Raw genomic sequence first — 104515 nt, 5'->3', positions numbered from 1 at the left:
GTTGGGAGCAGCCCAGAGAGCTGCAGCTTGACCAGTGAAGGCCTATTATATTATACTTCCTCAGCTATCTGCATCTGTTGTTGCTCCTTCCTCTGCGTCCTTCTAGTCGTTGAATAAAAAATAATCAGGCCTCATAAATATGCCTGAGTGGCCTCCTCCAGTATTTCCGGATTACTGGCCGTACCCGAGTTGATATCCCAGAAGGCTCTGAACTCCTGTGATGTACTCAACAAATTTGCTATCCCTTAACAGGAATGGGTCCATGCACCAGTGCTGTGCATCCGTTCCACCACTCTTGATTTTACCATCTAATTACACTGGAACATGGTCCGAGACAGCTATATTGCCAATTTCACCAGCCAATGTTCTGTCCAAGCAATCCAATGGCATTAAAAATTGTCAGTTCCCATGTGGTACTTACATGGGTTGGAAGCTGCCCCGATTGTGGGAAGGTGTTCATTCGCTCCTCCCACCTCGTGATTCACCGGCGGGTCCAGAACCGGTGAGAAACCCTTCCCCTGCCCCAAATGTGGGAAGGCCTTCAGCGATTCCTCTGGTCTGCTGGCCCACTGGCGGGTCCGCACCGGCGAGAGGCCATTCACCTGCTCTGTCTGCGGGAAGTACTTTACACGCTCTCCGACCTGCTGAAGCACCAGCGGGTCCACACTGGGGAAAGGCCCTTTAGCTGCTCTGTGTGTGGGAAGGGCTTTACCCAGGCCTCCCACCTGCTGACACACCGGTGGGTCCACACTGTGGAGAGGCCGTTCACCTGCCTCGAGTGCGAGAAGGGCTTTGCTGTCTCCTCCACTCTACTGACGCACCAGCGGGTCCACACTGCGGGGAGGCCGTTTGCCTGCCCCATGTGTGGGCAGAGGTTCACAATGTCCTGCAGCTTGAACAAGCACCAGCGGAGGCACCAATGCTCCCAACAATCAGATTCTGCCGGTAACGCTGCTGAGGGTCACTCCCAGGACTGAACCTCCTGCCCTTTCTGACAGTGGGGATCGTGGGAGAGTTGGTAGGGTTTTTTGTTTTCTACTGGGGGAGTAGAGGGGGAAGGTGGGGTGGTGGCTCAGTGGTTAGCACTGCTGCCTCATAGCGCCAGGGACCCAGATTTGATTCCATCCTCAGGGTGACGGTCTGTGTGGAGTTTGCATGTAATTCCCCCCTGTGTCTGCGTGGGTTTCCTCTGCGTGTTGCCGCGTCTTCCCAAAGTCCAAACGTGCGCATGTTTGGGCGAATTGGCCAAGCGAAATAGTCCCATAGTGTTCAGGAATGTGTAGGTGTGGTGCATTAGTTAGGTGTAAGTGCAGAGTGATAGGGTAGGAGAATGTGTCTGGGTGAGTTACTCTTCAAAGGGTCGCTCTGAACTTGTTGGTCAGAAGGGCCTGTTTCCACACAGTCGTGATTCTACGGTTCTGTGAATATTGCTTCCAGTGGGCGCTGCTGCTCATTGAGCCCAGGGCCCGCACAAACCTAAGACCACAAGACCATTGGAGCAGAAGTTAGGATATTTTGACCCATCGAATCTGCTCCACCATTTGTTAGAGACAAAATAAAAAACTGCAGATGCTGGAATCTAATATAGATAAGCAGGAGGCTGGGCACAACAAGACAGGCAGACCAGGAGGTGGAGAACGCAGCATTTCAGGTATTACCCCTCAGGACTGAAGAAGGGTTCTACCCGAAACGTTGACATCTCCACCAGAAGTGATTTATCAGTTTGAACGAGAGGGCATAGGTTTAGAGTGAGAGGGGAAAGATTTAAAAGGGACCTAAAGGGAAAGCATTTCACGCAGAGTGTGGTGCGTGTATGGAAGAAGCTGCCAGAGGAAGTGGAGGAGGCTGGTAGAATTTAAAAGACATTTGGTTGGGACATGAATAGAAAGGGTTAGAGGGATTTGGGCCAAGTGCTGGCAAATGGGACTAGATTAATTTAGAATATCTGGTCAGCGTGGACGAGTTGGACTGAAGGATCTGTTTCCGCGCTGTACCTCTATGACTACTGGTCCTGAGGTAAGTTTAGAATTGAGTAACTTTGAATAATTCAATCTTGTTGAATTCACCTCCTGGAAGGTTTCAAATGAACCCCTCCAAGCGACATGATTTAACTATACCGAGTTGGATAAAGTATCCCATCAAGTTCAACATGAATGCGCAGTTGAAGAAGTTGAAGTCAGAAGTCACACAACACCAGGTTACAGTCCAACAGGTTTATTTGAAATCCCAAGCTTTGGGAGCATTGCTCCTTCATCAGTGCTGCTCCTTCATCACTTCACCTGATGAAGGAAATTGTGCTTCGAAAACTCATGAGTTCAAATCAATCTATTGGGATTCTCACCTGGTGTTGTGTGACTTTTGACCTGTCCATCCCCAGCACCTCCGCATCAGAGTTGACGAATGAGATCAGATTTTATTCAGCATGATTTAGTGAGATATTCATCTGGATGTCCTTATGCCTGAAACATCGATTCTCCTGCGCCCCGGGTGCTGCCTGACCTGCTGTGCTTTTCCAGCACCACACTCTCAACTCTGATCTCCAGCATTTGCAGTCCTCACTTTTTCCTGGTTCATGTGGAAACTCAACAGTGTCAGTTACAAAGAGACGCCAGTCATCGAGTACTATAGCACAGAGACAGGCCCTTCAGCCCAAACCGATCAATGCTGACCAAAATGTTTGTCAACACTAACCTCATTTCCCTGCACTTGGCCCTAATCCTTCTAAAGCTTTGCTATCCATGTATTTGTTGAAACGCCTTTTCAATGTTGTTAATGTACCTGCTTCAACCACTTCCACTGACAGCTGTTTCCCCAGGCGAACTACACTCTGTAAATATTTTGCCCCACATCTTTTCTTCCATCTTTGTCCTCTCAACATAAAAACGCGTCCTTGCTCTTGAAATCCTCCCCCGAGGGAAGAGACAGCTACCGTTAACCCAACTCTACCCCTCATGGTTTGGAAATATTGCCTCTCAACTTCCTCTGCTCCAGTGGAAAAACATCCCAGCCTATCCAGCCTAAATTCTAATTTGATAATAATGGCAGTGATGATTTTGGCTGTGCGTGTGTCAAGCATCTCTCATTTCTAAGCCAATGCTGTGCCTCTTAAGTTCACCTGATCTTAAAACGAATGGCACCCCATTCATTTAAAATGTCCATGTTTTCTGTGCAAAGTCGGTCCTGGTGAGGAAATCGGCAGTGGTGTCTTATATTGCCGTAGACGTCTTTTGACCGGGTTCATATGCTCTGTTTTGTGATGTATGAGTAAATGTTCAGAACAAAAGATTAATGCAGCCCTTTATTCATGTCTCATTATTAAAAACACTTTCTCCATTTATAGATGTGACTGAGAAGCTTCTCCCAATGAATCTTTGACTGATAACAGCATTTGTCAGGCTTTTGAAAGTCACTGCAGCTCTGTCATAGCACAGGGGAGGGCTCTTTCAGGCACAACGCGTCATGCAGAAAATTCTCCCACATTAGTTGAGCAAAGTTGACGTCTTTTTAAGACATTGTGAAACTTGAAAGGGTTCAGAAAAGGTTTGGAAGGATGTTGCCAGGGTTGCAAGGTTTGAGCTATAGGGAGAGGCTGAATACCCTGGTACTATTTTTCCTGAAGCTTTAGAGTCAGCCAGAAACATCTGTTGAATCAGGAAACATCTCTTCCTGCAGCAGCTTCAGAGAGACTGCTTGCTAAAATCAAAAGCAGGGGAAAAGAATGGGACAACTGCCCTTTCATCGTAGAAGTGTTTTAGAAGAAAAAATGTCAAACCCTTTTCCCGGATTGTTGCCTTAGCCAGTATCTGTTAACCATTAGCAAAAACCTTAATCCTAGATGAATGGGAAGCCTTTTAAAACCCCACCTGAAAATAAACCAACAGCGTAATCTTAAAGGAGCAACATAATCACAACAAAAAGCACTTGAACTGAAACATTTGTAACAAAAGGCTGTACAGTTAGCAGGACAAGAAAACGATTTTCAATTTCACCAATCAATTTAAATCAGCCGCATTGGCTACCAAAAATTTATTAAATTTAAATCCTAAAGTTTTGACAACATGGCCAATCCTATCATAAAGAATTGGCGCTCTCAGTCATCTGTGTATTAGAGAAAGCATCATTTAGGAAAACAGAGAAGGGCATTCCTGACAGAGGAATCGGAGGAGGCATCCCCGACAGAAGATGGCACAGAATATTCCGGAAGACACATAACCTGGTTGTAATCTGAGAGATTAAATTCCAGTTTGCGTTATCTGAGTGGGACATGTATTGATTGGAACAGCATACCAGAAGAATCTTGATTTATTCCAGAATACCCAGTAGTTCGGACGGATTTATTCAGTTTGTTAGTAATTTTGTTCATTTGTTTACCGTGAGAGTTGGTTAAATAAATTGGTGATTGTCTATTTTAAAGTGTCAGGGATTTACTTTTAACACTACAGCAGGTTACACCACTTATCACACTGACTTTACAGATTAAAGGGCAACGTGCCACTCTTTGGACGTTTCAGTTTGAGATCTTGGTGAGTGGGGTGGGTGGGTTCAGCCTTCGCTTTGTAACAGTATTGATGACATTCTCTTGAATGCAATGGAGTCAATATTAATCCCAGCATCTTGGTGTGGTTGTGGGTGAATCACCTTAATTTGGCTCCTGACTCAGAAACCGCACATAGAATCAACTGCTGAAACAATGATTTGCACTTTATTGCATGTAGCAACCACAAATAAAACCCCTCAAGTTCATTCAGCTTCACCCCCCACCAAACTTGGCTATCACCCAGTTGATGGCTGGATTTTTCTGGGTTTCCACCGACAGTGCCCATCTCTGGAAGTGTCCAGGGGTTTGATGCAGTCTTATTCTTCTAAGTACTGCTGCTGCATCATTCTGGAGTTGAATTTTGGTGGCGTTTCCTCAATTTCAAATCTGTTTTGAGTTTTTTTTAAAGACTCTAACATCACCACACATTGCTGGAGACCTCAGGTCTGCAGCTTACCTTCTTATCCTTGAGGGTTAGCTATCTGTTTGAAACAGCCTGCCCTGCAATTAACTCCTCTATGTAAAGGCTTTCCTTCGACAGGCAGAATTAATTGTCCTTTTGTCACACCATTATTAAACAACATTATCTTGTCTGTCCCAAGAAACAACTTATTGTGTTGCCTCCTTCTTTCCATGGATGTTAACTAGCAGAAATTAAGCCATTTATTGTATTTAATCTACTCTGCCATTCAATCATGGTTGATATGTTTCTTAACCCCATTCTCCCTATCACCTTTGAGCCCCTTGATACTCAAGAATGAGTAAATGGTGGAGCAGACTCAATGGGCTGAATGGCCTAATTTCACTTCCTGTGGTGTCACAGTTTCTCGTCCGCCCTTTCGTTTCTTGGTCCAGAAAGAGTTATTGTTGACTCGTGAAGTTTGGGAAGCTCTGGAGTTTACAGGTGCACACCACGCTCCTCTCTGTCTCCTCCCAGAATAACGATTCCTCCTGAGATACTGGCAGTTCTTGAGATCCCTGGATATCCCGGAATACAAATCAGTGTGTCTGGAAGTCTCTGCTGCTACCCTGGAACAGAAGGATTATGGGGAGAAAATTCAGAAATCCGAAGAGCAAAGAGACTTGGGACTTCTAGCCCAGGATTCTCTCAAGGTAAACTTACACTTTGAGTCAGTAGTTAGGAAGGCAAATGCAACAATGGCATTTATTTTGACAGGACTTGAATATAAAAGCAGGGAAACACTTCTGAGGATCTGTAAGGATCCAGTCAGGCCACAATTGGAGTACTGTACACAGTTTTGGGCCCCATATCTCAGGAAGGATGTACTGGCCCTGGAACATGTTCAGAGGAGGTTGATGAGAAAGGTCCCAGAATTGAAAAGCTTAACATATGAAGAACATTTGAGGATTCTGGGTCTATACTCAATGGAGCTTAGAAGATGACAATGGAACTAATTGAATCCTACAACATACTGAACAGCTTAGACAGAGTGGATGTTGGGAAAATATTTCCATGGGTAGGAGAAACGAGGAGCCAAGGGCTCAGCCTTCAAGTAAAGGGAAGACCTTTTGGAACTGAGATAAGGAGAACTTCTTCAGACAGAGAGTGATGTATCTATGGAATTCACTGCCCCAGAAGGCTGTGGAGGCCAGATCGTTGAATATATTTAAGATGGGGATAACGAGGTTCTTGAATATCAAGAGGATTGAATGTTACGGGGAGAAAGGGGTTGAGAAACTTATCAGCCATGATTGAATGGTGGAGCAGACTCAATGGGTTGAATGGCATAATGTCTGCTCCTATAATCTTATGATATGCTGATGTGTGGAGGGGTGAGAATGGGGGAAAAGTGATAAAGAGGGGAACACAATTAAGGTGAAGCTGGATACAGATACATAGGAAATACAACAATTGTACGATAAATTTCAGACCACATAGAAGCACTGGCATACAGAGGGATCTGGCCATATGCATCTCCAAAAGTGGCAATACAGGCGGGTAACGAGATCAAGAAGGCACATAGCACGTTTGCCTTGAGTGTAAGAGTTGGCGAGTTATGTTACAGCTATTTATTCCGGTCACATTCAGAATATTGCGTGCAGTTCTGGTCCCCACACTACCAGAAGGACATGGATGCTCTGGGAGAGGGTATAGAGAAGGTTCACTCGGCCATTGCCTGGTCTGGAGGTCTCATTATGAGAAGAGATGGGATAAACCTGGATTATTTTCACTGTAAAGATGGAGGCAGAGGGATGGCCTCAACAAAATGATGAGACACACAGATTGACTGGACGGGGCGGCGTGGTGACTCAATCATTAGCACTGATGCCTCACAGCGCCAGGGAAACTGGTTCAATTTCAGTCCCAGGTGACTGTCTGTGTGGAGTTTGCACATTCTCCCTGTGTCGATATGGTTTTCCTCCGGTTTCGTCTCACAACCCAAATGTGTAGGTTAGGGTGGAGTGGCTATGCTAAATTACCCCAATTCCCAGGGATTGGCAGGTTAAATTGGATTGTCCGTGCTTAAATTGCCCCACAGTGTTCAGGAATGTGAAAGTTAGGTACATTAGTCAGGGGTAAATGTCGAGTAATAGGGGTAGGGAAATGGGTCTGTGTGGATTATTCTTTGGATGTTTGGTGTTGGGCCAGATAGTCTGTTAGATAGTCAGAGGCTCCCCCCGCCCCGCCCCACCAGGGTGGAAAAGTCAACGACAAGAGGGCACAAGTTCAAGGCGAGAGGGGTACAGTCTGCGGGAGAATTGAAAGGGGCGATTTTTCACACAGTTGGATGGTGGATGCCTGGAATACATTGCCAATGGATGTAGTGGTAAGAGGCACCTTAGCAACACTTAAGGTAGACACATGAATGGGAGGTGTATGCAGGGACAGAAACCACGCATCAGCAATAAATAGCAGGTCTAAGTTAGGATTAAGAATTGGCACAGGCTTGGGGGTGGAGGGGGTAGGGGGTAAAGTGAACTTTCAAAAAGTAGGGGATACCTGTATGCTGATGAAGGGGTGGGTGGAGGCTCAGGTGGAGCATAAACACTGACAGAGGCCAATTGGATCGACTGTGCTGGAGACTCAATGGGACAGAGACAATTGTATCTATTTCAGATCTACCTGCACTTCAGCCGCTTCTGTGGACTGTTTCCGTAGGGAAGGTGCAATCCCAGGCTCAGAGAGCGTCAGCCCCCACTGGAAGTAAAATGGGTGACAGAGCAGCCATTCAGCATAAAGGAACCCCTTACCCTCCCACTTCACCCACTAAACAGGGTTCAAGATGTGACTCTCAGCAGCGGTAACAGCAGAGTCCAACCTGAATCCCTGCGCCATCTCACTTGTGAAGTTGCTGGTGTCTCCACAAGTTGTACGACTGGGTGAAGCCCTTCCCACACACTGGACAGGTGAACGGCCGCTCCTTGGTGTGGATGTGCTGGTGTTTGCGCAGGGTGAAGGAATCACAGAAGATATTGCTCCACACGGGACAGATGATCGGCTTCTCCCCAGTGTGGACGCAGAAACTGAGCAGCAGGTGATACGACTGGGTGTAGCCCTTCCCGTACACAGAGCAGGAAAACGGTTTCTCCCTGGTGTGCATCCGCTGGTGCGGCAGCAGGTGGTGTGACTGAGTGAAGCCCTGCCCACACACGGGGCAGATGAACGGGTTCTTGCTGGTGTGGACCCACTGGTGGGCCAGGAGGTGGTGTAACTGAGTGCAGGTGAACAGCCGCTGCCCGGTGTGCAAACGCCAATAATCTCCAGCGCAAATGGCGAAGGGAAACCATTCCCACACTCCCCACATTTCCACGGTTTCTCCATGGTGCAGGTGCCCTCGTCTGTCTCAGACCTAAACAATCTGTTGAAAACTTGCTCACGCTTACAGCATGTGTTTGGTGTTACTGGTGAACCCCCTGATAATTGGAACACTCTCATTCAGTCTGTAAAGCTTGTTCCAGTCACTACTCGGGTATGTGGGTATGTGAGACTTTGAGTTTCCAGTCACACTGACGTTTAAAACCTAACGAAGCAGACAGACCTTCTCCCCTTTGTTTTCAAGGCCATCAATATCCACGTCCTCGTGGATCAAGTGACTGTCAGACTTTGATCTGATGTTTGGTCTGAGATTTCTGCCGCCAAATTCTTCTCTTGTAATATTCCTGTGAAGTGATTGCAAAGGTCATCACAGTCAGTCCATGATTGAAAGTCTGAACGTAATTCTCGTTACTATGGAACATTCTTTCCTCTCAATCCCAAAGATCTTTGCGTCGATCTATATGTAACTGTAAACTAACAGGGTTATGTGGCAGACTGCATACCTCCACGAAGAGTTCACATGGACTCAAGTTGCAAATGGACCTCTGTAGTGCAGTATTGACACTCTTACTGAAGATCTACAATATGCTGCAGTACGATATTACAAGTCCAGGAACAACTGCAAATCAGACAAGGTCTTTTCAGAAGTTGGACCATGAACTTCTGAAGCTGCTGCTGCTCTTCCTCTCCCTCTCTGAATGAAGATTGATCTTCACCCAGACTGCATCTTCCTTCCTCTGTCCAAATATTTGTGAACGCAGCCCTTTTTTGAAGGATGGCATGTTTTCTGATCATCACAATTAAAGGGGTGTCTTCACCCTGATCTGCAAGGGGACAGTCAGTCAGGGGAGGGCAGGGTCACGTCGTGTGTTGTTGTGTGGAATCTGTGACAGCTGCAACAATTCATCCCAACTCCTGTACTCAGTGCTCTGACTGATGAAAGCAAGCATGCCAAACGTCTTCTTCATTGCCCTGTCTACCCATGACTCCACTTTCTAGGAGCTATGAACCTGCACCCTTACATCTCTTGGTTTGAAATACTGCATAGGAAACATATTTGGTGCTTGTTGGTATGTATTATTATCTGGTGCTTATCTCGACTCTAATTCGGTATTTTATACTGAATGCCATGATTGATGAAGGCCAGTGTGCCCAAATTTTCTACCTGTGACTCCACTTTCAGAGAACTGTGAACATGTACTCCAAGATCCCTCTGTCCCACTACACTCCTTAAGGTCCTACCATTCACCATGAAATTCCTACCTTGATTTGACTATACAAAATGTAAGACCTCACACTTATCTATATTAAACTCCATTTGCCATTAATCTTAAACCTATGCCCTCTAATTTTGGACTCCCCCACCCCAAGAGAAAAGACCTTGCCTATTTACCCTATCCATGTCCCTCATGATTTTATAAATGCCTTTAATGTCACCTCTCAGCCTCCAAAGCTCCAGAGAAAATAGCTCCAGTCTATTCAATCTCTTCCTGTAGCTCAAACCCTCCAACTCTGGCAGCATCCTTGTAAATGTTTTCTGACCCTTTCAAGTTTCACAACACCCTTCCTGCAGCAGGAAGCACAGAATTGCATGCAGTATTGCAACAATGATGGAACCAATGTCCTCTCTGAAGAGGATTTTAAAACAATATTTATAACTACAAGCAAATCAGGTTAGTTGGGCATGACTTTCCCATAGTTTTGGTTGTCCTTCATTAACCTATGCTTTATAATATATAAGAAAATATTTTGAGGGATGGGATTGTTGCTAGCATGTTCAACATTTGCTCCCCATCCCTCATGGCCTTTGGACTGAGCAATAGGCTACATGCTAGAAGGCAGTTGAGAGTCAACCACATTGTAGTAGGTCTGGAGTCACGTGATGTGAGCGTGTGCACGCGTGTGCAGAGTTGTGAGTGGGAGATTTCCCTCCCGAAAAGAACACTTTCACAACACTCTGTAATGATTGGACAAAAACAACAGTTCTGGCAGCATCTATGAGGAGACGACAGTGTTACTGTTTTGAGCCCGGTGGCCCTTCAAAATTAGGCTGGATTCAAAGCATTAACTGTTTTCTTTCCACAGATCCTGCCAGACCTGCTGCATTTGCCCAGCAATTGTGCCTTTTGTTGCTGATCTCCAACAGCTGCAATTCATTGTCTTAGCCAATAATGGTTTCCTGGTTGCAGTACAGAGACAAACTCTCATTTCCAGATCTTTTTATTCGTTGAAAATAAAGTCCACTAGCATCCATGATGGGATTTTAATTTTTGTTCTCAGAAGACCGAGATCTCTGGGCTACTTAACCAGTATCACGAGATCACAATCTTCCCTTCACTGACAGTGACATTGACAATCTTGTCCTGAATATTTTTCTTTATTCATTCATGGAACGTGACACTTGATCTCCCAAAAAATAACCAAGTGCCAATTCAGAGAGCAGTTAAGAGTCAACCACATGACTTTGGATCAAGAGTGACACATTCACCAAACTGCGAAAGGACTGAAGATTTCCTTCCTTAAAAAAAGGTTATTAGTGAACAAGATAGGTACTTATGACAATTGATAAGATCACCAAAGCAGCGATAAGTTAATATTCCAGATACATAAATTGATTTCAAATTGCATCGGGGCCATAGCAGCATCAATTTGAAACTCCAGATGTTAAATCCACGAACAATGCCCAAATGCTACCAACTCCCTACAATCTCTAGGCTTCCCAACACTGACTGGTCTGTAATTGCCAGTTGCATCCTTTTCCTCCTTACTATTTACTATTCAATTCAGCCCATTGAGTTGACTCTGCTATGTATTCAGATCACGATTATTCTGGCAAACATTTACTCCATTTTGCTGCCATTTCCCCATAATCCTCAATTTGCTTCATGATTAAAAAAAATCTATCTCAACCTTTAATGCACGTAAAAACCCAGGCTCAACAGCCCTCTGTAGTATCAAGTTCCACAGATTTACTGCCCTCAGGAGAAATTCCTATCTGTCCTAAACATGCAATCTCCTATTTGGAGGTTACTTCCTCTGGTCCCAGACTCACCCACTTTTCCACGTCTAGCCTGTCAAGTCTCCTCAGAATCTTGTACGTGACAATAAGGTTACCTCTAATTCTTCTAACTTCTAATAAGCACAGGTCCAACCTATTCAGTTCTCCTCATAAGACATTCTTTCCATCCCTGGTATCATCATGGTCAACCTTCTCTGGCCTGCCTCCAATGCCAATATATCTTTCCTCAGGTAAAGGTCCCTAAACTGTTCACAGTGTTCAGTTGTGGCCTGACTAATGCCTTACATAGGTTCACTATAACCTCCCTACATTTCTACTCTATTGAAAAGGCCAACCTCCCATTTGTCTCCCTATTACTCACTGAAATTGGATGAAGAGATTCGTGGACGTGATTCCAAATCCCTCTATTCTAAAGCTTTCTCCAATTAATATTCAGTTCTTCACCTCCTAACAAACTGTATTACCTCATTTTCCCATCTGTCAAGCTTTCGCTCATTTGCTTAACCTGTCTATATCCCTCTCCAGATATCTAATGTCATCCTCATCACCTGCTTTCACATCAACTGTCTCTTTTGCAAATTTAGCAATAGTACCTTCACTTTACTTATCCAAGTAATTCGTGTATATATTGTAAATAATGTTGCCCCCAGCGCTGATCTCTGTGGTACACCACTAGTTACAAGTTTTCATCCTGAACATGCCACTTACCACAACTGTGGTAGTTAGCCAATCATCTATCTATGCTAACATACAGCCTCCCAACACCGTGGGCTCTTTGCTTACTATTTCATAAGATGTGAATATCATTGGCTGTGCCAACAACTCTTCCCAAACTGACCTTGAAAAGGTGGTGCTGATCTGCTTCTTAAATTGCTTCACAAATATGATGTGGACTGCAACAATGTTCAGGAGTGAGTTCCAGCATTTTGGTCAATAACAAAGAAACAATGCGATATATCTTGCAGTCGGAATCCTGTGTTCACACTTGTCTGTTCTTGGTGGTTGAGGTCATGGCTTGGAAGGTGCTTTTGAAGAACCACCACTCATGCAATCAAGCCAGACTGATAGATTGTGGCCCCAGACTCTGCCATTTTGACTTCCCTCATCAATCTACATTCTTTCCAGCGAAGTTTCAGTCTCAACCCGCCACGCAATTCCATCTGTTACGGCTTAAAAGATAAGAATACACATGATTACCAACCGTATTTTGGGTTGTATAAATCTTTACCTGCCAGAATTATTTTCCAAAAGACTTTAATTAAACTGGGTGACTGCATGAAATGGTTTGTTGGTCAGACTATAATCATCATCCTCAAAGGAGACAATGCCAGTAATACCATTGAACTCGTCTTTTTGTTTAAAAAGCACAAGTTCTTGATTTATTTTTACAACTTACTGGCATTCACACCTGCACATTCAATGTCAAACTCAGACAACATAAATGAAATTACACCATTACAACAATCCAACAGATTAATTAATAATACACAGTGAATACCAAGGCTGATTAATGTGAAATTAAATTTGACTGAAAATGTAAAATCGAGATGAGAGATAACAAATCGGGGAAGGGCAGAAGGCAAGAAATGCAGCATCATAGAAGGTGCTCCTCCAGGGAGTGTATTTTACCAACAACAACTGCTAAATATAAACAAACACTCTGACATGATCCTCCGATTTTAATGTAAACCATACTCCCATACAGTAGAAACCATATAAATAAGTTAATAGATACAAGCCTTGAGCAAATCCAGCCTCCAGCCGGGCCCCCCGCTTCTTGGAGCTCCGAGAGGGGTTCCCACTCATTCATTCAACAGGAGAAGGCTCAATTTATTGTAATGGGCACGGAGGGTACAGTGGTCGTGTCTCATGTTGAGGAGGAAGCTGTTTCCTCTCATTCAACAGAAGAGGACCTATTTACTAGAGTTCTTTTTTGTGGTGCAGCTGTAGTCTCCCATAGAGCCCTGAGGCTCAGGTTCAAATCCCTCTGCTTCAGTGTGTGTAATAACATTACTGCCCAAGCCACGTGCCAACTGGCATAGGGAGAAGAAAATTAGGGAAGTAAACACGTCAACCTGTTCAATGCTATCTCCAATCATTTCACTTCCTGTCCCATTCGTAATCCAGGGAGCCCAGCCTCTTTTACCGAAGGTTCTTTTTGAGAAGTTTAATCGGGCATTTTTGCACAAGTCAAGTTAAGAAAGCCGTGATCCCTCGCAAGACAGCGCGGAAGACAACAATTGTAATTCTAGGAGGGGAGGCTGAATTATGAATTCACTAATAGCCTCACCTAAGCGATGGTGCAGTCCAGGCCAACGCCTGTCTCTGTGGCGCAATTGGTCAGCGCGTTCGGCTGTTAACCGAAAGGTTGGTGGTTCGAGCCCACCCAGGGGCGCTGTGTTCGCTTTTCTTCCTTGGCTTCGAGGCTGAACGCTTTTAATGGGGTCAGGAAAATGTTCCCCAAACGGAAATTCTCTCCACAAAGGGGTTTCTGAATTGAATTCATGTCTAACGTCAGGGACTGCGGATTCTGAGAAGCCGAGACAAAAAGACAAACTCAGCAGGTTTGACAGTACCTGTCGGAGAAAACAGAATTTCGAAATGTTGTCTCTGATTCTCTTTCCACAGATGTTGCCTAACCTGCTGAGTTCCTCCTGCAATTTCTCGTTTTGTTTTGAACGGAAATGTCATTTCACCTTTTGGGATGAAACACCTCGACTCGCCATGTGCAGATATTTAACCCTTTCGAAACACTGTGAAGTGATTGGATTCAAACAAACTCTGCGATGATTCACTCTTTCTCAGCTCCACAGGCAGACAGACATGGGAAGTGAAGTTGTCAGTGTGGTTCTGTATTCGTGGGCCGAGTGGTTAATGTGATGGACTTGAAATCCATTGCGGTTTCCCCACGCAGGTGTGAACACTGCCGACTACAAAATGAGAAATGTCGTCGAAAAGAAAGGGAGCTTGCACCCCGGCTTCTTCTTTAAGATTCACATCAGTGGAGGGGGAAAAATATTTCACTCACATTGGGACTGGTGGGAATCTGCAACCCACTGCCTGTTCGGGTGGAACAAGCAGATACCCGCAGAGCTTCTTTAGAAGCTATGAGCCAAGTGTTTGGAAATGAGACTAGAACAGTGAGGGTCATGAAATCGTGATCGAAATGAAGCAGGCACATGACGACAAGGGTGTTTCCTTTGCCAGTGAAAGATACTGCTTCACAAAGTTGGGCCTGTGGAAGGGAATCAGTGACGGTGATTATCTTTGGTTGTTCACCTTGTGAAGGTTCCCATTGCTGCGCATGTCCGTGTTAACGTCAGAACTCTGCATCATGGCGGCGTCAGGTACGCACAGTGCCGGGCGCAATGGATGACGCATCTGACTCCACCTACCTGTTTGAAATGCAGCTCACAGTTTCTTCACACACCCCAATTAATCTTTCTCATTGTCCTGAAGCCGGCATATGGTTTGAATTCCCGATCTGCGGGAATGAGAATCTTTTCACTATCTCGCGTCAGTAAATGTCCCTGAGAACATCGGAGTCACGTCACAGCGCTGTCAGGTGAGGGGAAGCTGAAATAGCCCCACACGCTGCTCACGGGCACACTTTCCTTTCCCCAACTCAACGCCTCAACCACTGCAGCTCCTGGGAGTGGAAAGGAAACAATCACCAAAACCCAGTCTTAGCTTTGTGAATCTTCAGAAAATAAGCAAAGGTTCATCCCTTCGGATTTTCTATCCTGGGCTGACAGGGATGAGTTTTGTCACTCTTTTGTAGGACATTGCAAGTGGATGTTTTGCAGAAAAGCACCACAATGCCATCTGATTAATCAGGACCTGGATGTTTTCGGTCTTTGAATGTAAGTGTTGTGCTCCAGAACTTTGTTGTTCACAGTTTATAATACTTATCTTCCCAGTCCCCTGTATCACTTATCGAAAATGTTTAATTTGCATCTTGTAATCCTTTCACTGTCTGCTAATGAGGATAGCGTTTCCGTGTTTTACCTAAATTATCTTGACCTTGCATACCTCAAGCCTCAAGCTAATTTCACGAGAAAACTTCTCCAGTTCAAAAGCCAACTGTTAATGATGGCTCTGTTTCTTGTCACGTATCCAATTTCAGATCGATGTTGTTAATATCACTTTTATTCCTTCAGATCCAGGTTTCGCTCACAGGGCTAGAACAGAACTGTCACCAAATACATTTACCAATCTACGTTCATCCTATCGATTGTATTAGCATCATCAACACTTCTCATCAAAATAACTCGAGAGACTTTCCTCACAATTTTCTGTGAACAGTTCCACATTAGCTTTGCTGAATGAACCCCAAATTTCTTGAAGTGGCTCCTTATTTTCGGCCCTGATTATTAATCTCTCTATGCATGGGAATGGATCCTTCCCACCCGTTCTATCACTCATCAATGTGTGTAGTTCAGGTCGATCTCCCATCAGCCTCCTCTGTCCTGATCAAATCCAGGGGAACAGAATCAGTTGGAACTATGGCGCGGACAGGAAAAGCCCAATACTCACCTTTCCTGTTAGAACCATTCCATGAGAAATTTTAGACCACAACTTTGGGCGTGTAGTTGTCGCCGAACACTTAAGGTGCTGGCGTAGAGATCCTTTGGGGCTCCCCCGCTCAGGGTCGTAACCTGCTGACTATGCTTTCTTCACTGACGATTTTAAATGACTTCCTGTTGGCTGCATTATCGCTCAAACTTCACAAAACCCGTCTCGATAAAATCACGTTTTCTCATGTCTGGGAATTGATTGCCATGCAGGAAAGTCGGGTTGTGAACAAACAACGTACCAGCCTCACAACGTCAGCTCTGTTTACCTTTCCACGGATGCTGCTCGACCTGTTGGCTTTCTGCAGTATTCTCTGTGTTTATTAGGCACAAGTGCTGCTTTTCATTCAAGAACTTCAATCCCTGTCCTCTGGTAACTGACTCTCGTCAGTGGCAATTGATTCTTCTGATCATTAATCTGCCCATTCCCACCGCGTCTTCTCCCATCATGACCAACAGCCCCAGGAAATCTCCAGTTAACCTTCTTTGCTCCAAAGCGAACATTCCCAACCTTGGGAATGTCTCTCCAAAATGGAAATTCCTCATCCCTGGAAATGAATCATGGCGTACAATTGGGAAGAGGTTTTGGCAAAATATTGTCAGTTAGGAAATGGAAAAACGTTCATGAAGCAAAACAGAAATCCCAGTCTCCAGCTTTGTGAATCTTTAGAAACTCTTTGGGAAGCGGATTTCGAGGAGAATGAAAGATGAACTGTCCGACTGAGCAGAGACAGTCCAGACACCGTCCCCTTGTTGAAGAGGCCGGGAGATTGACTCTGATGTTCTCGGGACATGACCTGATCTAAGACATTGAAAGAATTGTCGTTTCTGCACCTCAGGAATTCAAACACCTTCTCGTCTCCGAGCCAATGAGAGAACTCGGGAACAGGCAAAACACGGAAAGTCTCGAAGGGTGACGGCCCGGAGTAAGAAAGCGAGTTCCTCCTGACATGGATGTGTCTCCAGCCTGTCCCCGGTGTCTCCACAATGAATGTCCCAGGCTTTATTATGGAAAAGTAAAACTGATAGACGACAACTGGAATTCGAGGCCAGGAGGCTGAATTATGAATTCACTAATTGCCTCCCCTAAGCGATGGGGCAGCCCATGTCATCGCCTGTCTCTGTGGCGCAATTGTTCAGCGCGTTCGGCTGTTAACCGAAAAGTTGGTGGTTCGAGCCCACCCAGAGGCGATGAGCTTCTGGTTGCCTGTCACTTTAGCACGTCCCCCTGTTGCCTGGCCTCCATCTCTGTCTCAGGCATTCAGCAGTGTTCCAGCAAAGCTCCGCTCCAGATGGAAGACCAGCGCCTCATTTTCCGTTTGGAATCCTCCAGTCTTCAAGATCGAGTTCAATATTATTTGGACCCGAACTCCCGCATGCCCTTGATCCCTACCACACCCACACGAGGCCGTGTTATCATATCGTCTGCTGTTACACACGACTTATTGTTAGCCAGGAATAGTCTCCATGAACAGTTAGTCACCCTCCGACACAGATCGTTATTCTCTCCTTTGTCCCTCCAATGTTCTCCGTCTGAACTCGTGGCAAAGAGAGCAATGTGGATTGATATCCCTGAGCCAGCTCTTTGTCCCATCTCCAGGAACCGGGTTCTCTCCACTGGCGGATAATTAAACCACTTTGTTGTTGCGTTGACGTGAGGAGATTGTATAAATATAAACTTTTCTAAATCCCCACCTTCCGTTGATTGAACTGTGAGTTCACTCTGAATCACAACACGTGTCACAGCGCAATTTGAGGCCCACATTAGCTCTGCTGGTTCTACACAGCAAGTAAATGAGAGTCTCTATTCGTATCATTCTCTTGCCTTCGCCCTGTAAATCTCCACATTGTTACTTTGGACATGATCACCGAATTCCCTTTTGTGTTCTTGAATCTGCTTCCTTGTCACGGTCAGACAGGGACAAGAAAGTGTTCTTCCTAATGTCACTTTTACTTTTTTTTCCAAATGCCTTGAAATTTCTGCCAATTTTTTGGGAAATTGAAAGGATTCTCATTCCTGCACATGAGGCTGAATTGATTTAATTTCTAACGTAAAGGACTGCGGATGCTGAGAATCAGAGACACAAAGAGGAGCTGCTGGAGAAACTCAGCCGGTTTGGCAGTACCTGTGGGAGAAAACAGAGTTCTGAAATGTTGTCTCTGATTCTCTTTCCACCGATGGTGCCTGACCTGCTGAGTTGCTCCTGCAATTTCTGTTTTTGCTTTTAACTGAAAGTTTATTGCATCTTTCGGGATGAAACAACCAGACTCGCCATGTGCAGATATGTAACCCTTTCGAAACCTGTGAAGTGATTGTATTCAAACAAACCCAGCAATAACTCACTATTTCTCAGCTCCACAGGCAGAGAGACCTGGGAAATGAAGCTGTCAGTGTGGTTCTTTATTCGTGGGTCGAGTGGTTAATACGATGGATTTGAGATCGATTGCGGTTTCCCCACGCAGGTGTGAACCTTGCCGACTACAGTTGAGAAATGTCGTCAAAAAGAAAGGAAGACTGTTCCCCGGTTTCTTCTTTAAGATTCACATCAGTGGAGGGGTTGGAAATCTGCAACCCATTGCCTGTCAGGGTGGAACAAGCAGATACCCACAGAGCTACTTTTGAGGCTATGAGCCAAGTGTTTGGAAATGAGATGAGAAGAGTGAGGGGCGTGAAGTCGTGATCGAAATGAAGCAGGCACGTGAGGACGAATGTGTTTTATTTGCCAGTGAAAGATACTGCTTCACCAAGTTGGGACAATGGAAGGGAAGCAGTGATGGTGATAATCTTTGGCTGTTCCTCTTGTGAATGTTCCCATTGCTGCGCATGTCCGTGTTAACGTCAGAACTCTGCAGCATGGCGGCGTCAGGTACGTACAGGGCCGGGGCGCAATGGATGACGCATCTGACTCCACCTACCTGTTTGAAATGCAGCTCACAGCTTCTTCACACACTCCAATTAATCTTTCTCATTGTCCTGAAGCCGGCATACGGTTTGAATTCCTGATTTGCGGGAATGGGAATCTTTTCACTGTCTCGCGTCAGTCAGTGTCCTTGAGAATATCAGAGTCACGTCACAGCGCTGTCAGAGGAGGGGAAGCTGAAATCGCCCCACACACTGCTCATGGACATATTTCACTTTCTCCAACTCACCTCCCCAACCACTGCGGCTCCTGGGAGTGGAAAGGGAACAAACAACAAAACCCAATCTCAGCTTTGTAAATCTTCAGGAAATAAGAAATCTGTTCATCCTGTTGGATCTTCCATCCTGGCCTGACAGCGTTGATTTTAAATGGCTGTCCAGTCAGTGCCGATTCGTTTTGGCTGAAAAAAATCTTCCTTATCTCATCCCAGCATTTCTTGCCACAGGGAACTGTGCGGCAGAGTTCATGTATATATTTCCTTGTATGGTATTTTGTAAATAACATTCGTTTGCGGGTTGTTTGTATAGACTATTCCAGGTTCATTAGCCGCTGTTTAAGTGTCTTGGTAGGTTTGTGGGCTACCATGATGCTGTGAGCGTTGAGTTGTCTGGACATCATTTCCCAGATGTCTTTTATGTAAAGTAATGTGGCTAGGGTTTCTGCACACGTTGTGCCTGCTTGTGTCAGTTTGTTGATGTGAAATCGACACACTGGGTTTATTGGGTAGGCAAAAGTGCGGATTGCAGATGCTGGAAACCAGAGTTTAGATCAGAGTGGTGCTGGAAAAGCACAGCAGGTCAGACAACTTCCGAGGAGCAGGAAAATCGACTTTTCGTGCAAAAGCCCTTCATCAGGAATGGAAGCAGGACGCCTCCAGGGCGGAGAGATAAATTGGGGGGTGGGGGTGTGCTGGGCCGAAGGTAGCAAAGAGTACAATAGGTGAATGGGGGTGGGGATGGAGGTGAAAAGTCAGAGAGGAGGGTGGAGCGGATAGGTGGGAAGGGAGATTGGCAGGTAGGACAGGTCATGAGGATAGCACTGTGCTGGAAGTTTGGAACTGAAGTAAGGTGTGCGGAGGGGAAATGAGGAAACTGGTGAAGTCTACATTAATGTTCTGGGTTTGAATTTATCCGAGGCGGAAGATGGGGCGTTCTTCCTCCAGGCATCGGTTGGGGAGGGAGCGGCGATGGAGGAGGCCCAGGACCTGCATGTCCTCGGCAGAGTGGGAGGGGGTGTTGAAATGTTGGGCCAGAGGGCGATGGGGTTGATTGTTGCGGTTGTCCTGGAAATATCCCCTCAAGTGCCGTGACTGGACTCTGCGAGGAGTCTCCAGCCTCCCCAATGTAGAGGAGACCGCATCGGGAGCAATGGATACAAGAAATGACATTGTTGGTTGCACAGGTGAAAGCTTGCTGACGATCGCGGCCCAGGTTCGATTTCCGGGCAGGAAAGTAATTTTTAGGAGAGCTGACAAGCAGCATCCGCATCTCCCTGGTGGTCTAGTGGTTAGGATTCGGAGCTCTCACCGCCGCGGCCCGGGTTCGATTCCCGGTCAGGGAAACCATTTTCAGGGGTGCAGGCTACCCATTCTTCTTAAATGCGCTGTGTAATTATTTATAGTCGTTCCTGGGTGCTGCAGTGTGTCGTGGCTCGTTGAAATAGTGTCCTGATTCAGATTTGTTTGTATGTGGAGGGATGATTGCTTCTGTAGTTAAGTACTTGGTTCGTGTGCGTTGTTTTCCTGTAGAGGCTGTTTTGAATTTACCATTGACTGTTTGCTCTACTGTGACATCTAGAAATGGCACTTTGTTGTTGTTCTCCTCTTTTGTGAATTATATGTCAGCGAGGATATTGTTGATGGTGTTGTAGGTTTCCTCTAATTTGTTTCATTTTTTGATGACAAAAGTGTCATCACTGTAGTGGACCCAAAGTTTGGGTGGATCGTTGGAAGGGCTGTTTGTTCGAGTCTCTGCATTATTGCTTCTGCGAGGAATCCTGATACTGGTGGTTTCATGGGTATTTCGTTGATTTGTTTGGAGGGCTTGTTACTGAATATGAAGTGGGTGGTAAGACACAGTTCTACGAGGTTGACAGTGCTATCTTTGCTGATGAAGTTGGTGCTGTGTTTGTGTCTCTGGTTCTTCGAGTAGTGTCTTCAGTTTTGTTTGGCCAAGTTGATGTTAATGGATGTGAACAGGGCTGTTATGTCAAAGGACAGCATTATTCCATCCTCTTCTATCTTAGTGTCTTTGGTGTTCAGGAATTCTTGGATGGAGTAAATGGAGTGGCGTGAATCTTCGACTTGGTGTTTTCAGTGGAGGCCTTTGACTCGTCTGCATATTGGTGTTCCAAATGGTGAGGCTTTGGGGCTGAGGGGGGCTCCTGGTTTGAAGAGGAGAACAACAACAAAGTGCCATTCTTAGATGTCACAGTAGAGCGAACAGTCAATGGGGAACTTCAAACTAGCATCTACAGAAAAACAACACACACAAACCAAATTCTTAACCACAGAAACAATCATCCCAACACCCACAAACGTTGCTGCATCAGGACATTATTTCAACGAGCCACTACACACTGCAGCACAGAGAAACTACGAAGAGCAGAAGAGAAAGGCGGATATAGTGTATTGAAGAAGAACGGGTACCCAAAAAACCCAGTCCGCCGATTTCTCATTGATGCTTCCAAGCTGACTTTCAAAAATTCGTTTGTCCCTCCATTCTTTCCTGTTTGTTTTTGCGGGTTTTGAAAGCTTTCCCAATCCTCTGACTGAGTATTGGAGTTGGGAAGTTATGTTGTGGCTGTACAGGACATTGGTTAGACCAGTTTTGGAATATTGTGTGCAATTCTGGTTTCCTATCAGAAGGATACTGTGAAATTTGAAAGGGTTCTGAAGCACCAGTGGGTCCACAGAGGGGAAGAGGCCCTTCTGCTGCCCTGAGTGTGGGAAGGCCTTCAGTGATTCCTCTGCTTGCTGCCGCAACAGTTAGTCCACACCGGGGAAGGCTGTTCTCCGGCCCCAAGTGCGAGATGGCCTTCAGCAGTTCTTCCCACCTGCTGAGACACCAATGGGTCCACACTGAGGAGAGGCCGTTCTTCTGCCCCGAGTGTAGGAAGGGCTTTGCTCTTTCCTCCGACCTGCTGGCCCATTGGTGAGTCCACATGGGGGAGTGGTCGTTCAGTTGCCCTAAGTGCAGGAAGTCCTTCAGCAATTCCTCAGCCTTGCTGAGGCACCAGTCCGTCCACACCGGGGAGAAGCCGTTCTCCTGCCCCGAGTGTGGGAATGGCTTTATCCGCTCCTCCACACTGCGGAAGCATCAGCTGGTCCACACGGGGGCGGGGGGGGGGGGGGGGAGGGGGTGAGGCCATTCTGCTGACCTGAGTGCGGGAAGGCCTTCAGCAATTCCTCCACCCTGCTGAAACACCAGTGTGTCCTTCAGCAGTGGGAGGCCCTTCAGCTGGCCCGAGTGCGGGAAGAGGTTCATGTTTGCTTGCAACTTGCGGAAGCACCAGCGGGGGCACTGCTGCTCATTGAGCCAGGGCCTGCACATTGCCAATGAAATGATCCAAATAAACCTCAGACCGCAAGACCATCGGAGCAGAAGTTAGGCCATTGGGCCCGTCGAGTCTACTCTGCCATTCGTTAGAGACAAAATTAGTGCAGATGAGATTAGCTACAGGAAATAGGCCATTTGTCCCAACAGGTCCACACAAACCCTCCGAAGAGTAACCCATCCACACCCATTTCCCTCTAACTAATGTACCTAACTCTATGGGCAATTAAGCATGACCAATCACCATGACCTACACATCTTTGGTTGATGTAAGAAGACAGGATCGCCCAGAGAAAACACATGCAGACACTGGGAGATTGTGCAAACTCCTCACAGACAGCTATCCAAGGCTGGAATCAAACCTGGGTCCCGTGCGCTGTCAGGCTGCAGTGGTAACCACTGAGCCACTACATATTGCAACCCGAAGTTGCAAGCAGGAGGTTGGGAGAATACAGCCTCAGAATGTGGAGTAGTCAGCGTTTTGGGTATTAACCCTTCTTCAGGACTGAAACGTTAACTTCTCCATGAGAAACGATTTATGGGAATGATGCTGGGGGTTGTAGGGTTTGAGCTCCAGGGAGAGGCTGAATAGGCTGGAGCTGTTTTCCCTGGAGCATCGGAGGCAGAGGAGTGACCTAATAGAGGTTACAAAATCATGAGGGGCATGGACAGGGTAATAGACAAGGTCTTTTCTCAGGGGTGGGGGAGTCCAGAACTAGAGGGCATAGGTTTAGGGTGAGAGGCGAAATATATTAAAGAGACAACGTCTTCATGCAGGGGGTGGTACATATATGAAATGAGCTGCCAGAATATATGGGTCAGGTGCTGTCAAATGGGACTAGATTAATTTAGGATATCAGGTCAGCATGGACAAGTTGGACTGAAGGGTCTGTTTCCATGCTGTACGTGTCTCTGACTACTGGTCCTCATGTAATTTTAAAATAGGGTCCAAGTAACTTTGAATAGTTCAATCTTATTGAGCTCACTTCCTGAAAAGTTTCAAATGAATCATCTGAGCGATACTGTTTAAACATGCTAAGTTGGACAAAGTATCCCATCAAGTTCAACACAAACCCAGAGTTGAAGAAGTCAGAAGTCAGAACACCAAGGGGACCAAACTGATCACAATATTCCAGGTGCAACCTTATCAACGTCCTGTATAACTACAACATAACTTGCCAACATCTATACTCAATTCCCTAACTGATGAAGGCCAGTGTGCTGAAACCTTTCTTCACTGCCTTGTGTACCAATGTAATCAGAGATATAGGACCTACTTTAAACTGATCCACAATCCAGCTTCTGGGAGCCCAGAATCAGAGTAGTGCTGCGTGAGTGTGCTGGGCACATAACCCAGAGGTCGATGGGTAAAAACCATGTGATGCTATTGCCCAATGTCTCCGTAAGCTGCTTTCATTTACAATGGTGCTCTGTTCTGTATGTTGCCTTTGCATCTGCTTCCCAAAGCTTCTTCAGTGGAGGAGTGGCAGCTGGAGCCCAGGAGTTCAACGACCCGCCGGAGCTTGAGGAAGGTCCAAGCTCCAAGAAGCGGGGGGTAAGGCTGGAGGCTGGATTTGCTCAAGGCTTGTATTTTTAACTCATTTAAATGGTACCTCCTGTATGGGGCTATGGTTTACATTAAAACCGGAGGATCATATCAGAGTGTTTATATTTAGCAGCAGTAGTTGGTAAAATACACTCCCTGGAGGACCACCCTCTATGATGCTGCATTTCTTGCTTTATGCCCTTCCCCCATTTCTTATCTCCCAACTTGGTTTTATGTTTTTTTGGTTAAATTTAATTTCATATTAATCAGACTGGGTATTGACTGTGTGCTATTAATTTGCTTCTTCGAATATTGAAAGTCAAAATTAATGGTGTAATTTCATTTCTGATGTCAGAGTTTGACATTGAATGTGCAGATGTGAATACCAGTAAGTTGTGAAAATACATCAAGAACTTGTGGTTTTTAACAAAAAGAGCAGTTCACTGATATTCATGGCATTGTCTTATTTGGGAATGATGATTCAAATCTGACCAACAAACCGTTTCATGCAGTCACCCAATTTAGTTAAAATTTTCATTAAGTTAATTAAAGAAAAGAACTCTGGCAGGCTAAGATTTATGCAATCTATTTATAAGATTATGTCCATTGCTTGCAATATGGTCTCATCCACATTGGGGAAACTGGACGCCAACTCGCGGAACGTTTCAGGGAACAGCTCTGGGACACTAAAACTAAACGACCGACGCCCTGTGGCTGAACGCTTTAACTCGCTCTCCCATTCCGCCAAGGACATGCAAGTCCTGGGCTGCCTCCACTGCCAAACTCTTGCTACCCGACGCTTGTAAGAAAAACACCTCACCTTCTGACTTGGGACCCTCCAACCACATGGTATCAATGTAGATTTCATCAGTTTCCTCATTTCCTCTCCCCCACCTTGTCCCAGATCCAACCTTCCAATTCGACACCAACCTCTTGACCTGTCATACCTGTCCACCTTGCTTCTCACCTATTTGCTCCACCCTCATCTCTGACCTATTACCATCAATCCCTACCTCCATCTACCTATTGCATTCCCAGCTGCCATTCATCCAGCCCCACTTCCTTCCCATTTACCTCTCAGCCCCCTTGGGCCACCCTTTATTCCTGATGAAGAGCTTATGCTCTAAACCAAGACTGTTATGAAACAACATTCTCAACAAATAGGAAATAGCTCCCAAGTCAGATTTCATTCCCTCTTCTGTTTCCCAGTTCTTTCAGAAATAAGAGATATCTTTTTCTTCCACTAGAAAGTGATCTTCCACTTTGCGCTGTCTGAAGTGTTATGCCACATTATTACTTCAGCCACCTTTTAAGAATCGTTTCAACCTGTTTTTCTAACAATTGTGGAGGTGACCAAAAGCAAACATTTCACTCCTCCTCAATGCCCCATTTCTCCTCCTATGAGCCACTTTGTCATGTTGTCTATGTTACAAGCAGCCGAGTGCACTTGGTTTCTGAATTGAAATTTGGCCATTGAAGTGATCAGAATTAATATATATCGATGGATAGCTGTGTCTGCACTAACTGTAATTATCCACCAATACGATGTCGTTTGTTCCACCAAAACTGGAAACAATGATTTGTGATTATATTGCAGTCGGATGTAGAAAATCATCCCAGCGATCTTCACGTTATTATAGTTTACTGTGGCCATACAGCATTGCGAGGCAGTTTGATGTGACTAAAACTTGGATGGAAAGAATGTAGATTGATGAGAAGTCAAAATGGCAGTGTCTCTGGCCACAATCGATCTGTCTGGCTTGATTATATGAGTGGCGGCTGTTCAAGAGCAACTTCCACTCCATCACTTCAACCAGCAAGAGGAGATAAGTGTGAACACAACATTCCAACTGTGACATATACGCATTGCTTCGATGTTATTGATCAAAATCCTGGAACTCGCTCCTGAACCTTTATTATAGACCACATCATATTTGTGAAGCAATTTAAGAGGCAGCTCACCACCACTCTTTCAAGGACGGTTTGGGAAGACTTGCTGGCAGAGCCAATGATATGCACATGGTATTGGAAACAGTCTAATCGTATGGATAGATGATTGGCTAACCAATGATACAGGAGGGATAAGGGGCATGCTCAGGATCGCAACTTACAACTAGCAACGTTCCACAGGGATCAGTGCTGGGGCACAAAATTATTTACTACATGTATATGAATTACTTGGATAAGTAAAGTGAATGTACTATTGCCAAGACTGCAGTAGAGACAGTTGATTAGAATGCAGGTGGTAAGGATGACATGAACTCTTCATCCAAGTTCAGTGAGTAATCGGGAAGGCAAAAGGGAGATTGGCCTTTAAATGGAATATAAAAGTAGGGAGATTATAGTGAACCTCCGCCTGGAGGTTTTGATTGAAAGTGCAGTGAAGATTCAACCAGCTGACATTGGATCGGAATCACATGTAGATCAGACCAGGTTTGGACAGCAGGAAACCAGATAAGTTTTTACAACAAACCACAACGATTTCATCATTTGACTCTTAATTCCAGATTTATATTGAATTCAATTCCACCATCTGCCGTGCCAGGTTTTGAACCCAAGTCCCGTGAACATTACCTGGGTGAATGGTCTGGTGACAATAAAGTGGCCATCGCCTCCCCTGAACACATTGGCATATTGTGTTCAGAGGTAACAAAGGAGCAAGAGGTTTCAGCAGCTGCTAAGTTGTTGATATTACACAAGGGAACATCAACACTCTCAGTAATGGCACATACTGAAGCCAGGGCCTTTTATCAGAGGTAAGGGCTCGGGATCCACAAGAAATAGGAACAGCAATACGCCATTCAGCCTCTTGAGCCTGCTCCTCCATTCAGTAGGATCGTGGCTGATCTGGCATTCCCCACATCCACTTTCCTGCCCTTTTCCTGTAACTGTTCATCCCCCGACTGATCACGAATCTATCGATCCTAGTTTAAATGTGTCAAGAAGGATGTCAACAGAGTTACTGGGGTTGGGGGAGGGGCGGGGGGTGCTCAGGTCGAACTTGGGGACTAAAACAATGGCTTCACACTTCACAATATTTAACTAAGAGAATGTTTATGGTTATCCAATGCTGGAAATTGGGCAGGCATTCAGATGAAATTATTGGTAAATTATGAATGACAGAGGAGTCGGGAGAGAAGTGGTGTTCAGGCACAGTTGGATATCATCAGTATAGATGCCAACACCAGCAGCTACGGTTAAATAAATAAGAACGGAAGACACTGAAAGCAGACCCTCCCAGAGGATACAGCGATATTAGAGAGGGTCAGTACTGTCATTAACTCTGATCAAGGCTGTCCGCAGGTCGACGAGGGAATGTTCATCCCTGTCACCGTTACAAAGGATGTCAAATATGACCTTGCTAAGAACTGTTTCAGGGGTAGAAACCAGACTCGAGGGCTTTCAACACAGAATTCTGGAAAAGCTGGGAATGGCTTATTCAACAATGTTGCATCCAAACCAACACTTCCATTGGTGCGATAATTATAGAAGTGTTTTGGTTTTTATTTAGATGATTCTCAGCAATACTGAGTAAGAAGCAACAAAATTAACACAAGAAATATTGCAATTGCTACAATATGCCTGCTCCCAATAGGAGGCCACCTGGTGTTCACTTAACTGTCTGCAAGGCGCAATATTGGAAAGGAATTATCCAGTTCATAGCTATAAGAGGGGAGACACAGACTGCTTGATACAAAGGGCGGGAGTCGGCCACTCGGCCCTACGAGCCTGCTGCAACATTCAATAAGATCATGGCTGATCTGAATACAACCTCAGCTTCACATTCCTCCACATCCCCGACAATCTGTCACCCACTTGGTTAGCAAGAACCTGTCTACCTCTGCCTTAAAGACTTTGAATTCACTGCCTTTTGAGGAAGACACATAACCATCAGAAAGAAAAAAAATCATCCTCATTTTTGTCTTCTACTTTTAAAATATGACCCTCTATTTTCAGATATTAAGATAGGGATACAAGCTGCATTCAAATAATACCTGTGGTACAGTAAACTATCTCAAAGTGCTTCACGTGAACATAATGAGAATTCCTCATCCTGCTCCTGTGTATTATGGTCTTAAAGCGGAGCAGTAGTCTTAAGAGGTTCTCACAAATTATTTCAGAATCCTGAAGAGGAGTTGTTGGATTGGAAACCTTAACTCTGCTTTTTCTCCACATATGCTTCCAGTCCTGCTGAGATTTTCCAGTGTTGTCAGTTTTTGTTTCAGTTTTCCAGCATCCACAGTTCTTTGTCTTATTTATCACAGTCATTTCTTGCCTTTCCCAAGTGTCTGGAACTTCATCTCCCTGATCTACAAACTGTTCAGTTACCCTAGAAATGACCACTACCTCCTTATCAGAGTAGATCCCTTTGTTGCAAAATGATTGTTCAATTCTGTGACCAAAATAATTGCATTCGTAATTACTTACAACAGGGACTCTCAATATCTCAGGCAAGAACACAGCCAGATTTTTTCAGACAGTACATTTATGTGATTTGATACAAATCCCTATTCCCTACTTTACCAGCGTGCTGCTGGGAATGGAGGGTTTGAGTTAAGAAGAAGCTGGGACATTTTTCCAACGAAGCCTAGCAAGTTGACAGATAACTTTATAGAGATTTTTAAAATCAGGAGGGGGACAAAATAAGGTGTCATTTCCTGGAGGCTCAGAATATTTTATTGCTCCAGAAGGTGTAAAAGGGGGTCAAAGATTCAGCAGAAATCGAGTAGAGCTGAGAACAGACAACATTTTCCTCTGTGGGAACAGGGGGACCAGAGGACAGAGAAATCAGGACCTGAAATCGAGCTGACACCAGACTACCATGTTATCAGTGCTTTGACAATGGAACTTCTCTGCGGGGCAGGGTGAATTATGAATTGAATAGTAACTTCCTCAAGGAGACTGTGCAAAAAGCCCCGGGCTTGTCTCTGTGGCGCAACTGGTCAGCGCGTTCGGCTGTTAACCGAGAAGGTTGGTGGTTCGAGACCACCCGGAGACGGGGCGTTTGCTGTTCACGCTCCTACTGCTTTCTTGGCTGCAAAGATGCGCGTTTTTAATGGTGTCAGGAAAATGTTTCCCAAACGGAAATCTTTTCCACTGAGGAAGCACAAAGGGGTTTCTGAATTGATTGAATTTCTAACGTAAAGGAATGCGGATGCTGACAGTCCGAGACAGAAAGCGAAACTGCTGGAGCAACTCAGTAGTTTTGGATGTTCCTGGATGAGGTAAAAAAAGTTCTGAAATGTCTCTGATTCTCTTTCTACAGATGCTGCCTGACCTGCTGAGTTGCTCCTGCAATTTCTGGTTTTGCTTTTAACTGAACGTCCATTTCATCTTTCGGGATGAAGCACCCAGAATCGCCATTTGCAGATATTTAACCCTTTCGAAAACTGTGAAGTGATTGGATTCAAACAAACTCTGCAATGATTTACTCTTTCTCAGCTCCACGGGCAGAGAGACCTGCGAAATGAAGCTGTCAGTGTGGTTCTGTATTGGTGGGCAGAGTGGTGAATGCGATGGACATGAAATCCATTGCGGGTTCCCCACGCAGGTGTGAACCCTGCCGACTACAGTTGAGAACTGTCGTCAGAAAGAAAGGGAGATTGTTTCACGGATTTTTAAAGATGCAAATCAGTGGAGGGGTTTAAATATTTCAATCACATTGGGACTGATCGGGAATCTGCAACCCACTGCCTGTCAGGGTGGAACAAGCAGATATCCCCAGAGCTGCTTTTGAGGATATGAGCCAAGTGTTTGGAAATGAGACTAGAACAGTGAGGGGCGTGAAGTCGTGGTCGAAATGAGGCAGGCACCTGAGGACAAAGGTGTTTTATTTGCCAGTGAAAGATACTGCTTCACAAAGTTGGGTCGATGGAAGGGAAGCAGTGATGGTGATTATCTTTGGCTGTTCACCTTGTGAATGTTCCCATTGCTGTGCATGTCCGTATAACGTCAGAACTCTGCAGCATGGCGGCGTCAGGTCCGCACAGTGCCAGGGGCGCAATGGATGACGCATGTGACTCCACCTACATGTTTGAAATGCAGCTCACAGCTTCTTCACACACCCCAATTAATCTTTCTCATTGTCCTGAAGCCGGCATACGGTTTGAATTCCTGATCTGCAGGAACGAGACTCTTTTCACTGTCTCGCGTCAGTAAGTGTCCCTGAGAACATCAGAGTCACGTCACAGCGCTGTCAGAGGAGGGGAAGCTGAAAGAGCCCCACACGCTGCTCACGGGCACATTTCACTTTCCCCAACTCACCGCCCCAACCACTGCGGCTCCTGGGAGTGGAAAGGGAAGAAACGCCAAAACCCAGTCTCAGCTTTGTAAATCTTCAGGAAATAAGAAAACTGATTATCCCTTCCGGTCTTCCATCCTGGCCTGACAGCGTTGATTTTAAATGGCTGTCCAGTTAGTGCCGATTCGTTTTGGCTGAAAAAATCTTCCTTATCTCATCCCAGCATTTCTTGCCACAGAGAACTGTGCGGCAGAGTTCATGTATTTCCTTGTATGGTATTTTGTAAATAACATTCGTTTGCGGGTTGTTTGTATAGGGTATTTAAGGTTCACTAGCCGTTGTTTAATGCTGAGAGGGTTGAGTTATCTGGAAATCATTTCACAGATGTCTTTAATGTAAAGTAATGTGGCTAGGGTTTCTGCAGACGTTGTGTCTGCTAGTGTCAGTTTGTTGATGTGAAATCGTCACACTGGGTTTATTGGGTAGGCAAAAGTGGGGACTGCAGATGCTGGAAACCAGAGTTTAGATCAGAGTGGTACTGGAAAGGCACAGCAGGTCAGACAGCTTCCGAGGAGCAGGAAAATCGACATTTCGGGCTTAAGCCCTTCATCAGGAATAGAGGCAGGACGCTTCCAGGGATGGCGAGATAAATTGGGGGGTGCTGGGCCGAAGGTAGCAAAGAGTACAATAGGTGAATGGGGGTGGGGATGGAGGTGACAGGTCAGAGAGGAGGGTGGAGCGAACAGTTGAGAAGGGAGATTGGCAGGTAGGACAGGTCATGAGGACAGCGCTGAGCTGGAAGATTGGAACTGAGGTAAGGTGGGGGGAGGGGAAATGAGGAAACTGGTGAAGTCCACATTGATGTCCTGGGGTTGAATTTATCCGAGGCGAAAGGTGGGCGTGCTTCCTTCAGGCATCGGGTGGGGAGTGAGCGGCGATGGAGGAGGCCCAGGACCTGCATGTTCTCGGCAGAGTGGGAGGGGGGTTGAAATGTTGGGCCGGAGGGTGATGGGGTTGATTGCTGCGGGTGTCGTGGAGATGTTCCCTCAAGCGCTGTGACTTGACACTGCGAGGAGTCTCCAGTCTCCCCAATGTAGAGGAGACCGCATCGGGAGCAATGGATACAAGCAATGACATTGGTGGAAGCCTTCTCACGATCGTGGCCCAGGTTCGATTTCCGGGCAGGGAAGCAATTTACATTAGAGCTGTGAGGTGGCACTGCTGTCTCCCTGGTGGTCTAGTGGTTAGGATTCGGCGCTTTCACCGCTGCGGCCCGGGTTCGATTCCCGGTCAGGGAAGTGTTTCTCTGTGAATCGTTTGCCTACCCATTCTCCTTAAATGCGCTGTATCGTTCCTTATTGGCCTTCGTCGTTACTGGCTACTGCAGTGTGTCGTGCCTCGTTGAAATAGTGTCCTGATTCAGCTTGCTTTTATGTGTAGGGATCATTGCTTCTGTAGCTAAGTACTTGATTCGTGTGTGTTGTTTTCCTGTCGACGCTGTTTTGAATTTACCATTGACTGCTCGCTCTACTGTGACATCTAGGAATGGCACTTTGTTGTTGTTCTCCTCTTTTGTGAATTTTATGCCAGTAAGGATATTGTTGATGGTGTTGTAGGTTTCCTCTAATTTACTTCATTTTTTGATGACAAAAGTGTCATCACTGTGGCGGACACAAAGTTTGGTTTGGATCGTTGGAAGGGCTGTTGGTTTGAGACTGCATTATTGCTTCTGCTAGGAATCCTGATACTTGTGGTTTCATGGGTGTTTCGTTGATTTGTTTGAGGCTTGTTACTGAATATGAAGTGGGTGGTTAAGGCACAGTTCCACGAGCTGGATAGTGCTATCTTTGCTGATGAAGTTGGTGCTGTATTTGTGTCTTTGGTTCTTCGAGTAGTGTCTCCAGTTTTCTTTGGCCACGTTGATGTTAATGGATGTGAACAGGGCTGTTATGTCAAAGGACATCATTATTCCATCCTCTTCTAACTTAGTGTCTTTGGTGTTCAGGAATTCTTGGATGGAATAAATGGAGTGGCGTGAATCTTCGACTTGGTGTTCTAGTCTTCAGTGGAGGCCTTTGACTAGTCTGTATATTGGTGTTCCAAGTAGTGAGACTATGGCCTGAGGGGGGCTCCTGGTATGAAGAGGAGGAGAACAACAACAAAGTGCCATTCTTAGATGTCACAATAGAGCGAACACTCAACAGTGAACTTCAAACTAGCGTCTACAGAAAAACAACACACGCAAACCAAGTGCTTAACCACAGAAGCAATCATCCCAACACCCACAAACGAAGCTGCATCAGGACATTATTTCAATGAGCCACTACACACTGCATATAGAGGATTATAAAATCATGAGGGATACGGATGAGGTGAACAGCAGGTGTCCTTTCCCTCAGCTGGGGTTTTCAGGATCAGGGAGCAAATATTTTGAGGTGAGTAGAGAAAGATTTTATAAAGACAGGACAAGGATCGTTTTTTAAGAGAGTGGCCTGAGTGCAGAATGAATGTCCAGAAGAAGTCATAGAGTCATAGAGATGTACAGCACAGAAACAGACTGTTTGGTCCAACTTGTCCATGCCGACCAACTATCCCAAAACAATCTAGTCCCACCTGACAGCGCACGGCCCCATATCCCTCCAAACCCTTCCTATTCATACACCTAACCAAATGCCTTTTAAATGTTGCAATCGTACTAGACTTCACCACTTCCTCTGGCAGTTCATTCAATAAACGTACAATCCTCTGCGTGAAAACGTTGCCCCTTAGATCTCTTTTGTATCTTTCCCCTCTAATGCTAAACCCATGCCCTCTCGTACTGGACTCCCCCACCCCAGGGAAAAAGACTTTGTCTATTTATCCTATCCATACCCCTCATGATTTTATACACGCAGAGTTACAACGTTTGGATAAGTACATGAATATGAAAGGTTCGAAGGTTTATGGGCAAACACTGGTAGGTGGGACGAGTTTAGTTTGAGAACATACTCAGCATGGACGAGTTGGATGAAGGGTCTGTTCAGTGCTGTCATACTCTGTGACTGACCTGTACTGGTCTTAAAACCATTTTCTTACCTCCCCCCATAACAATCCACTTCTTTGTTGTTCAAAACTCAGATGAATTTACCCTTGAATATGTTCAATGACCCCACTTCTGAACTGAATTCCTCTTCGTAATATACCACTTGCCTCGCTCATTGCCTGCTGCATCTGCCCGACAACTGGCATTGACTGGAATGGAGGGACTCTGACACCCCTTTATACATCCACACATCATTCCTGATGAAGGGCTTGTGCCCGAAACGTTCACTGTCCTGCTCCTCAGATGCTGCCTGACCTGTTCTGCTTTTCCAGTGCCACATTTTTCGACTTTCACCTCTAGTCCTCACTTTCTCCACATTCCAATATATCACCATTTAAACAATGCACTGCTTTTTTTTAAACAGCCAAGGCTAAACAACACATTGCGGCACTGCACTTGCCATGTGTTTGCCAATTGAGATACAGACCTGGACCAACTTCGGGAAGAGGCAAAACACTGAGTTCTGAACAAAAACGGTAGCACACTCAAAACGTCGGCTCTGTTTACCTTTCCACGGATGCAGCTCGACCCGTTGGCTTTCTGCAGTATTCGCCGTGTTTGAACTGAAAGAAGACAATGGTAATTCTGGGCGGGAAGGTTAAATTGTTAATTGAATAGTAGCTTCCTCAACGAGACTGTGCGGGCGCTGGGCGGACCTGTCTCTGTGGCGCAATTGGTCAGCGCGTTCGGCTGTTAACCGGAAGGTTGGTGGTTCGAGACCACCCGGAGACGGGGCGTTTGCTGTTCACGCTCCTACTGCTTTCTTGGCTGCAAAGATGCGCGTTTTTAATGGTGTCAGGAAAATGTTTCCCAAACGGAAATCTTTTCCACTGAGGAAGCACAAAGGGGTTTCTGAATTGATTGAATTTCTAACGTAAAGGAATGCGGATGCTGACAGTCCGAGACAGAAAGCGAAACTGCTGGAGCAACTCAGTAGTTTTGGATGTTCCTGGATGAGGTAAAAAAAGTTCTGAAATGTCTCTGATTCTCTTTCTACAGATGCTGCCTGACCTGCTGAGTTGCTCCTGCAATTTCTGGTTTTGCTTTTAACTGAACGTCCATTTCATCTTTCGGGATGAAGCACCCAGAATCGCCATTTGCAGATATTTAACCCTTTCGAAAACTGTGAAGTGATTGGATTCAAACAAACTCTGCAATGATTTACTCTTTCTCAGCTCCACGGGCAGAGAGACCTGCGAAATGAAGCTGTCAGTGTGGTTCTGTATTGGTGGGCAGAGTGGTGAATGCGATGGACATGAAATCCATTGCGGGTTCCCCACGCAGGTGTGAACCCTGCCGACTACAGTTGAGAACTGTCGTCAGAAAGAAAGGGAGATTGTTTCACGGATTTTTAAAGATGCAAATCAGTGGAGGGGTTTAAATATTTCAATCACATTGGGACTGATCGGGAATCTGCAACGCACTGCCTGTCAGGGTGGAACAAGCAGATATCCCCAGAGCTGCTTTTGAGGATATGAGCCAAGTGTTTGGAAATGAGACTAGAACAGTGAGGGGCGTGAAGTCGTGGTCGAAATGAGGCAGGCACCTGAGGACAAAGGTGTTTTATTTGCCAGTGAAAGATACTGCTTCACAAAGGTGGGTCGATGGAAGGGAAGCAGTGATGGTGATTATCTTTGGCTGTTCACCTTGTGAATGTTCCCATTGCTGTGCATGTCCGTATAACGTCAGAACTCTGCAGCATGGCGGCGTCAGGTCCGCACAGTGCCAGGGGCGCAATGGATGACGCATGTGACTCCACCTACATGTTTGAAATGCAGCTCACAGCTTCTTCACACACCCCAATTAATCTTTCTCATTGTCCTGAAGCCGGCATACGGTTTGAATTCCTGATCTGCAGGAACGAGACTCTTTTCACTGTCTCGCGTCAGTAAGTGTCCCTGAGAACATCAGAGTCACGTCACAGCGCTGTCAGAGGAGGGGAAGCTGAAAGAGCCCCACACGCTGCTCACGGGCACATTTCACTTTCCCCAACTCACCGCCCCAACCACTGCGGCTCCTGGGAGTGGAAAGGGAAGAAACGCCAAAACCCAGTCTCAGCTTTGTAAATCTTCAGGAAATAAGAAAACTGATTATCCCTTCCGGTCTTCCATCCTGGCCTGACAGCGTTGATTTTAAATGGCTGTCCAGTTAGTGCCGATTCGTTTTGGCTGAAAAAATCTTCCTTATCTCATCCCAGCATTTCTTGCCACAGAGAACTGTGCGGCAGAGTTCATGTATTTCCTTGTATGGTATTTTGTAAATAACATTCGTTTGCGGGTTGTTTGTATAGGGTATTTAAGGTTCACTAGCCGTTGTTTAATGCTGAGAGGGTTGAGTTATCTGGAAATCATTTCACAGATGTCTTTAATGTAAAGTAATGTGGCTAGGGTTTCTGCAGACGTTGTGTCTGCTAGTGTCAGTTTGTTGATGTGAAATCGTCACACTGGGTTTATTGGGTAGGCAAAAGTGGGGACTGCAGATGCTGGAAACCAGAGTTTAGATCAGAGTGGTACTGGAAAGGCACAGCAGGTCAGACAGCTTCCGAGGAGCAGGAAAATCGACATTTCGGGCTTAAGCCCTTCATCAGGAATAGAGGCAGGACGCTTCCAGGGATGGCGAGATAAATTGGGGGGTGCTGGGCCGAAGGTAGCAAAGAGTACAATAGGTGAATGGGGGTGGGGATGGAGGTGACAGGTCAGAGAGGAGGGTGGAGCGAACAGTTGAGAAGGGAGATTGGCAGGTAGGACAGGTCATGAGGACAGCGCTGAGCTGGAAGATTGGAACTGAGGTAAGGTGGGGGGAGGGGAAATGAGGAAACTGGTGAAGTCCACATTGATGTCCTGGGGTTGAATTTATCCGAGGCGAAAGGTGGGCGTGCTTCCTTCAGGCATCGGGTGGGGAGTGAGCGGCGATGGAGGAGGCCCAGGACCTGCATGTTCTCGGCAGAGTGGGAGGGGGGTTGAAATGTTGGGCCGGAGGGTGATGGGGTTGATTGCTGCGGGTGTCGTGGAGATGTTCCCTCAAGCGCTGTGACTTGACACTGCGAGGAGTCTCCAGTCTCCCCAATGTAGAGGAGACCGCATCGGGAGCAATGGATACAAGCAATGACATTGGTGGAAGCCTTCTCACGATCGTGGCCCAGGTTCGATTTCCGGGCAGGGAAGCAATTTACATTAGAGCTGTGAGGTGGCACGGCTGTCTCCCTGGTGGTCTAGTGGTTAGGATTCGGCGCTTTCACCGCTGCGGCCCGGGTTCGATTCCCGGTCAGGGAAGTGTTTCTCTGTGAATCGTTTGCCTACCCATTCTCCTTAAATGCGCTGTATCGTTCCTTATTGGCCTTCGTCGTTACTGGCTACTGCAGTGTGTCGTGCCTCGTTGAAATAGTGTCCTGATTCAGCTTGCTTTTATGTGTAGGGATCATTGCTTCTGTAGCTAAGTACTTGATTCGTGTGTGTTGTTTTCCTGTCGACGCTGTTTTGAATTTACCATTGACTGCTCGCTCTACTGTGACATCTAGGAATGGCACTTTGTTGTTGTTCTCCTCTTTTGTGAATTTTATGCCAGTAAGGATATTGTTGATGGTGTTGTAGGTTTCCTCTAATTTACTTCATTTTTTGATGACAAAAGTGTCATCACTGTGGCGGACACAAAGTTTGGTTTGGATCGTTGGAAGGGCTGTTGGTTTGAGACTGCATTATTGCTTCTGCTAGGAATCCTGATACTTGTGGTTTCATGGGTGTTTCGTTGATTTGTTTGAGGCTTGTTACTGAATATGAAGTGGGTGGTTAAGGCACAGTTCCACGAGCTGGATAGTGCTATCTTTGCTGATGAAGTTGGTGCTGTATTTGTGTCTTTGGTTCTTCGAGTAGTGTCTCCAGTTTTCTTTGGCCACGTTGATGTTAATGGATGTGAACAGGGCTGTTATGTCAAAGGACATCATTATTCCATCCTCTTCTAACTTAGTGTCTTTGGTGTTCAGGAATTCTTGGATGGAATAAATGGAGTGGCGTGAATCTTCGACTTGGTGTTCTAGTCTTCAGTGGAGGCCTTTGACTAGTCTGTATATTGGTGTTCCAAGTAGTGAGACTATGGCCTGAGGGGGGCTCCTGGTTTGAAGAGGAGGAGAACAACAACAAAGTGCCATTCTTAGATGTCACAATAGAGCGAACACTCAACAGTGAACTTCAAACTAGCGTCTACAGAAAAACAACACACGCAAACCAAGTGCTTAACCACAGAAGCAATCATCCCAACACCCACAAACGAAGCTGCATCAGGACATTATTTCAATGAGCCACTACACACTGCATATAGAGGATTATAAAATCATGAGGGATACGGATGAGGTGAACAGCAGGTGTCCTTTCCCTCAGCTGGGGTTTTCAGGATCAGGGAGCAAATATTTTGAGGTGAGTAGAGAAAGATTTTATAAAGACAGGACAAGGATCGTTTTTTAAGAGAGTGGCCTGAGTGCAGAATGAATGTCCAGAAGAAGTCATAGAGTCATAGAGATGTACAGCACAGAAACAGACTGTTTGGTCCAACTTGTCCATGCCGACCAACTATCCCAAAACAATCTAGTCCCACCTGACAGCGCACGGCCCCATATCCCTCCAAACCCTTCCTATTCATACACCTAACCAAATGCCTTTTAAATGTTGCAATCGTACTAGACTTCACCACTTCCTCTGGCAGTTCATTCAATAAACGTACAATCCTCTGCGTGAAAACGTTGCCCCTTAGATCTCTTTTGTATCTTTCCCCTCTAATGCTAAACCCATGCCCTCTCGTACTGGACTCCCCCACCCCAGGGAAAAAGACTTTGTCTATTTATCCTATCCATACCCCTCATGATTTTATACACGCAGAGTTACAACGTTTGGATAAGTACATGAATATGAAAGGTTCGAAGGTTTATGGGCAAACACTGGTAGGTGGGACGAGTTTAGTTTGAGAACATACTCAGCATGGACGAGTTGGATGAAGGGTCTGTTCAGTGCTGTCATACTCTGTGACTGACCTGTACTGGTCTTAAAACCATTTTCTTACCTCCCCCCATAACAATCCACTTCTTTGTTGTTCAAAACTCAGATGAATTTACCCTTGAATATGTTCAATGACCCCACTTCTGAACTGAATTCCTCTTCGTAATATACCACTTGCCTCGCTCATTGCCTGCTGCATCTGCCCGACAACTGGCATTGACTGGAATGGAGGGACTCTGACACCCCTTTATACATCCACACATCATTCCTGATGAAGGGCTTGTGCCCGAAACGTTCACTGTCCTGCTCCTCAGATGCTGCCTGACCTGTTCTGCTTTTCCAGTGCCACATTTTTCGACTTTCACCTCTAGTCCTCACTTTCTCCACATTCCAATATATCACCATTTAAACAATGCACTGCTTTTTTTTAAACAGCCAAGGCTATAACAACACATTGCGGCACTGCACTTGCCATGTGTTTGCCAATTGAGATACAGACCTGGACCAACTTCGGGAAGAGGCAAAACACTGAGTTCTGAACAAAAACGGTAGCACACTCAAAACGTCGGCTCTGTTTACCTTTCCACGGATGCAGCTCGACCCGTTGGCTTTCTGCAGTATTCGCCGTGTTTGAACTGATAGAAGACAATGGTAATTCTGGGCGGGAAGGTTAAATTGTTAATTGAATAGTAGCTTCCTCAACGAGACTGTGCGGGCGCTGGGCGGACCTGTCTCTGTGGCGCAATTGGTCAGCGCGTTCGGCTGTTAACCGGAAGGTTGGTGGTTCGAGACCACCCGGAGACGGGGCGTTTGCTGTTCACGCTCCTACTGCTTTCTTGGCTGCAAAGATGCGCGTTTTTAATGGTGTCAGGAAAATGTTTCCCAAACGGAAATCTTTTCCACTGAGGAAGCACAAAGGGGTTTCTGAATTGATTGAATTTCTAACGTAAAGGAATGCGGATGCTGACAGTCCGAGACAGAAAGCGAAACTGCTGGAGCAACTCAGTAGTTTTGGATGTTCCTGGATGAGGTAAAAAAAGTTCTGAAATGTCTCTGATTCTCTTTCTACAGATGCTGCCTGACCTGCTGAGTTGCTCCTGCAATTTCTGGTTTTGCTTTTAACTGAACGTCCATTTCATCTTTCGGGATGAAGCACCCAGAATCGCCATTTGCAGATATTTAACCCTTTCGAAAACTGTGAAGTGATTGGATTCAAACAAACTCTGCAATGATTTACTCTTTCTCAGCTCCACGGGCAGAGAGACCTGCGAAATGAAGCTGTCAGTGTGGTTCTGTATTGGTGGGCAGAGTGGTGAATGCGATGGACATGAAATCCATTGCGGGTTCCCCACGCAGGTGTGAACCCTGCCGACTACAGTTGAGAACTGTCGTCAGAAAGAAAGGGAGATTGTTTCACGGATTTTTAAAGATGCAAATCAGTGGAGGGGTTTAAATATTTCAATCACATTGGGACTGATCGGGAATCTGCAACGCACTGCCTGTCAGGGTGGAACAAGCAGATATCCCCAGAGCTGCTTTTGAGGATATGAGCCAAGTGTTTGGAAATGAGACTAGAACAGTGAGGGGCGTGAAGTCGTGGTCGAAATGAGGCAGGCACCTGAGGACAAAGGTGTTTTATTTGCCAGTGAAAGATACTGCTTCACAAAGTTGGGTCGATGGAAGGGAAGCAGTGATGGTGATTATCTTTGGCTGTTCACCTTGTGAATGTTCCCATTGCTGTGCATGTCCGTATAACGTCAGAACTCTGCAGCATGGCGGCGTCAGGTCCGCACAGTGCCAGGGGCGCAATGGATGACGCATGTGACTCCACCTACATGTTTGAAATGCAGCTCACAGCTTCTTCACACACCCCAATTAATCTTTCTCATTGTCCTGAAGCCGGCATACGGTTTGAATTCCTGATCTGCAGGAACGAGACTCTTTTCACTGTCTCGCGTCAGTAAGTGTCCCTGAGAACATCAGAGTCACGTCACAGCGCTGTCAGAGGAGGGGAAGCTGAAAGAGCCCCACACGCTGCTCACGGGCACATTTCACTTTCCCCAACTCACCGCCCCAACCACTGCGGCTCCTGGGAGTGGAAAGGGAAGAAACGCCAAAACCCAATCTCAGCTTTGTAAATCTTCAGGAAATAAGAAAACTGATTATCCCTTCCGGTCTTCCATCCTGGCCTGACAGCGTTGATTTTAAATGGCTGTCCAGTTAGTGCCGATTCGTTTTGGCTGAAAAAATCTTCCTTATCTCATCCCAGCATTTCTTGCCACAGAGAACTGTGCGGCAGAGTTCATGTATTTCCTTGTATGGTATTTTGTAAATAACATTCGTTTGCGGGTTGTTTGTATAGGGTATTTAAGGTTCACTAGCCGTTGTTTAATGCTGAGAGGGTTGAGTTATCTGGAAATCATTTCACAGATGTCTTTAATGTAAAGTAATGTGGCTAGGGTTTCTGCAGACGTTGTGTCTGCTAGTGTCAGTTTGTTGATGTGAAATCGTCACACTGGGTTTATTGGGTAGGCAAAAGTGGGGACTGCAGATGCTGGAAACCAGAGTTTAGATCAGAGTGGTACTGGAAAGGCACAGCAGGTCAGACAGCTTCCGAGGAGCAGGAAAATCGACATTTCGGGCTTCAGCCCTTCATCAGGAATAGAGGCAGGACGCTTCCAGGGATGGCGAGATAAATTGGGGGGTGCTGGGCCGAAGGTAGCAAAGAGTACAATAGGTGAATGGGGGTGGGGATGGAGGTGACAGGTCAGAGAGGAGGGTGGAGCGAACAGTTGAGAAGGGAGATTGGCAGGTAGGACAGGTCATGAGGACAGCGCTGAGCTGGAAGATTGGAACTGAGGTAAGGTGGGGGGAGGGGAAATGAGGAAACTGGTGCAGTCCACATTGATGTCCTGGGGTTGAATTTATCCGAGGCGAAAGGTGGGCGTGCTTCCTTCAGGCATCGGGTGGGGAGTGAGCGGCGATGGAGGAGGCCCAGGACCTGCATGTTCTCGGCAGAGTGGGAGGGGGGTTGAAATGTTGGGCCGGAGGGTGATGGGGTTGATTGCTGCGGGTGTCGTGGAGATGTTCCCTCAAGCGCTGTGACTTGACACTGCGAGGAGTCTCCAGTCTCCCCAATGTAGAGGAGACCGCATCGGGAGCAATGGATACAAGCAATGACATTGGTGGAAGCCTTCTCACGATCGTGGCCCAGGTTCGATTTCCGGGCAGGGAAGCAATTTACATTAGAGCTGTGAGGTGGCACTGCTGTCTCCCTGGTGGTCTAGTGGTTAGGATTCGGCGCTTTCACCGCTGCGGCCCGGGTTCGATTCCCGGTCAGGGAAGTGTTTCTCTGTGAATCGTTTGCCTACCCATTCTCCTTAAATGCGCTGTATCGTTCCTTATTGGCCTTCGTCGTTACTGGCTACTGCAGTGTGTCGTTCCTCGTTGAAATAGTGTCCTGATTCAGCTTGTTTTTATGTGTAGGGATCATTGCTTCTGTAGCTAAGTACTTGATTCGTGTGTGTTGTTTTCCTGTCGACGCTGTTTTGAATTTACCATTGACTGCTCGCTCTACTGTGACATCTAGGAATGGCACTTTGTTGTTGTTCTCCTCTTTTGTGAATTTTATGCCAGTAAGGATATTGTTGATGGTGTTGTAGGTTTCCTCTAATTTACTTCATTTTTTGATGACAAAAGTGTCATCACTGTGGCGGACACAAAGTTTGGTTTGGATCGTTGGAAGGGCTGTTGGTTTGAGACTGCATTATTGCTTCTGCTAGGAATCCTGATACTTGTGGTTTCATGGGTGTTTCGTTGATTTGTTTGAGGCTTGTTACTGAATATGAAGTGGGTGGTTAAGGCACAGTTCCACGAGCTGGATAGTGCTATCTTTGCTGATGAAGTTGGTGCTGTATTTGTGTCTTTGGTTCTTCGAGTAGTGTCTCCAGTTTTCTTTGGCCACATTGATGTTAATGGATGTGAACAGGGCTGTTATGTCAAAGGACATCATTATTCCATCCTCTTCTAACTTAGTGTCTTTGGTGTTCAGGAATTCTTGGATGGAATAAATGGAGTGGCGTGAATCTTCGACTTGGTGTTCTAGTCTTCAGTGGAGGCCTTTGACTAGTCTGTATATTGGTATTCCAAGTAGTGAGACTATGGCCTGAGGGGGGCTCCTGGTTTGAAGAGGAGGAGAACAACAACAAAGTGCCATTCTTAGATGTCACAGTAGAGCGAACACTCAACAGTGAACTTCAAACTAGCGTCTACAGAAAAACAACACACGCAAACCAAGTGCTTAACCACAGAAGCAATCATCCCAACACCCACAAACGAAGCTGCATCAGGACATTATTTCAATGAGCCACTACACACTGCATATAGAGGATTATAAAATCATGAGGGATACGGATGAGGTGAACAGCAGGTGTCCTTTCCCTCAGCTGGGGTTTTCAGGATCAGGGAGCAAATATTTTGAGGTGAGTAGAGAAAGATTTTATAAAGACAGGACAAGGATCGTTTTTTAAGAGAGTGGCCTGAGTGCAGAATGAATGTCCAGAAGAAGTCATAGAGTCATAGAGATGTACAGCACAGAAACAGACTGTTTGGTCCAACTTGTCCATGCCGACCAACTATCCCAAAACAATCTAGTCCCACCTGACAGCGCACGGCCCCATATCCCTCCAAACCCTTCCTATTCATACACCTAACCAAATGCCTTTTAAATGTTGCAATCGTACTAGACTTCACCACTTCCTCTGGCAGTTCATTCAATAAACGTACAATCCTCTGCGTGAAAACGTTGCCCCTTAGATCTCTTTTGTATCTTTCCCCTCTAATGCTAAACCCATGCCCTCTCGTACTGGACTCCCCCACCCCAGGGAAAAAGACTTTGTCTATTTATCCTATCCATACCCCTCATGATTTTATACACGCAGAGTTACAACGTTTGGATAAGTACATGAATATGAAAGGTTCGAAGGTTTATGGGCAAACACTGGTAGGTGGGACGAGTTTAGTTTGAGAACATACTCAGCATGGACGAGTTGGATGAAGGGTCTGTTCAGTGCTGTCATACTCTGTGACTGACCTGTACTGGTCTTAAAACCATTTTCTTACCTCCCCCCATAACAATCCACTTCTTTGTTGTTCAAAACTCAGATGAATTTACCCTTGAATATGTTCAATGACCCCACTTCTGAACTGAATTCCTCTTCGTAATATACCACTTGCCTCGCTCATTGCCTGCTGCATCTGCCCGACAACTGGCATTGACTGGAATGGAGGGACTCTGACACCCCTTTATACATCCACACATCATTCCTGATGAAGGGCTTGTGCCCGAAACGTTCACTGTCCTGCTCCTCAGATGCTGCCTGACCTGTTCTGCTTTTCCAGTGCCACATTTTTCGACTTTCACCTCTAGTCCTCACTTTCTCCACATTCCAATATATCACCATTTAAACAATGCACTGCTTTTTTTTAAACAGCCAAGGCTATAACAACACATTGCGGCACTGCACTTGCCATGTGTTTGCCAATTGAGATACAGACCTGGACCAACTTCGGGAAGAGGCAAAACACTGAGTTCTGAACAAAAACGGTAGCACACTCAAAACGTCGGCTCTGTTTACCTTTCCACGGATGCAGCTCGACCCGTTGGCTTTCTGCAGTATTCGCCGTGTTTGAACTGATAGAAGACAATGGTAATTCTGGGCGGGAAGGTTAAATTGTTAATTGAATAGTAGCTTCCTCAACGAGACTGTGCGGGCGCTGGGCGGACCTGTCTCTGTGGCGCAATTGGTCAGCGCGTTCGGCTGTTAACCGGAAGGTTGGTCGTTCGAGACCACCCGGAGACGGGGCGTTTGCTGTTCACGCTCCTACTGCTTTCTTGGCTGCAAAGATGCGCGTTTTTAATGGTGTCAGGAAAATGTTTCCCAAACGGAAATCTTTTCCACTGAGGAAGCACAAAGGGGTTTCTGAATTGATTGAATTTCTAACGTAAAGGAATGCGGATGCTGACAGTCCGAGACAGAAAGCGAAACTGCTGGAGCAACTCAGTAGTTTTGGATGTTCCTGGATGAGGTAAAAAAAGTTCTGAAATGTCTCTGATTCTCTTTCTACAGATGCTGCCTGACCTGCTGAATTGCTCCTGCAATTTCTGGTTTTGCTTTTAACTGAACGTCCATTTCATCTTTCGGGATGAAGCACCCAGAATCGCCATTTGCAGATATTTAACCCTTTCGAAAACTGTGAAGTGATTGGACTCAAACAAACTCTGCAATGATTTACTCTTTCTCAGCTCCACGGGCAGAGAGACCTGCGAAATGAAGCTGTCAGTGTGGTTCTGTATTGGTGGGCAGAGTGGTGAATGCGATGGACATGAAATCCATTGCGGGTTCCCCACGCAGGTGTGAACCCTGCCGACTACAGTTGAGAACTGTCGTCAGAAAGAAAGGGAGATTGTTTCACGGATTTTTAAAGATGCAAATCAGTGGAGGGGTTTAAATATTTCAATCACATTGGGACTGATCGGGAATCTGCAACCCACTGCCTGTCAGGGTGGAACAAGCAGATATCCCCAGAGCTGCTTTTGAGGATATGAGCCAAGTGTTTGGAAATGAGACTAGAACAGTGAGGGGCGTGAAGTCGTGGTCGAAATGAGGCAGGCACCTGAGGACAAAGGTGTTTTATTTGCCAGTGAAAGATACTGCTTCACAAAGTTGGGTCGATGGAAGGGAAGCAGTGATGGTGATTATCTTTGGCTGTTCACCTTGTGAATGTTCCCATTGCTGTGCATGTCCGTATAACGTCAGAACTCTGCAGCATGGCGGCGTCAGGTCCGCACAGTGCCAGGGGCGCAATGGATGACGCATGTGACTCCACCTACATGTTTGAAATGCAGCTCACAGCTTCTTCACACACCCCAATTAATCTTTCTCATTGTCCTGAAGCCGGCATACGGTTTGAATTCCTGATCTGCAGGAACGAGACTCTTTTCACTGTCTCGCGTCAGTAAGTGTCCCTGAGAACATCAGAGTCACGTCACAGCGCTGTCAGAGGAGGGGAAGCTGAAAGAGCCCCACACGCTGCTCACGGGCACATTTCACTTTCCCCAACTCACCGCCCCAACCACTGCGGCTCCTGGGAGTGGAAAGGGAAGAAACGCCAAAACCCAGTCTCAGCTTTGTAAATCTTCAGGAAATAAGAAAACTGATTATCCCTTCCGGTCTTCCATCCTGGCCTGACAGCGTTGATTTTAAATGGCTGTCCAGTCAGTGCCGATTCGTTTTGGCTGAAAAAATCTTCCTTATCTCATCCCAGCATTTCTTGCCACAGAGAACTGTGCGGCAGAGTTCATGTATTTCCTTGTATGGTATTTTGTAAATAACATTCGTTTGCGGGTTGTTTGTATAGGGTATTTAAGGTTCACTAGCCGTTGTTTAATGCTGAGAGGGTTGAGTTATCTGGAAATCATTTCACAGATGTCTTTAATGTAAAGTAATGTGGCTAGGGTTTCTGCAGACGTTGTGTCTGCTAGTGTCAGTTTGTTGATGTGAAATCGTCACACTGGGTTTATTGGGTAGGCAAAAGTGGGGACTGCAGATGCTGGAAACCAGAGTTTAGATCAGAGTGGTACTGGAAAGGCACAGCAGGTCAGACAGCTTCCGAGGAGCAGGAAAATCGACATTTCGGGCTTAAGCCCTTCATCAGGAATAGAGGCAGGACGCTTCCAGGGATGGCGAGATAAATTGGGGGGTGCTGGGCCGAAGGTAGCAAAGAGTACAATAGGTGAATGGGGGTGGGGATGGAGGTGACAGGTCAGAGAGGAGGGTGGAGCGAACAGTTGAGAAGGGAGATTGGCAGGTAGGACAGGTCATGAGGACAGCGCTGAGCTGGAAGATTGGAACTGAGGTAAGGTGGGGGGAGGGGAAATGAGGAAACTGGTGAAGTCCACATTGATGTCCTGGGGTTGCATTTATCCGAGGCGAAAGGTGGGCGTGCTTCCTTCAGGCATCGGGTGGGGAGTGAGCGGCGATGGAGGAGGCCCAGGACCTGCATGTTCTCGGCAGAGTGGGAGGGGGGTTGAAATGTTGGGCCGGAGGGTGATGGGGTTGATTGCTGCGGGTGTCGTGGAGATGTTCCCTCAAGCGCTGTGACTTGACACTGCGAGGAGTCTCCAGTCTCCCCAATGTAGAGGAGACCGCATCGGGAGCAATGGATACAAGCAATGACATTGGTGGAAGCCTTCTCACGATCGTGGCCCAGGTTCGATTTCCGGGCAGGGAAGCAATTTACATTAGAGCTGTGAGGTGGCACTGCTGTCTCCCTGGTGGTCTAGTGGTTAGGATTCGGCGCTTTCACCGCTGCGGCCCGGGTTCGATTCCCGGTCAGGGGAGTGTTTCTCTGTGAATCGTTTGCCTACCCATTCTCCTTAAATGCGCTGTACCGTTCCTTATTGGCCTTCGTCGTTACTGGCTACTCCAGTGTGTCGTGCCTCGTTGAAATAGTGTCCTGATTCAGCTTGTTTTTATGTGTAGGGATCATTGCTTCTGTAGCTAAGTACTTGATTCGTGTGTGTTGTTTTCCTGTCGCCGCTGTTTTGAATTTACCATTGACTGCTCGCTCTACTGTGACATCTAGGAATGGCACTTTGTTGTTGTTCTCCTCTTTTGTGAATTTTATGCCAGTAAGGATATTGTTGATGGTGTTGTAGGTTTCCTCTAATTTACTTCATTTTTTGATGACAAAAGTGTCATCACTGTGGCGGACACAAAGTTTGGTTTGGATCGTTGGAAGGGCTGTTGGTTTGAGACTGCATTATTGCTTCTGCTAGGAATCCTGATACTTGTGGTTTCATGGGTGTTTCGTTGATTTGTTTGAGGCTTGTTACTGAATATGAAGTGGGTGGTTAAGGCACAGTTCCACGAGCTGGATAGTGCTATCTTTGCTGATGAAGTTGGTGCTGTATTTGTGTCTTTGGTTCTTCGAGTAGTGTCTCCAGTTTTCTTTGGCCACGTTGATGTTCATGGATGTGAACAGGGCTGTTATGTCAAAGGACATCATTATTACATCCTCTTCTAACTTAGTGTCTTTGGTGTTCAGGAATTCTTGGATGGAATAAATGGAGTGGCGTGAATCTTCGACTTGGTGTTCTAGTCTTCAGTGGAGGCCTTTGACTAGTCTGTATATTGGTGTTCCAAGTAGTGAGACTATGGCCTGAGGGGGGCTCCTGGTTTGAAGAGGAGGAGAACAACAACAAAGTGCCATTCTTAGATGTCACAGTAGAGCGAACACTCAACAGTGAACTTCAAACTAGCGTCTACAGAAAAACAACACACGCAAACCAAGTGCTTAACCACAGAAGCAATCATCCCAACACCCACAAACGAAGCTGCATCAGGACATTATTTCAATGAGCCACTACACACTGCATATAGAGGATTATAAAATCATGAGGGATACGGATGAGGTGAACAGCAGGTGTCCTTTCCCTCAGCTGGGGTTTTCAGGATCAGGGAGCAAATATTTTGAGGTGAGTAGAGAAAGATTTTATAAAGACAGGACAAGGATCGTTTTTTAAGAGAGTGGCCTGAGTGCAGAATGAATGTCCAGAAGAAGTCATAGAGTCATAGAGATGTACAGCACAGAAACAGACTGTTTGGTCCAACTTGTCCATGCCGACCAACTATCCCAAAACAATCTAGTCCCACCTGACAGCGCACGGCCCCATATCCCTCCAAACCCTTCCTATTCATACACCTAACCAAATGCCTTTTAAATGTTGCAATCGTACTAGACTTCACCACTTCCTCTGGCAGTTCATTCAATAAACGTACAATCCTCTGCGTGAAAACGTTGCCCCTTAGATCTCTTTTGTATCTTTCCCCTCTAATGCTAAACCCATGCCCTCTCGTACTGGACTCCCCCACCCCAGGGAAAAAGACTTTGTCTATTTATCCTATCCATACCCCTCATGATTTTATACACGCAGAGTTACAACGTTTGGATAAGTACATGAATATGAAAGGTTCGAAGGTTTATGGGCAAACACTGGTAGGTGGGACGAGTTTAGTTTGAGAACATACTCAGCATGGACGAGTTGGATGAAGGGTCTGTTCAGTGCTGTCATACTCTGTGACTGACCTGTACTGGTCTTAAAACCATTTTCTTACCTCCCCCCATAACAATCCACTTCTTTGTTGTTCAAAACTCAGATGAATTTACCCTTGAATATGTTCAATGACCCCACTTCTGAACTGAATTCCTCTTCGTACTATACCACTTGCCTCGCTCATTGCCTGCTGCATCTGCCCGACAACTGGCATTGACTGGAATGGAGGGACTCTGACACCCCTTTATACATCCACACATCATTCCTGATGAAGGGCTTGTGCCCGAAACGTTCACTGTCCTGCTCCTCAGATGCTGCCTGACCTGTTCTGCTTTTCCAGTGCCACATTTTTCGACTTTCACCTCTAGTCCTCACTTTCTCCACATTCCAATATATCACCATTTAAACAATGCACTGCTTTTTTTTTTAAACAGCCAAGGCGATAACTTCACATTGCGGCACTGCACTTGCCATGTGTTTGCCAATTGAGATACAGACCTGGACCAACTTCGGGAAGAGGCAAAACACTGAGTTCTGAACAAAAACGGTAGCACACTCAAAACGTCGGCTCTGTTTACCTTTCCACGGATGCAGCTCGACCCGTTGGCTTTCTGCAGTATTCGCCGTGTTTGAACTGATAGAAGACAATGGTAATTCTGGGCGGGAAGGTTAAATTGTTAATTGAATAGTAGCTTCCTCAACGAGACTGTGCGGGCGCTGGGCGGACCTGTCTCTGTGGCGCAATTGGTCAGCGCGTTCGGCTGTTAACCGGAAGGTTGGTGGTTTGAGACCACCCGGAGACGGGGCGTTTGCTGTTCACGCTCCTACTGCTTTCTTGGCTGCAAAGATGCGCGTTTTTAATGGTGTCAGGAAAATGTTTCCCAAACGGAAATCTTTTCCACTGAGGAAGCACAAAGGGGTTTCTGAATTGATTGAATTTCTAACGTAAAGGAATGCGGATGCTGACAGTCCGAGACAGAAAGCGAAACTGCTGGAGCAACTCAGTAGTTTTGGATGTTCCTGGATGAGGTAAAAAAAGTTCTGAAATGTCTCTGATTCTCTTTCTACAGATGCTGCCTGACCTGCTGAGTTGCTCCTGCAATTTCTGGTTTTGCTTTTAACTGAACGTCCATTTCATCTTTCGGGATGAAGCACCCAGAATCGCCATTTGCAGATATTTAACCCTTTCGAAAACTGTGAAGTGATTGGATTCAAACAAACTCTGCAAAGATTTACTCTTTCTCAGCTCCACGGGCAGAGAGACCTGCGAAATGAAGCTGTCAGTGTGGTTCTGTATTGGTGGGCAGAGTGGTGAATGCGATGGACATGAAATCCATTGCGGGTTCCCCACGCAGGTGTGAACCCTGCCGACTACAGTTGAGAACTGTCGTCAGAAAGAAAGGGAGATGGTTTCACGGATTTTTAAAGATGCAAATCAGTGGAGGGGTTTAAATATTTCAATCACATTGGGACTGATCGGGAATCTGCAACCCACTGCCTGTCAGGGTGGAACAAGCAGATATCCCCAGAGCTGCTTTTGAGGATATGAGCCAAGTGTTTGGAAATGAGACTAGAACAGTGAGGGGCGTGAAGTCGTGGTCGAAATGAGGCAGGCACCTGAGGACAAAGGTGTTTTATTTGCCAGTGAAAGATACTGCTTCACAAAGTTGGGTCGATGGAAGGGAAGCAGTGATGGTGATTATCTTTGGCTGTTCACCTTGTGAATGTTCCCATTGCTGTGCATGTCCGTATAACGTCAGAACTCTGCAGCATGGCGGCGTCAGGTCCGCACAGTGCCAGGGGCGCAATGGATGACGCATGTGACTCCACCTACATGTTTGAAATGCAGCTCACAGCTTCTTCACACACCCCAATTAATCTTTCTCATTGTCCTGAAGCCGGCATACGGTTTGAATTCCTGATCTGCAGGAACGAGACTCTTTTCACTGTCTCGCGTCAGTAAGTGTCCCTGAGAACATCAGAGTCACGTCACAGCGCTGTCAGAGGAGGGGAAGCTGAAAGAGCCCCACACGCTGCTCACGGGCACATTTCACTTTCCCCAACTCACCGCCACAACCACTGCGGCTCCTGGGAGTGGAAAGGGAAGAAACGCCAAAACCCAGTCTCAGCTTTGTAAATCTTCAGGAAATAAGAACACTGCTTATCCCTTCCGGTCTTCCATCCTGGCCTGACAGCGTTGATTTTAAATGGCTGTCCAGTTAGTGCCGATTCGTTTTGGCTGAAAAAATCTTCCTTATCTCATCCCAGCATTTCTTGCCACAGAGAACTGTGCGGCAGAGTTCATGTATTTCCTTGTATGGTATTTTGTAAATAACATTCGTTTGCGGGTTGTTTGTATAGGGTATTTAAGGTTCACTAGCCGTTGTTTAATGCTGAGAGGGTTGAGTTATCTGGAAATCATTTCACAGATGTCTTTAATGTAAAGTAATGTGGCTAGGGTTTCTGCAGACGTTGTGTCTGCTAGTGTCAGTTTGTTGATGTGAAATCGTCACACTGGGTTTATTGGGTAGGCAAAAGTGGGGACTGCAGATGCTGGAAACCAGAGTTTAGATCAGAGTGGTACTGGAAAGGCACAGCAGGTCAGACAGCTTCCGAGGAGCAGGAAAATCGACATTTCGGGCTTAAGCCCTTCATCAGGAATAGAGGCAGGACGCTTCCAGGGATGGCGAGATAAATTGGGGGGTGCTGGGCCGAAGGTAGCAAAGAGTACAATAGGTGAATGGGGGTGGGGATGGAGGTGACAGGTCAGAGAGGAGGGTGGAGCGAACAGTTGAGAAGGGAGATTGGCAGGTAGGACAGGTCATGAGGACAGCGCTGAGCTGGAAGATTGGAACTGAGGTAAGGTGGGGGGAGGGGAAATGAGGAAACTGGTGAAGTCCACATTGATGTCCTGGGGTTGAATTTATCCGAGGCGAAAGGTGGGCGTGCTTCCTTCAGGCATCGGGTGGGGAGTGAGCGGCGATGGAGGAGGCCCAGGACCTGCATGTTCTCGGCAGAGTGGGAGGGGGGTTGAAATGTTGGGCCGGAGGGTGATGGGGTTGATTGCTGCGGGTGTCGTGGAGATGTTCCCTCAAGCGCTGTGACTTGACACTGCGAGGAGTCTCCAGTCTCCCCAATGTAGAGGAGACCGCATCGGGAGCAATGGATACAAGCAATGACATTGGTGGAAGCCTTCTCACGATCGTGGCCCAGGTTCGATTTCCGGGCAGGGAAGCAATTTACATTAGAGCTGTGAGGTGGCACTGCTGTCTCCCTGGTGGTCTAGTGGTTAGGATTCGGCGCCTTCACCGCTGCGGCCCGGGTTCGATTCCCGGTCAGGGAAGTGTTTCTCTGTGAATCGTTTGCCTACCCATTCTCATTAAATGCGCTGTACAGTTCCTTATTGGCCTTCGTCGTTACTGGCTACTGCAGTGTGTCGTGCCTCGTTGAAATAGTGTCCTGATTCAGCTTGTTTTTATGTGTAGGGATCATTGCTTCTGTAGCTAAGTACTTGATTCGTGTGTGTTGTTTTCCTGTCGACGCTGTTTTGAATTTACCATTGACTGCTCGCTCTACTGTGACATCTAGGAATGGCACTTTGTTGTTGTTCTCCTCTTTTGTGAATTTTATGCCAGTAAGGATATTGTTGATGGTGTTGTAGGTTTCCTCTAATTTACTTCATTTTTTGATGACAAAAGTGTCATCACTGTGGCGGACACAAAGTTTGGTTTGGATCGTTGGAAGGGCTGTTGGTTTGAGACTGCATTATTGCTTCTGCTAGGAATCCTGATACTTGTGGTTTCATGGGTGTTTCGTTGATTTGTTTGAGGCTTGTTACTGAATATGAAGTGGGTGGTTAAGGCACAGTTCCACGAGCTGGATAGTGCTATCTTTGCTGATGAAGTTGGTGCTGTATTTGTGTCTTTGGTTCTTCGAGTAGTGTCTCCAGTTTTCTTTGGCCACGTTGATGTTCATGGATGTGAACAGGGCTGTTATGTCAAAGGACATCATTATTCCATCCTCTTCTAACTGAGTGTCTTTGGTGTTCAGGAATTCTTGGATGGAATAAATGGAGTGGCGTGAATCTTCGACTTGGTGTTCTAGTCTTCAGTGGAGGCCTTTGACTAGTCTGTATATTGGTATTCCAAGTAGTGAGACTATGGCCTGAGGGGGGCACCTGGTTTGAAGAGGAGGAGAACAACAACAAAGTGCCATTCTTAGATGTCACAGTAGAGCGAACACTCAACAGTGAACTTCAAACTAGCGTCTACAGAAAAACAACACACGCAAACCAAGTGCTTAACCACAGAAGCAATCATCCCAACACCCACAAACGAAGCTGCATCAGGACATTATTTCAATGAGCCACTACACACTGCATATAGAGGATTATAAAATCATGAGGGATACGGATGAGGTGAACAGCAGGTGTCCTTTCCCTCAGCTGGGGTTTTCAGGATCAGGGAGCAAATATTTTGAGGTGAGTAGAGAAAGATTTTATAAAGACAGGACAAGGATCGTTTTTTAAGAGAGTGGCCTGAGTGCAGAATGAATGTCCAGAAGAAGTCATAGAGTCATAGAGATGTACAGCACAGAAACAGACTGTTTGGTCCAACTTGTCCATGCCGACCAACTATCCCAAAACAATCTAGTCCCACCTGACAGCGCACGGCCCCATATCCCTCCAAACCCTTCCTATTCATACACCTAACCAAATGCCTTTTAAATGTTGCAATCGTACTAGACTTCACCACTTCCTCTGGCAGTTCATTCAATAAACGTACAATCCTCTGCGTGAAAACGTTGCCCCTTAGATCTCTTTTGTATCTTTCCCCTCTAATGCTAAACCCATGCCCTCTCGTACTGGACTCCCCCACCCCAGGGAAAAAGACTTTGTCTATTTATCCTATCCATACCCCTCATGATTTTATACACGCAGAGTTACAACGTTTGGATAAGTACATGAATATGAAAGGTTCGAAGGTTTATGGGCAAACACTGGTAGGTGGGACGAGTTTAGTTTGAGAACATACTCAGCATGGACGAGTTGGATGAAGGGTCTGTTCAGTGCTGTCATACTCTGTGACTGACCTGTACTGGTCTTAAAACCATTTTCTTACCTCCCCCCATAACAATCCACTTCTTTGTTGTTCAAAACTCAGATGAATTTACCCTTGAAAATGTTCAATGACCCCACTTCTGAACTGAATTCCTCTTCGTAATATACCACTTGCCTCGCTCATTGCCTGCTGCATCTGCCCGACAACTGGCATTGACTGGAATGGAGGGACTCTGACACCCCTTTATACATCCACACATCATTCCTGATGAAGGGCTTGTGCCCGAAACGTTCACTGTCCTGCTCCTCAGATGCTGCCTGACCTGTTCTGCTTTTCCAGTGCCACATTTTTCGACTTTCACCTCTAGTCCTCACTTTCTCCACATTCCAATATATCACCATTTAAACAATGCACTGCTTTTTTTTAAACAGCCAAGGCTATAACAACACATTGCGGCACTGCACTTGCCATGTGTTTGCCAATTGAGATACAGACCTGGACCAACTTCGGGAAGAGGCAAAACACTGAGTTCTGAACAAAAACGGTAGCACACTCAAAACGTCGGCTCTGTTTACCTTTCCACGGATGCAGCTCGACCCGTTGGCTTTCTGCAGTATTCGCCGTGTTTGAACTGATAGAAGACAATGGTAATTCTGGGCGGGAAGGTTAAATTGTTAATTGAATAGTAGCTTCCTCAACGAGACTGTGCGGGCGCTGGGCGGACCTGTCTCTGTGGCGCAATTGGTCAGCGCGTTCGGCTGTTAACCGGAAGGTTGGTGGTTCGAGACCACCCGGAGACGGGGCGTTTGCTGTTCACGCTCCTACTGCTTTCTTGGCTACAAAGATGCGCGTTTTTAATGGTGTCAGGAAAATGTTTCCCAAACGGAAATCTTTTCCACTGAGGAAGCACAAAGGGGTTTCTGAATTGATTGAATTTCTAACGTAAAGGAATGCGGATGCTGACAGTCCGAGACAGAAAGCGAAACTGCTGGAGCAACTCAGTAGTTTTGGATGTTCCTGGATGAGGTAAAAAAAGTTCTGAAATGTCTCTGATTCTCTTTCTACAGATGCTGCCTGACCTGCTGAGTTGCTCCTGCAATTTCTGGTTTTGCTTTTAACTGAACGTCCATTTCATCTTTCGGGATGAAGCACCCAGAATCGCCATTTGCAGATATTTAACCCTTTCGAAAACTGTGAAGTGATTGGATTCAAACAAACTCTGCAATGATTTACTCTTTCTCAGCTCCACGGGCAGAGAGACCTGCGAAATGAAGCTGTCAGTGTGGTTCTGTATTGGTGGGCAGAGTGGTGAATGCGATGGACATGAAATCCATTGCGGGTTCCCCACGCAGGTGTGAACCCTGCCGACTACAGTTGAGAACTGTCGTCAGAAAGAAAGGGAGATTGTTTCACGGATTTTTAAAGATGCAAATCAGTGGAGGGGTTTAAATATTTCAATCACATTGGGACTGATCGGGAATCTGCAACCCACTGCCTGTCAGGGTGGAACAAGCAGATATCCCCAGAGCTGCTTTTGAGGATATGAGCCAAGTGTTTGGAAATGAGACTAGAACAGTGAGGGGCGTGAAGTCGTGGTCGAAATGAGGCAGGCACCTGAGGACAAAGGTGTTTTATTTGCCAGTGAAAGATACTGCTTCACAAAGGTGGGTCGATGGAAGGGAAGCAGTGATGGTGATTATCTTTGGCTGTTCACCTTGTGAATGTTCCCATTGCTGTGCATGTCCGTATAACGTCAGAACTCTGCAGCATGGCGGCGTCAGGTCCGCACAGTGCCAGGGGCGCAATGGATGACGCATGTGACTCCACCTACATGTTTGAAATGCAGCTCACAGCTTCTTCACACACCCCAATTAATCTTTCTCATTGTCCTGAAGCCGGCATACGGTTTGAATTCCTGATCTGCAGGAACGAGACTCTTTTCACTGTCTCGCGTCAGTAAGTGTCCCTGAGAACATCAGAGTCACGTCACAGCGCTGTCAGAGGAGGGGAAGCTGAAAGAGCCCCACACGCTGCTCACGGGCACATTTCACTTTCCCCAACTCACCGCCCCAACCACTGCGGCTCCTGGGAGTGGAAAGGGAAGAAACGCCAAAACCCAGTCTCAGCTTTGTAAATCTTCAGGAAATAAGAAAACTGATTATCCCTTCCGGTCTTCCATCCTGGCCTGACAGCGTTGATTTTAAATGGCTGTCCAGTCAGTGCCGATTCGTTTTGGCTGAAAAAATCTTCCTTATCTCATCCCAGCATTTCTTGCCACAGAGAACTGTGCGGCAGAGTTCATGTATTTCCTTGTATGGTATTTTGTAAATAACATTCGTTTGCGGGTTGTTTGTATAGGGTATTTAAGGTTCACTAGCCGTTGTTTAATGCTGAGAGGGTTGAGTTATCTGGAAATCATTTCACAGATGTCTTTAATGTAAAGTAATGTGGCTAGGGTTTCTGCAGACGTTGTGTCTGCTAGTGTCAGTTTGTTGATGTGAAATCGTCACACTGGGTTTATTGGGTAGGCAAAAGTGGGGACTGCAGATGCTGGAAACCAGAGTTTAGATCAGAGTGGTACTGGAAAGGCACAGCAGGTCAGACAGCTTCCGAGGAGCAGGAAAATCGACATTTCGGGCTTAAGCCCTTCATCAGGAATAGAGGCAGGACGCTTCCAGGGATGGCGAGATAAATTGGGGGGTGCTGGGCCGAAGGTAGCAAAGAGTACAATAGGTGAATGGGGGTGGGGATGGAGGTGACAGGTCAGAGAGGAGGGTGGAGCGAACAGTTGAGAAGGGAGATTGGCAGGTAGGACAGGTCATGAGGACAGCGCTGAGCTGGAAGATTGGAACTGAGGTTAGGTGGGGGGAGGGGAAATGAGGAAACTGGTGAAGTCCACATTGATGTCCTGGGGTTGAATTTATCCGAGGCGAAAGGTGGGCGTGCTTCCTTCAGGCATCGGGTGGGGAGTGAGCGGCGATGGAGGAGGCCCAGGACCTGCATGTTCTCGGCAGAGTGGGAGGGGGGTTGAAATGTTGGGCCAGAGGGTGATGGGGTTGATTGCTGCGGGTGTCGTGGAGATGTTCCCTCAAGCACTGTGACTTGACACTGCGAGGAGTCTCCAGTCTCCCCAATGTAGAGGAGACCGCATCGGGAGCAATGGATACAAGCAATGACATTGGTGGAAGCCTTCTCACGATCGTGGCCCAGGTTCGATTTCCGGGCAGTGAAGCAATTTACATTAGAGCTGTGAGGTGGCATTGCTGTCTCCCTGGTGGTCTAGTGGTTTAGATTCGGCGCTTTCACCGCTGCGGCCCGGGTTCGATTCCCGGTCAGGGAAGTGTTTCTCTGTGAATCGTTTGCTTACCCATTCTCCTTAAATGCGCTGTACCGTTCCTTATTGGCCTTCGTCGTTACTGGCTACTCCAGTGTGTCGTGCCTCGTTGAAATAGTGTCCTGATTCAGCTTGTTTTTATGTGTAGGGATCATTGCTTCTGTAGCTAAGTACTTGATTCGTGTGTGTTGTTTTCCTGTCGCCGCTGTTTTGAATTTACCATTGACTGCTCGCTCTACTGTGACATCTAGGAATGGCACTTTGTTGTTGTTCTCCTCTTTTGTGAATTTTATGCCAGTAAGGATATTGTTGATGGTGTTGTAGGTTTCCTCTAATTTACTTCATTTTTTGATGACAAAAGTGTCATCACTGTGGCGGACACAAAGTTTGGTTTGGATCGTTGGAAGGGCTGTTGGTTTGAGACTGCATTATTGCTTCTGCTAGGAATCCTGATACTTGTGGTTTCATGGGTGTTTCGTTGATTTGTTTGAGGCTTGTTACTGAATATGAAGTGGGTGGTTAAGGCACAGTTCCACGAGCTGGATAGTGCTATCTTTGCTGATGAAGTTGGTGCTGTATTTGTGTCTTTGGTTCTTCGAGTAGTGTCTCCAGTTTTCTTTGGCCACGTTGATGTTCATGGATGTGAACAGGGCTGTTATGTCAAAGGACATCATTATTACATCCTCTTCTAACTTAGTGTCTTTGGTGTTCAGGAATTCTTGGATGGAATAAATGGAGTGGCGTGAATCTTCGACTTGGTGTTCTAGTCTTCAGTGGAGGCCTTTGACTAGTCTGTATATTGGTGTTCCAAGTAGTGAGACTATGGCCTGAGGGGGGCTCCTGGTTTGAAGAGGAGGAGAACAACAACAAAGTGCCATTCTTAGATGTCACAGTAGAGCGAACACTCAACAGTGAACTTCAAACTAGCGTCTACAGAAAAACAACACACGCAAACCAAGTGCTTAACCACAGAAGCAATCATCCCAACACCCACAAACGAAGCTGCATCAGGACATTATTTCAATGAGCCACTACACACTGCATATAGAGGATTATAAAATCATGAGGGATACGGATGAGGTGAACAGCAGGTGTCCTTTCCCTCAGCTGGGGTTTTCAGGATCAGGGAGCAAATATTTTGAGGTGAGTAGAGAAAGATTTTATAAAGACAGGACAAGGATCGTTTTTTAAGAGAGTGGCCTGAGTGCAGAATGAATGTCCAGAAGAAGTCATAGAGTCATAGAGATGTACAGCACAGAAACAGACTGTTTGGTCCAACTTGTCCATGCCGACCAACTATCCCAAAACAATCTAGTCCCACCTGACAGCGCACGGCCCCATATCCCTCCAAACCCTTCCTATTCATACACCTAACCAAATGCCTTTTAAATGTTGCAATCGTACTAGACTTCACCACTTCCTCTGGCAGTTCATTCAATAAACGTACAATCCTCTGCGTGAAAACGTTGCCCCTTAGATCTCTTTTGTATCTTTCCCCTCTAATGCTAAACCCATGCCCTCTCGTACTGGACTCCCCCACCCCAGGGAAAAAGACTTTGTCTATTTATCCTATCCATACCCCTCATGATTTTATACACGCAGAGTTACAACGTTTGGATAAGTACATGAATATGAAAGGTTCGAAGGTTTATGGGCAAACACTGGTAGGTGGGACGAGTTTAGTTTGAGAACATACTCAGCATGGACGAGTTGGATGAAGGGTCTGTTCAGTGCTGTCATACTCTGTGACTGACCTGTACTGGTCTTAAAACCATTTTCTTACCTCCCCCCATAACAATCCACTTCTTTGTTGTTCAAAACTCAGATGAATTTACCCTTGAAAATGTTCAATGACCCCACTTCTGAACTGAATTCCTCTTCGTAATATACCACTTGCCTCGCTCATTGCCTGCTGCATCTGCCCGACAACTGGCATTGACTGGAATGGAGGGACTCTGACACCCCTTTATACATCCACACATCATTCCTGATGAAGGGCTTGTGCCCGAAACGTTCACTGTCCTGCTCCTCAGATGCTGCCTGACCTGTTCTGCTTTTCCAGTGCCACATTTTTCGACTTTCACCTCTAGTCCTCACTTTCTCCACATTCCAATATATCACCATTTAAACAATGCACTGCTTTTTTTTAAACAGCCAAGGCTATAACAACACATTGCGGCACTGCACTTGCCATGTGTTTGCCAATTGAGATACAGACCTGGACCAACTTCGGGAAGAGGCAAAACACTGAGTTCTGAACAAAAACGGTAGCACACTCAAAACGTCGGCTCTGTTTACCTTTCCACGGATGCAGCTCGACCCGTTGGCTTTCTGCAGTATTCGCCGTGTTTGAACTGATAGAAGACAATGGTAATTCTGGGCGGGAAGGTTAAATTGTTAATTGAATAGTAGCTTCCTCAACGAGACTGTGCGGGCGCTGGGCGGACCTGTCTCTGTGGCGCAATTGGTCAGCGCGTTCGGCTGTTAACCGGAAGGTTGGTGGTTCGAGACCACCCGGAGACGGGGCGTTTGCTGTTCACGCTCCTACTGCTTTCTTGGCTACAAAGATGCGCGTTTTTAATGGTGTCAGGAAAATGTTTCCCAAACGGAAATCTTTTCCACTGAGGAAGCACAAAGGGGTTTCTGAATTGATTGAATTTCTAACGTAAAGGAATGCGGATGCTGACAGTCCGAGACAGAAAGCGAAACTGCTGGAGCAACTCAGTAGTTTTGGATGTTCCTGGATGAGGTAAAAAAAGTTCTGAAATGTCTCTGATTCTCTTTCTACAGATGCTGCCTGACCTGCTGAGTTGCTCCTGCAATTTCTGGTTTTGCTTTTAACTGAACGTCCATTTCATCTTTCGGGATGAAGCACCCAGAATCGCCATTTGCAGATATTTAACCCTTTCGAAAACTGTGAAGTGATTGGATTCAAACAAACTCTGCAATGATTTACTCTTTCTCAGCTCCACGGGCAGAGAGACCTGCGAAATGAAGCTGTCAGTGTGGTTCTGTATTGGTGGGCAGAGTGGTGAATGCGATGGACATGAAATCCATTGCGGGTTCCCCACGCAGGTGTGAACCCTGCCGACTACAGTTGAGAACTGTCGTCAGAAAGAAAGGGAGATTGTTTCACGGATTTTTAAAGATGCAAATCAGTGGAGGGGTTTAAATATTTCAATCACATTGGGACTGATCGGGAATCTGCAACCCACTGCCTGTCAGGGTGGAACAAGCAGATATCCCCAGAGCTGCTTTTGAGGATATGAGCCAAGTGTTTGGAAATGAGACTAGAACAGTGAGGGGCGTGAAGTCGTGGTCGAAATGAGGCAGGCACCTGAGGACAAAGGTGTTTTATTTGCCAGTGAAAGATACTGCTTCACAAAGGTGGGTCGATGGAAGGGAAGCAGTGATGGTGATTATCTTTGGCTGTTCACCTTGTGAATGTTCCCATTGCTGTGCATGTCCGTATAACGTCAGAACTCTGCAGCATGGCGGCGTCAGGTCCGCACAGTGCCAGGGGCGCAATGGATGACGCATGTGACTCCACCTACATGTTTGAAATGCAGCTCACAGCTTCTTCACACACCCCAATTAATCTTTCTCATTGTCCTGAAGCCGGCATACGGTTTGAATTCCTGATCTGCAGGAACGAGACTCTTTTCACTGTCTCGCGTCAGTAAGTGTCCCTGAGAACATCAGAGTCACGTCACAGCGCTGTCAGAGGAGGGGAAGCTGAAAGAGCCCCACACGCTGCTCACGGGCACATTTCACTTTCCCCAACTCACCGCCCCAACCACTGCGGCTCCTGGGAGTGGAAAGGGAAGAAACGCCAAAACCCAGTCTCAGCTTTGTAAATCTTCAGGAAATAAGAAAACTGATTATCCCTTCCGGTCTTCCATCCTGGCCTGACAGCGTTGATTTTAAATGGCTGTCCAGTCAGTGCCGATTCGTTTTGGCTGAAAAAATCTTCCTTATCTCATCCCAGCATTTCTTGCCACAGAGAACTGTGCGGCAGAGTTCATGTATTTCCTTGTATGGTATTTTGTAAATAACATTCGTTTGCGGGTTGTTTGTATAGGGTATTTAAGGTTCACTAGCCGTTGTTTAATGCTGAGAGGGTTGAGTTATCTGGAAATCATTTCACAGATGTCTTTAATGTAAAGTAATGTGGCTAGGGTTTCTGCAGACGTTGTGTCTGCTAGTGTCAGTTTGTTGATGTGAAATCGTCACACTGGGTTTATTGGGTAGGCAAAAGTGGGGACTGCAGATGCTGGAAACCAGAGTTTAGATCAGAGTGGTACTGGAAAGGCACAGCAGGTCAGACAGCTTCCGAGGAGCAGGAAAATCGACATTTCGGGCTTAAGCCCTTCATCAGGAATAGAGGCAGGACGCTTCCAGGGATGGCGAGATAAATTGGGGGGTGCTGGGCCGAAGGTAGCAAAGAGTACAATAGGTGAATGGGGGTGGGGATGGAGGTGACAGGTCAGAGAGGAGGGTGGAGCGAACAGTTGAGAAGGGAGATTGGCAGGTAGGACAGGTCATGAGGACAGCGCTGAGCTGGAAGATTGGAACTGAGGTAAGGTGGGGGGAGGGGAAATGCGGAAACTGGTGAAGTCCACATTGATGTCCTGGGGTTGAATTTATCCGAGGCGAAAGGTGGGCGTGCTTCCTTCAGGCATCGGGTGGGGAGTGAGCGGCGATGGAGGAGGCCCAGGACCTGCATGTTCTCGGCAGAGTGGGAGGGGGGTTGAAATGTTGGGCCAGAGGGTGATGGGGTTGATTGCTGCGGGTGTCGTGGAGATGTTCCCTCAAGCACTGTGACTTGACACTGCGAGGAGTCTCCAGTCTCCCCAATGTAGAGGAGACCGCATCGGGAGCAATGGATACAAGCAATGACATTGGTGGAAGCCTTCTCACGATCGTGGCCCAGGTTCGATTTCCGGGCAGTGAAGCAATTTACATTAGAGCTGTGAGGTGGCATTGCTGTCTCCCTGGTGGTCTAGTGGTTAGGATTCGGCGCTTTCACCGCTGCGGCCCGGGTTCGATTCCCGGTCAGGGAAGTGTTTCTCTGTGAATCGTTTGCTTACCCATTCTCCTTAAATGCGCTGTACAGTTCCTTATTGGCCTTCGTCGTTACTGGCTACTGCAGTGTGTCGTGCCTCGTTGAAATAGTGTCCTGATTCAGCTTGCTTTTATGTGTAGGGATCATTGCTTCTGTAGCTAAGTACTTGATTCGTGTGTGTTGTTTTCCTGTCGACGCTGTTTTGAATTTACCATTGACTGCTCGCTCTACTGTGACATCTAGGAATGGCACTTTGTTGTTGTTCTCCTCTTTTGTGAATTTTATGCCAGTAAGGATATTGTTGATGGTGTTGTAGGTTTCCTCTAATTTACTTCATTTTTTGATGACAAAAGTGTCATCACTGTGGCGGACACAAAGTTTGGTTTGGATCGTTGGAAGGGCTGTTGGTTTGAGACTGCATTATTGCTTCTGCTAGGAATCCTGATACTTGTGGTTTCATGGGTGTTTCGTTGATTTGTTTGAGGCTTGTTACTGAATATGAAGTGGGTGGTTAAGGCACAGTTCCACGAGCTGGATAGTGCTATCTTTGCTGATGAAGTTGGTGCTGTATTTGTGTCTTTGGTTCTTCGAGTAGTGTCTCCAGTTTTCTTTGGCCACGTTGATGTTAATGGATGTGAACAGGGCTGTTATGTCAAAGGACATCATTATTCCATCCTCTTCTAACTTAGTGTCTTTGGTGATCAGGAATTCTTGGATGGAATAAATGGAGTGGCGTGAATCTTCGACTTGGTGTTCTAGTCTTCAGTGGAGGCCTTTGACTAGTCTGTATATTGATGTTCCAAGTAGTGAGACTATGGCCTGAGGGGGGCTCCTGGTTTGAAGAGGAGGAGAACAACAACAAAGTGCCATTCTTAGATGTCACAGTAGAGCGAACACTCAACAGTGAACTTCAAACTAGCGTCTACAGAAAAACAACACACGCAAACCAAGTGCTTAACCACAGAAGCAATCATCCCAACACCCACAAACGAAGCTGCATCAGGACATTATTTCAATGAGCCACTACACACTGCATATAGAGGATTATAAAATCATGAGGGATACGGATGAGGTGAACAGCAGGTGTCCTTTCCCTCAGCTGGGGTTTTCAGGATCAGGGAGCAAATATTTTGAGGTGAGTAGAGAAAGATTTTATAAAGACAGGACAAGGATCGTTTTTTAAGAGAGTGGCCTGAGTGCAGAATGAATGTCCAGAAGAAGTCATAGAGTCATAGAGATGTACAGCACAGAAACAGACTGTTTGGTCCAACTTGTCCATGCCGACCAACTATCCCAAAACAATCTAGTCCCACCTGACAGCGCACGGCCCCATATCCCTCCAAACCCTTCCTATTCATACACCTAACCAAATGCCTTTTAAATGTTGCAATCGTACTAGACTTCACCACTTCCTCTGGCAGTTCATTCAATAAACGTACAATCCTCTGCGTGAAAACGTTGCCCCTTAGATCTCTTTTGTATCTTTCCCCTCTAATGCTAAACCCATGCCCTCTCGTACTGGACTCCCCCACCCCAGGGAAAAAGACTTTGTCTATTTATCCTATCCATACCCCTCATGATTTTATACACGCAGAGTTACAACGTTTGGATAAGTACATGAATATGAAAGGTTCGAAGGTTTATGGGCAAACACTGGTAGGTGGGACGAGTTTAGTTTGAGAACATACTCAGCATGGACGAGTTGGATGAAGGGTCTGTTCAGTGCTGTCATACTCTGTGACTGACCTGTACTGGTCTTAAAACCATTTTCTTACCTCCCCCCATAACAATCCACTTCTTTGTTGTTCAAAACTCAGATGAATTTACCCTTGAAAATGTTCAATGACCCCACTTCTGAACTGAATTCCTCTTCGTAATATACCACTTGCCTCGCTCATTGCCTGCTGCATCTGCCCGACAACTGGCATTGACTGGAATGGAGGGACTCTGACACCCCTTTATACATCCACACATCATTCCTGATGAAGGGCTTGTGCCCGAAACGTTCACTGTCCTGCTCCTCAGATGCTGCCTGACCTGTTCTGCTTTTCCAGTGCCACATTTTTCGACTTTCACCTCTAGTCCTCACTTTCTCCACATTCCAATATATCACCATTTAAACAATGCACTGCTTTTTTTTAAACAGCCAAGGCTATAACTTCACATTGCGGCACTGCACTTGCCATGTGTTTGCCAATTGAGATACAGACCTGGACCAACTTCGGGAAGAGGCAAAACACTGAGTTCTGAACAAAAACGGTAGCACACTCAAAACGTCGGCTCTGTTTACCTTTCCACGGATGCAGCTCGACCCGTTGGCTTTCTGCAGTATTCGCCGTGTTTGAACTGATAGAAGACAATGGTAATTCTGGGCGGGAAGGTTAAATTGTTAATTGAATAGTAGCTTCCTCAACGAGACTGTGCGGGCGCTGGGCGGACCTGTCTCTGTGGCGCAATTGGTCAGCGCGTTCGGCTGTTAACCGGAAGGTTGGTGGTTCGAGACCACCCGGAGACGGGGCGTTTGCTGTTCACGCTCCTACTGCTTTCTTGGCTGCAAAGATGCGCGTTTTTAATGGTGTCAGGAAAATGTTTCCCAAACGGAAATCTTTTCCACTGAGGAAGCACAAAGGGGTTTCTGAATTGATTGAATTTCTAACGTAAAGGAATGCGGATGCTGACAGTCCGACCAGAAAGCGAAACTGCTGGAGCAACTCAGTAGTTTTGGATGTTCCTGGATGAGGTAAAAAAAGTTCTGAAATGTCTCTGATTCTCTTTCTACAGATGCTGCCTGACCTGCTGAGTTGCTCCTGCAATTTCTGGTTTTGCTTTTAACTGAACGTCCATTTCATCTTTCGGGATGAAGCACCCAGAATCGCCATTTGCAGATATTTAACCCTTTCGAAAACTGTGAAGTGATTGGATTCAAACAAACTCTGCAATGATTTACTCTTTCTCAGCTCCACGGGCAGAGAGACCTGCGAAATGAAGCTGTCAGTGTGGTTCTGTATTGGTGGGCAGAGTGGTGAATGCGATGGACATGAAATCCATTGCGGGTTCCCCACGCAGGTGTGAACCCTGCCGACTACAGTTGAGAACTGTCGTCAGAAAGAAAGGGAGATTGTTTCACGGATTTTTAAAGATGCAAATCAGTGGAGGGGTTTAAATATTTCAATCACATTGGGACTGATCGGGAATCTGCAACCCACTGCCTGTCAGGGTGGAACAAGCAGATATCCCCAGAGCTGCTTTTGAGGATATGAGCCAAGTGTTTGGAAATGAGACTAGAACAGTGAGGGGCGTGAAGTCGTGGTCGAAATGAGGCAGGCACCTGAGGACAAAGGTGTTTTATTTGCCAGTGAAAGATACTGCTTCACAAAGGTGGGTCGATGGAAGGGAAGCAGTGATGGTGATTATCTTTGGCTGTTCACCTTGTGAATGTTCCCATTGCTGTGCATGTCCGTATAACGTCAGAACTCTGCAGCATGGCGGCGTCAGGTCCGCACAGTGCCAGGGGCGCAATGGATGACGCATGTGACTCCACCTACATGTTTGAAATGCAGCTCACAGCTTCTTCACACACCCCAATTAATCTTTCTCATTGTCCTGAAGCCGGCATACGGTTTGAATTCCTGATCTGCAGGAACGAGACTCTTTTCACTGTCTCGCGTCAGTAAGTGTCCCTGAGAACATCAGAGTCACGTCACAGCGCTGTCAGAGGAGGGGAAGCTGAAAGAGCCCCACACGCTGCTCACGGGCACATTTCACTTTCCCCAACTCACCGCCCCAACCACTGCGGCTCCTGGGAGTGGAAAGGGAAGAAACGCCAAAACCCAGTCTCAGCTTTGTAAATCTTCAGGAAATAAGAAAACTGATTATCCCTTCCGGTCTTCCATCCTGGCCTGACAGCGTTGATTTTAAATGGCTGTCCAGTTAGTGCCGATTCGTTTTGGCTGAAAAAATCTTCCTTATCTCATCCCAGCATTTCTTGCCACAGAGAACTGTGCGGCAGAGTTCATGTATTTCCTTGTATGGTATTTTGTAAATAACATTCGTTTGCGGGTTGTTTGTATAGGGTATTTAAGGTTCACTAGCCGTTGTTTAATGCTGAGAGGGTTGAGTTATCTGGAAATCATTTCACAGATGTCTTTAATGTAAAGTAATGTGGCTAGGGTTTCTGCAGACGTTGTGTCTGCTAGTGTCAGTTTGTTGATGTGAAATCGTCACACTGGGTTTATTGGGTAGGCAAAAGTGGGGACTGCAGATGCTGGAAACCAGAGTTTAGATCAGAGTGGTACTGGAAAGGCACAGCAGGTCAGACAGCTTCCGAGGAGCAGGAAAATCGACATTTCGGGCTTAAGCCCTTCATCAGGAATAGAGGCAGGACGCTTCCAGGGATGGCGAGATAAATTGGGGGGTGCTGGGCCGAAGGTAGCAAAGAGTACAATAGGTGAATGGGGGTGGGGATGGAGGTGACAGGTCAGAGAGGAGGGTGGAGCGAACAGTTGAGAAGGGAGATTGGCAGGTAGGACAGGTCATGAGGACAGCGCTGAGCTGGAAGGTTGGAACTGAGGTAAGGTGGGGGGAGGGGAAATGAGGAAACTGGTGAAGTAAACATTGATGTCCTGGGGTTGAATTTATCCGAGGCGAAAGGTGGGCGTGCTTCCTTCAGGCATCGGGTGGGGAGTGAGCGGCGATGGAGGAGGCCCAGGACCTGCATGTTCTCGGCAGAGTGGAAGGGGGGTTGAAATGTTGGGCCAGAGGGTGATGGGGTTGATTGCTGCGGGTGTCGTGGAGATGTTCCCTCAAGCGCTGTGACTTGACACTGCGAGGAGTCTCCAGTCTCCCCAATGTAGAGGAGACCGCATCGGGAGCAATGGATACAAGCAATGACATTGGTGGAAGCCTTCTCACGATCGTGGCCCAGGTTCGATTTCCGGGCAGGGAAGCAATTTACATTAGAGCTGTGAGGTGGCGCTGCTGTCTCCCTGGTGGTCTAGTGGTTAGGATTCGGCGCTTTCACCGCTGCGGGCCGGGTTCGATTCCCGGTCAGGGAAGTGTTTCTCTGTGAATCGTTTGCTTACCCATTCTCCTTAAATGCGCTGTACAGTTCCTTATTGGCCTTCGTCGTTACTGGCTACTGCAGTGTGTCGTGCCTCGTTGAAATAGTGTCCTGATTCAGCTTGCTTTTATGTGTAGGGATCATTGCTTCTGTAGCTAAGTACTTGATTCGTGTGTGTTGTTTTCCTGTCGACGCTGTTTTGAATTTACCATTGACTGCTCGCTCTACTGTGACATCTAGGAATGGCACTTTGTTGTTGTTCTCCTCTTTTGTGAATTTTATGCCAGTAAGGATATTGTTGATGGTGTTGTAGGTTTCCTCTAATTTACTTCATTTTTTGATGACAAAAGTGTCATCACTGTGGCGGACACAAAGTTTGGTTTGGATCGTTGGAAGGGCTGTTGGTTTGAGACTGCATTATTGCTTCTGCTAGGAATCCTGATACTTGTGGTTTCATGGGTGTTTCGTTGATTTGTTTGAGGCTTGTTACTGAATATGAAGTGGGTGGTTAAGGCACAGTTCCACGAGCTGGATAGTGCTATCTTTGCTGATGAAGTTGGTGCTGTATTTGTGTCTTTGGTTCTTCGAGTAGTGTCTCCAGTTTTCTTTGGCCACGTTGATGTTAATGGATGTGAACAGGGCTGTTATGTCAAAGGACATCATTATTCCATCCTCTTCTAACTTAGTGTCTTTGGTGATCAGGAATTCTTGGATGGAATAAATGGAGTGGCGTGAATCTTCGACTTGGTGTTCTAGTCTTCAGTGGAGGCCTTTGACTAGTCTGTATATTGATGTTCCAAGTAGTGAGACTATGGCCTGAGGGGGGCTCCTGGTTTGAAGAGGAGGAGAACAACAACAAAGTGCCATTCTTAGATGTCACAGTAGAGCGAACACTCAACAGTGAACTTCAAACTAGCGTCTACAGAAAAACAACACACGCAAACCAAGTGCTTAACCACAGAAGCAATCATCCCAACACCCACAAACGAAGCTGCATCAGGACATTATTTCAATGAGCCACTACACACTGCATATAGAGGATTATAAAATCATGAGGGATACGGATGAGGTGAACAGCAGGTGTCCTTTCCCTCAGCTGGGGTTTTCAGGATCAGGGAGCAAATATTTTGAGGTGAGTAGAGAAAGATTTTATAAAGACAGGACAAGGATCGTTTTTTAAGAGAGTGGCCTGAGTGCAGAATGAATGTCCAGAAGAAGTCATAGAGTCATAGAGATGTACAGCACAGAAACAGACTGTTTGGTCCAACTTGTCCATGCCGACCAACTATCCCAAAACAATCTAGTCCCACCTGACAGCGCACGGCCCCATATCCCTCCAAACCCTTCCTATTCATACACCTAACCAAATGCCTTTTAAATGTTGCAATCGTACTAGACTTCACCACTTCCTCTGGCAGTTCATTCAATAAACGTACAATCCTCTGCGTGAAAACGTTGCCCCTTAGATCTCTTTTGTATCTTTCCCCTCTAATGCTAAACCCATGCCCTCTCGTACTGGACTCCCCCACCCCAGGGAAAAAGACTTTGTCTATTTATCCTATCCATACCCCTCATGATTTTATACACGCAGAGTTACAACGTTTGGATAAGTACATGAATATGAAAGGTTCGAAGGTTTATGGGCAAACACTGGTAGGTGGGACGAGTTTAGTTTGAGAACATACTCAGCATGGACGAGTTGGATGAAGGGTCTGTTCAGTGCTGTCATACTCTGTGACTGACCTGTACTGGTCTTAAAACCATTTTCTTACCTCCCCCCATAACAATCCACTTCTTTGTTGTTCAAAACTCAGATGAATTTACCCTTGAAAATGTTCAATGACCCCACTTCTGAACTGAATTCCTCTTCGTAATATACCACTTGCCTCGCTCATTGCCTGCTGCATCTGCCCGACAACTGGCATTGACTGGAATGGAGGGACTCTGACACCCCTTTATACATCCACACATCATTCCTGATGAAGGGCTTGTGCCCGAAACGTTCACTGTCCTGCTCCTCAGATGCTGCCTGACCTGTTCTGCTTTTCCAGTGCCACATTTTTCGACTTTCACCTCTAGTCCTCACTTTCTCCACATTCCAATATATCACCATTTAAACAATGCACTGCTTTTTTTTAAACAGCCAAGGCTATAACTTCACATTGCGGCACTGCACTTGCCATGTGTTTGCCAATTGAGATACAGACCTGGACCAACTTCGGGAAGAGGCAAAACACTGAGTTCTGAACAAAAACGGTAGCACACTCAAAACGTCGGCTCTGTTTACCTTTCCACGGATGCAGCTCGACCCGTTGGCTTTCTGCAGTATTCGCCGTGTTTGAACTGATAGAAGACAATGGTAATTCTGGGCGGGAAGGTTAAATTGTTAATTGAATAGTAGCTTCCTCAACGAGACTGTGCGGGCGCTGGGCGGACCTGTCTCTGTGGCGCAATTGGTCAGCGCGTTCGGCTGTTAACCGGAAGGTTGGTGGTTCGAGACCACCCGGAGACGGGGCGTTTGCTGTTCACGCTCCTACTGCTTTCTTGGCTGCAAAGATGCGCGTTTTTAATGGTGTCAGGAAAATGTTTCCCAAACGGAAATCTTTTCCACTGAGGAAGCACAAAGGGGTTTCTGAATTGATTGAATTTCTAACGTAAAGGAATGCGGATGCTGACAGTCCGACCAGAAAGCGAAACTGCTGGAGCAACTCAGTAGTTTTGGATGTTCCTGGATGAGGTAAAAAAAGTTCTGAAATGTCTCTGATTCTCTTTCTACAGATGCTGCCTGACCTGCTGAGTTGCTCCTGCAATTTCTGGTTTTGCTTTTAACTGAACGTCCATTTCATCTTTCGGGATGAAGCACCCAGAATCGCCATTTGCAGATATTTAACCCTTTCGAAAACTGTGAAGTGATTGGATTCAAACAAACTCTGCAATGATTTACTCTTTCTCAGCTCCACGGGCAGAGAGACCTGCGAAATGAAGCTGTCAGTGTGGTTCTGTATTGGTGGGCAGAGTGGTGAATGCGATGGACATGAAATCCATTGCGGGTTCCCCACGCAGGTGTGAACCCTGCCGACTACAGTTGAGAACTGTCGTCAGAAAGAAAGGGAGATTGTTTCACGGATTTTTAAAGATGCAAATCAGTGGAGGGGTTTAAATATTTCAATCACATTGGGACTGATCGGGAATCTGCAACCCACTGCCTGTCAGGGTGGAACAAGCAGATATCCCCAGAGCTGCTTTTGAGGATATGAGCCAAGTGTTTGGAAATGAGACTAGAACAGTGAGGGGCGTGAAGTCGTGGTCGAAATGAGGCAGGCACCTGAGGACAAAGGTGTTTTATTTGCCAGTGAAAGATACTGCTTCACAAAGGTGGGTCGATGGAAGGGAAGCAGTGATGGTGATTATCTTTGGCTGTTCACCTTGTGAATGTTCCCATTGCTGTGCATGTCCGTATAACGTCAGAACTCTGCAGCATGGCGGCGTCAGGTCCGCACAGTGCCAGGGGCGCAATGGATGACGCATGTGACTCCACCTACATGTTTGAAATGCAGCTCACAGCTTCTTCACACACCCCAATTAATCTTTCTCATTGTCCTGAAGCCGGCATACGGTTTGAATTCCTGATCTGCAGGAACGAGACTCTTTTCACTGTCTCGCGTCAGTAAGTGTCCCTGAGAACATCAGAGTCACGTCACAGCGCTGTCAGAGGAGGGGAAGCTGAAAGAGCCCCACACGCTGCTCACGGGCACATTTCACTTTCCCCAACTCACCGCCCCAACCACTGCGGCTCCTGGGAGTGGAAAGGGAAGAAACGCCAAAACCCAGTCTCAGCTTTGTAAATCTTCAGGAAATAAGAAAACTGATTATCCCTTCCGGTCTTCCATCCTGGCCTGACAGCGTTGATTTTAAATGGCTGTCCAGTTAGTGCCGATTCGTTTTGGCTGAAAAAATCTTCCTTATCTCATCCCAGCATTTCTTGCCACAGAGAACTGTGCGGCAGAGTTCATGTATTTCCTTGTATGGTATTTTGTAAATAACATTCGTTTGCGGGTTGTTTGTATAGGGTATTTAAGGTTCACTAGCCGTTGTTTAATGCTGAGAGGGTTGAGTTATCTGGAAATCATTTCACAGATGTCTTTAATGTAAAGTAATGTGGCTAGGGTTTCTGCAGACGTTGTGTCTGCTAGTGTCAGTTTGTTGATGTGAAATCGTCACACTGGGTTTATTGGGTAGGCAAAAGTGGGGACTGCAGATGCTGGAAACCAGAGTTTAGATCAGAGTGGTACTGGAAAGGCACAGCAGGTCAGACAGCTTCCGAGGAGCAGGAAAATCGACATTTCGGGCTTAAGCCCTTCATCAGGAATAGAGGCAGGACGCTTCCAGGGATGGCGAGATAAATTGGGGGGTGCTGGGCCGAAGGTAGCAAAGAGTACAATAGGTGAATGGGGGTGGGGATGGAGGTGACAGGTCAGAGAGGAGGGTGGAGCGAACAGTTGAGAAGGGAGATTGGCAGGTAGGACAGGTCATGAGGACAGCGCTGAGCTGGAAGGTTGGAACTGAGGTAAGGTGGGGGGAGGGGAAATGAGGAAACTGGTGAAGTAAACATTGATGTCCTGGGGTTGAATTTATCCGAGGCGAAAGGTGGGCGTGCTTCCTTCAGGCATCGGGTGGGGAGTGAGCGGCGATGGAGGAGGCCCAGGACCTGCATGTTCTCGGCAGAGTGGAAGGGGGGTTGAAATGTTGGGCCAGAGGGTGATGGGGTTGATTGCTGCGGGTGTCGTGGAGATGTTCCCTCAAGCGCTGTGACTTGACACTGCGAGGAGTCTCCAGTCTCCCCAATGTAGAGGAGACCGCATCGGGAGCAATGGATACAAGCAATGACATTGGTGGAAGCCTTCTCACGATCGTGGCCCAGGTTCGATTTCCGGGCAGGGAAGCAATTTACATTAGAGCTGTGAGGTGGCGCTGCTGTCTCCCTGGTGGTCTAGTGGTTAGGATTCGGCGCTTTCACCGCTGCGGGCCGGGTTCGATTCCCGGTCAGGGAAGTGTTTCTCTGTGAATCGTTTGCTTACCCATTCTCCTTAAATGCGCTGTACAGTTCCTTATTGGCCTTCGTCGTTACTGGCTACTGCAGTGTGTCGTGCCTCGTTGAAATAGTGTCCTGATTCAGCTTGCTTTTATGTGTAGGGATCATTGCTTCTGTAGCTAAGTACTTGATTCGTGTGTGTTGTTTTCCTGTCGACGCTGTTTTGAATTTACCATTGACTGCTCGCTCTACTGTGACATCTAGGAATGGCACTTTGTTGTTGTTCTCCTCTTTTGTGAATTTTATGCCAGTAAGGATATTGTTGATGGTGTTGTAGGTTTCCTCTAATTTACTTCATTTTTTGATGACAAAAGTGTCATCACTGTGGCGGACACAAAGTTTGGTTTGGATCGTTGGAAGGGCTGTTGGTTTGAGACTGCATTATTGCTTCTGCTAGGAATCCTGATACTTGTGGTTTCATGGGTGTTTCGTTGATTTGTTTGAGGCTTGTTACTGAATATGAAGTGGGTGGTTAAGGCACAGTTCCACGAGCTGGATAGTGCTATCTTTGCTGATGAAGTTGGTGCTGTATTTGTGTCTTTGGTTCTTCGAGTAGTGTCTCCAGTTTTCTTTGGCCACGTTGATGTTAATGGATGTGAACAGGGCTGTTATGTCAAAGGACATCATTATTCCATCCTCTTCTAACTTAGTGTCTTTGGTGATCAGGAATTCTTGGATGGAATAAATGGAGTGGCGTGAATCTTCGACTTGGTGTTCTAGTCTTCAGTGGAGGCCTTTGACTAGTCTGTATATTGATGTTCCAAGTAGTGAGACTATGGCCTGAGGGGGGCTCCTGGTTTGAAGAGGAGGAGAACAACAACAAAGTGCCATTCTTAGATGTCACAGTAGAGCGAACACTCAACAGTGAACTTCAAACTAGCGTCTACAGAAAAACAACACACGCAAACCAAGTGCTTAACCACAGAAGCAATCATCCCAACACCCACAAACGAAGCTGCATCAGGACATTATTTCAATGAGCCACTACACACTGCATATAGAGGATTATAAAATCATGAGGGATACGGATGAGGTGAACAGCAGGTGTCCTTTCCCTCAGCTGGGGTTTTCAGGATCAGGGAGCAAATATTTTGAGGTGAGTAGAGAAAGATTTTATAAAGACAGGACAAGGATCGTTTTTTAAGAGAGTGGCCTGAGTGCAGAATGAATGTCCAGAAGAAGTCATAGAGTCATAGAGATGTACAGCACAGAAACAGACTGTTTGGTCCAACTTGTCCATGCCGACCAACTATCCCAAAACAATCTAGTCCCACCTGACAGCGCACGACCCCATATCCCTCCAAACCCTTCCTATTCATACACCTAACCAAATGCCTTTTAAATGTTGCAATCGTACTAGACTTCACCACTTCCTCTGGCAGTTCATTCAATAAACGTACAATCCTCTGCGTGAAAACGTTGCCCCTTAGATCTCTTTTGTATCTTTCCCCTCTAATGCTAAACCCATGCCCTCTCGTACTGGACTCCCCCACCCCAGGGAAAAAGACTTTGTCTATTTATCCTATCCATACCCCTCATGATTTTATACACGCAGAGTTACAACGTTTGGATAAGTACATGAATATGAAAGGTTCGAAGGTTTATGGGCAAACACTGGGAGGTGGGACGAGTTTAGTTTGAGAACATACTCAGCATGGACGAGTTGGATGAAGGGTCTGTTCAGTGCTGTCATACTCTGTGACTGACCTGTACTGGTCTTAAAACCATTTTCTTACCTCCCCCCATAACAATCCACTTCTTTGTTGTTCAAAACTCAGATGAATTTACCCTTGAATATGTTCAATGACCCCACTTCTGAACTGAATTCCTCTTCGTAATATACCACTTGCCTCGCTCATTGCCTGCTGCATCTGCCCGACAACTGGCATTGACTGGAATGGAGGGACTCTGACACCCCTTTATACATCCACACATCATTCCTGATGAAGGGCTTGTGCCCGAAACGTTCACTGTCCTGCTCCTCAGATGCTGCCTGACCTGTTCTGCTTTTCCAGTGCCACATTTTTCGACTTTCACCTCTAGTCCTCACTTTCTCCACATTCCAATATATCACCATTTAAACAATGCACTGCTTTTTTTTTAAACAGCCAAGGCTATAACAACACATTGCGGCACTGCACTTGCCATGTGTTTGCCAATTGAGATACAGACCTGGACCAACTTCGGGAAGAGGCAAAACACTGAGTTCTGAACAAAAACGGTAGCACACTCAAAACGTCGGCTCTGTTTACCTTTCCACGGATGCAGCTCGACCCGTTGGCTTTCTGCAGTATTCGCCGTGTTTGAACTGATAGAAGACAATGGTAATTCTGGGCGGGAAGGTTAAATTGTTAATTGAATAGTAGCTTCCTCAACGAGACTGTGCGGGCGCTGGGCGGACCTGTCTCTGTGGCGCAATTGGTCAGCGCGTTCGGCTGTTAACCGGAAGGTTGGTGATTCGAGACCACCCGGAGACGGGGCGTTTGCTGTTCACGCTCCTACTGCTTTCTTGGCTGCAAAGATGCGCGTTTTTAATGGTGTCAGGAAAATGTTTCCCAAACGGAAATCTTTTCCACTGAGGAAGCACAAAGGGGTTTCTGAATTGATTGAATTTCTAACGTAAAGGAATGCGGATGCTGACAGTCCGAGACAGAAAGCGAAACTGCTGGAGCAACTCAGTAGTTTTGGATGTTCCTGGATGAGGTAAAAAAAAGTTCTGAAATGTCTCTGATTCTCTTTCTACAGATGCTGCCTGACCTGCTGAGTTGCTCCTGCAATTTCTGGTTTTGCTTTTAACTGAACGTCCATTTCATCTTTCGGGATGAAGCACCCAGAATCGCCATTTGCAGATATTTAACCCTTTCGAAAACTGAGAAGTGATTGGATTCAAACAAACTCTGCAATGATTTACTCTTTCTCAGCTCCACGGGCAGAGAGACCTGCGAAATGAAGCTGTCAGTGTGGTTCTGTATTGGTGGGCAGAGTGGTGAATGCGATGGACATGAAATCCATTGCGGGTTCCCCACGCAGGTGTGAACCCTGCCGACTACAGTTGAGAACTGTCGTCAGAAAGAAAGGGAGATTGTTTCACGGATTTTTAAAGATGCAAATCAGTGGAGGGGTTTAAATATTTCAATCACATTGGGACTGATCGGGAATCTGCAACCCACTGCCTGTCAGGGTGGAAAAGCAGATATCCCCAGAGCTGCTTTTGAGGATATGAGCCAAGTGTTTGGAAATGAGACTAGAACAGTGAGGGGCGTGAAGTCGTGGTCGAAATGAGGCAGGCACCTGAGGACAAAGGTGTTTTATTTGCCAGTGAAAGATACTGCTTCACAAAGTTGGGTCGATGGAAGGGAAGCAGTGATGGTGATTATCTTTGGCTGTTCACCTTGTGAATGTTCCCATTGCTGTGCATGTCCGTATAACGTCAGAACTCTGCAGCATGGCGGCGTCAGGTCCGCACAGTGCCAGGGGCGCAATGGATAACGCATGTGACTCCACCTACATGTTTGAAATGCAGCTCACAGCTTCTTCACACACCCCAATTAATCTTTCTCATTGTCTTGAAGCCGGCATACGGTTTGAATTCCTGATCTGCAGGAACGAGACTCTTTTCACTGTCTCGCGTCAGTAAGTGTCCCTGAGAACATCAGAGTCACGTCACAGCGCTGTCAGAGGAGGGGAAGCTGAAAGAGCCCCACACGCTGCTCACGGGCACATTTCACTTTCCCCAACTCACCGCCCCAACCACTGCGGCTCCTGGGAGTGGAAAGGGAAGAAACGCCAAAACCCAGTCTCAGCTTTGTAAATCTTCAGGAAATAAGAAAACTGATTATCCCTTCCGGTCTTCCATCCTGGCCTGACAGCGTTGATTTTAAATGGCTGTCCAGTTAGTGCCGATTCGTTTTGGCTGAAAAAATCTTCCTTATCTCATCCCAGCATTTCTTGCCACAGAGAACTGTGCGGCAGAGTTCATGTATTTCCTTGTATGGTATTTTGTAAATAACATTCGTTTGCGGGTTGTTTGTATAGGGTATTTAAGGTTCACTAGCCGTTGTTTAATGCTGAGAGGGTTGAGTTATCTGGAAATCATTTCACAGATGTCTTTAATGTAAAGTAATGTGGCTCGGGTTTCTGCAGACGTTGTGTCTGCTAGTGTCAGTTTGTTGATGTGAAATCGTCACACTGGGTTTATTGGGTAGGCAAAAGTGGGGACTGCAGATGCTGGAAACCAGAGTTTAGATCAGAGTGGTACTGGAAAGGCACAGCAGGTCAGACAGCTTCCGAGGAGCAGGAAAATCGACATTTCGGGCTTAAGCCCTTCATCAGGAATAGAGGCAGGACGCTTCCAGGGATGGCGAGATAAATTGGGGGGTGCTGGGCCGAAGGTAGCAAAGAGTACAATAGGTGAATGGGGGTGGGGATGGAGGTGACAGGTCAGAGAGGAGGGTGGAGCGAACAGTTGAGAAGGGAGATTGGCAGGTAGGACAGGTCATGAGGACAGCGCTGAGCTGGAAGGTTGGAACTGAGGTAAGGTGGGGGGAGGGGAAATGAGGAAACTGGTGAAGTCCACATTGATGTCCTGGGGTTGAATTTATCCGAGGCGAAAGGTGGGCGTGCTTCCTTCAGGCATCGGGTGGGGAGTGAGCGGCGATGGAGGAGGCCCAGGACCTGCATGTTCTCGGCAGAGTGGGAGGGGGGTTGAAATGTTGGGCCAGAGGGTGATGGGGTTGATTGCTGCGGGTGTCGTGGAGATGTTCCCTCAAGCGCTGTGACTTGACACTGCGAGGAGTCTCCAGTCTCCCCAATGTAGAGGAGACCGCATCGGGAGCAATGGATACAAGCAATGACATTGGTGGAAGCCTTCTCACGATCGTGGCCCAGGTTCGATTTCCGGGCAGGCAAGCAATTTACATTAGAGCTGTGAGGCGGCACTGCTGTCTCCCTGGTGGTCTAGTGGTTAGGATTCGGCGCTTTCACCGCTGCGGCCCGGGTTCGATTCCCGGTCAGGGAAGTGTTTCTCTGTGAATCGTTTGCCTACCCATTCTCCTTAAATGCGCTGTACAGTTCCTTATTGGCCTTCGTCGTTACTGGCTACTGCAGTGTGTCGTGCCTCGTTGAAATAGTGTCCTGATTCAGCTTGTTTGTTTGTGTCGGGATCATTGCTTCTGTAGCTAAGTCCTTGATTCGTGTGTGTTGTTTTCCTGTCGACGCTGTTTTGAATTTACCATTGACTGCTCGCTCTACTGTGACATCTAGAAATGGCACTTTGTTGTTGTTCTCCTCTTTTGTGAATTTTATGCCAGTCAGGATATTGTTGATGGTGTTGTAGGTTTCCTCTAATTTACTTCATTTTTTGATGACAAAAGTGTCATCACTGTGGCGGACACAAAGTTTGGTTTGGATCGTTGGAAGGGCTGTTGGTTTGAGACTGCATTATTGCTTCTGCTAGGAATCCTGATACTTGTGGTTTCATGGGTGTTTCGTTGATTTGTTTGAGGCTTGTTACTGAATATGAAGTGGGTGGTTAAGGCACAGTTCCACGAGCTGGATAGTGCTATCTTTGCTGATGAAGTTGGTGCTGTATTTGTGTCTTTGGTTCTTCGAGTAGTGTCTCCAGTTTTCTTTGGCCACGTTGATGTTAATGGATGTGAACAGGGCTGTTATGTCAAAGGACATCATTATTCCATCCTCTTCTAACTTAGTGTCTTTGGTGTTCAGGAATTCTTGGATGGAATAAATGGAGTGGCGTGAAGCTTCGACTTGGTGTTCTCCTCTTCAGTGGAGGCCTTTGACTCGTCTGTATATTGGTGTTCCAAGTAGTGAGACTATGGCCTGAGGGGGGCTCCTGGTTTGAAGAGGAGGAGAACAACAACAAAGTGCCATTCTTAGATGTCACAGTAGAGCGAACACTCAACAGTGAACTTCAAACTAGCGTCTACAGAAAAACAACACACGCAAACCAAGTGCTTAACCACAGAAGCAATCATCCCAACACCCACAAACGAAGCTGCATCAGGACATTATTTCAATGAGCCACTACACACTGCATATAGAGGATTATAAAATCATGAGGGATACGGATGAGGTGAACAGCAGGTGTCCTTTCCCTCAGCTGGGGGTTTCAGGATCAGGGAGCAAATATTTTGAGGTGAGTAGAGAAAGATTTTATAAAGACAGGACAAGGATCGTTTTTTAAGAGAGTGGCCTGAGTGCAGAATGAATGTCCAGAAGAAGTCATAGAGTCATAGAGATGTACAGCACAGAAACAGACTGTTTGGTCCAACTTGTCCATGCCGACCAACTATCCCAAAACAATCTAGTCCCACCTGACAGCGCACGACCCCATATCCCTCCAAACCCTTCCTATTCATACACCTAACCAAATGCCTTTTAAATGTTGCAATCGTACTAGACTTCACCACTTCCTCTGGCAGTTCATTCAATAAACGTACAATCCTCTGCGTGAAAACGTTGCCCCTTAGATCTCTTTTGTATCTTTCCCCTCTAATGCTAAACCCATGCCCTCTCGTACTGGACTCCCCCACCCCAGGGAAAAAGACTTTGTCTATTTATCCTATCCATACCCCTCATGATTTTATACACGCAGAGTTACAACGTTTGGATAAGTACATGAATATGAAAGGTTCGAAGGTTTATGGGCCAAACACTGGTAGGTGGGACGAGTTTAGTTTGAGAACATACTCAGCATGGACGAGTTGGATGAAGGGTCTGTTCAGTGCTGTCTGACTCTGTGACTGACCTGTACTGGTCTTAAAACCATTTTCTTACCTCCACCCCATAACCATCCACTTCTTTGTTGTTCAAAACTCAGATGAATTTAGCCTTGAATATGTTTAATGACCCCACTTCTGAACTGAATTCCTCTTCGTAATATACCACTTGCCTCGCTCATTGCCTGCTGCATCTGCCCGACAACTGGCATTGACTGGTGTGGAGGGACTCTGAGACCCCTTTGTACATCCATACATCATTCCTGATGAAGGGCTTGTGTCCGAAACGTTCACTGTCCTGCTCCTCAGATGCTACCTGACCTGTTCTGCTTTTCCAGTGCCACATTTTTCGACTTTCACCTCTAGTCCTCACTTTCTCCACATTCCAATATATCACCATTTAAACAATGCACTGCTTTTTTTTAAACAGCCAAGGCTATAACTTCACATTGCGGCACTGCACTTGCCATGTGTTTGCCAATTGAGACACAGACCTGGACCAACTTCGGGAAGAGGCAAAACACTGAGTTCTGAACAAAAACCGTAACACACTCAAAACGTCGGCTCTGTTTACCTTTCCACAGATGCAGCTCGACCCGTTGGCTTTCTGCAGTATTCGCTGTGTTTGAACTGATAGAAGACAATGGTAATTCTGGGCGGGGCAGGTTGAATTATGAATTGAATAGTAGCTTCCTCAACGAGACTGTGCGCGTAATGCTCGGGCCTGTCTCTGTGGCGCAATTGGTCAGCGCGTTCGGCTCGTAAACGGATGGTTCATGGTTCGAGACTGCGCAGGGTCGGCGTGTTTTTTGTTCACGCTCCTGCTGCTTTCTTGGCTGCAAAGTTGCGCGTTTTTAATGGTGTCAGGAAAATGTTTCCCAAACGGAAATCTTTTCCACTGAGGAAGCACAAAGGGGTTTCTGAATTGATTGAATTTCGAAAGTAAATGACTGCGGATGCTAACAGTCCGAGACAGAAAGCGAAACTACTGGAGCAACTCAGTGGGTTTGGCTGCACCTGGATGAGGAAAAAAAAAGTTCTGAAATGTTGTCTCTGATTCTCTTTCTACAGATGCTGCCTGACCTGCTAAGTTGCTCCTGCAATTTCTGTATTTCTTTTTACGTGAACGCCCATTTCATCTTTCAGACTCGCCATGTGCAGATATTTAACCCTTTCGAAACCTGTGAAATGATTGGATTCAAACAAACTCTGCAATGATTCACTCTTTCTCAGCTCCACAGGCAGAGAGATCTGGGAAATGAAGCTGTCAGTGTGGTTCTGTATTGGTGGGCCGAGAGGTGAATGCGATAGACATGAAATCCATTGCGGTTTCCCCACGCAGGTGTGAACCCTGCCGACTACAGTTGAGAACTACCGTCAAAAGGAAAGGGAGAGTGTTCCACGGCTTTTTTAAAGATGCAAACCAGTGGAGGGGTTGAAATATTTCAATCACATTGGGACTGATCGGGAATCTGCCACCCACTGCCTGTCAGGGTGGAACAAGAGATACCCGCAGAGCTGCTTTTGAGGCGATGAGCCAAGTGTTTGGAAATGAGACTCGAACAGTGAGGGGCGTGAAGTCGTGGTCAAAATGAAGCAGGCACCTGAGGACAACGGTGTTTTATTTGCCAGTGAAAGATACTGTTTCACAAAGTTGAGTCGATAGAAGGGAAGCAGTGACGGTGATTATCTTTGGCTGTTTACCTCTACCTCAAAAATTCGGCAGAATTTTAAAGTCACGAGGAAAAGAAGTAAAAGTGACATTAGGAAGAACGTTTTCGTACAGGGAGTGGTTAGGGTCAGTAAGTCCCTGTATGTCATTGACAAAGAGTAAGATTCAATGGGCACAAAAGGGAATTCGGTGGTCACGTTCAGATGTGCAGATTTACGCTGAGAAGGCGAGAGAATGAAACGAATCGAGACACACGTTAACTTAAGTGTAGAACCAGCAGAGCGAAGGTGGGCCGCATGGCCTCCGTCTGCGCTGTGACACATGTTGTGATTCAGTGTGAAATCACAGTTCGACCAACAGAATGTGGGAATTTAGAAATAAGTTTATATTTACACAGCCTCCATACGTCCGCGAAACAGCATATTACACGACAGCAGTGGAGGTCTTTGACATCAGGCTCGAACGTGCCTGCCGCGTGCCAGACGGAAACCTGAAGTGTTCTGTGGAAGGGGCGCCGCTTCTGGCAGCAGAGTGGCGCAGCGGGAGCGTGCTGGGCCCATAACCCAGAGGTCGATGGATCGAAACCATCCTCTGCTATTGTTCTACGTCACCTCGAGTAAGATCACCTTAAGATCGGTGCTCTTTTCTGCAAGTTGCATTCACTTACCAAATGTCGCATATCGATGCACTCGTCAAATCAAGTGTCCTGATTTTAGAGGTCTCAGTGGTATTCTGGTATTCGTCTGTTTCCTCTGAACTGAATCGCAAACCCAGTTCTCTGCGATGCCAATCAGCTGGTAAAGTTGAAACACATGCCTTGCGGTTTTGTCCATTCCTTGCAGTAATTCGCCACCCTGGTTCAGACGAGAATGACAAGCATGTCAGAAACCGTATCACGACTCAGACATAGCCCCCTACTATTAGGACGGATACCACCGATTGTGAATAACCTCAGAGAGAGAGAGAAGTGACAGACAGTCGCCGTGAACGCGATGGGCTGAACGGCTTCTGTCTGCGCGAGAATGATGCTACGTGTTTATGCCGTCCCACTGCCTGTCTCTGGGACAGAGAGGCTGAGGGAGCAAAACTGCTTCATTTTTAACCGTCCCTTCCATGTTGGACTGCCTGCAGTCCCTCAGCTCAGGGCCGTGGGGATGACTCTCAGTGAGTGAAGGTTTCACTTGGAATTCTCTTCATCTGGGACACTTGGGGCTCAGATGTTAACTGCTGCGCGGTCGCAGCAAAGAAAGCGATGCCCACTTTGCAAAACACTTTCCGTAAGATTACTGCGTGAAGACGATTTCTGAACACCAAGAAGGCTGCACAACAATGTGAATTTACCTGAGCGAAGAGTCCTTGGTGTCCATTTCTTTCTGTCCTGCCAGCACAGCATCATTCTATCTCTCCGATAACAGACCCTTGGAGAAAGTTCACAATCAAAGTTGTTCATGTTCCCCGCATTAATGTAACTGACACCTCTCACCCCAAGGGTTTCAGAGAGAGAGAGAGAGAGAGAGAGAGCAGAAGAGCGAATGGACTCTACCCGCCCCCCACCCTACACCCCGTCCCACCCCCCAGAACAACGTGCAAGTAGAAATAAAATGGTTTAATTATCCACCAGTGGAGATAGTCCAGTTCCTGGGGATGAGATAAAGTGGCCATTCTGCCCCGGGGACAGAATGACAAGCAGATGTTCTGGAAACGCTTTGCTGCTTGCAATTCTTGGAGCAATGTGGAATGTACTTCACACTGAGCAAGTTTCAGCTGGCTCAGAGTCTCCGATGTACATTGCTGTGTTTGCCGCCAGCTCAGAGAGAGAACAATAGAAAGGACGTAGGAGTGAATAACGATCCGCGTGAGAGGGCGAATAACTGTTAATGGAGACTGTTGGCGGCTAACAATACGTAGTGTGTCATAGCAGACGAGGTGATAACAAGGAGTCGTTTGTGTGGTAGGGGTCAAGGACATGGGGGAGTTCAGGCCCTAAAGTTATGGAACTCGATATTGAAGACCGGAGGGCTGTACGGTCACCAAGTGGAACATGAGGTGTTGTTCTTTCATCTTGGAGCTAGAGCACAGCTGCAAGCCTGAGACAGAGATGTTGGCCAGGGAACAGGGTGATGTGTTAAAGTGGCAGGCAACCGCAAGGTCAGGGCCTTTTTTCCGCGGGCAGAACCGGGATGTTCTGCGAAGCAGTCACCCAGTTTATGCTTCATGCTACATTGGGGAAACGACACTGTGAGCAGCGAATGCAGTGGACTAGGTTGTGACAAAAGTGCTGCTTCACCTGGCAGGTATGTTTGAGCCCTTGGATATTCAGGAGGGAGCAGGTAAATGGGCAGGTGTTACACATTCGGCGGTTGCAGGGGAAAGTGCCTTGGCACCACGGGAGGTGGGTGTGGGGTGTTGCGAGTGAAGGAAGAGTGGAACCGAGGTGGAACCCCTGGCACAACGGGTGCGTGTTGGGACCATAACCCAGCTGAGAAAGCATTCTCTCCTATTCACTCAATGTCGTCTTTAGCAGCTTTCCGGTATAACAGCGCTCTGTTCTGCACCTCGCCTTCTAATATGCTTCCGAAAAAAGCTTGGACACAAATATTTCCCAGTGATATACTGGCCCAATGTTGAATTATCTGCCAGTGGAGAGAGCCCGGTTCCTGGGGACGGGACAAACAGCAGCAGGGAGACTGAATGAGAAGCAGTTGTTCAGGAAACTCTTTGCCGCTTGCAATTCTCAGAGCAATCTCAAATGTATTTCATACTGAGCAAGTCTCAGGTCGCGCAAGCGGTGTGGGGCGCTCGCAGCGTGCCGGCTCTCTGGCTCGTTGGTCTAGGCGTATGTTTCTCGCTTAGGGTCCTTTACTATGCCGAATTGCGAGAGGTCCCGGGTTCAAATCGCGGGCGAGTCCGCGTTTTTTAACTTGACTTGTGCAAAACTGCCTGATTAATTTTCTCAAAAAACGCCTTCGTGAAACGAGGTTGGGCTGTCTGGATTACGAATGAGGCGGAAAACAGGGAAGTGAAATGGTTCGAGATAGTGTTCAACAGGTTGACGTGAGTGGTGCAGTGTTTGAGGAATGTCAGCAATCAAGGTAGATTGGAAAATTGGGACAGCTCTCCTCGGAGAACCGAACTTTTCCAAGTCATGAGGGACCCAGAAACAGGAAATAATGTTGTGAAAATGCTCCCACACCTGAAAGGATCCTCAACGATTCGGCAAGTGGAAAATGAGGTGTTGTTCTTTCATCTGGAGCTCGAACACTGCTCCAAGCCTGAAACAGAGATGTTGGCCAGGGAACAGGGTGATGTATTAAAGTGTCAGGCAACCGCAAGGTCAGGGCCTTTTTAGTGAAACTGACACCTCTCACCCAAGGGATTCAGAGAGAGGGAGACAGCAGAAGAGCAGGTGATTGGAGACAGCGCTGAACAGGTTGTCGTGAATTGTGCCGTGTATGAGGAATGTCAATAATGAAGGCAGATTGGAAAGTTGGGACAGCTCTCCTTGGAGACAGAAGTTTGAAATCTGGCCCAGTTGACGTTTTACAAGACATGAGGGGTTTAGACAGAGAAAATAATATAGTGAAAATGGCACCACGCCTGAAAGGATCGCTAACAATTAGGCAGTGTCTCGAGGAGAGGAAGTAAAAATAACATTATGAAGAACGTTTTCGTGCAGAGAGTGGTTAGGGTCAGATTTACGCAGTTGCGCTGGCACCATTGTGGAGCTCTGAGTTGTCTTGTCCTGTTCTGTCGGTGTGTTCTGATCTCAAGTGTGAAACCTCTTCCCTCAGATGGTGAAGTTGAAACACATGACTTGCTTTTCTTCGTCCATTTCCTGTGGTAAAGAAACAGACGCCCGTGTAACAAAAGACTTTCTGCAGGATTGCTGTGTCAAGACAAATTCTGAACACCAGACAGGCTGCACAAGCAGGCACTCATATCAATTTACCTGAGGGAAGAGTCTCCGGTGTCCATTTCTGTCTGTCCCGATAGCACATCACCTTGCCATTTCTCCGATAACAGACCTTTGGAACAAGTTCAAAGTTGCCATTTGATGCATTCGTGTCAATGACGTCTCCTACCCCAAGTGATAGTGAGAGAGAGAGCAGAAGAGCGAATGGGCTCTGCCTTCCACCAGCACAGCTTGCAAATAGAAACAAAATGGTTCAATTATCCGCTACTGGAGAGAACCCGGTCTCTGGGAACGGGACAAACAGCAGGGTCCTGGGAGCAGGAGACAGACTGAGAAGCAGATGTTCTTGAAACTCGTTGCGGCTTGAAGTTCTGGGAGCAATGTACAATGTATTTCGTACTGAGCAAGTCTCAGCTGCTTCTGGAGCTGACTGCGTCCATGGCATGTGGCTCGTTGGGCTCAGGGTATCAACATATTGACGTGAATGGTGCCGTGCCTGAGGAGTGTCAGTTCTGAAGGTAGATTGGAAAGTTGGGACAGATCTCCTTGGACCTGTAGTTGCTGTGGAGGAGGATCATAAGACACAGAATATAGAATAAAAGATTATAGTGTCATGTAACATAAATGATATATTGAAGAAACCTAGATTGCTGTTGAGTTTTAAAACGGGTTGTAGATTTCGGTTCATTAATCTGTAAATCCCAGAACTTTTTAAAAATCACATTCTCCAGGTAACTTAAGGTTCTATAAAAGGAGTTGACACCTCAGGTCAGACAATGCATGAAAGCTGTGAGGGTAGGGTCTATCTGTATCCTAATCTTGAGTGAGACTGGTTCTATTTCCAAATATATAATTCTGCAAACGCAGATTCACCCCAAAGACTTCTATATGTGAGTGCATGCATGAGAGAGAGCGTGTGTGTGCGTGTGCATGCTGGGTACAGTGTGTGTGTGTGTGTGTGTGTGTGATGGAGTATAAGTATGTGAGATGGTGTATGCGTAAGGTTGAGTGTGGGGATGTATTACTGTGTGTCTGAGAGAGAGCATGTCTATCAGAGAGGGTCTGCACGAGCGTGTGAGTATGTTAGAGAGTGTGCTTGTGTGTGTGAGAGTGTATTGTGTAGCTGGGTCTCCTGTAGTGTGATGTGAACCCAGGGTCTCGGCTGAGGCCATTATCATGTGTTCTAAACTTGGCTATCAGCCTCTGCTCGGCCACTAGATCAAAGAGGGCTGACGCACGAGAAAGGACGGGCGGGGGCGCTGGTGGTGGTGAAGAAGGGAGAGAAATGGAGAGGAGACAGAGGTTGGGGAGTAGAGAATGACTGGGGTTCAGAGGGTTGGGGAGAGAATCGGGTTGCAGTGTGAAGAAGGGAGAAAGGGCGGGGCAGTGGGTGGGGAGAAAATGGACAAGGGGCAGAATAGGAAGCGAAAGACAGCACAAATCCCACCTTCCCCAGGACTGGTGTCAGTGTCCCACGAACTGGAACCCACTCGTCCCACAGCAGATTTGGGGCAACCATTTCTCAATATACGCATGGCTCAGGCATATCATCCCTGCAGGTCATTCACACCAACCTTCCCAACAGCATCCCACCCAGACACACTCGATTACGCTACAGCCCTGCAGTTCCCCATGGCTATTTTCTGATGAAGGGTTTTGCCCAAAACGTCGATTCTCCTGCTCCTCAGATGCTGCCTGACCTGCTGTGCTTTTCCAGCACACACTCTCGACCCTACTTTCCAGCATCTGCAGTCCTCACTTTCGCCCTGTAAGGGGTGAATGTTATATTCCGAGTCTTTTAAATCTTTTAAAATCTTTTCCCCTCACCCTAAACCTATACCCTGTAGTTTTGCAATACCTCTACCCTGGGGAAACGACAGAAACGTTGAGCAGACAGTCAAAATGCAAAAGTAATACCATGTCTAGGCACAGGGGAAAAAGATTTCGACAAAATTTGCTTTGGTATTTTTCTCTCGTATTCGCATTTGGACACTTAAAATTTGTCATGATGTGGAGGTGCCCGTGTTGGACTGGGGTGTACGAAGTTAAAAATCACACAACACCAGGTTACAGTCCAATCGGCTTGTTTGGAAGCACTAACTTTCGGAGCGCCGCTCCTTCATCAGGCGGTTGTGGAGTATAAGATCATAAATTCTGTGTCTTACGATCTTATACTCCACAACCACCTGATGGAGGAGCAGCGCTCTGAAAGCTAGTGCTTCCAAACAAGCAGATTGGACTGTAACCTGGTGTTTTGTGATTTTTAACTTTAAAATTTGTAACAAATTCCTGCACACTGAGCATGCTCCGCGGTGTCAGCAAGCAATGCGCATGACCGCCAGTGTCAGCAAAGCACTGCGCATATTCCTTTGCGCCCGCAGAAACTGCGCGTCAGCTCCTTTCCATGGACCAATGGAGAACCTTGGAGGACCGGAAGGAGACTGGTCCTCCTGCCAATCAGAGCCGGCCATTGTCGAAATGTGGAGGTTGGACCGTGAGCTCTGAAGCTGCTGCTGCTCCTTTCTCTGTGAACTTCACCCCAGACTGTAACTTCCTTCCTCTGTTTAACTTTCGTGAGTACAACAGTCTGTTTCTCACCACTTTTTCCATTTTTTGTTTCATTCTGGGGTTCAATTGTTAACTTGAAAGGAAAGAGTGAATCGGGGGGCGGCGGGGGAATAAATTCTGGAAAGGTTGATCCAGGTCTGTGTCTCAGTTTGCAAACACATGGCAAATGCAGTGACACAATCTATAGCCTTTGATGTTTAAAAAAAACGCAGAGAGGAGGCGCATTATTTAAATGGTGATATGTTGAGATGTGATGAAAGTGAGATGATGGAGATCAGAGTTGAATATTGTGGCGCTGAAAAAGCACAGCAGGCTAGGCAGCAACTGAGGAGGAGGAGAGTCAATGTTTTGGGCATGAGCCCTTCATCAGGAATGATGTGTGGACAGACAAAGGGGCCTCAGCGTCCTTCTACACCAGTCACTGCCAGTTGTCAGACAGGAGCAGCAAGCAATCAGCAAGGCAAGTGCTATATTAGCAAGAGAAGCTTCGAAATCCTCATTTCCCCTTCCCCCACCTCATCCTAGTTTCTAACCTCCAGCAACACTGTCCCCTTGACTTGTCTGGACTTGTCCGAACTGCCTAGCTCCTTTTCCACCTATCCACTCCACCCTCTCCTCCCTGACCTATCACCTTCATCTCCTCCCCCACTGACCTATTGTATTCTATGCTACTCTATCTCCACCCCCACCCTCCTCTAGCTTATCTCTCCACGCTTCAGGCTCTCTGTCTTTATTCCTGATGAAGGGCTTTTGCCCGAAATGTCGATTTCGAAGCTCCTCGGATGCTGCCTGAATTGCTGTGCTCTTCCAGCACCACTGATCCAGAATCTGGTTTCCAGCATCTGCAGTCATTGTTTTTATCCTATTAGCAAGAGAAGTTGAGTTCAGAAGTGGGGATGTCTTCCTGCAGTTAGGTCAATCATTGAATGTATTCAAGGCTGAGTTCATTTGACTTTGAAGAACAAAGAAGTTGGGGAAGGTAAGAAAATGGTTTTAAGACCAGTATAGAACAGTTACAGTCATACAGCACAGAAACAGACCCTTCAGTCCAGCTAGACCATGCTGACTGTGTTCTGAAACTAAACTAGTCCCACCTGCCAGTGTTTGGCCCAGACTCTCTGAACCTTTCCTATTACAATTGCAACATTTAAGAGGCATTTGGATGGGTATATGAATAGGAAGGGTTTGGAGGGATATGGGCCGGGTGCTGGCAGGTGGGACTAGATTGGTTTGGGATATCTGGTCAGCATGGACGGGTTGGACCGAAGGGTCTGTTTCCATGCTGTACATCTCTATGTACTTATCCAAATGTCTTTTAAACACTGTAACTGTACCTGCATCCATCACCTCCTCTGGACATTAATACCACATGAGAACTATTCTCTGTCTTAAAATAAAAAGGTGCCCCTCATGTCTTTTTAAAATATTTCTCCTCTCATCTTCAAAGTTTGCTCCCTAACCTTGAAACACCCATCCCAGGGAAAGAATACCTGATTTTCACCTCATCGATACCCCTGAAGATTTTATAATCCTCTCTAAGGTCATCTCTCAACCTCCGATGCTGCAGTGAAAAAGATCCCACCCTGTCCACCTAGATGCCGGTATATTTATATCCAGTTATGAACTGTTCAATGTTGGTGCCGACTGAAAGACCAAATGACCTATTCCTGCTCCAAATTCTCTCACCCTGTGTCCAGGACAGCAAGAGACCATATGACAAAGGTGCAGAAATTAGGCCATTCAGCCCATCAGATCTACTCCACCATTCAATGACAACTGATACGTTTCTCAAACCCATTTTGAAGTTTTGATTTTGGAAAGGCAGATCAGGGAAGGATCTGCGAAGTTAATGGGGAGTGTTGTTGACCAAAGATACCTTGGAGAGCCGGTTCATAGTTTCTTGAAAGTGGAGTCACAGGTAGACAGGATAGTGAAGGAGGTGTTTGGTATGCTTGCCTTTATAGGTCAGTGTCTTTCAAGACAGATTTTGGGAGGTCATGTTGCCCCTGTACTGGACATTGGTTCAGCCACTTTTGGAATACTGCGTTCAGTTCTGGTTACCCTGCTACAGGAAAAGTGCTGTGAACCTTTGACAGGGTTTGGCAAAGATTTACAAGGTTGGAGGTTTGAGCTATAGGGAGAGGCTGAATAAGCCGGGGCTGTTTTCCCTGGAGCATTGAAGGCTGAGGGGTGACTTTATAAAGGTTCATATGGAACATGGATAGGGTGAATAGCCAAAAACATTTCCACATAGTAGGGAAGTCCAAAACTAGAGGGCATAGATTTGAGGTGAGAGGGGAAAGATTTAAATGGAACCATATGGACAACTTTCTCACACAGAGAGTGATGCAAGCATGGAATGAGCTGCCAGAGGACGTGGTGGAGGCTGGGAAAATTACAGTATTTTAAATGGCATCTGGTAACAGGGTGAATTGAGAGGGATATAGGCTAAGTGCTGACAAATGTGACTATGCTAATTTGGGATATCTGGTCAGCACAGACAATTTGGACTGAAGGAAAGCAGAAGTATTATTGTGAAGACTGGACTTTCAGAGCAGCTTCCAAAGATATTTTGTCCTTACGCTGGGAGTAGAGCTAAAATGAAATCTTTCATTTGCGAGATGGCAACTGATTAAGTGAGGATATCCAGGATTTTGATGGAATGTGGGAATTTGTTGCAATGTGGGGTTGAAGTGTTTTAAGTAAAGTGTCCTGAGTGGGAAGCCTAGTGAAGGGTTGCAGTGGGTTTTTGTTTTAAACTGCTCATTTCTTTGAGCCCTCAACAATGTACTTCCAATGCTGTGCATCAGAAGGAGCGGTGAATCAGTAACTGGTATCATCAGAAGCCTTACGGTTTTCAGTACTGCAGGTATTGCATTGTTGCATCAGCATTGTAAAGGTTACTGGCAGCAGTGGGAGGTGTGGGCTGTATTCACTGGAAGCGATGAAGCAGTTAGATAACACACATATGAGAGGGCAGGGTGGGACTTGTCTTCCAATTTGCAGAAGTTGGGAGGTTCTGGGAGTTGTGGTTCTGGGCAAACACAACTGCAGTAAATCATAGAAGCCCTACAGTGTGGAAGGAGGCCATTCAACCCATCAAGTCCACACTGACCCATCGAACAGCTTGCCACCCAGACTCACCCTATCTCGTCGTTTCTGCTGGTGGGTTAGACTAGGTAACAAGATTAGGGGTAGGTTTAAGGCAGAGGAGGAGGGACTACGTTTCCTGGAGAGTGGTGAATCTATGGAAGTCTTTGCCCAAGAATACAATAGAAGCAGGCATATTCAAGACACAGTTCGATGGGAGTTTGGATGGTAGGTGAATTTAGGGTAGTCAGGATAATGCTGGTAAGTGGAGCTGAGATGATGGATAGATCAGTCATGATCTGAAAGAATGGCGGAGTAGGCTCGATGGGCCAAATGGCCTCTTTCTGCACTGCAGGGATTTTATGATTGCTTCATATGGTGTATATCTGATATTCGCTGTTGTACAAGCTGCATGGCTATGATTTTTCACCTTCTAATATAGTAATGGAATTACATCCTGTATTTCTTGTATTCATTTTTATTTTAACAGGTCAGCAGGAAGTCTTTCAGCAACTTTACTGGCTTTCTTTCCTGAAGCAGCCTTGACATTTCATTTTCATATCCTTCATTCAGCTCCATTTCCAGCACCTTTGTAGGAAGGTTGTTCCAGGTCATTGTCACCTAAATGAAGTTTTCCTCTTTATATACTTAATGCTATCTGGCTGAATGAGGGTTTTCAGGTTTCTGTGTCATGAATAATATATGATCAGCAGGTATCTGGCAATCTAAGGAATTGTCACCGATGTTATGTTCATTTGACTGTACTGACCGTGACTTATTTCATGGTTTTATTTGCAGGAAGACATGGGGAAAGAAATCTGAAACCAAAAGATACATCAGCTTCTGACAGAGTTATTTGATTCATTGGGACTTGAATATCAGCAGCCATTCCAGTCGAGAAGAAATATTTGCTTTTGTCTGCTTGGACACTGGTGTGGCAGGAAGAATACTGATGCACCCGAATGAGGGAGGTTCAGTGTGGTGACCGTGAAAAGTACAGGACTTCACACCATTTCCTCAGCTTGGAGGATCAAAGAGGCCGTTCACTTGCTCTCTGTGTGGGAAGGGCTTCATCCGCTCCTCCCACCTGCAGAGACATCAGTGAGTTAACCTCCCATCGCAGGGGGATTGAAGGAGCTTCGGCCGAGTGCCATTATCGACTGCATTAATACCCAGTTCTGGGGACTCCCGGGTTTGAATCTCACCATAGCAGATGGCGGATTTGGAGTTCAGTCAGAAATCTGGTGTTCAGAATCTCATTATGAAACCAATTTCGGGGAACAAACACCCCAATCTGATTCACTCATGCTTTAGGGGAGGAACCTGCCGATGTGGGAAAGGATTCACTCAGTCGTCCCAGCTGCATCCTTTCCCTGGTCTGGCCAATATGTGACTCCAGACCCACAGCAGTGTGGTTGACTCTTGACAGACCATCTGCAAATGCGCGGGGAGAATCTTACTTGCATACAGGCTATGGTTTGCAATTGCTGAGTGAAGCAATACTTCCTCCAGGCTGAGGCTGCACCAAGGATCGAATTACAAAGGGACAACTCAGGTGACCACTAGAGAAGAAAGTGGGATGCAGGGGATTGTGTGTGTGTGTGTGTGTGTGTGTGTTTTAAAAAAAACGCTACTTTTTGTGCACCTTTTTGCTGTGACGATCTGAAGCTGCAACAAAGTTGGGTCCCAACAAAAGTTACCTGAACTTACCGTCAGACTCAGACATTGAAGGCTATGAGATCCAACAGGTTTTTCTTTTAAAGCTGCTAATTTCTTTCAATCTCCGGCGCGAGGTTTCCAATGTCTTATATCAGAAGGAGCAATCAATGTGTAGCTCGTATTATTAGAATTGTACATTTTTCAGGACTGATGGTTCATTGTTTCCTCAGCATTGTAAAGTTTACTGGCAGCAGTGGGAGGGGTGGGCTGTTTTCAATGGAAACATAGTTAAAAATCCAGTTATAGTCCAACAGGTTTATTTGGAAGTACTAGCTTTCGGAGTGTTGCTCCTTCGTCAGGTAGCTGTACAGCAGGATCATAAGACACAGAATTTCTAGCAATATGATATATTCAACAAATCTCGACTGCTTTTAAGTGTTTCATCTTTAGAATGGGTTGCAGGTTTCAGTTCATTAGTATGTAAATCCCAAAACTTCTTTTAAGTCACAGTCTCCAGATAACTTAAGGTTTTACAAAGAGGTGCCATCTCAGCTCAGACAATGCATGAAAGATGTGAGGTTCGAGTCTGTCTTGAGTCAAAGTAGGAATTTATAAAATATTACATGGATTGACTGTCTGCAGATTGTGCACTTTTTGAGCAAAATAGAATGTATCTACAAACATAATTCTGCAAATGCAAATTCACCCCATAGTCTTATCTATGTGTGCATGCATGAGAGTGAGTGAGTGTGTGCATACACGTGAGTCTGGTGAGAGAGTGTGTGTTTGCGTGTGTGCATGCTTGGTTAAGTGAGAGTGTGCAGGAGTATAAGTCTTTGAGAGGATGTGTGTGTGGGTGTGCATCTGAGAGAGCGCGTATATCTGAGAGAGTGCCTGTGTGAGTATGTGAGAATGTATGGCTGTGTGTGAGAGACAGAGAGACAGAATGTGTACAGTGTAATGGGGTCACCTGTAATGTAACATGAACCCAAGATCCTGGTGAAGGCCATCCTCATGGGTTCCAAACTTGGCTATCAGTCTCTGCTCGGCCACTAGAAATGATTAAGCAGTTACACAATAGACACTGGAGAGGGCAGGGTGAGACTTGTCTTTCAATTTGCAAAAGGTGGAAGGCTCTGGATGATGTGATCTAGGGCAACCACAACTTGGAGGACCTTCGGCTCAGAGAGGTGGAGCTGGAAGCCGGGCTGCAGACACACTGGGAAGGCAAGGCGGAAAGTTAATCAGATGTTTTTTATTCCGGGAGATGGTCTTTCCCTCCGTACAGAGCCTTCCGATGGGGTCAGTGGACAGGGTCAGGAGGGTGTGAGCCAGGATCAGGCAGGTAAAGGGGATCTGAGAGAGGGCTGGGGGGAGGGGGCACTAACTGTATGGTGGTGGGAGTAAGAACAACGTTCGGGAGGGGGAGATAAGGGACAGAATAGTGACGGGGATTGCCTCCGTTCTCTGCAGTTGGCAGCAGAAGCACAGATGGCATCAGAATCTGGTGCCAGGATTCAGGAACCGCTGTGCTCTGGGCTGGAGAAGTGGGAAAGAGAGGTGCAATGGGTGTGGTCCAACGATGTCAGCAGGACACAGCCTCTGCTGAGGGCGCATGAGAAGTTAAAAGCTGCAAGACAAAGCAGATCCTCAAAGCACTGGGTGGGGTGGTGGCTCAGTGGTTAGCAATGCTGCTTAATAACGCCAGGAGCCTGGGTTTGATTCCACCCTTGGGTGACTGTGTGAAGCTTGGCATGTTCTCCCCCTTGTGTCTGTGTTGGTTACCTCTGGGTGTTCTGGCTTCCTCCCACAGTCCAAGGATCTGCACTTTAGGGTGGATCAGCTGTGCTAAAGTGTGCAGGTGAGCTTGCATCTTTTAGGATGACCATGTTAGTTTCGGTTCCTTCATTTGTAAATCCCAGAACTTTTTAAAATTTACATTCTCAAGATAGCTTTTAACAATAGGTATCATCTCAGCTCAGATAATGCATTGAAGGTGAGACATAAAGTCTGTGTCCCAATGCTCGGTCAGACTGATTCTATTTCTAAAGTGGGAGCTACAGAATCTTACATGGATTTATGCAGTTTTTGAGTAATTCGGAATAGAATGGACTTCTGCAAGGAAGTGTACAAACAACTGACCAGGAACACGACAGGCAACTACCAGCTGATCTGACCAAAGAGCACAACCGTGAACTGACAGCATTCATCAAGACGTCTGATCCAATCCTTCCAGAAGTTCAGCATCCACGGACTAGTTGAATCCGTGGACATGTCAGTACTCTACACCAGCATTCCTCACGATGATGGTATCACGGTAACAGCCTCAGTACTCAATACCAACAGCTGCCAATCTCTGAGCACTGTCCTACAACTCATCCACTTCATCCTTGACCACAACATTTTCAACATTTTCATCAGCAGGTACTCATGTGACTCAGCCAACATTGCCTGCAGCGTATGAGATAAACAATGATGCCCTGAGTCTTGGTATATTGGTGAGACCGAGCAGAGGCTACAGCAACAGATGAATGGACACTGCACAACAATCACCAGCCAGGAGTGTTCCTTCCCAGTCGGGGAACACTACAGCGGTCCGGGACATTCAGCCTTGGACCTTCGGGTGACTATCCTTCAAGATAGACTTCAGGATAGGCAGCAACGGAAAGTGGCTGGGCAGAGGCTGATAGCCAAGTTCAATACCCATTGAGATGGCCTCAACCAGGACCTTGGGTTCATGTCACACTACACCATACATTCTCTCTCTCACACACACACACCCTCTCAGACTTATTCCCCATTACACTCTCTCACACACACATGATCACTTGGTTTCTCCTGCACACACACACACACACACATAAAAGTTCGTGGGTTGAATTTGTACTTGCAGAATCGCATTTTATTTTGCTCACAAACTCATACACGTCAGATTCTGTTATACAACGACAGAAATTGAATCCGTCTGACCTAACATTGGGACACAGACAGACTTTAACTTAACACCTTCAATGCATTGTCTGATTGAGATGACACCTATTGTTAAAAGCTAGCTTGACAACGTAACTTTTGAAAACTTTTAGGATTTACATGTGAAGGAATCGAAACGAACATGGTCATTCTAAAAAATGGTAGAGGTAAGCTAAAGTTGTTTAATATTCCATCCCATGACACTGCAATCCTGTTGCTATAAAGTCTGTGTGTTATGATTCTGCTCCACAACCAACGATGAAGGAGCAGCGCTTCGAAAACTAGTGATTCCAAATAAACCTGTCGGGCTATAACCTAGCATTGTGTGATTTTTAACTTTGAAAATCAGCAGTAATGCCAACATCTCCATACTGCGCATGCTACTCGGTGTCAGCCACGCACTACGCATGTTCCACGGTGTCAGCAAACTATTACGCATGCTCACGCAACAAGCGGAAACACTCCGTGACCTTGTTTTGATGGACCAATGAGAAGCTCTGGAGGACCGGATGTAGACTGGTCCTCCTGCCAATCACAGCAAACCCATCGTCTGGATGTGGAAGTAGGACCATGTGCTTCTGAGGTGGTTGTTGCTGCTCCTCTCTCTCTGAATGAAGATTGAGCTTCACCCCAACTGCAACTCCCTTCCTCTCTCCAACATCTGTGAGTACAACACACTTTTCTCAACCCCTTTTCCATTCCTGAGTTGAGCTGTTGACTTGCAGGAACTGAAGGAAACGGAGTGAATCCAGGGAGGGGACAGACTCTGGGAAAGTTAGTCCAGGTCTTTTTTTTAATGGCAAATACAGGAGAATTGACAGTTCAGGCTCGAACCTTTAATCAGAAATGATGTGTGGATGAAAAAGGGGCCTCTGTGTCCATCTAATCCAGTCAATGCAAGTTGTCAGACAGGTGCAACAAGTAGTGAGCAAGGCAAGTGTTATATTAGCAAGAGGAATTGAGTTCAGAAGTGGGGACGCCTTCCTGCAGTTTGGGCGTAATTGAATATATCCAAGGCTGAGTTCATCTGATTTTTGAACAACAAAGAAGTGATGATTATGGGGGAGGCAAGACCAGTGCAGATCACTTACTATGCTGACTATGTTCTCAAGCTAAACTGGACCCACCTGCCTGTGTTTAACCTATATCCCTCTGAACCTTTTATATTGGAGTCATAGAGATGTACAGCACAGAAACAGACCCTTCGGTCCAATTTGTCCATGCCTATCAGTTATCCTAATCTAGTCTATTTGCCAGCCCTGGGCCATATCCCTCGAACCCCTTCTATTATAGACCAATCCAAATGCCTTTTAAATTCTGTAATTATACCACTCTCCTCCATTTCCTCTGGCTGGTCATTTCATATATGCACTACTGTGTGAAAAGGCTCCCCTTTGAGCTTTTTTGTCTTTCCCCGTTCACCCAAAACCTTTAGTTCTGCACTCCCCCACCCCAGGGAGAAAACTTTGTCTATTTACCCTATCCATGCCTCTCATGACTTTATAAACCTCTAAGGTCATCCCTCAGCCTCTGACGCCCCAGGGAAACAGCCACAGCGTATTCAGCCTCTCCCAAGAGCTAATTGTTTCAAATCTGGCAACATGCTGGTAAATCTTTTCTGAACCCTTTCAAGTTTCACACTGTCCTTCTGATGGGCAGGAGACCAGAGTTGCATGCAAAATTCCAAGCACACAATATTCCAAATGTGGTCTCACCGATGTCCTGTAGAGCTGCAACATCATCTACCTCCCAACTCCTTTACTCAGTGCTGTAACCGATAAAGGAAAGCATGCCAAATGCTGCCTTCACTATCCTATCTACCTGGTACTCGACCTTCAAGAAACTATGAACCTGCACTCCAAGGTCTCTTTATTCAGCAACACTCCCCAGGACCTTATACACTTTATGCTAAGTCCTACTTTGATTTGCTTTTCCAAAATCCAGCACTTCACATTTATTTAAATTAAACTTCAGCATTCATATACTAATCCAAATGTCTTTTAAATGTTCTAACTGTATCTGCATCCACACCTTTGTCTGGAAATTCATTCCACACACAAACCACTCTCTGGGGGGAAGAAAATGGCGACCCTCATGTCCTTTTAAAATCTTTCTCCTCTCTCTCTTTCAAAATTTGCTCCGTAATCTTGACCCCCAGCCTAGAGAGAGGATTTTGGCCGTTCACCTGATCTATACCCCTCACGATGTTATAATCCTCCTCTGCTCCAGTGGAAAAATTTCCAGCTTATTAACCTGAATGTAGGTATATTCATGGCAGGTCAGGCAGCATCCGAGGAGCTACCTGATCTGCTGTGCTTTTCCAGCACCACTCTAATCTAGACTCTGGTTTCCAGCATCTGCAGTCCTTGTTTTAGCCTTTTACGTCGGTATCCTCAGATCTACTTATGATCTGTTCAATGCTGGTGCAAGCTCGACAGGCTAAATGGCCTATTCCTGCTCCCAATTTGCACACTCCTAGTCTAGTTCCTGAAGAAGGGCCTGTGCCCGAAACGTCGAATCTCCTGTTTCCTGGATGCTGCCTGACCTGCTGTGCTGTTCCAGCAATAAAGTTTCAACACTCCTAGTCCAGAACAGCAAGAGACCATAAAACACAGGATCAGAAATTAGGCCTCTGAGCCCCTCAGGGGTGCTGCACTATTAAGTTCTGGCTGATAAGTTTCTCAATCCCATTCTCCCACTTTCTCCCTGTAACCCTCGATCCCCTTGATACTCAAGAACCTATCTATCTCCATCTTAAATCTACTCAGTGACCTGGCCTCCACAGCCTTCTGTAGCAATGAATTCCACATATTCACCACTCACCGGCTGAAAATGTTTTGCCTTATCTTTGATCTAAAAGATATTCCTTTTACTCTGATGCTGTGCCCTCGGGTCCTAGACTCTCCTACCAATAGGAACATCTTCCCCATGTGCACTTTGTCCAGGCCATTCAGAATTCTGTCTGTTTCAATTAGATCTCCACTTCCTCCGAGTGTGGGTCTGTTAATCAGCATGAACCACACCCTTCAGGATGAGTTACAGCAGGAATTAGGTTCAGCAAAGTCAGAACGGGGGGAGTGTGTGTGGGATGGAGATTTTCAGCTTTTAGGGCATGAGAGAGGAAATAAAGTTCAATATAAATTAGAATTGATCGGATGGGCTGATGGGCCGAGGAATGGCAACATGAATTTAATTTAGATAAATGTGAGGTGTTACATTTTGAAAGGCAAATCAGGGCACGACTTACAAAGTTAATGGTGAGTGTTGCTAAACAGTGTCCTTGCAGGTTCATAATTCCTTGAAAGTGGAATTGCAGGGAGACAGGACTGTGAAGAAGGCATTTGGTACGCTTTCCTTATTGGTCAGAGCATTGAGTACAGGGGTTGGGAGGTCATGTTAGGCCACTTTTGGAAAACTGTGTGCAATTCCAGTTGCCCTCGTCTGGAAGAACGTTGTGAAACTTAAAATGGTTCAGAAAAGATTTACAAAGATGTAGACAGAGTTGGAGGGTTTGAGCGTTAGGAAGATGCTGAATACGCCAGGGATAATTTCCCTGTAGCATTAGAGGCTGATGGGTGACCTTACAGAAGTTTATAAGGGGTATAGATAGGTTGGATAGACAAAATCCTTTCCCCATGGTAGGCAACTTCAAACCTAGAGGGCATAGGATTCGCGTGAAAAGGGAAAGATTTAAAACGGACCTGAGGGGCAACTTTTTCACACAGAGGGTAGTGCATGTTTGGAATGAGCTGCCAGAGGAAATCGTGGAGGCTGCTACAATTACAACATTTAAGAGGCATCTGGATGGGTATGTGAATAAGAAGGATTTAGAGGGATACAGGCCAAATGCTGGCAAATGGAATTAGATGAGTTTAGGATATCTGGTCGGCATGGATGAGTTGGACCGAAGGCTCTGTTTCTGTGCTGTATGACTTTAATCATCTTGTGTGAAAGCAGAAGTGTTGTTGTGAAGATTGGACTTTCAGAGCAGCTTTCAAAGGTGTTTTGCCTTTACTGGAAGCAGAAGTGACAATGAAATATTTCATTGGTGAGACAGCAACTGAGTACGTCTAGGATTTTGGTGGAAATTGGGAATCATTGCACTGTGGGGGTGAAGTGCTTTAAGGCTTACCAGCAGTAAGGACAGTGTGCTTATTGGGGTGCCCAGTGAAGGGTTAGGTGGAATTTTGAGTTAAACTGCTCATTTCTGCCAGCCTCCAACATTGTATTTCCAATGTTGTCCATCAGGAGGAGCGGTGAATAAGTAACTGGTATTGTTAGAAGCCTTACGATTTTCAGTACTGCAGGAATGGCATTGTTTCATCAGCATTGTAAACGTTACTGGCAGCAGAGGGAGGTGTGGCCGTATTTACTAGAAACAATTAAGCATTTAGATAACGTACATACGAGAGGGCAGGGTGGGATTTGTCTTTCGATTTGCAGAAGGTGGGAGATTCTGGGAGCTGTGATCTGAGGCAAACACAACTGCGGTAAATCATAGAAGCCCTACAGTGTGGAAGCTGGCTATTCAGCCCATCAAGTCCATTCTGACCCCTCCGAAGAGCATCCTGCTCATACACCCCTCGCGCCCCCACCCCTTAGGGAATCAAGAGTTTGAGATAACACAAGAAAGAAGAGCTGAGATGATGGATAGATCAGCCACGATCTTAATAAATGGTGAAACAGGCTCAACAGGCCAAACGGCCTACTCCTACTTCTATTACTATGAAACAATAACCCTGCATTTCCCATTGGCTAACCCACCTAACCTGTACATCCCTGGGCACTATGGGCAATTTAGCATGGCCAATCCAAATCAAGGTTGGTAAGCAATGTAGTGATGTGGAAAATGGACGTCAGAGAAAAATAGAAAGGAACAAGGAGAATAAACGAACCAGCAATTAATACTGGATTCAAAAGATTACAAACAATAAAACTAAAAGCTCAGTATCTGAATTTGTGCTTGTTATGAAGGGGTAGAGGTACTGTACCTTGAAGGGGTAGAGGTACTGTACCTTGAAGGGGTAGAGGTACTGTACCTTGAAGGGAGTTAAAAAGCTGAGCAGAACAAAGTGTTCTAAACAAGATGAGAATGTAATATTTGGTCAACACAAATAGAGCAACTGGGTTGCCATGAGGCACAAACAAATTCAAATTTGGCCAATCAGTTTAAATTTTGCCCCAAAGTCCAATCAAGTTTGAATTAAGTATTTTGATAATATTGATACCAATAAAATGATCCGATGTTTTGGACTATAAAACCCAGCATTTTTGTGAGTTTTAATACTCTGTGTTGGACATAAAGAGTAAAGTTGTTAATTCTTACTTTAAATATTTACCTCTGGGATAGAACTTTGCCTCTCAAACTTTTACATATTACTGCGTGGGGTGAATCATTTCTGTGTTTCTGGTTTAATTTAGCAGAGGGGGTTACTCTGTCGTAATAGCGCTGCAATGTAACAAAAGTGAATGAATTGACTGCACACATTGAAGAGATTAATTATGATCTGGGACTCCTTACAGAGACATAGCTTCAGGATGACAAGGATTGGATCATAAATATTGAGGGGAGATGTGGCATTCAAGTCGAATGGGAAGCGAGGTAAACGTAGAGGGCTGACGCTGCTAATCAAAGCACTGATCACAGGGTAGTCTGGTGTCAGCTCGGATTTCAGGTCCTGGTTTCTTTGTCCTCTATTGATCTCCCTGTTCCCACACAGTTGTTGTCCGTTCTCAGCTCTGCTTCATTTCTGCTGAAGCTTTAACCTCCTTTGACACCGTCCGGAACAATAAAAGTCAATCAAAGTCCAACCCACAATCTCCCAGCCTGTCAACCATCCAGACACAGAGTATCATACCAGAAAATATAACAAAAAAGGCGAAAAGTTAGAACTAAACAGGTGCTTGTGTCTGTTCATTGGCAAGTAAACTAGAAATAAGGGTCTGCCAGGATTGAAGAATTCTCTCTCCCTTACATCTAAGTATTAGTACCCAGCTATGATTTATAACAATATTTACATCAACAGAAATAAAGCATCTGTTATGCAATAGACATAGAGATATACAGTATGGAACTAGACTTTTACTCTCTCTCGTGTGTGCGCGCGCGTGCACACACACACCGAGGTCTATGGGGTGAATTTGTATTTGCAGATACCATCTATTTTGCTCAAAAAATGCACAATCTGCAGGCAGATAATACATGGAATATTTTATAAATTCCACTTTGGAAATAGAACCAGTCTGACTGAAAAAATACAGACAGACTCTGGCCTCACACCTTTAATGCATTGTCTGAGCTAAGTTGTCATCTTTTCTTATAAAACCTTAAGTTATCTCGAGTAGGTGTCTTATAAGAAGTTCTGGGGTTTACATATTAATGACACCAGCAACTCATTCTAAAGATGAAAGACTTTACAATCCAGGTTTCTTCAATGTATCATTTCAGTGGCATGACTCTGTAATGTTTTGCTGTCAACTCAGTGTCTTATGATCTTATACTCCACAACCACCTGATGAAGGAGCAGTGCTCCGAAAGCTAGTGCTTCCAAATAAACCTGTTGGACGGGCGTCATGTGATTTTTAGCTTTGCCCAGGTTAGGGTGGATTGGCCCTGCTAAATTACCCATGGTGCTCAGGGTTTTGCAGGTGTGGGAGAATTGTTAGAAGCGATTTGATTCCACCTTCTCATGACTGTCTGTGTGAACTTTGGTATGTTCTCCCCCTTCTGTCTGCGCGGGTTACCTCTGGGTGCTTCGGTTTCCTTCCACAGTCCAAGGATCTGCAGTTTCGGATGGATCGGCTGTGCTAAAGTGTCCAGGGATGTGCAGGTTAGAGTGGGTTAGCCATGGGGAACTGCAGGGCTGTAGAGTAAGTTGATGAGTCTGGGTGGGATGCTGTGTGGAAGGTCGGTGTGAATTTGATAGGTGAAATGGCCTGCAGGGATTATATAATTCTTCTCCTTTAGCCATATGTGGATTGAGAAATGACCTGCTGTGGGAGGAGTAGGCTCCAGTTCATGGGACACTGCCCCAGTCCTGGGGAAGGTGGGAATTGTGCTGTCTCTCTCCCCACCCACCGCCCCCATCCATTCTCTCTCACCCCGCAACTCTCTGCCCCCCATTTTCTCTCTCTCTCCCCCTCATTCTCTTCCTCCACCCTTTGACCCCTGAGTCTTTCCTTTCAGCCCCCACCACCCTCTGTTCCCCCCAGTCTCACAATGGCCCCCACACTCTGTCACCCTGTCCATTCTGTATCTCTTCCAACTCCCACTGAACTTTCTCATGCCTCAAGCTCTCTTTGATCGCTGTATCAAGCTCTTAGAAGAGAGAGAGAGAGAGAGAGAGAGAGAATGGTTGGTGATGAAACTGCCTGGGAGATGGGGGTGCACGAGAAATGGCTGATCTTTCAAATTGAGAATAGCTAACATAATATATTCAGAAACAGCATTAAAGTTTGAATGCATGTTCAATTTTATATGAAGACAAAGCTGCAGCCATCTTTCTCAAACTTGCTTTGAACTATGTGCAGTTGAGGACAGGCTGTTCAGGGTGAATGAGGCTTTTGCTCGAAATGTCAATTTTCCCGAAATGTCAATTTTCCTGCTCCTCGGATGTTGCCTGACCTGCTGTGCTTTTCCAGCACCACATTCTTGACTCTAATATCCAGCATCTGCAGTACTCAGTTTCGCCTGTTAGGGGTGAATGGCCGATTCCAAGTCTTGAAAAATTGGTTCTGTTAGAAGGTGTAGAGGTGTATTCCACCTTCAAGAGAGTTGAAAAGCGAGCAGAACCACCTGACGTAGCACCAAACGTTCTGAACAAGGTAACAATTTAACATTTGGTCGAACAGCTCAGTAGCTGGGTTGCCTGGAGACAAAAACATACTCAATTTTGGCCAATCGATTTAAAATCTTGCCCCAAAATACTGAATTCCAATCAAGTTTGAATTTAGTATTTTGAGAATATTGGTTAGCACTGCTGCCTCACACCACCAGGGTCGATTCCAGCCTTGGGTGACTGACTGTGTGGAGTTTGCACATTCTCCCCGTGTCTGCGTGGGTTTGCTCTGGGTGCTCCAGTTTCCTCCCACAGTCCAAAGATGTGCAGGTCAAGTGAAGTGACTGCTATATTGCCCGTAGTGTTCGGTGCATTCGTCAGAGGGAAATGGGTCTGGGTGGGTTACTCTTTGGAGTGTCAGTGTGGACTGGTTGGGCCGAAGGGCCTGGTTCCGCACTGTAGGGAATTTAATCCAATCTAATATTAACACCAATGAAACGATTTGATGCTTTGGAGTACAAAATCAAAAAAAAAGTAAAACAGTTACAGGAGAACTGCAAAAAGACCAACAAATGTAGGCTGCTAGTGAGAACTCTGAGAGGTACCTGTCCAGAGAAGGAGTCTGCACAGAGAAAAAACATCGACACTGACCTGGAGAGCAAATCTTCAGAGGAAGGTACAAAGAGAAGATTTAACAGCTGGCTGGGTTTAAAGTTTGAATCTTTAGGTAAATCTTAATCAGAGTTTTTATTGGACTGATATCATACAGGGGAAGGTACAAGATAGGTTAGAGACAGGAGTTGTAAATAGTTGTTAATTAATTATTCTCCATTAGACGTTAATAAATAAAGTTGTTGATTTTTACTTTAAATACTGACCTTTGGGAATAGTTTCTTGGTTCTTGAATTTTCACAGATTACCACATGGGTTAAACCTTCTCTATGTTGCTGGTTTAAATTAGGTGGGGGAGGTTGCACCCAGTGTTGTAAAATTTGGGGGCTTTCGTCCGAGATTTGAACTGGTTTAGACCGATTTGAATAGATTTGGCGGTACGTAAAATCCCAGCAGATTGAAACACTTGCAAGTTAGTGTCCTAGATCATTAAATAAAACTTTAAATAGTGACTTTTAGAAACAGTTCCTTACCTCTTGAATTTTCACATTACCACATGGGGTAAATCTTTTTTGGGTTTAAATTAGTTGGGGGGGGGGGGGTGCAGTCCGTGTCATATCAATTCTGACTATGTAGAAACAGTAGTGGAGCGTGGAAACAAACTGTTTGTTCTGTGCCAGTCGGATATCCTAAATTAATCTAGGCCCATTTGCCAGCTCTTTGCCCATATCCCTCCAAACCTTCCTGTTCATAAACACATCCAGATGCCTTTTGATTATTGTAATTGTACCAGCCTCCACCACTTCCTTTGGGAGCTCATTCAATCCACGCACCACCTGCTGCGTAAAATAGTTGCCCTTTAGGTCCCTTTTAGTCCTTTCCCCTCTCACCCTAATATAAATCAATTGCTGCTTTTTCTGAACAAGCTCAGTGGCTGGCACTGCTGCCTTATAGCGCTGGGGACCCGGGTTTGATCCCAGTCTCGGGCAACTGTCTGAGTGGAGTTTGCACCTTCTCCCCATGTCTGCGTGGGATTCCTTTGGTGCTCCGGTTTCTTCCCACAATCCAAAGATGTGCAGGTTTGGAGAGGGCACTTGTGGGGAATTAACTTTCACACTTTTTTTCTACTCCTTAGGTCCCTTTTAAAGCTTTCCCCTCTCACCTTCAACCTATACCCTCCAGTTTGGGAATCTCCTACCCTGAGGAAAAGATGAGTAGTCAAATAAAATGCAAAAGGAATAAAATGGGGGGGGGGGAGCAGAAAGGAGATGCATTGTTTAAATGGTGATATATTGGGATGTGGAGAAAGTGAGGACCGCAAATGTTGGAGATCAGAGTCAAAAAGTGTGGTGCTCGAAAAGCACAGCAGATGAGGCAGCATCCGAGGAGCAGGAGAGTCAGCGTTACAGGCACGAGCCCTTCATCAGGAATGTGTATAAAGGGGCCTCAGCGTCCTTCCATACCAGTTAATGCCTGTTGTGAGGTAGGTGCAGCAAGCAATGAGCAAAGCAGGTGTTATCTTAGCAAGAGGAATTGAGTTCAGAAGTGGGGA

General features: G+C 46.2%; 18 non-coding genes across 18 annotated transcripts; all 18 read left to right on the top strand.

The window, feature by feature from the left end:
- The first annotated feature begins 13655 nt into the window (after nucleotides 1-13655).
- trnan-guu (transfer RNA asparagine (anticodon GUU)) lies at nucleotides 13656-13729 on the top strand. The gene has a single exon. It is a non-coding gene; the product is annotated as a tRNA-Asn (tRNA).
- A 6588-nt stretch (nucleotides 13730-20317) lies between these two features.
- trnae-cuc (transfer RNA glutamic acid (anticodon CUC)) lies at nucleotides 20318-20389 on the top strand. The gene has a single exon. It is a non-coding gene; the product is annotated as a tRNA-Glu (tRNA).
- An 11007-nt stretch (nucleotides 20390-31396) lies between these two features.
- Nucleotides 31397-31468, top strand: trnae-uuc (transfer RNA glutamic acid (anticodon UUC)). The gene has a single exon. It is a non-coding gene; the product is annotated as a tRNA-Glu (tRNA).
- A 2442-nt stretch (nucleotides 31469-33910) lies between these two features.
- trnan-guu (transfer RNA asparagine (anticodon GUU)) lies at nucleotides 33911-33984 on the top strand. Its single transcript has one exon. It is a non-coding gene; the product is annotated as a tRNA-Asn (tRNA).
- Nucleotides 33985-36452: 2468 nt separating this feature from the next.
- trnae-uuc (transfer RNA glutamic acid (anticodon UUC)) lies at nucleotides 36453-36524 on the top strand. The gene has a single exon. It is a non-coding gene; the product is annotated as a tRNA-Glu (tRNA).
- Nucleotides 36525-38967: 2443 nt separating this feature from the next.
- Nucleotides 38968-39041, top strand: trnan-guu (transfer RNA asparagine (anticodon GUU)). The gene has a single exon. It is a non-coding gene; the product is annotated as a tRNA-Asn (tRNA).
- A 2468-nt stretch (nucleotides 39042-41509) lies between these two features.
- trnae-uuc (transfer RNA glutamic acid (anticodon UUC)) lies at nucleotides 41510-41581 on the top strand. The gene has a single exon. It is a non-coding gene; the product is annotated as a tRNA-Glu (tRNA).
- Nucleotides 41582-46566: 4985 nt separating this feature from the next.
- On the top strand, nucleotides 46567-46638 carry trnae-uuc (transfer RNA glutamic acid (anticodon UUC)). The gene has a single exon. It is a non-coding gene; the product is annotated as a tRNA-Glu (tRNA).
- A 4987-nt stretch (nucleotides 46639-51625) lies between these two features.
- trnae-uuc (transfer RNA glutamic acid (anticodon UUC)) lies at nucleotides 51626-51697 on the top strand. Its single transcript has one exon. It is a non-coding gene; the product is annotated as a tRNA-Glu (tRNA).
- Nucleotides 51698-54140: 2443 nt separating this feature from the next.
- Nucleotides 54141-54214, top strand: trnan-guu (transfer RNA asparagine (anticodon GUU)). The gene has a single exon. It is a non-coding gene; the product is annotated as a tRNA-Asn (tRNA).
- A 2468-nt stretch (nucleotides 54215-56682) lies between these two features.
- trnae-uuc (transfer RNA glutamic acid (anticodon UUC)) lies at nucleotides 56683-56754 on the top strand. The gene has a single exon. It is a non-coding gene; the product is annotated as a tRNA-Glu (tRNA).
- Nucleotides 56755-59197: 2443 nt separating this feature from the next.
- On the top strand, nucleotides 59198-59271 carry trnan-guu (transfer RNA asparagine (anticodon GUU)). The gene has a single exon. It is a non-coding gene; the product is annotated as a tRNA-Asn (tRNA).
- A 2468-nt stretch (nucleotides 59272-61739) lies between these two features.
- Nucleotides 61740-61811, top strand: trnae-uuc (transfer RNA glutamic acid (anticodon UUC)). The gene has a single exon. It is a non-coding gene; the product is annotated as a tRNA-Glu (tRNA).
- A 2443-nt stretch (nucleotides 61812-64254) lies between these two features.
- Nucleotides 64255-64328, top strand: trnan-guu (transfer RNA asparagine (anticodon GUU)). The gene has a single exon. It is a non-coding gene; the product is annotated as a tRNA-Asn (tRNA).
- A 2467-nt stretch (nucleotides 64329-66795) lies between these two features.
- Nucleotides 66796-66867, top strand: trnae-uuc (transfer RNA glutamic acid (anticodon UUC)). Its single transcript has one exon. It is a non-coding gene; the product is annotated as a tRNA-Glu (tRNA).
- A 2443-nt stretch (nucleotides 66868-69310) lies between these two features.
- On the top strand, nucleotides 69311-69384 carry trnan-guu (transfer RNA asparagine (anticodon GUU)). The gene has a single exon. It is a non-coding gene; the product is annotated as a tRNA-Asn (tRNA).
- A 2467-nt stretch (nucleotides 69385-71851) lies between these two features.
- trnae-uuc (transfer RNA glutamic acid (anticodon UUC)) lies at nucleotides 71852-71923 on the top strand. Its single transcript has one exon. It is a non-coding gene; the product is annotated as a tRNA-Glu (tRNA).
- Nucleotides 71924-76909: 4986 nt separating this feature from the next.
- On the top strand, nucleotides 76910-76981 carry trnae-uuc (transfer RNA glutamic acid (anticodon UUC)). Its single transcript has one exon. It is a non-coding gene; the product is annotated as a tRNA-Glu (tRNA).
- Nucleotides 76982-104515: the final 27534 nt, after the last annotated feature.

The sequence above is a fragment of the Chiloscyllium plagiosum genome, unplaced genomic scaffold, assembly GCF_037043375.1.
Source record: "Chiloscyllium plagiosum isolate Xiang-an unplaced genomic scaffold, Cpla_swu_hap1 HiC_scaffold_27, whole genome shotgun sequence".
NCBI lineage: Eukaryota > Metazoa > Chordata > Chondrichthyes > Orectolobiformes > Hemiscylliidae > Chiloscyllium > Chiloscyllium plagiosum.
Note: the sequence above shows the minus strand (reverse complement) of the source record. Positions and strands in the feature narration are given on the sequence as shown.